Source organism: Eublepharis macularius, chromosome 8 (genome assembly GCF_028583425.1).
Source record: "Eublepharis macularius isolate TG4126 chromosome 8, MPM_Emac_v1.0, whole genome shotgun sequence".
Classification (NCBI taxonomy): domain Eukaryota; kingdom Metazoa; phylum Chordata; class Lepidosauria; order Squamata; family Eublepharidae; genus Eublepharis; species Eublepharis macularius.
The window spans coordinates 19,380,147-19,522,065 of record NC_072797.1 but is presented as its reverse complement, the minus strand read 5'-3'; the positions used below and the strand labels follow the sequence as shown (position 1 = coordinate 19,522,065).

At 44.4% G+C, this 141,919-nt stretch overlaps 4 protein-coding genes across 4 annotated transcripts in view; 3 read left to right on the top strand and 1 right to left on the bottom strand.

Moving 5' to 3' along the window:
* The window catches only part of ATP8B1 (ATPase phospholipid transporting 8B1), a 76,556-nt gene extending 14,215 nt beyond the window's left edge, over positions 1 to 62,341 (top strand). Inside the window, exons 2-28 of the mRNA XM_054987060.1 lie at positions 24,759 to 24,950; positions 26,976 to 27,073; positions 29,883 to 29,996; positions 31,616 to 31,714; positions 32,650 to 32,711; positions 32,988 to 33,060; positions 33,161 to 33,231; positions 34,564 to 34,646; positions 36,954 to 37,112; positions 37,338 to 37,426; positions 38,538 to 38,728; positions 40,185 to 40,393; positions 41,325 to 41,368; positions 42,518 to 42,674; positions 43,035 to 43,223; positions 44,318 to 44,430; positions 47,310 to 47,474; positions 48,964 to 49,075; positions 49,265 to 49,340; positions 50,956 to 51,088; positions 51,722 to 52,010; positions 53,081 to 53,304; positions 54,456 to 54,539; positions 55,640 to 55,885; positions 57,948 to 58,086; positions 58,934 to 59,064; positions 59,378 to 62,341. Coding sequence (XP_054843035.1) covers positions 24,773 to 24,950; positions 26,976 to 27,073; positions 29,883 to 29,996; positions 31,616 to 31,714; positions 32,650 to 32,711; positions 32,988 to 33,060; positions 33,161 to 33,231; positions 34,564 to 34,646; positions 36,954 to 37,112; positions 37,338 to 37,426; positions 38,538 to 38,728; positions 40,185 to 40,393; positions 41,325 to 41,368; positions 42,518 to 42,674; positions 43,035 to 43,223; positions 44,318 to 44,430; positions 47,310 to 47,474; positions 48,964 to 49,075; positions 49,265 to 49,340; positions 50,956 to 51,088; positions 51,722 to 52,010; positions 53,081 to 53,304; positions 54,456 to 54,539; positions 55,640 to 55,885; positions 57,948 to 58,086; positions 58,934 to 59,064; positions 59,378 to 59,608 — 3,759 coding nt within the window. The 5' untranslated portion in view covers positions 24,759 to 24,772 and the 3' untranslated portion in view covers positions 59,609 to 62,341. The remainder of the gene's footprint in view (positions 1 to 24,758; positions 24,951 to 26,975; positions 27,074 to 29,882; positions 29,997 to 31,615; positions 31,715 to 32,649; positions 32,712 to 32,987; positions 33,061 to 33,160; positions 33,232 to 34,563; positions 34,647 to 36,953; positions 37,113 to 37,337; positions 37,427 to 38,537; positions 38,729 to 40,184; positions 40,394 to 41,324; positions 41,369 to 42,517; positions 42,675 to 43,034; positions 43,224 to 44,317; positions 44,431 to 47,309; positions 47,475 to 48,963; positions 49,076 to 49,264; positions 49,341 to 50,955; positions 51,089 to 51,721; positions 52,011 to 53,080; positions 53,305 to 54,455; positions 54,540 to 55,639; positions 55,886 to 57,947; positions 58,087 to 58,933; positions 59,065 to 59,377) is intronic.
* Positions 62,342 to 66,595: 4,254 nt separating this feature from the next.
* Positions 66,596 to 86,849, bottom strand: LOC129334941 (asparagine--tRNA ligase, cytoplasmic). The gene is made up of 15 exons (XM_054987328.1): positions 86,468 to 86,849; positions 82,871 to 82,953; positions 81,492 to 81,557; positions 81,301 to 81,393; positions 78,867 to 78,956; positions 77,334 to 77,412; positions 76,443 to 76,513; positions 76,279 to 76,365; positions 74,481 to 74,702; positions 73,480 to 73,679; positions 71,729 to 71,864; positions 69,964 to 70,077; positions 69,192 to 69,323; positions 67,879 to 68,010; positions 66,596 to 67,219 (listed from the first exon to the last, which is right to left on the bottom strand). Exons 1-15 carry the CDS (start codon positions 86,508 to 86,510, stop codon positions 67,088 to 67,090), a joined length of 1,680 nt encoding a protein of 559 aa, XP_054843303.1. The 5' UTR covers positions 86,511 to 86,849; the 3' UTR covers positions 66,596 to 67,087.
* A 711-nt stretch (positions 86,850 to 87,560) lies between these two features.
* Positions 87,561 to 104,978, top strand: LOC129334984 (asparagine--tRNA ligase, cytoplasmic-like). Its single transcript, XM_054987395.1, has 15 exons — positions 87,561 to 87,743; positions 90,197 to 90,279; positions 90,998 to 91,063; positions 91,165 to 91,257; positions 92,391 to 92,480; positions 95,302 to 95,380; positions 96,286 to 96,356; positions 96,899 to 96,985; positions 98,223 to 98,444; positions 99,099 to 99,298; positions 99,946 to 100,081; positions 101,987 to 102,100; positions 102,736 to 102,867; positions 103,886 to 104,017; positions 104,736 to 104,978. The coding sequence occupies exons 1-15, from the start codon at positions 87,701 to 87,703 to the stop codon at positions 104,865 to 104,867; spliced, it is 1,680 nt and encodes a 559-aa protein (XP_054843370.1). The 5' UTR covers positions 87,561 to 87,700; the 3' UTR covers positions 104,868 to 104,978.
* A 9,304-nt stretch (positions 104,979 to 114,282) lies between these two features.
* Positions 114,283 to 136,305, top strand: FECH (ferrochelatase). The gene is made up of 11 exons (XM_054987184.1): positions 114,283 to 114,573; positions 116,032 to 116,146; positions 117,686 to 117,805; positions 119,484 to 119,632; positions 123,787 to 123,921; positions 125,603 to 125,709; positions 126,369 to 126,467; positions 130,155 to 130,262; positions 130,863 to 131,027; positions 132,523 to 132,582; positions 132,940 to 136,305. The coding sequence occupies exons 1-11, from the start codon at positions 114,510 to 114,512 to the stop codon at positions 133,072 to 133,074; spliced, it is 1,257 nt and encodes a 418-aa protein (XP_054843159.1). The 5' UTR covers positions 114,283 to 114,509; the 3' UTR covers positions 133,075 to 136,305.
* The last annotated feature ends 5,614 nt before the right edge of the window (positions 136,306 to 141,919 follow it).

Here is a 141,919-nt window from a genome sequence, read left to right as displayed (position 1 = left end):
CATTGAAAGTGCATTATTCAACGTGTGTGGAAATGGCCACTATCTCTTAGGCCCTTTTCTATTTAACTTCCCAATAGTCTGTGTGATGACTGTATAAGTCAGTGCTGCTGTAGTTCTTGGCAGTCTCTGGTGTTGGAGAAGCTTCTATGAGATCAGCACTGACCATCAGCTTTCAAATGCTCTGTGATACATCAGGGGGAGCCCCCCCCCCTAAGAAAAAATATTGCTGGTGGGATCCACACTGGGGAAGGAGGTGCTGCACTGTTTCAGTCAGCTTTGAGTTGGTTCACATCAGTGCAAGGACCTCCTAAACATTAGACCACCCCTTTGCTGTTGGAATGCTTGTGAACATTCTGTGACATCACAGGGACCAAGTCTGTAGTGAAAATGGGAATAGACAACTTTTTCCGTGAAGTTTGCTTGATCAGGAAGTTGAGAGCGGTATATAGACCTTTTATGGAGAAAAGTGGGGTTAAAATGTTGTAAGTAACTAAAGTTAAAGATAAATACTTTCCCCTTGCAAAATTATTTAGGTCACATAATTTTTAAGCTACTTCAACATATGCAGGTGTTCTTTGTAAATCCAAATGATAGTTCCTGCTCCTTGAAAGAGCTCTTGTTCAGAACTCTTCAACCTCCTTGGATCTCTCTTCTCCTTCTGTTGCTGCCTTGAATGTCTTTGTTTTAAATTGCCTTTTTTTACTCTTGTGTTCTTAAACCTATTCCCTTCCCTCCCTTTGTGTGGTCAATCTCTTGCATTGAAAGCTTGAGGGCAAAACTTGTGTCCATTTTTAATGAGGTTACATAAACATTAAAGACTTTTCCCCTTGTACCATTTGCCTTTTTTTCTTTGTTTTGCCTTGGTGCAGCCCTCTTCCCTTCTATTCTACTGTCCATTTTGCAAACCTAGTTACTGGAGATGTTCTGTTAAAAATAACAATAAATAATAATATCTTAATCACTAATAACTAGAACTGGAGGATAAATGTCTCTACCACTTTTCTTTGAGCAGTGTTATAAACAGTATATGAACAGAAGCTAGTGGTAACTTTTGCTTTTTCTCTGTTTTTACACTTTTTTTTTTTTACACATCTCTGTTTTCGAAATATATGATGTCTCTTCCTGGTATCTTGCTGCACTTGAATTTCAAAAGTTGCATCATTTCACTTTCACATTGCTGTGTTTTTAAAAGGCGTGCTCTGACTTGGAGCACCTGCTTCCCCTTCTGTTCCCACATCTCTTAATATTCTGACATTGCAGAGGGAGCGCAAGCTCTCAAGCCACGCTTGGGCCAGCCGTGAAATGTAGAAAGTAAGTGTGTTTGTGGCAATTCTTACCACTGTTGAGATGAGCTGGCCTCACCCTGAACCATGAGGGCAGCTTGCTTTTACAGCAGCGTCTCTCTTCCCACGTGATTTTAATAACGACCTGTACAAATTGCTCAGACTCTGGAAAACTAATTTCTAGTATTGAGGTTCTGCAGAGGTGTGTTGCATTCGCACTCTTCCGTCACACTTTCCATGACACATCCCAGGTAATGAGCTACCCTTGAGTTAACCTCACGTCTGCGGTCTCAGTGAATAAAATGAGATAAAATATGGATTATATAATAGCGGAACAAAGATCCAGAGGAGTTAGCCGTGTTAGTCTGTAGCCTCACTCAAGCCAACTGACCCCAAAAGGACACCAAAAGGAGATGTTTACATTTACTAGCAAAGGAATGTTTTGATTGCACCCTCCCTCTCTCCCCCCCTAACTGCATCTTCTCTCTCCTCCCCTCCTCTTCTATATTTGACCAGTTTCTGTACCATGCATCTGACGAAGAGAACTTGATTCTCGAAAGCTTATGCTACAATAAAATTGGTTAGTCTTAAAGGTGCTACTGGACTCTTTTTGATAATAGTGGAACGTGACTTAAAATATTCTCTGTGTCATGGAGATGTATATAATTACAATAGACCTTGCAGGCTGTGTACATAGTGTGTGCCTCCCCAAATGTCCTCTGGCCAAATTCCTGAGTTTCAGATTTTGCCTTTATTTGGCCTTTTAAAATCCTAGACTTGATATTTGCAGTGAAAGTCTGAAAGCTAATCAAAAGAATTTAAACCCAATTTGGAGCAATTTGGCCCCAATTTCGACCTTTGGGGCAGAACTTCCTGTGCTCAGTTGAGTGACAGGAAGTTGTGCTTTCAGTCTTCTCTTTCTCTCAGTCTTCTCTCTCTCTCTTTTTGTATCTCTGCTCTATGCCAAAGACTCCCTAACTGTTCTGGTGGGGTAGCCACATTGATCTATGGCATAAAACACACAAAGTGGAGATCTAGACCATGAAAACTTATGTGGTAGCAAAGCTGTTCATCTTTAAGGTGACTGCAAGATTCCTTTGTTGAGTTTGCTGCTCTCTGTGCTTGGGCATTCCCTGCCTGAACGTCCTTACAGTGCTATCAATCTCACTTCTTCATTCCACAGAACTCTCATTCTCCACAAAATCTCTGGTTTTATCCCTTCCTCTTCATCCTAAATGAAACAGATTCTAAATCCATGCCCTGCATCTGATCACATGCTATTATACTTGCTTTCTTCCTTTCCTTCCTTCCCTTGGTTGGTCCCCACCACCAGTATTGATATTTTTGGATGGTCCAGTTCTTTAGGCAGAGAGATCTAGTGCTTAGCAAATGAAGGTTTGGCTTACCTCTCAGCCATGAAGCTTTCTGGTGGTGCAATCCTAAACAGAGTTAACCCTTCTTAAACCCATTGTGTGGCTCTACTTGGGATTGCATTGTAATGACCTTAAACTGCTCGTTCTCTCTTAGCCCACACAACACCCTGAAACACCTTTCAGGGTGTTGTGTGACAGCAAAATGGGAGAGGGAGAAATGTGTAAGCCACCCTAAGATCCTTAGAGGAAGAGCAGGATTTAAAAAAATGAGGAAAGAAAAAGAGCATGAGTTTGTTAGGTTGAAACATTTCTTTCTTTTAATCAGTTATTTGATGTTGTGCATGGTAGATTTTGAATGTTTAAAACAAGGTAGCTCTAGTTCTGAGCTTTTCCGTTGTCAGGTTTTTATTTCCTGGTTGGGTAGAACCAGCTTAAAATCAACAATCTGTGCTGCCAAATGTGGTCAGAAGGCACTAAATTTCTATTTGAAAGCCTGAATAAACAGAGGTAAAAATCAAATAACATGAGGTGTGTTTGCCAGAGCCGAATTAGGTGTGCCTTCTTTCTCAGCAGAAAGGAAATTGGCCTGTTTGTACTCTACCTGGTTTTATGTTGCTTATAATGCTGTCATTGTAAAAAAACCCAGAAAACCATATGCATACGTATACTATTGAAAAGGAAAATTATATAGTATAGTTCGCAGTAATCCCCAATTGAGATTTTTAAACTTCTTTGACAATCCTAGGCATGTGTGATTTTTATTTCCCTCTTTTCTAAAGTACAGAATGTGTTGTCTTCCAGAAAACCAGAGCAGAGAAGGGGGAAGCTACAAAAAAAGAATGCTGTCTCCATATTTAGCAAGTCTTTTATTATTGGACATGTCCGAACAATTTTTCCATGGTAGATTATCACAGAGGAAGGAAATTTGAGGTGAACATAGGCTTGTCGCTCTGAACTGGGAATCTCTTGAGATTTGGGCATGAAGTCTGGGGAGGGTGAGGTTTGGGGAGGGGAGAGATTTTAGCAGGGTAAAATGCCATAGAGTCCACCTTCCAACGCGGCCATTTTCTCCAGAAGAATTGAACTGTGTTGTGTGGAGATCAGTGTAATTCTGAATGCTCTCTAGGCCCCACTTGGAGATTGGCAAAACCGAGGTGAACAGCTCTCAGTTAATGTGTTTCTGGAACCTGAGATGCTGTGTTGAGGTTTTTTGAGGAAGAAAATCGCTAGCTTTGGAGGCTCTCTCCCTCTCGTTCAGTGGCTGCTTCTGAGAGTTTACAGCAGATGGTACCACATTGGTTCCAGTTTTTTGCAGTTTGGAAGCTTCTGGATCTGCTGACATGTGGGCAGTACTGGCCTGCTTGGAAGATCTTGTTTTTGTCAGAAAAACTAATGCCAGCATCTTTGTTGTCCAGAAAGGGGACTATTTTATTTTTAGATATGTACATTTTAGATATGTATACCCTCCTTTTCTCTGAAATGGGGAGACCAATCAGCTCACACCACCATTCTCCCCTCTGTTTTAGCCTCACAACGACAGCTGGTTGAGTGTGTGACTGGTCCAATGTCACCAAGCCTTCTATGACGAAGTGGGGGTTTGAATTTGGGCGTCCCAGATCACTTTAACCACTCTTTTACTTTTGATGCTACATACATTCATATTGTATGCATTTCAGCTGGGACAGCTCCATTATCCGGAGTTCCATTGCAGAGAAAACTGCATTCCGGACATTCCGGACATCCAAACCTAGAGTAGGCATTTCAGATGAGATGTTTTCCAGAGTTGTATATATGCCCCTGGGTTTTTGATACAACGAAAGTTATGGTGATGCTGAAAAACGGTGATTGTTGAACACATAACAGAACTGTTGGATTCTATTGAGCTCAAAAGTTTGGACAGTGTCTGCTCCAATTGATATTGCAATACTCTCTTGCTTGTCTGTATTTCTACTGGACAGTGTCTGTGTAGCATGGAAAGTGAAAGAGACTGAAAGAGACTGGAAAGTGAAAGATTCCTCTCTGAATTTTTCTCCCGAAAGCCTTAGTGCTAAATTGCAAATTATGTATGTTGACTTTTAGTTAGTTCTCCTAACTCATTTTGATGGGCAAAGTCAGTCAAATTGCTGTAAAAGTTGGGGGGGGGGGCGTGGAGTCTGTTCAAGGAAAGTGCTTCAGCTAACACAAGCACAAACTGTCCAATACAGTAATAAAAGGAAGGGGCTGTGGCTCAGTGGAAGAGCTTCTCTTCTTATCTGCAGATACTGTGAATGTTTTTGAACAAATAATCTTCAAAAACCAGAGTAATGCACAGGGCTTTTTTTCAGCTGGAACGCAGGGGAACGGAGTTCCGGAACCTCTTGAAAATGGTCACATGGCTGGTGGCCCCACCCCCCCGATCTCCAGACAGAGAGGAGTTTAGATTGCCCTCCACTGGTGCGGAGGGCAATCTAAACTCCCCTCTGTCTGGAGATCAGGGGGTGGGGCCACCAGTCATGTGACCATTTTCTACAAAGGCAACCCACTGAGTTCCACCACCTCTTTTCCCAGAAAAAAGCCCTGGTAACACATGTATGTATGTATGTATGTATGTATGTATGTATGTATGTATGTATGTATGTATGTATGTATGTATGTATGTATGTATGTATGTATGTATGTATGTATGTTTATACCCTACTTTTCTCCTCACTGGAGATCCAAAGCATCTTACAACATTGCTTTCCCATCCTCCTGTTTATCCTCAGAGCAACAACCCTGTGAGGCAGGTTAGGCTCACACTGGCTTAAAATCACCTGGTGATCTTCCATGGCAGAACGGGGATTCAAACCTGGTTCTCCTAGATTCTAGTGTGATGCTAGAATTCTAGCCTTACCATTATCTGTTTTCCTCTTGTCTAGAGCCTAGCTCATGCCAGAATGGCTGTGCTGGGGATCATGGACCTGTACGGACAAACGCCATGTAGGACAGAAAGAGAACTGGGAAGGTTGAGTGAAAAAGCTGGCAGATCCAACACTTGAGGTGTGCATCTCCCAATTTAATGCCAAGAGTTTATTCTATCAGGATTTTGCTGTTCTTGCAGTGGCTCCAGATACTATTTTTCTTTCCTGGATTCAAGTGACAGTTTTAAAGATCTTTGGACATAGCTGGACATGACATGAGTTGGTGTTGCGCATGACCTGCTTTGAACCCTTGTTAATATTTTGGAAGCATATCTGGTTATGTTATTTGGATTCTTTCTGGCCGAATCTCCTGTTACAGGAGCGATTAATACATCTTTAAGCAATTACAGCAACTGATACAACTTTAATGAAGGATAATATTCCATGGGGCTATTTGGTTGGGATTTCTGAAAATGACAGGAGCAACTGTTCTGTCTATAATATGCTTTGCAACTGACCGGTTCTTTTGTGAAGGATTAATTGGATAAGAGGAACTGTAGAAGTGCATAATGAGCCCGCCTTACCAGCTTGATCATTGTGATCTTCAAAATCTTGTTCGCTTCTCTGAAGATTAAATGCTATTGAAGGCTTCCTTTATCTCCTTCTAATTATGTTCCCCTTTCCCTAGAACTGCCTCTCCTCTCCTTTTCCCTTCCATTTATGTTCTTAAGAGCCACTTTGTGAATGTGGTTTGAGGTGGATAACTGTGTTAGTCTGTGGAAGCAGAACAAAATTTGACTGCAGTAGCACTTTAAAGACCAACAAAATTTTCCAGGGAATAAGCTTCTGTAAGTCAAAGCTCACTTTGTCAGATACAAGTAAGAATTAAGATCCATCAGCCTTTATATCCAGGTCAGGAGGTGGGAGGAATCGTACTATATAAAAGGGTGTGTTCCTGATAACTCACTACCTACCCTGCTGCGCCTCCAGAGGGAGCTGCCGTGGAGGAAAGCCCAGATGAGGAGATCGTCACTCAAGAGAGCGTGCTGTGGCGGGAAGCCCAGGTCAGGATCAGGCGCAGAGCAGGTGACAATGCCTGCCCCCCGCTATCACCCATTTTGGATCAGGAGCGGAGCAGGTAGCAATGCCCGCCCCCTGCCTTCACCCAGCTGGGATCAGGAGCGAAGCAGGGGGAAATGCCTGCCCCTGCCTTCACCCAACTAGGATCAGAAGTGGAGCAGGTGGCAATGCCCTCCCCCCACGTTCGCTCAGCTAGGATCAGGAGCGAAGCAGGTGGCAATGCCCGTCCCTCCTTCACTCAGTTGGGATCAGGAGCAGAGTAGGTGGCAATGTCCGCCCTCTGCCTTCACCTGGCTGGAATCAGTCACAGAGGAGGTGGCAATGCCTGCTTGCCCACCCTCCTTTTTCTAGATCCCATTGTATTTTTTCCCCACAACGGGCTTTGTTTCTAGTGTTATAAGAAGGGCTAGGTTGCTGAACTAGAATTCAAGAACAGTTTTGGACCTTCGTGGTAACCCCCCTCCCTTCTGCTCTGAATTTAAAGGGCTAATGATTTTTCATCATCATTTGTATCTGATGAAGTGAGCGTTGACTCACAAAAGCTTATATCCTAGAACATTTTATTGGTCTTTAATAATGGCATTTCTACTATCATCCTAGTTTACTGTGTCTTCCCTCCTCATTGCTGTCTGATTCTCTTGCAGATGTAGGCTTTCTGAAAAAAATATGACTTGGGAAAACTTAATAGAAAATTATCCATGTCTCTGAATACAGTGTGATCTGACATAGTATGTTTTTTCCACTTCTATCTGGAGAACATAATTTTTAAAGAGCCCCATCTTAATTTTACGACCTGACAGGAACAAATGCTTGAAGGAAAATATATGATTAGGAAAGAAAAAGAAATCGAACGTGGTTTATTTGAATTAATTAAGGTCAGTGTTGTCTGCTCAGACTGGCAGTACCTACCCAAGGTCTCAGGCAGAGGTCTTTCATATCACATACTGCCTAGACTTTTAAACTGGAAATGCCACGAATTGAAACTGGGATCATGTGCATTCAAAGCAGAGGCTCTTCCATTGACCCACACCCCTCTTGCTTGTAATGTGCTGTGATTATGTATCTATTGAGGCACTGTCCTGCATTGGAGAGTTTCCTGTTGGACAAAATACACACATCTGATTTCCTTGTGGCATATGTGCCATTTAGGATTTGCTGCATAGCTGTGCAAACAAGTATCCAGTTGGGCAAGGGTGAGGCACTGGTAATGTTTGGTTTCTGGGCCAACATCAGGCAGCCACTTATTCCTCCCACTTCCCCAGTAGGCACAGAGCTCCCCCCACAGCTCAGTAGAAAGGAAGAAGGCTGGGGGAAGAAAGAAGGCTCAGAGCCAAACTACAAGTGACGCCTTACACAGGTTGGACACTAGTCGGCTTCCCTCAAGTTTTGATGGGAAATGTAGGCATCCTGGTCTTGCAGCTGTAATGGAGAGCCAAGCTGTAAAACCAGGGCGCCTACATTTCCCATCAAAACTTGAGGGAAGCTGACAAGTGTCCAACCTGTGTAAGGCGTCACTTGTAGTTTGGCTCTCAGCCATAGCTGTGTGAGAGGATATGCTACGCATGCAGAAGGTGACAGGGTCAGACCACAGCCTCTCAAGGTAAGAGGGAGCATGGCTGTGAGAACGTTCCTCTTGAGACTTTGGGAAGCTGCTGCTAGTAGACCAGGAGTTTCCAACCTTTTATTTAATGAGAGAGCTACTTCTGAACAGTGGAAAATATCTGGAGACGCTTCTCCCCCACCCACCCCTTCAGCATGTTCCAAATTTTGTTCTGTCCCAGAACATGGACTAAGACAAGCACCAAGAATGAAGGTATCCGTTAAGCAGCACAGAGAAAAATCCTATGAAATAAAAGCCTTTTTTTATAAAAAGAAAAAGAAAAGAAAAAGCAAGCGTCTAGAGTATATCTTTTTGTGATCTAGGGTACAATGCAGCAGCTGATGAGCTCATGAGTTTCCTGTTGGAGACCTCCTTGAATAGACAGTACTGACTCACTTAAATTAGTGGTTTGACTAAGAATAAGGCAACTTCATGGTGCTTGTTTAAGTAACGAATAGGTTCAGGATATATATAAGGTCAGGGCTCATTTCGAGGGGGAACGCACAGGAACGCAGTTCTGGCAGTTCCCCAAAGAGGTCATATGTCAGGTGGCCCCGCCCACCTGACTCTCAGCCATTTTGGGCCTGTTTTGGCCTGGATTGGGGCCAAAATGGCCTGGATTGGGCCTCTGACGGGTGGTGGATCACTCTCCTGCTCATCAGCAGCCAGATCCTGACCATTTTGGGTCCTTTTCAGCCATTTTCAGATCTTTTTTGCCATTTTGGGCCCAATCTCGGCCCTGAATGGCCAGGATTGGGTCCAAAACAGCCAGAATAGGTGATGTCAGGGGGTGTGGCACATGCAAATCAGTTATACTAATGACACACTTCCAGTGATGGCAGGCGGCATGGCATATGCTAATGAGTTATGCTAATAAGTTATGCTAATGAGTTTCTCCAGCTCTTTTTCTACGAAATGACCCCTGTATAAGGTACTCTGAACTTTCTGATGAAATGCCTGTTCCTTTGAGGTGATAACACTTCAAAGATCTATTATTTACTCTTCCACACCCTGTGCTATTGACTCTGCCCTCGCAATGCTGGCAACAGCTGTTCTTATACAAGAGGCATGTTGAAAGACACATTCAGACAGCCATCTAAATTGTGTATATTCACAGATGTCTTTAAGTTTCATCTGTCTAGCTAGTTCTATATGGATGCTCTCAGTTGGATATGAGCTGTTTGAGCTTTTCCAGTGCTTGATTTAGAAGACAGACAGATTTATGTCTGTCTGTATGTATGTATGTCATTTATGGTCTGCCTTTCTCACTGAGACTCAAGGCGGATTACACAGTGTGAGAGTAGTACAGTCAGTGTCAAGGACAATTTCATAAACAATGCCATAGAGTAAATAAATGCAAGTTACCAAGACATAAATATTAGCAAGAATCCAATAGAGTTGAAGAAGTGCTGAAACAGAATATAATTCTAGGGCTGACATAGGAGCACATATTTAAAGCAACAGAAGTACATAAGGCAACATTGTGGTGAAGTCTATGGTCCCTAACTAATTCATGGAGCATCTGGGGACTCAACAGCTGTGTGGAAGTCACTTCTTTGACCCTGAATCCCAGCTCCATAAATAAGACTGGAGGCTGGCTGCAATTACTGAGAAATGACAGAGAGGCGCTCTCTGTGCATGCATAGAAGCACTGTACTCTCAAATCAAGGTGTAGAGGAACCTTGGAAGATCATTAGTACCTGAATAGTGAAGAATCTTGGGAGTTTGTCTAAACAGATTTGTTTTTGAGCTTTGGGCTATTTGCTGTCATTAAGTGGTTGAAAAAGAAATCACATCAAGCAGTTAAAAGAATTTACTTTTAATATAATGCAGTCAAAAGTATTTACTTACAATTTACAGTACTAAAATTTATCTATGAATAACTTTGGAATTGAATATAATAATACTAATATTTACTAAATTTACTAAATTCTCCACTCAGCCTTACCTTTATTCTTCCTTTTCTTTTACTGTCTCAAATCAATATTTCTTATTCCCCCTTTAAAACTACTCTTATCTGTCTTAGGAAAACAGAGAGAAATTAGACTGAGCAGCCATTGATATATTTATATAATACTGTTTATACCTCTTGTATTTTGGAAAGTGGTAAACTACAAGATACTGATTTGCTGGACGATATGATGATTTGGGGCTGATATAATATATAAGTACCTGTCATAAGATTGGTTGTCTAAAAAGCATATTTAATAGCCTTGTGGAATAGAAAGAACAGTGGCTGCAAAACTATTGAGTTGCTACATTTATATCTCCTCCTTCCCTTGACACCTCTGGTAAGTAAGGCCCTTATCTATTTAATTCTCACATCAATCCTATGAGGTTGGTCAGACTAGGATTTACTAACTGGCCCTAAGTTGCCTAATGAGCTGAATGGAGTTGCAAATGGAGCAAGTCAAGCATTCCGCTCTCTGGACTTAGTCAAGCATTCTACTAATGGGAACATTCTTTTCCCCTAGAGATATAACCAGCTGTTCATCTCCACGGTGAACATAAAAGTTAGGACTGTATTTATGTTGGGGTGAATACTATTAAATTCTTACATTCTGAGGTTAAGCATTGGCTCTGATTTAAATCGGGAATTGCTTTTGCAAAAAATTATAATAGCGTACCTCTGCATGCACATTGATCTTTATTTCAGACATTACAAGACATTACAAAAAAACAAGGCTGCCACTGAAAATGGCAGGTGTTTCTCTCCTCTCCTTTTCTATCACTACAGATAGAACTTTCCTCAAGCCCCGGCAACATTCGTTCAGCATTTTTCAGCTCCATTCCTAGAGTGCCAACTCTGGGTTGGGAAATCCCTGGAGATTGGGGGGGGTGGAGCCTGGGGGGCAGGATTGTGGTGGGGGGGAGATCTCAGTAGGGTATAATGCCATAGAGTCTGCCCTCCAAAGCAGTCATTTCCTCCAGAGATATCTGTAGTCTGGAGAGCCATTGTCATTCTGGGGAGGTCTCCTGGTCCCACCTGGAGGTTAGCAAGCCTGCCCATTTCCCTTTGTTGGCTGCCAGTGGTCTAGGGTGGAAAACACTTTGTTTAACGGAGCCACAACATTTCAGTGGCAGCTGAAGCTGTAAGTGGCACAGACTGTTTATGTAACATCTGCCCGCAGTGCGGTTGCCTGCCATGGGAATTGAGGTGAGTCCCTTGTCGCCAGTTCTCTCCCATCGGCACCCTCTTCATCTGTGTGCTCTTTTGGCTGAGTATATCTTTAACAGCAACAAGCATAGTTTTCTCTCTGCAGGTTTTATTATGTTGATATAAGTGGGTTTGGCTGGGTGGCCGGGCATCTATGGAAATCTTGATACACTCTCTCAGTTTCTCAGTTCTGTAGAATTTCACAGATGTAGAGTTGTAATAATAATAATAACATTCAATTTATATACCGCCCTTCAGGACAACGTAATGCCCACTCAGAGCGATTTACAAAGTACGCTATTATTATCCCCACAACAAAACACCCTGTGAGGTGGGTGGGGCTGAGAGAGCTAGAAGATGTGACTGACCCAAGGTCACCCAGCTGGCTTCAAGCGGAGGAGTGGGGAATCAAACTACACCAAACTGGTTCTCAGTTGTTTAGAGATTCTGACCCAGAATCTTTGCATGTGAAGTGGTTTGAACATTTCTTTGAAAATTACTGCCCCCCCTCAGTTTTAACAGGTGAGGTTGTGTTATACTAGTGCTCAGTTAACGTTGTGCCAAGATACCAGTGAACCTGTAGAATGTGTAATCTTAAGCACTGGAACAAACTTTGTGGTTTATTCTTAATGGATGTTTGTGACTTTGCACGGCTTCCCAATACTCCATAAAAGTTATGCCTTCTATCTAGCTGGAAAAAAAATGTGAAATGAGTATTTCAGCTGAGTCAAAGCAGAGCTGGTGAATAAGTTCCTCCATGATCTCTCTGCTTTGTGTGCGTATATTTGGCATGGTTCCTAATTTGGATGACTAGCCAAATAACTTCTTAATGGCTTCATATATGCACATGGGAGACTGGACTTTAAAAAAAACCCAGAAGTAATATACTGTGTTGCATAGAGCTCAAAAAGGGCTGCTCTGCTGGATTTGTTCAGGCAGGGGCTTTCCTACCATAGTAAAATACTTCAGTTGCCACACTGGGAGCTCTTCACCCGTTACACATTAATTGTATTTGCCTCTATGCTGGTGTTATTATTACTAGTGTTTCCTACAGCAACATGTGAATGACATACGTATGACCTTAGACAGCCAAGTGCATGTGCTAGGAAATCATGACTGGACTATGACACCCTGACACATGTATGCTAATGTTTAAGAACATGTGGCTATCGCTTGCACAAAGCTGACGGTGGCCAAGCCTGCTTGGCTTCCTTCAGTCTCTAAAACAGGGCTTTTTTTCTGGGAAAAGAAGTGGTGGAACTCAGTGGGTTGCCCTCAGAGAAAATGGTCACATGGCTCTGTCTCCAGACAGAGGGGAGATTAGCGCGGAGGTCAATCTAAACTCCCCTCTGTCTGGAGATCAGGGGGCGGGGCCACCAGCCATGTGACCATTTTCAAGAGGTTCTGGAACTCTGTTCCACTGCGTTCCCCCTGAAAAAAAAGCCCTGCTCTAAAACAATTGCTGGGAAAATGGGGGGGTTGGGTTTAAGAGACAGCACCAGATCTAGGGCTGCCAATCTCCAGGTGGGGCCTGGGTTTTCCCCAGAATTTCAACTGATCTCCAGACTGCAGAGATCAGTTCCCCTGGAGAAAATGCCTGTTTTGGAGGATGGACTCTGTGGTATTATATCATGTTCACACTCCAAATTCCACCCTCCAGGAATTTCCCAACCTGAGTAGGCAACCCACCAGTAACAGATTACAGACTTGGTCTACTCCAGTTTAGGTTGACAGCTCTGCTTTGGAAATTCCTGGAGATTTGGGGGTGCTGCCTGAGAAGGGGGACTTTGGGGAGGGAAAGGGGATGTAATGCCATAGAATTCACTGTCCGAAGCTGCCATTTTTGACTGGGGAACTGATTTCAGTTGTCTGGAGGTTGGTTGTAATTCTCAGAGTACTCCGAACCTTACTTTCAGATTGGTAACCCTATTTTGGATGTTTGGGGGGAAGGCATAGGAGCCAGTTAGACTCTCCTATATTTTAATGCTTGAGCTCTTGTCTTCCTCGCTGCTTCCTTCCATTTGCCATAATTGGTGTGTTGTATGCAAACAGAAAAGTTTACGAGTAGATGTAGTGCCTTGTAGTTAGCAAAACTTCATTGTTCAGGTGCAAATTTATGGAAAATGTTTCTAGAGCTGAAGGAAATCCTTGTCTAAGAGCTAGCCAAAACAATTGAATGAAAGATGGCAGATCAATCCTAGGAAGATTTTATTGTGCTTGATGTGAGATTGCCATGTCTTGGGTGTCCGATTGAAAAGATCTTCTGCACTGGGAAAATGTATGTACTTCCGGAGTATATTTAATTGCAGTGTATATATCTCTGGGGCACTATTAAATAAAAAGAAGATGTTCATAGACAGCTTAGGTTTTACCCACCTGGGATGAGAATATCATCAGTGAAATATCTTTGAGCGAGAACATTTTGTGCTGCCGGACTGAGGCATTGCTTCCTAACAGTGTGTCAGAGTCTGTTGAGATTGGATTGAACTAAACCAGCTTCATGAATTAGAAAGCCAGAAGATCAAAGCCTGAGGAATAACCAAGAGTTAGGCCAGGAATCAAGTGCAATACAGAAAACTGTTTGCATACTCTTTCAGAAACCAGTTCAGACTTGTGTAGTAGATAGGGGATGAGGCCAGCTTCGTTCCGATATAACTTCTAAGCAGAATTTTGTGTATGAGAGAGAGAGAACGTGTGAGTTAAAGAAATAATGTGAATAAATCAAGTCCTTGTCTATACAGGAGAAGGAGAACAAGTTGCTATCCATCTATCCCTCAACCTAATTTATCTCTAATCTATCCATGTCCCACTTTTTTTCCTCAGTGGGCGGGGCGGGGGGGGACTAGCTCACATCATTCTTTCCCCTTCTTTTTTTCATCTTCATCATTATCGTTTGTCTTATCGGTGAGGTAGGTTAGGCTAAAAGGGACTGACTCATCATGAAGCAAGCTTCCATGGAAGAGTGAGGATTTGAATCCAAGTTTGCCTGGACCCTACTCTGATGCTCTAACCACCACACCATGCTGGTAGAATTCTGATGTGGTAGAATGAGCTGTACCACCACAGACTGTATGGAGGGGCGGGTGGGCATGGCTCTGTGGTAGGGCGTCTGCTTAGTGCATGCAGAATGCCCCAGCTTCAAAATCTGACGTCTCCTGTTGAAAGAACCAGGTAGCAGGTGATGTGAAAGATCTCTGCCCGAGACCCTGGAGAGCTGCTGCCAGTCTGAGTCGATGATGCAGACCTTGATGGACCGAAGGTCTGATTCAGTGTAAAGCAGCTTCATGTGTATCTTACTTATTTTGAAAAGCTATATGCTTTCCCTCCAGAGTCTGTAGGTAGAAGAGGCCACATGCTTAATACTCATCCATGTAAAAAGTATTGCAAGAAAACAAGAGCACCTGGGGAAGATCGCATGCTGTGCAGGTTTTCCCTGAAAAGGAAATATTAATATATGGGAAAATGCGGTCCCTCCCCTGCAGTGGTGTAGCTCTTTCTACACCTCCTTACTCTGCCTTTACTCTGCATTCTGCTGTATGTGTAGACCAGGTCTGGCATTCCTCCATTTCAAAGTGCTTTCCAATGCTTGCGAAGAGTAGTGCATCAGGCATTTTGCAATCCTGCTATCTGGTTTCTTGGTGTAAACTCATCATGTATCTTGTCCCATAAAATGTCCACATACAGGGTATGGGCAAACACTGGCATAGCTAATTACAGTCTTTACCTTGGTGCCACTTTTTTAATTTCAGAGGAAGTAATTCCATCCTTCATGAATATCCTGTTATAAAGACTTGTAGAAATGTCGGTTGAGGAGCGGCTAACGTTTTTACTATCCTGTTAGCCATTAACTGGGCCACTCCCAGGGTTGGGTAAGAGCAACTCTTTCTCCTCACTGGACTTCTTTTACCATGAAAAGTGCTTGCAAGGGGCCTCGGAGTGAGTGGGTGACTGGCAAGAGAGGGTGGGTATTCTTTAATATATATAATCTGCTCAAAAATCCCCTGCCCCCCTCCCTCTTTCCCTCCAAGGGACCAAGTTTGCTTGTCTGTCTGTTTTGAAGAAAAGCAACTCTGTGTTTGAATAAACGAATGGTTTGCAAGGGAAGGGTCAAGTAGGGTTGCCAAGTCTGGGTTGGGAAATCCCTGAAGATTGAAGAGTGGTGCCTGGGGAGAGTGGGGTCTGAGGAGGAAAGAGACCTCAGTGGGGTATAATGCCATAGAGTCCACCCTCTAAAGCAGCCATTTTCTTCAGGGGAACTGATCTCTGTTGTCTGAAGATCACCTGTTGTTCCAGGAGATCTCCAGGTCCCAAATGGAGAATGGCAACCCCTAGACAAGGATGTCCCGTCCATCTCTGCGGGACGGTCCTCCATTCAGTCAAAAGATGACACACAGCTACTTTCTCTGGTAAGAGAGCCCTTGGGGGGAAAGAATCTCAAACTACACATGACTTGGAGTTCTGCCTTAATTCAGTGATTCTGGAGAAGCGAGGAAAGAGATTAATACTGTATAAATGGAAAAGAGGCAGCAGGGCAGGTAGCTCTAGAATATTTACAAGGATTAAAGTCCCTGCTCCTGATAAGTATAGACTGATAAGGGGCTGAAGCCTCACCATTATTACAGAGCTTACCATCTGGAGAGTGCAGTCTTTGCCTGGGACATTCTGAGCACCTTTTTTAACGTTCATTATAAGAAGATCTCTGTTGGATTGGACTAGTGGGTAGACCTAGTCTAGCATCCTATTTCAAACAGCAGTCAACCAGTTGCAAGGTTTGCTTGGAAACTCCTGGAGATTTGGGCACAGTGCCTGGTGAAGATGGAGTTTGGGGAGGAGGAGAAGGTACAGCAGGAGTGCAACGACATAGAATCTACCCTCTGAAGCTATCATTTCCTCCAGGGAAACTGATCTTTGTGTTCTGGAGATCAATTGTAATTCTGAGAGAACACCAGGAGATAGGCCATCCATTAGTTGCCCTGGTGGGCCAACAGACAGCGCATGGAAGCCAAGGTTCCCCCCTCCCCATGCTGTCTTCTAGTACTAGTATTCATAGATTTTGCTGCCTCTGAATATGGGATTTTTCTTTAATCCCTGTGGCTGACAGCCACTGATCACCCTATCCACCTATGAATCTTTCTAATCCCCTTTTAAAAATCACCCATGCTAGTAGCCATCAATATGCCCACTAGCAGCAAATTCTGAAATTTAGTAAAGAAACAATGACTTTTGTCTGTCTCGAATCAAATTCACTGGGTGTCTCCAAGTTCTAATACGGTGGCAGAAGGAGAACAAGCTCTTCATATCCACTTTCCACAATATGGAACTCCCCGTCATGCCCCTACTTCGTCATCTTGAAAAGAACAAACCTTTAAAACATTTGATGTTTACAACAGTGTTCAATGCCAAACAGGTTACCCATTCCAGATATTAGGCATATAATTTAGGAGGGCTATGCTGTTTAATCAGCCTGCAGTATAGTTGATTGATCACTTGGCACATTATTTATTGATGAGCTCAAAGCTTAATGAATGAAGAGGCATTTTATGAATGAGAGGCATTTTAATTTGGGGACTGTTTTGTATATAGAGAATGAAATAAGTTTGATAAATATATATTTAAATAAGTTTGCAATTTGAATAATTCTTTAAAAGGCAGATGATGAATAAGCTGACTTTGTATCATGTACCATTTAATTAAATTAATTTTACTTTGGCTTTTCTGGTGCTTTAATACTTTTTGTGATGTTTCAATTTGCAATTGTACTATCTGTATTTTATTTTGTTTAAGTAAACTTTGTATGGTTAAGTGTTTTACTGATAAAATCTGCCCCCTTGTTTTTTTGGAAAGAGAGTCTGTTTGTACCTCCCTCAAATATAATTTATAGCTTGTTGACATTTGATGACTGTTGCAAAAAGGAACAATAATTCTGCAATCCTAGTCCTATTGCATGGTTTATTAGATATGTATCTAATGCTGTCTGATTGAATTGTTTTCAATATTTTGTAATCTGCCTTGCGCCTCTGTAACAAATGTGGCCCCATAAGCAAAGTAAACATATAAATATGTTAATGAGCCACCCTGTCAAGTGCTACAAAGCTTCCTTATTGCCTCTCACATAATGCTTTTCTTTAGGGCTAGTTGATGTATTCAGCTGCTTGTAATAAAGCATAGGCCTATCAAGGTTCAAACAGATGTGAAGGCAAATGCATCCAATATCTGAAGATTTTGTGCCTTGGGAATCTCTGGTCTGCATATCAGCCTTGGGAATCTCTGGTCTGCATATCAATCTTTCACCTGATACCCATAGTGTCTTTCTGGAAGAAAAACGTGGCCTCTACTTGGAGGAAGATACCTCAGAACAGCTGGGCATAACCCATTTTCTGTGAGAATGGTGGGGTTTTGAACATGCATCTCTACTTTCACACATGTCAAGTTGCAAACTGGATATGAGAGAGGAGCTCTTCAGTCTTTGCTCTAGTCACTGAAAATGGGGCTGAAGATGTTAGATATCACCCTAACGTGTCCGGACAAAGAGGGAATGCAAGTCTACATTCCACGCATTGTGTGGATCTCTGATCTCCACTCCTGCAGTTTTTCTTTTCATATCTTTTCCCCATACCATTCTGTTCTTGTGACTTCCTCCTCAGGATTGATCCTCCTGCTATCCGGTCATACATGAATAAACCCATCCTTCTGTTCCATCATCTGTACATTGGGAATGTTCGAGCAAGTTTTAGCATATCTATGTAGCCTGCCATTCAGGCCTTATGTTTTAAATTTGTTTTTAATCTATATATGTCCACATTTATAATAAATACTTTCTTAATATATTTTATTTTAGGTTGTAACTTGACCCCTCTATTTTGTTCCCTTGCTAGTTTGGCTTGAGTTTGTGGGGACCTTTCCCCACACCCCCTTTTTCTTCCTTGTTGTTCTACATGGATGCTAAACTGGCTCTGTTTTTAGCCTTCTGAAAGAGAGCTGGGAAATTGTCTCTGAGGACTTGGTGGTGGAGAATACCTTCAAGTCATAGCTGACTTACGGTGACCCCTGGTGGGGTTTTTATGGCAAGAGACTAACAGAGCTGGTTTGCCATTGCCTGCCTCTGCAACTCTGGTCATCTAATTACTAAACTTACTCAGAAATAATGACAAATCAGGGTTTGCCATTAAAGAAGTGAGCTAGGCATGTGTGTGTGTGTGATCCTCATACTTGCATGCTCCTTTCCTGTCTCTGACGTGGCCTGAAACATGTCCTTCCCTGGCCACAATGGGCAGAATGGGCAGCCAGGAGCATGGGTGGCAGAGCACTCAAGTGTGAATGGACAGGGGGAAGGCCCATGGCCGAGAGGCAGGAGAAGTGCACAGGGATAAGTGACAGTGGGTCCAGCCAGAATCTCTGGGCCTCAGCAGCTTGCCACAAATTGTGGCTTTATCTGAGAATCTAGAGGAGTTAGCCATGTTAGTCTGTCGTAGCGAAATAGTAAAGAGTCCAGTAGCACCTTTAAGACTAACCAACTTTACTGTAGCATAAGCTTTTGAGAACCACTGTTCTCATCTGACCAAGGGAGCAGTGGTTCTCGAAAGCTAAAGTTGGTTAGTCTTAAAGGTGCTACTAGACTCTTTACTATCTGAGAATCTGTGACTTGTGTTTTGAACAAGCTATGATTTTCTGTCAATTTTAGAATCATATACAAGGAAAGGAGGGAGTGTGATTCCCCCCAATTCCTATAATAGTATATAATAATTTGTCCACATGTTTTTAAAATGTATTTTTGTTCATTTACATTATTTCTAATCCGCCTTTCTCACAGAGACACAAGGTGAATTGGTGATGGAGAGTGCTCTCAAGTCACAGCTGACTTATGGCGACCCCTGGTGGGGTTTTCATGGCAAGAGACTAACAGAGGTAGTTTGCCATTGCCTGCCTCTGCAACCCTGGTTTTCTTTGGAAGTCTCCCATCCAATTACTAACCAAGGCTGACCCTGCTTAGCTTCCAAGATCTGACAAGACTGGGCTTGCCTGGGCTACTCAGGACAGAATTAAAGTGGATTACACAATGTAGATCAGTGTAATATGTAGGATGATACATCTAATAATCAACATAGTAGGACTGGGATTGCAGAAATTTGCAACAGAGCTGTCATCTAAATGAAGTGTACGTGTTGAACAATGCAGCATGTGGTATTACATAAGAAGAAAACACAATGCATATCTGAAGCAAGAGTTGTTTTAGATTTTCTTGTTTTATTAAAAAAGAGTAGCCGTATGTTTGGGCTAACTTGACTGTAGGTGTATAAAACATTAATGGAAGGGTAACCCAGAGCAGCAGAATCTCACTGACTGTTAGTATGAATATTTTGTGTGCGGGATAATGTCCTTAAGTTGAAAAGTTTTCAGTCTGAGTTCAGGCATGTAATTCATATTTTGCTTCCTTTTGTCCAGAGGGTGTGTATAAAATTGGAGAGGAGGGAGTGATAGGTACAGTACAGATGCGCTTCATTGACTTTCTAAGATGCTTAGGTTAATTATCTAAAGTTATGTCTTCTAATTGTCGGCTTTTAGCATGTGATTAGGAAGCTGGTGTTGCGTAACACCCTTACCTTTAGGGCTTGCCTGATGCCTTCCCCATTCTTTAAAATATTTCTTTTTACCCAGGCTTTTCACTAAGAGGTTTGATCTTTTAAAAATATTTTTAGTGGTCGCCTTCTAGACTGAGAACTGGCTTACAACGACCAGTTAAGGTTGCTAAAAGTTTTGCACAGTTTTATGACCTGGCTGTGTGTGTGTGTGTGTGTGGATGTGTGTGTGTGTGTGTGTGTGTGTGTGTGTGGTGTTAACTTTAATGATTTTATTTTTAAAAAAAATATTTTATCATGTTTTCCACTGTAAGCCTCCTTGAGCAGCTCTCTGGAGAGATGGCATATAAAGGGAAGGATGCAAAGCTGGGGCTACTGTTGACATTCTGGTAGGTGTGCTTAGCGAAGCAACATGGGAGTCTCTAGTGTTCTGAATGAAAGAATCAACATCCTATACATTGAGAGAGACTTCATTTTTCAACACTGAGAGACTTTTTTGGAGGGATACAGTCTATTATAAATTTCAATGTCTATCTCTTAAGAGTCGATGGATGGATGAATTTTTGTATATAAATTGATATCTTTGTAATTAAGATGAATTAACATATTCATTGCACTGAGCACTTTGTATATGAAAAGAATTTTGTATAATATTGTTCATTGAAAGTTTAATTAACCTCCAGGTGGTGGCTGGAAGTCACCTGGAATTACAACTGATCTCCAGGTGACAAAGATCTGTTCCCCTGGAGAAAATGGCTGCTTTGGGCGATGGGCTCTATTGCATCACATCCCTGCTGAGATTCTTCTCTCCCCAAACCCCCCACCCTCAACAATCTCCACCCCCCCCCAAATCTCCAGGAAATTCCCTCCTCGGAATTGGCAACCGTACCTGGGTATATGGATCCTGCCAATATGAACTTCTCACAATTCCTTGGGTTTCCCCCCCTGGAAATAAAAGACTCCCAACCAGCGTTTTAGAATTTCTCTCCAGATCAGGGTGGTAAAGGTGACTGGTGAAGAAGTTGGCCCTCTTGGAGCACTGAGGCCCACGGTCATCTGCAGAAATGATTAGGGGAGGAGGCTAAACAAGGTCACTTGGGAATCACTCTAGAACACTTTTATTTTTTAATTTACAATTTTTATTTTAACATTTCAAACATAACTTACAACTTGTAAACATACACAGTAACTCAACTTCATAATTACAATTGTTAACATTAATTTTTAGAGCAGACATATCCTTAATGCATCCTGCGCTAGTAACACTATTTGCATTGTAACAAAATTATCTTAAATAAAATATTCCGGCCGTTCTCTTCTTTAGTCACTTGTCAATAGGCTGTAATATTCCCTTTTTTTTAGTTGCCTATAACATTGTCATTGCCTGTTAAGTGTTCTAGGATTGGGAACCACTGTTCCAAAAATTGGGGTTTGTATTTCTGATTTTCATATTGAGCTAAGTGATCTGCTAATTTCTCCATTATAAAGTAGTCCCAAATTCGACTGTACCAATTTGCGATTGTTTGAGGGGTTTTCTGTTTCCATTTTAAGGCAATGACTGACTTAGCTATTGACAGAAGTACCCATATAATTGATCCTAATCTTTGGTATTGTATGATCCATCCAGTGATTCAGTAATATAATTTTTGGGGTCAACGGTATCTTGTACTCCATCATGGACTTTATCATTCCCGCTACAGATGCCCCAGATTCTTGTATATGTTTGCAGTCCCGTCAATTCATACAAATGAGAAGGATCCGATAGACCAAATGAAGTACAGTTGGTATGCTGTTCCCGTCTGTCCGGGGTCTGAGGCACAGCCCCTGGACTTGCCGGGAAGAGGTGACGGAAGGCAGCCGGGAGACAGCTGTCCAGCCGCCCCAGCCGGCAACCAGGGCCAGAACCTGCCTACACCAGGGAGAGGGGAAGAAGCTCCCAAGCTTCCCAAGCAGAGGGCCAGAAGGGGCAGGTGGAGGCCAGCTAGCCCCACCCTCCAGTGGGAGGATAGGGGACTAAGCAGGGACAGTGGGGTCAACCTTGAAGGAGTCAGAGCAGAGGGAGAGGGCAAAGGCAGTGGGAATAAGGCCCCAGCAGCTATCCAAGCAGAGTCCTTACCAGACAAGGAGGAGAAGCAGCCACAGCAACTCAGAGCCATGCCACAGCCTACAGCCCAGCTAGAAAGCAATAACCTGGCTCAGGGGATGCCAGGGGCAAAGCAACTCCAGGTGGATCTGCCTGAGACATTCTGGAGGAGAAGCTGGGCAGCCAGCCAAGGGGCCACAGCTGGGCCTGCATTCAGCAATCAGCTCAGCCAGAGAGGCTTGATAGCCAGTCCACGAGACACAACTGTAGCTGGCCAACGCAGCCAAAGCAGCTACCCCAGCTGCAACTGCTTCAGGCAGCCCAGGACAATGCTGGAAGGCAAAGGAGAGGTGTGGCTTGGCAGGTGGAGCCTGGGATGAGGAGTAGGATATAAGGAACGTCCACCCACAGGGCATGGTGGGTTGAGTAGAAGTATGGAGTGGAGTTGGAGGAGAGCGGAGCATGAAAGGAGGCGAGTTGATAGAGGAGATGGAGGAGATTGTGCAGGACGATGGAAACATGTTGAGCAGGCCAGCAAGTAGATTGAGAGGGAGTCTGGGTGAGGTATACTGCCCCTCCATTCACAGAGCAGGGTCCGGCAATATCCCTGACACCCCTTTGATGTCAGGACTAGACATGACGGTGCCCCGCCCAGCAGTGCCCGCTGCAAGCTTTGACACAGTAAATCACTACAAATTGCACTTGCCCATCGTACTCCCAATGCCCCAATATAGCTGGATCATAATCCAAGATTCAGTGATTCAATCTTCCAGCAAGAAAGTTTCTGTGGGGAGGTAACGGTTCCAAACTGGTCCTTTGGACTATCGGATCCTCCTCATTTGTATGAATTGATATGGCTTTGACTTTTGATATGGAATGTTGAATATTGTTGATATAGTGTATAGTTTAGATAGTTGTACATTTCCTCATGAATATTTATATTATAGCACGGAGCACTTTTAAGACATTTGATATTCATTGCTTTATTTTGTGTTTGAGAGAGCTTTCCCCCCACTCTTCGTTTTTGTTGCTTTTCTCATTACAAGCCTCTGTGTTCTGTCTTCTATGTTTGCAGTCCCACCTGCAATTCATGAAAATTCCTATCTCTCTACATTGTTTCCAACAGTTGGGTGAATTTGTCTGATTTATGTGGTCTATCTTGGAAGGTGTCATATACCAAGGTGTCATTATTTTATTATTTGCATTTTTATATTTATTATTTTTGTTGTAAAGCTGTAGGATTGCCCAATTTCCTTCCAATTTTCCTCGGATAAATTTAGTTTGCAATCTTTCTGCCAAAATATTTGTTAAGAGCTTATTTTTTGTTTAACTTCTATCAGAATACTATATATTTGGGATGTTAGACCTTTTGGGACTCCTTTGTCCGATTTTATTAGCCTTCCAAAGTCAGTAACCGTTTTGTTCAGAGCTTCACAGATCTGTTTATCTTCTGTGAGGTGTTTAATTTGTAGGTATTCATACCAAGGGATTTTGTGCTAGAATCTTTTTCCAATTTATCATCCAGCCTTTTTTTTTGTATAATCTACTCTAGAACTCTTAATGACCAGTTAGAAATGTGTATGAGAGGGTATTTTTAAAAAGTAGTCAATTTAGGACTTCCCATGCACTTCCCATGAGGACACCTATAATCAGGTTTATTTTGTGTACTGAGCACTGGCATCTTTAGGGGTATTAGTGGAAATCAGTGCAACTGGTAGTATATGAGTAATTGTACTTAAAAAAAAAAAAGCATCACCCATACTTGGGTCCAAGCAGTTGCCTAAGGATGCTAGTCCTGGTGGTAGATATTGTCTTGGTAGGAATGATTAACTGTGAAAGCTTCATGCTCTCTCAGAATGGAGTTCGGCACAGTAATGTAGCTGTGGACGTCTCAAGAAAACCCGGGACCAGACTAGGTGCCTTATATTGGTAGTTTTCTGAACTATGATCTGGGGAATCCTAGACTTTCTCAGATGCTTATCAAAAGTTCATTAATGACCAGGGCTTTTTTTCAGCAGGAACGCGGTGGAACGGAGTTCCGGCACCTCTTGAAAATGGTCACATGGCCGGTGGCCCCGTCCCCTGATCTCCAGACAGAGGGGAGTTGAGATCGCCCTCCATGCCGTGTAGCACAGAGGACAATCTAAACTCCCCTCTGTCTGGAGATCAGGGGCGGGGCCACCGGCCATGTGACCATTTTTGCCAAGGGTGATTTAAACTTTAAAAAACTCCCCCCTTGTTCCAGCTGACTCAAAGTGACATCATTGTGTGGTCCTGAGTTCCGTCACTGAGTTCCATCACCTCTTTTCCCAGAAAAAAAAAGCCCTGTCAGTGACCAATAGTTGCCCACCTTCCTTGAGAAAACTGCTTCCTAGAATGTGTAGCTGTGTATTTTAGGTCAGTTCATGAGGGACAATAGTGAAAACCAGTCAGTGCCAGGTGGAACTGTGTGTGAGCCCTTGATCCTATTTCAGCATCCTTTGTAATGTTTTCAGGGTCCAAGGCAAAGGAGTTCAGGTGGGAAGAATTTTACAACTGCAGTTAAGTTTTGAAAGTCATTGCTCATTTCCGTAGGCTTTAGAAAGTTATAAATTTGGTTAAAATGCTGCTAGGGAACTTTTTTTGAGCTTGTCGATTTGCCATTAAGAGAAACTGGAGAACTGGACAGGCAGGAATCCTGTTACATCTTTGCCACATCAGGGCTGAAATTTTCTTTTCTGTGCGCAGAAACTGCTTGCAAGATGGCTACGGAAAGAGATTCAGAGACCACCTTCGACGAAGATTCCCAGCCCAACGATGAAGTAATGCCATATAGTGATGATGAGACGGAGGACGAATTGGACACTCAGCCTGCCGTCGAGCCGGAGCAGAATCGCATCAACAGGGAGGTGGAAGTGACTCGAGAAACACTTAGGAAGGGTAAGGACAGAGCAAAGGAAAACCATCTAGTCACATTTTTATTTATTTATATTTCAATTTATATACCGCCCATCCCCAGGGGCTCTGTGCGGTGAAAGAAGAAGCTATGTTAACCTGTTTGCTACAATATTTCAAGTGCATCACAAAGCTGTTAGTGAGTTGACCAGGCGCAGCATCTATAGATAGTTCTGGAAATCACGGAACAATGATCCCCAGTTATTTATTTGTTATTTACAGTCCGCTTTTTTCACTGAGACTCAAGGCGGATTACATTGCACTGCCCGGGGGTGCCATGGTGCCCACTGTCACCTTTCCTGACATCCACCAAGTGTTTTAAATAGTGGATGGGGCTCTTGCCCAGAAGGGCTACTGATGAGCAGTGTGTAAGCAAGAATATATTTTAAAACAATATGCTCATTTTAAAAGCATCCTGTTAAACACAGCATCTGCCTGAAACATTGAAGAATTACTGTTAGAGGTATGTATAACCTTACTCCTTGACATTTTGTGGTTGGCTCTGCCTCCTTCAGCAGCCATTGTGGTTGCTTTTACCTAGGGCTTTTTTTCTGGGAAAAGAGGTGGTGGGACTCAGTGAGTTGCCCTCAGAGAAAATGGTCACATGGCTGGTGGCCCCGCCCCCTTATCTCCAGACAGAGGGGAGTTTAGATTGCCCTCTACGCCGCTCAGCGGCGCGGAGGGCAATCTAAACTTCCCTCTATCTGGAGATCAGGGGGCGGGGCCACCAGCCATGTGATCATTTTCAAGAGGAGCTGGAACTCCATTCCACTGCGTTCCTGCTGAAAAAAAGCCCTGCTCTTACCACTCTGCAGATGCCAGTGAATGTTGTACATACTTTGTATTTGCCGTGTGCAGCATGTGCTGTCCCTCCAAATTGTTTACATTTTGTCGCAATAGTCCCACACCATGGCAGACCATGGAATTGTGCCAGTTCACACCGTTGGTGCCTTCGTACAAACCTGACACACTCCCAAACCAATTGCAGTGGGAACTGTTGTTATTGTATGAACAAGCCCCACTTGGTGAGATGAACAACAATAGCTTCAGTATGAGGAAAAATAGTTATGGGGCTACATTTACTTTGAAGATCCAGTATATCATACTTGCATGCAGAGCTTTTATTCAGCAGGAATGCGGGGGAACGGAGTTCTGGAACCTCTTGAAAATGGTCACCTGGCTGGTGGCCCTGCCCCCTGATCTCCAGACAGGGGGGAGTTTAGATTGGCGTGGAGGGCAATCTAAACTGCCCTCTGTCTGGAGATCAGGGGGCGGGGCCACCAGCCAGGTGACCATTTTCTCCAAGGGCAACCCACTGAGTTCCACCACCTCTTTCCCAAGAAAAAAAGCCCTGCTTGCATGAGATATAGTTTCTAGTAGTCATACTTTCCCTAATTTCCTAAATGGTGAATGTGGAGATCACTATGATCTGTATGTTATTTACCTGGGATGTCTTTTTCCCTTAGAGTAAACTTTGCTTTACTGATCTACAATAACTTGTTTTCCCAGTTTTGATGTTTTCCTGCCGAGGTTGTTTTGCTGGTTTGCTAGAATTTCTAGTTTGCATTAATTGAAACACAAGTGAACCACGTGCAAGGGTCAGAAAGAGTGCTGCGAATTCAGTGAAGTCACATGGAATGTGAGTGCGTTGGCTCTGGTGACTTTCCCCCAAGCCGTCTGGGTATTTTGAAACATAGTTGGAAGCATTAATCATACTGTTTCCCAGTAATTTTAATTCTCTGATCTGATAAGAAAAAGGAGGTATTTGCCATCTGGATGTACCTTGGTTTCCTTTTTATATTTTAAACTGTAGTTTTGCTGGAATAGTTAACTGGGGAGAGGGGTTTGTAAAATTTACTAGACCACCTAGCTTTCATAACCTAGTAGGATGGATCAGTTTTTTCTACATTCGCTCCCCAGTTTTTTCTACATTCGCTCCCCAGTTTTCGCTCCCCAGTTTTTTCTACATTCGCTCCTTGTGACTGAGTTTTGTCTGTGTGTTTTTTTCAGATTGCAGTTGGCAAGTTAAAGCGAATGATCGTGCCTTCTATGAACAGCCACAGTTTATGAAAACAACATTTCTGGGCTTTAAGAGAAGTAAATATTCAGTAAGTAGATTTCTTCATGCAGAGAGTTCAGTAACACGTGCTGATTAGGAAAAATGGCATCTCTGAGTTTGTTTGTTTTTTCCCCATTGGGAACCTAAAGTGTCTTACAAGATTGTTCTCTCCCTTGCCATTTTATCCCTACAACAGTAACCCTGTGAGGAAGGCTATGCTGAGATAAGAGTGACTGAGGGTCACACTACAAGTGATGAATGATACTTGCCTGGCAAGTGAACAGACTCACGTGTATTCCTCCCTGTTCACTTGCCATTCACTTGTTCTCCACTTGATCAAATAGAGCGCAAGTGAATGGCAAGTGAACAGGGAGGAATACATGTGAGTCTGTTCACTTGCCAGGCAAGGGTCATTCGTCACTTGTAGTGCGACCCTGTCTCTAGGACATACAGGGAGCTTCTGTGGAGGGGCCGGGATTTGATTCTGGTCTTCCTAGATCCTAGTCCAACAGTCTAATCACCAGGCCATGCTAGCTTTATAGTGGACTAGGTTAAGGTGTGATGTCATGTCTTATCTTCAGACATGACATCACACTTTATCGTAGTACAATACACAATTCAGTCATGTCTTATCTTTAGTGTCTCTATTCTGGCTTATTTATTTCTTTTTGAAAACATTTATACCCCTCCTTTCCCAGTGACTCAACATGGCTTACCAACCTCAGATTTAGAATATACAATAGTGCCCCCCTCAAACAATGCCTGCACCCATTAAAAGCCCAAGTTAACAGAGTAGCCCTTCTGAGCCTCCTAACTAACTCTAGAGAAGGTGTTCCCCTCTCCTCATAAGGGAGACCATTCCTTAAAGAGCGGTCTATGAGGGAAAAAACATGGGCTTCGATAGATGCCAGGTGAGCCATCCAGGAGAAGAACTAGCAGATGACAACCTGAAAGCTGCAGGGTGGTACATGTAGGCATATGGGGAAAGATGGTCTTTTAGATAGGTGGGTCCTAAGCCAAATTGTAGTTTTGCCTCCTGTTCACAATGAATGCAATACTAGATCCTAATAGATTACTCTATTACTGGATCTATAATGGCAGGTGATCTGAATTCTGAATTTTAGATATGCAGGCCCTTACTGGCAACTGGTGGGCGGTGGAGGGGGCATCTGCACTTACCGGCCCCCTTTTCACACATGCCCAATCCCATAGTGTGTTCCAATGACATCATGTCCAGTGCAACCTGAAGCTACATCGTCCCCAAACGTAGCATTTTTGCTTGGGTGCTTCTGCAGCTCATCATGTGAAATTGGTTCATTTCTGACAGTTCCAGAATGTACAACTTTTCTTCACGCTTTTATAATGATTTTCCTGTGGTATCAAAGTACCTTCCTTTGGTGCATGCCGTGATATTTTGCACGCACCTTGTAGGGACACATTATAAGTGGGAACTGGTGTAGCATAGTGGTAAAAGCTGTGCTCCTAGGCACTCTTATATCCAATACATTTTTTCTTTAAAAAAAAAAAGAGGTGCAGGAACTCAAGATGTCCGCTGCCTTGGGGGACTATATTTGAGAGATAGGTTGTGCCAGTGGCACAGAAATGTTTTAAATAAATAAATACCTAATACACAAACAGGAGAGCACAGCCCTTTTGTCCTGGGCTTCCTTTGTTTGTACTCTAAGCACCACGTGGAGCAATTAGCACACTATTGCTAAATGTTTAATTGAGCCACCTCCCCAAAGCACCTTGAAGGAGGTGCCAGAACTCGGGTCATTTCGTAGAAAAAGAGCTGGAGGAACTCATTAGCATATGCCACACCTCTTGCCATCACCGGAAAAATATCATTAGTATAACTGATCTGCATATGCCACACTCCCTGACATCACCTATTCTGGCTGGTTTGGACCCAAACCTGGCCATTCAGGGCCAAAATTGGGAGCAAAATGGCAAAAAGGGGCTGAAAATGGCTGAAAAGGGGCTCAAAAGGATAAGGATTGGGCCGCTGATGAGTGGGAGAGTGATCCAGCACCTGTCAGAGGCCCGACCCGGGCCGTTTCGGCCCCAATTCAGGCCGAAACAGGCCCCAAAATGGCCGAGAGTCAGGTGGGTGGGGCTACCTGACATGTGACCTCTTTGGGGAACTGCCGGAACTGCGTTCCTGTGCGTTCCCCCTCGAAATGAGCCCTGCCAGAACTGATTTCTGCCACTTTGAAAAAAAGCCCTGCTCATATGCAAGTAAGCCCCCTTGCATGTAGTTATATACACATAGGATAGGACTGTAAGAGGCTGAGCCTAGTTCAGATCTCGCCTCTGCCACAAACTCACTAATTGCCCTCTTAACCTCAGCCTCCCCATCTGCAATATGGGGGAGGTGGTATTACTGGCCTGCCTTGCAGGGCCACTGTTAAGATAACAGCAAGACAATATGTGAAGTGCTTTAGCGAAAGCACTAAATAAATGCCAAGTGTTCTGCTCAATTGCAGAATTCAATCTGCTCTTTTTTTAAAAAAAAAATACTTCTGGAGAGGAAGGTTTTGTTTGTTTTCTTTCCATTCTCCATTCTGCCTGATACCTTTCTTTTTTTTCTTTTTTTTAAATGGATTGATATGATCTTTGAAAACCAGAAGCAGGTTAAGACTTCTTGCAAAACATTAAACCTTCAAAGTCTGTTTCTGGTGACTTATCCAAGGCAGTGACCTGTTGCAGTGTAGTTTGCATAATGCACTTGTCTAACCGAGGCTGCTTAGAGGAGGATTTAACTAAAACAAATGTTTTACATGACATGCAAATTGGACGAGTATGTTTAATATTCTATCAGATTGACTCCCACCCCACTTCTTTTTTGTCTTCAACAGGGGAATGCAATTAAAACCTACAAGTATAATCCTATCACCTTCTTGCCATTGAATTTATTGGAACAGTTTAAAAGAGCTGCCAACTTTTATTTCCTGGTTCTCCTTATTCTACAGGTAAGACACATGTAGAGTTTTCTTTGTAAAGTGGAGATTCTGTTTCTTTTGCCCCCACTTTAACAGCTAGCCTGCAAAGGGATTTGTAAACATTAGACGGGTGCATCAGTAGCATTCACAGATAGCTGACGGTCCGTTCCTTGGTGCCATCTTGTGGTTTTGGCTGAATTGTGAGCCTCGGGCCTACACATTCTTTGTAACTGGGATCTTGCATCAGGGTCCTTTTCCTGATGTGGATAATTGCTGATCCCCAGTGTAGGTTCTCTGGCAAAGCAGCTGCTTGGGTGGGCACCATGGGAAGGTTGCCAATACACACGGCAAAGGCTTGGCTGGCTCCTGGTCATTGGCAGGGTGGGCAGTGATGGGTATTAACCTTCTGGATGTGAACTGCCATCAGCTCAGTCTAAACCAAGTCCCCACAGCTTTGCTGTAGGCGCTTAGTTGGGCTCAGTTCGCCGTCTCTTGGGAGGGGGCAATGGGTGTACCTTGTAGGGGGAGGGACAAAATACCTTGAGCCACATCCAGAGCTGAATTCGTTTGCATATTTTCATCATTTTATGTCTGTTAATGACTTGTATGTACATTCAGCTTATGACGTTGTTTTGGTGATTAGCCTTTGTGTCTGAGCCTGACCATTTGCTTTGCACAGGAAAATGCAGAATAGAGACTCATGTTTGTGAACTACACCTGCAACACCCAGAATACATGTGTTCTTCTTTTGCTATTGGTGTGAAAAAAATGGGACCTTTTTATACTGGGGTAGAGGGAATCACTCCTTCCAGATTGTCTTCAACAGGGTTTTCAGAGTAACTCTATAAACCTAGCTCTATCCTTTCTTCCAAAGTAGTAAAGAGTCCAGTAGCACTTTTAAGACTAACCAACATTATTGTAGCACAAGCTTTTGAGAACCACAGCTCTTTTCGTCAGATGCATCTGACAAAGAGAGCTGTGGTTCTCGAAAGCTTATACTATAATAAAGGTGGTTAGTCTTAACGATGCTACTGGACTCTTTACTATTTTGTTACTACAGACTAACACGGCTAACTCCTCTGGATCCTTTCTTACTTAACTGCCATTTGCTTACTTTCCTGGAAGTACAGATATGACACCTGAATTATTGGTGTGCCTTCTGTGACCGTCTCGTTGTACTGTGTTTGGTGTAATGGTTAAGAGCATGGGACTCTAATCTGGAGAACTGGGTTTGATTCCCCACTCCTCCACTTCAAGCCAGCTGGGTGACCTTGGGTCAGTCACAGCTCTTCCAGAGCTCTCCCAGCCTCACCCACCTCACAGGGTGATTGTTGTGGGGATAATAATAACACGCTTTGCTAACCGCTCTGAGCGGGGGTTAAGTTATCCTGAAGGGTGGTATATAAATGTTATTATTATTATTATTGATATCCTCTTTTGTCAAAAACGTTTGCTCACTTTCTTCCAACATCTCAGAGTCTTGTTTTGAGTCCCTAGATGGGGGGCAAGGCCACTTAAAAAGCGAGTTAAAGAAAAACATGAACATAACTTCAGATGTTAACTTGCTTTATGTAATTTTTGTAGGTTATTTTGTTGTTTTTTCTCTTTGGGAGATCTCTGCCTAACATAGGGGTGTTTTCTCTCTGCAGACAATTCCTCAAATAACTACCCTCGCTTGGTATACAACCTTAATTCCTTTACTCCTCGTGCTGGGCATCACCGCAATTAAAGATCTAGTGGATGATATTGTAAGAATAACTTTAATTGTTCCCTGCATTTCTTTTAACTGTTCCTGCTTTCTGTTTGGTTGTTTTGTGTTGGGATGGTTGCTTTGGCACAGCAAACCATGGTTTTATGATGGAGTTTTATGATGGAGTTTGGCACAGCAAACCATGGTTTTATGATGGAGTTTGGCACAGCAAACCATGGTTTTATGATGGAGTTTGGCACAGCAAACCATCTGTAACCAAGGACAAAATGACTCTCCTAAATGTAACCTGGACAGAATAAGAACTAATTGACTGGCAGTGAACACAGAAAAGGGGGAGAATGTGCTCCCCTTGGAAAGCATACAAGTTGCTCCATTGGTAGTTGCTGTTTTATTATTATAATATTATTATTATTTATTGCAATTGAAGGTTTGCTGGTGTTTTATTTGTGGGTGCAGAGATAAGATCATTCTCTGCCTTCTGTGTCAGAGCTGGTCAAACACCTCCCAAGGCTTACAGCCTGGGACAGAACTCACAGCTGACCAGAGAGAGGCACCGTCTAGCCCTGTGTGACAGCAGCAGAAGCAGCGCTCAAGAGAACGTTGCATTTTACTTCTTCCTCCGGGCCTCCTTCCCACCAGGGAATGCAATATCGCTCTTTGTCTCCCTGCAACGTAAATGAAGCTTCCGGGAAGCTCTTCTATTTCCTGGTGGAAGGGAGAGTTCTCAAGGGGCTAGAATCTATTCTTTACTCATCTCAGAATATGCAGTTAAAAGGAGCTCCGGTTGAACTGCATGAGGGCTGGGGGGGACATGCAACAGAGGGCTCAAGGTCCATAAAAACTGACAGCCCGCCTTGTGCTGTGCCATCCAGCAGTATGCAGAGTTGGTAGGGTATAATGAATCAAAGTAGAAGTTGGCTCAAAATGGAACTGTGAGGTTATATAAGATCTCTCTTCCTCCTTCCAATTCAGGCTCGACATCGGATGGACAATGAAATTAACAACCGCACGTGCCATGTGATCAAGGAGGGCAGGTATTGCATTGCGATCTTGACTGTACTGCATATATTCAGGATATCTATGTAAACAGTGTCTGCCTTCTTGAGGTTTTCCTAATTCTCTAGACAGCAGCTGAGAATAGAGTCGGTGCTGGTAAGAAGTGCGTTTTCCTAGACAAGTTGTCCCCTCCCTCATTCACATGGAGTCAAATTCCATAATACGGAAAACATGCATAGGTCTAGCACTGAATACAATTTGCATCTGTACTACAAAACAAGATGAAAGTGAAACAACTGATCTTGCTATTTCAGGTTCAAAGAGACAAAATGGAAAGACATTAAAGTTGGTGATGTCATCCGACTGGCAAAGAACACCTTTGTTCCTGTAAGTGAAACAATCCTTGTGTGGGCCTGTGTCGTTTTGCACTGAAGCCTTGGCAGTATTTCTCTATACATTTAACTCCCTTTATTCTCCTTTTAATCAGGCAGATATCCTGCTGCTATCCAGTTCAGAACCCAACAGCCTTTGTTATGTAGAGACAGCTGAACTTGATGGGTAAGTTGGGCAGAAAACCGATGTGTTGCTGTTTAAGGAAGCAGTCCTAAGAAAGCCTACCCAGAATCCATTCAGTGGGTCTTACTCCCAGAAAAGCATTCTTAGAATTGCACTGTCATTCTTTCAAATGTCATTGTTTGCTGTCTAAACCATGCTAACTACCCTGTGGAAAAATAGAAAAGAGTCCAGTAGCATCTTTAAGACTAACCAACTTTACTGTAGCATAAGCTTTCGAGAACCACAGTTCTCTTCGTCAGATGCATTTGACGAAGAGAACTGTGATTCTCGAAAGCTTATGCTCTAATGACCCGAGTCTCCCAAGTACAACCAATAATGTTCCCCAATTACAACCAATCACCTCTTAAAACAAAAACAATCCCAGCAAAATCAACTCTTTGTTTAAAACTGAGGTGGTTTCTTGTCCCAAACTATGTAACACATTGGTGATATTGTAGTTTTTTTAAAAATCATTTTTTTGCAGAAGACTTCGATCCAAGGAAGCATCGCTAAGTGCTCTTGAGAGATCGGCCTATCCTTTTTTGTGGAAAGATGACCCAATATCATTCCACAGAAATTGTGTGAACTTATGTACAATGTGAAAAAAAAATTACCTCATGAGACAAAGGGAGCTCTGACTCTTGAAAGCTCATTCCCTGGGAATCTAGTTGATCTTTAAGGTGCTCCTGGACACGAATCTTGCTGTCATGTGAAAATGTGTTAAGGCTTTTTGTGCTCTGCAGGTTGTGAAACACAGTGGCTCAGTTCAGACATCATATGAAACCGTGGTTTAATTAATCTAACTGTGGTTAGTGTGATTGTCTGAAAGCAGACTTCTCTACTAACTGCGGTTGCTTAGGATACATGAAACAGATTCTAGCTTTTTTAAAAAAACTACAGTTAGTCTTAAGTGTGGTTTTGCATGATGGCGGATTGCAGATATTCTGATTTAATTCTGGTTCAGTCCTGACTTATTCTTTGGTGCCACTGAAAGAAGGAATGTTGAAACAAACCAGAGTTTGACACTGCAAGCTGAATTCTGATTCCACAAATCAATCATAGTTAAAATAAACCATGGTTTTGCATGATGTCTGAACTGGGCCACTGACTTTTGGCACCAAAACCAGATTTTGTGTGTGTGGGGGGGGGGATGTTGTGGTGTGGAATTTTATATTTTATTATTTATTTATGTTGAGCCTTCCTCACGGAGGCTCAACGGAGAAATGATTTTGTGTTCCTGTTGCTTGACCCCTTGTAAATATGAAGAGCCAAAACATTCCATGGTTGCAAATGAACTGTCAGTCTTACAGTCTATGCATTTTCCTTCCCATTTAGTGAAACCAACTTAAAGTTCAAAATGTCCCTGGAAGTAACAGACAGATATCTTCAAGAAGAAAGTGCAATGGCTGCGTTCGATGGTTTGTACACGTAAATATGCTTTTGCTTTGTTTTTGCAACTGCCTAATATGATTTAAGAAGAGAAAAGAAATGCAAGCCAGAAAAATTGGGCATGGAGGGTCTGATCTCAACGTGTTGACTTCCCACCCGAGCTTATCGCTGTGTTCCATGAGGGCGATGGGCAGGGGTCATTTCGTAGAAAAAGAGCTGGAGTAACTCATTAGCATAACTCATTAGCATGTGCCATGCCTCTTGCCATCACTGGAAGTGTGTCATTAGTATAACTGATTTGCATATGCCACACCCCTTGACATCACCTATTCTGGCTGTTTTGGACCCAATCCTGGCCATTCAGGGCCGAAATTGGGCCCAAAATGGCAAAAAGGGGCTGAAAATGGCTGAAAAGGGGCACAAAATTATCAGGATCGAGCCGCTGCTGAGTGGGAGAGTGATCCACCACCTGTCAGAGGCCCAATCTGGGATGTTTCAGCCCCAATCCAGGCTGAAAGGGGCCCAAAATGGCCGAGAGTCAGGTGGGCGGGTCCACCTGACATGTGACCTCTTTGGGGAACTGCCGGAACTGCATTCCTGCGTGTTCCCCTTCGAAATGAGCCCTGGCGATGGGGAGATGTTTCCATAGGGAAGGGGAGATCAGAGCTCCCCCTCCATCCCTGTGTGTGCTGTGGAAACAGCACACTGTACGTCTGCTCGGACACAGCAAAACTACTCAGGGGTGCAGCAAGAAACTTTGAAGGGTAGGGTCATAACGTCAGCTCTCATGTGAGAGTTGGCAAGGGGCACACAACATGGTTGTATCACACTCTGCAGCCCAGGAGTGGACTATTTATTTGTTTTATGCTGACTCCTCAGGGAACATACTTGAGGTGGCTTTCAAAATTAAACGTAATAAAAACATAAACCATGGAAAATTCTTAATTAAAGCCCCGCACAAAACAAATAAGCAGAGCATAAAAACGTAAATAGGCAGCTTAAAATGAATACCAGTTTCCATGCTAAAACACGCCATTTAAATCATGGTAAACATCAACTCATTAATTTAAAAGCCTGGGGACACAGAAACATTATGGCTGGGCACCGGAGAGATTGCAAGGGCCACAGGCTAGGTGCCTCTACAGAAAATGCCTATCTCTTGTCACCCACCAAACTCACCTCTGAAGGGCTTGTGAGGTAGATCTTAACTGGCAGCTGAACAATATTGGGCTATAGAAACCCATGTCCTCAAATGGTACCTTCATACCATTTGAGGTACCATACAGCATGTGCTGTGATTTTTTTTCTAAAAGAAGTAGTAGCAAACTGTGTATTTAACTGTGAGCATATGAGCTCTTAACATTTTCCTGTTAGCGTGCATGCACACACACACCACACCTTACTGTGGTGGTGCATATTGGAGTACAAAATGTCAAGTGGGAAGAACCCCTCATTTTCATTTACAATGATTGCAAATATACCTGGGCACAAAACAACAAACATGAGAGGAAATACTACGTCCCCCCCAAAAAAACGTTCCTGCATGGGACATTCAATTTATATACTACCCTTCAGAATGACTTAACACCCAATCAGAGCAATTTACAAAGTATGTTATTATCCCCACAACTACAAACACCCTGTGAGGTGGGTGGGGCTGAGAGAGCTCCTAGAAGCTGTGACTGACCCAAGGTCACCCAGCTGGCTTCAAGCAGAGGAGTGGAGAATCAAACCCGGTTCTCCAGATTAGAGTCCTGCTGCTCTTAACCACTACACCAAATTGGCTATAATTACAAACTATACTCCATAAGCAGCTGGAAATATCTTGTTGCTTCAGACTGTTGCTTTTTAAATTCAAGTAACTGTCAGTATTGGGCCTTCAAATGGAAGCGTAGCAGTTCATGGGGTGCAGCTCTGGGAATATACTGAAGGGGGAGGGGAAAGTGGCACCCTTATTGGCAGGAGTTGGGAGCCAGTGGCAAAACTGCAGGGCCCACCCCTGTAGCATCGTGCAGGTACTCAGCTGCTGAGTGGCCAGCATGAGTATGGGGTGTGACATCACTTGTTGGTGCCAAGTACCGCTAGCCCCTCAGTAGCTGCACAGCTGTGTGGCGTTGTAGCTGAGTCCCCAGCCGTCCCGTGCGATGCCTGCTAGTAAAGGCACTGCCTCCCCATTCCCAGGGAATATCTTAAATCACCACCATGTTCAGTGGTGGCGGTTAAGGATATTCCCTGCACACCACTCCATGAGTCACCTCTGAAATAGGATGTAGTAAAATACTTCCATGGCAAGCCAGTTTTTGTGATCCACTGTCTTTCCCCCAACATCTCATCAGCTTTCGTAGAATGTGAAGAACCCAACAACCGGCTGGATAAATTCACCGGAACCTTGAAATGGAAAGGAAGGAGTTATGCGCTGGATGCTGACAAAATATTGTTACGTGGCTGCAAGATCCGAAACACAGATGTTTGCCATGGGCTTGTTATATTCGCAGGTACTAATGTCATTGAATGGTATATGGTTGCTAGCACTTTAAGCAGAGAAAACTGCATTTTTAAAGTTCATACTGGGAAGAATTTCCACTAAAGGAAATCTATGAGAAATAATCCAATGTGTGTGTTTCATCCTAAAAGCTCCACAGGTGTGGTCAGCCATTGAGAAAACACAATTGTATTAATAAATGTGACATTTATACTGCAATTTTTAATGTGCTTTTTAGGAGCAGACACAAAAATAATGAAAAATAGTGGGAAAACACGGTTTAAGAGAACTAAAATAGACTCCCTTATGAATTACATGGTATATACGGTAAGATGCTTTAGTTTCCTTTTGCATTTATCATATTCGGAAGGCGTGCCTCATTAACTGTTTGCTGTTTTTTTCATGTTTGAGCTGATTAAATACTTATCATGATCACTGCAACATGGGCATATCTTGGCACGAATGCTGCAACATTTTCCAGATTCTTGCTCCTGAAATGCCCTTTCTCAGACACCTATGCAAATCCGTGACAGAATAGCCTCTTTCCGTAATCCATGGATGGATAGTAATGATATCTGGGAAAGGGGTTTTGTTGTGAATTAGACAGAGGATAGATCAGGAATAAGGGCAAACTGTGCACAAATGGAGGCGCTCCATGCACACAACCAAGACTTTTGTTTGCTATTCTGGTCTGTGCAGAATTTCCTGCTGCTAGTGAGGTCAGTAGATTGTCCCTTTGGAAGCAAAGTGTTGCAGAGAGAAATTCAGTCTTGGCATGGCACACATCTTTAGATGCAAATGCTTCTGTGACTAACCATCATTGTTTACCATTTTTAGTAGCCTGGACTCTCCTGGTTAAAGTGGCTATGGTGTTAGTGTACAGTCAGATGAGTGAATGGGAGTCAGTGGGGTGTAGTGGTTAGAGTTTCAGACTAAGATCTGGGAGACCCAAGTTCGAATTCCTTCTCTGCCACAGAAACTTGCTGGGTGACCTTGGGCCTTTCACTCTCTCACAGCCTAACCTGCTTCACAGAGAGGTGGGAATGAAAAGGGGTGGGATTCCCCCACTTCTAAATATCTAAATAAATAATAACAAATATGAATTATTCCAAATAGGAAACAGCTTGCTGTATAGTTTTAGGTGGGTAGCCACGTTGGTCTGTAGTAGAAGAGTAAGATTTGGGTCCAGTAGCCCCTTAGACAGTTTGTTTTTATTTTATTTAATGTCATTTATAGTCCGCCTTTCTCACTGAGACTCAAAGCGGATTAGACAGTGTGAGATTAGTACAGTCAATATCAGGAACATTTCCAAAGAAGTATTTTTCTGTTCAAGAACCAGCAAGATGATAAATTTGCGTGCCTTCATAGTGGCTAGAGTTATGAGTATTGAAGCTGTGAATCAACTTATCAAGGGTGGTTTTGTTCTTGTATGTTCCAGATCTTCGTTTTACTCATCTTGGTGTCTTCTGGCCTGGCTATTGGACACACTTACTGGGAGCAACAGATTGGCAATGATTCTTGGTATCTTTATGATGGAATGGACTACAGCCCTTCCTACCGTGGCTTCCTTAACTTTTGGGGTTACATCATCGTCCTTAACACCATGGTTCCAATTTCCCTCTATGTGAGGTAAATGCATTCATCATGAATGAGTATAAACTGAGTTTGATTCCCCACTCTTCTGTTTGAAACCAGCTGGGTGACCTTGGGCTAGTCACAGCTCTCTGGAGCTCTCTCATCCCCACCCACCTCACAGGGTGATTGTTGTGGGGATAATAATAGCATACTTTGTAAACCGCTCTGAGTGGACATTAAGTTGTCCTGAAGGGCGGTATATAAATCAAACATTGCTGTGATAAATGCTGAACCTGTTGTGACATCTTTAAGCATGAATGAAATTTTGGTTCAAGAAGTTTTTCTTCCTGTAAACTATAAAGACAGCAATTTAATTTTGAGTGGAAGTTTTTTTTTTTTGCAACAATAAATCTGAATCAGTCTTATAGGTGTCCTGAGAACTTCTTTGCAAATGTGTAGGTCATAGAAAAGAGGCATATTTAACTCAGAATTTAAAACTGTCAGTTGTCAGAGCAGTTGTGATGGAAAGAAAAAAACACCTAGAAGTTTGTTCTTGACTTATTTCTTTACATGGACCATTTCTGGTCTTGGTCACCTATAGGACAGTCCTAATTTTGTTTGTTTGAAAGTGATCCCCACATAATTAAGTCAAACTTCCTACTAAATATGTTTAGGATAGCAGCCCTAATGTTTTATTTCCTGTAAGCGCCCCAGGCGGCTGCACATTTATTAAAGGACTTTGTTCCCTGCTTCTCTGCACAAAATCTCCAGAGGGGGTTGCACAGTTTTAAAAAGTGCTGCCTGACTTTTAGCCAGGGTTAAGGGATTTGGAGCAGGCTGTGTGATCGTATGCTCCTTCCTCCCAGCCTCTTACCACTAACACAGGAATTCTCTCATGCCAGCCCTACCCACGGTTAGTCGTTATATCAGCCTTGACATTAACTGTAGTTAATGCTAACCAAGGTTTGCTCCAAATCAAGATGTCAAATAAAGGCTTTAACGCCTGATCTTCATCCCTTCGTCATGGTTAAGGAACAGTGTTATCATGGCATTGGCCCCCTCATGGCACCAATCCTCCCAGTGTTTTGGTTTAGATAGTTTTAAGCAAGGGGAAAGTGTAGGATATCTTTCACCACTGCTCTGAAACATCTTTAAGGACAGGGTATAATAACAGTGGTATTTATTCTGAGTTAATTAACTAATCCTAATGAATGCACGTTTGCAAGTACCCTCATCCAATATTCATGCTCAATGTAAATATTATTTTAAATCTTGGCAACAGGTCATTTTTATTGGCATATTTTCTATTCAGTTTCACACCCCAAGTATTTTACCCATGACCGTTCTTCTCATGTATTGCCTCACATAATTGCTCTACCAAGATGTATTAATAAGGATCCTGCCTGCTTCACCTGCATCCTGGAAAACCGCTTGGTTTTGCTTTTACATGCTGAATAGCTGCTCCAAAGTAAGACAATTACTTGTCACCTCTTACCCCTCTGCCCAACAGTGTTGAAGTGATCCGTCTCGGCCAAAGCTATTTTATCAACTGGGACTTGCAAATGTATTATCCAGAGAAGGATACACCTGCTAAGGCCAGAACCACCACTTTGAATGAGCAGCTTGGACAAATCCATTACATCTTCTCGGATAAGACGGGGACGCTAACTCAGAACATCATGACTTTCAAAAAGTGTTGCATAAATGGACACACCTATGGTGAGTCTGGGGTTCTTTGGAGTCGACCAAAGGAACAGAATTATAGAAGGTTCAGGGCAGATTGAAGAAAAAAAGTACTTGTTCATTCTGGCATAATGGAATTCACTATTACAAAAGATGCAGTAATAGCCATTGGCTTATGAGAATGGACTAGGCAGTTCATGGAAGCTAAGTTTATCAACACATTTAACCACAGTAGTTTTTTTTTAAAAATAATTTTTAAAATTTATTTATAACTTGTAACTTACAAAACGTAACAATATAACTTACAAAAACATAACAATATTACATTTCTAAGTCTCAACCATTCTTAATACGAAGATATTGCTATCTATATTCATGATTATTAAGTTTCATCCAATTATAAAGCACGAGACGTATTGTTGTAACAGTGACAGTAACATTTTCAGTGTGACATTCTATTAATTATGCTTACCATAACCCCCACACTTCCATTTCCATTACATCTTGAAATTTTAGTTTTGTTAACAAATGTTCGTTTTTTGCCAAAAATTCTAAGAAAGGTTCCGATTTGGCGTAGAAGTTTGTAGTGCCTGCAGGATTGGTTTGAAGATATAATTTTTCAGTTATTTTTTCCATCAATAAGAGATCCCAGACCTTATTGAACCATGGATTAATCGTAGGAACTGATTTTGACTTCCAATATGAAGCCAGGGAGGTTTTAGCTGTGTTAAATACTGTTATTAAATCTTGTTAACCACAGTAATTAAATGGAATATCCATCTATGGAAACTTCTTGCGCACCGAACTGTAGGAACAGATAACTAAGGAGGACTATTAAAAGTGGGGCACGAATGCAAGATTTTCAGGGCTTCTGTCTGACCATTGTTGGAAACCGTGGGCTGGGCTGGGCTGTTCATGATTCAGCAAGTTATTTCTTGTGTCAGATTTGGTTTGCTTTCCTTTTCAGGGGAATGCAGAGATAAGACAGGAAAGCCACGTAATCGTCCTGAGGTAAGTAGTTTTGAATATCTAGCAATCCATTTGAAAATGGCAGTATTTGAGAAGGGAAGTCTCTTTCCCTTGGATTCTGTATTCAGTCATCACAAACTCATTCCAGTTTGTTTGTGGCGAAATGAACCTCTTACATTCTCAGGCTGTATGGCCCTCTGTGACTGGTCAGCCAGTGTATGAACAGAATGCTGGATTGGATGGGCCTTCGGTCTGATCCAGCATGGCTCTTATGTTCTTATGTCCTCTCCTCTTGTCTTGTGTGCAGAGCAGAGATAAAACGACTTCTTAGCCTAATTTATTATCATGCCCCAGTTAGGGTGCCTTAATAAATTAGCATTTGTTATTTTTGCTCACAAAGTTGGATTCTAAATCAGGTAAACAATAGTTTAGAATCCTGATTTGTAGGCAAGAAATAAAACCCAGTTTGTTATAGTGCCTGAATTTACATGTCACAACAAATTGCGGTGGGCTTGAAGGCCTCCTAGAACAAGAATCTATGCTTCATGTGTAAGGGGAAAAGGACAAATGCAACCCCCAAGAATGAACCATCCTCTTTCTTGTTGCACTCTCATGACTGAATACAATGTCAGGGTTACCTGTCTTGCTCTGTGGCATGGAATCATGGGAAGCAGAAATTTTTTGACGCATCTGGCCAGAAGATGGAAAGGCTTTGGGCCTGGCTAAGGGAGAGCAGTTATCTAACCCAGAAGAGTGCTTTGTTCCAGACAGTTATGTTACCTGTTCAAGAAGTAACTACAATGTGTTGGATCCAGACAGCTTTTCCATTCGCTTTTGCAAAGTTCCTTTTTTAACTACAGCTTTGGTCCTGTGTGGCTTTCATTCATGCAAATCCTGTGATCCCCAGCATAGTTTTTGGGGAGATGTAAGTGGACCTTTTCATGGGTAGAAAAATTGGCTGGATTCAACCCAGTGTTTAGCTGGCTAGGATTGATTTGTTTGCACCTCAAATCAAATAATCCCAAAACTAATAGGGGAGATTGTGTGGCAGAGTCAAGGCTCTGCCAGCAGCTGTAGTGCTCCAAAAACAACTGAAGAAGACAGGCACATCTACCCTGTCACTTGAAACTCATGAACTTGCAAAAATGAAGGTTGGCCCTAGACTAACGCCCATATTTTCTTCTTACGTAGCAAGTGGATTTCAGCTGGAATATGTACGCTGATGGGAAACTCGCCTTTTATGATCAGTATCTCATTGAAGTAATCAGATCGGGGAGTGACCCTGAGGTTCAGCAGTTCTTCTTCCTGCTTGCGATTTGCCACACAGTGATGGTGGATGCTAGCGAGGGTACGTTCCATCTTGGGTTAAAATCCATGAAGGGTTATCCTCTGCTGCCCACCGGGCAGCCTTAGATTCTGTAGAATGCGATGTACAAAAGGAACTTCTTTAGGAAGCATTACTATGTATATTCATAGCAACATTTTCTCTATAGTGATTTGGGCTCTTCACATGTGTGTCCTAGAAACTGCTTCTTTAGGCTTGCATTGCAATGTAACCGCTGGATTGAGTCCTGCCTGTCTGCCGTAGCAGCAAATTGCGCAGCACTTGCAAAGAACAAAAAAAGGGCAGGGGGAGGGAAGACAAAAGACAGGCTTTCAATAATATGACTTTCCTGCCTGTTTTAAATTTTGCTTTATAATAACTTAGGTGACCTCAGCTATCAAGCAGCTTCCCCTGATGAAGGCGCATTAGTCACCGCAGCCAGAAACTTTGGCTTTGCTTTTCTTTCACGGACGCAGAATACTATTACAATAAGCGAGATGGGGACTGCGAGGACTTATGACGTTCTCGCCATTTTGGACTTCAACAGTGATCGAAAACGAATGTCGGTTATCAGTAAGTTTTTCATAACAAAATCCTCTTTCTGGAAGTGTTTGGAAAGTTTTTCAGCTCAGAAGAGAAATGGCTGAAGTAGGGTTGACAGCTCTGGGTTAAGAAATTCCTGGAGATTTTGGGAGTAAAGGCTGGGAAGGGCAGCGTATAGTACCATAGAGTCTATCCTCCAAAGCAGTCATTTTCTCCAGGGGAACTAATCTCTGTGGGCTGGAGATCAGTTGTAATTTCAGGATCCCCCTGGAGGTTGGCAACTATAGGCCCCCTTAAAAATTACCTAATGTCATCTCTGTTTTTTAAAACAAGCAATGTCATATTGAGGATGGGAAAATTAATACAGAGGTCTCTCCTTTCTCTTCCACTGGGTGTCAGGTTATTTATTTAGAACCATGTGCAATGCTACAGATAGAGGGGGGTGGCATTTGGAAAATGAAGATATGGCAGTCAGGGAAGAGGGTTAAAAACATCCTTCCCACTTGCTTTTCTACTGTAAATTAATTCCTATCCAACTGGCTTTGTTTTAAAAAAAAAAGGTCTTACCTTTTTTACTGTTAGATATTCATGCATTGGGCATGTACAGAGCATATTTCTTTCTCTTCTGAAGAATTCTTCACATCTGATAATAATTACATTCGATTTATATACCGCCCTTCAGGACAACTTAACACCCACTCAAAATGGTTTACAAAGTATGTTATTATCCCCCAAAACAATCACCTTGTGAGGTGGGTGGGGCTGAGAGAGCTCCGAGAAACTGTGACTGACCCAAGGTCTCCTAGCTGACTTCAAGCGGAGGAGTGGGGAATCAAACCTGGTTCTCCAGATTAGAGTCCTGCTGCTCTTAACCGCTACACCAAACTGGCTTGTGCAGCACTCTCCATTTTATCTAATAAGTATTCTTTAGTTGTTAACCTTCTGCTCAGTTGTGAACTCTTTGTGTGTGAGAACAAGGAGAGAATCATCTGTATTCTTGTTTTATGACCTTATGGTGGTTCCTTTTGAAGTATTATTGGATAACAAGAGCCATTCTGAGAAAGTACCAGTGGGATGGCTTGGATGTGCCTCTTACGTTCTTATGCTTTGTGGTGCTTTTGCAGCAAGAGACTCGAACGGTAGAATCCGGCTTTACTGCAAAGGTGCTGATACGGTGATTTATGAACGGCTGCACCCGCGGAACCCTAAAAGGCAGGCTACCCAGGAGGCACTAGATGTAAGTTGTTTTTCACGTTGATGTGTTATGCTGGAGCTTCTAAGAATAAAGCCAGAGGTTGCTTTGGCGAATGGAATGTGCAGCCTCTTTTCCTGTTCTCAATTCTGAGACAAATACTATCTTTATTTCTGAACTGCTTAATTAGTAATAAGCACTTTGTTTATCGCAAACAAAAAAATCATGATAGTCTCTGCCTGCAGGCTCACAATCTGATAAACAAGAACAAATAGGTTCAGTTCAGGCTTCATGCCGAACTCTCATTTCGTGATGCTGATTTGATGTATTATGATGTCTGAATTATAGGCCGACAAACCAGAATCATGGTTGTGGATTTTCCGGGCTGTATTGCCGTAGTCTTGGCATTGTAGTTCCTGACGTTTCGCCAGCAGCTGTGACTGGCATCTTCAGAGGTGTAGCACCAAAAGACAGAGATCTCTCAGTGTCACAATGTGGAGAAGATGTTGGCGGGTAATTTATATCTACTCAGGAAGGTGGGTTTGGGTTGTGTCATCCTGTAAGAGTTTCTCAGGGTGTGGAATGCTAATGCTTCACTGTATCCTGAGGAGGTTCTTTTGCATATGGATTGGTGCTTGATATGCTAATCTTCTCTGCAGGGCTATTGTAAGATGTAGAGTATTTTGTTAGTCTGGTGTTTTTCAGGACTGGAAACCAAGCTCTATTCATTCTTAAAGTCTCTTCTTTCCTGTTGAGGTTGTGCTTATGCTTATGAATTTCAATGGCTTCCCTGTGCAATCTGACAAAGTAGTTGGAAGTGTTGTCCAGTATTTTAGTGTCCTGGAATAAGATACTGTGTCCTGTTTGAGTTAACTTATGATGTCTGAATTAATTTGAGTTAACTCAAACAGGAAACTCTTACAGGATGACGCAACTCAAACCCACCTTCCTGAGTAGATATAAATTACCTACTAACATCTTTTCCACACCGTAACACTGAGAGATCTCTGTCTTTTGGTGCTACACCTCTGAAGATGCCAGTCACAGCTGCTGGCAAAACATCAAGAACTACAATGCCAAGACCAAGGCTATACAGCCCGGAAAATCAACAACAACCATTGTTCTCCGGCCGTGAAAGCCTTCGACAATAAACCAGAATCAGAAAGCATAGTTGTATTATGTTTTTTAACCTATTTCTATCACATTATTATACTGCCATTTCTGTAAGAAGCTCAGGGCATACGTCGGTCCCCATTCTCCCTTTTATCTTCACTATAGCCCTGTGATACCTCACAGGTTAAGTTGCGTGTGTGAGAGTGAGAGTAAGAGAGACACAGAGACACAGAGACTGGTCCAAAGTTATCCAGCCAGCTTTCTGGCTGAATGGGAATCTCCCCTGTCCCAGTATGGTATTCTAACCAGTTTATTGGTGATGGAGAGTGCCCTCAAGTCATAGTTGACTTATTATACTGGTTCAAAATGTGTACATATGTATGGTTAATGTTAATTATGGTTTGGTTATGTCTGGGTTAGTAAATCATGGCTATTTGTCCATCTCCAGAGTCCGTTTCCCTTTGAGACAGGAGAACTGTAAAGATAGAATACAGAAGTAAACATGCAGTTCCAAACCATAGAGAAGAACCACAAGTGACAAAAGGCACAGATTGGACACTTGTCTGCTTCCCTCAAGTTTTGATGGGAAATGTAGGCATCCTGGTCTCGCAGCTTCGCTCTCTGACTGCTGTCCAATGGACTTTTCAACTGTCACTTGTCCAACATTCCGCCAAGCTGCCTACATTTCCCATAAAAACTTGAGGGAAGCAGACAAGTGTCCAATCTGTGCCTTTTGTCACTTGTGGTTCTGCTCATAGTCTACCTGTACACTTAAAAGCACAGACCATGGTTTTGATGCTGAACCATGGTTAGTGGAAACTCTGGTTTGAGTGTGATGTCTGAACTGAACCATAGAATCTTAGTAAATTACAAATATGACATATCTGATTTATACATTTTTAAAAACACCCCTATTAGGACAGGCCTGGGGAACAAAGGTAAATAAATTTTACCAGTGCTTATTTTGGGTATAAAAAGGTGCCGATACTCATATATAAGGTTGCACCAATTTCGACCAGGAGTTGAGAGAGCCCCCACTAATGAGTCAGTGTTCAATAACATTGAGTACCACCAGAAAAAAATCCCTAGATTTTACTTTCTTCCCCCTGAAGAACATGGGAACTGTAGTGCTTTAGAAGATCTAGTGATCTCCAACATTTCCTTTATGAAAGTATAATTTAACATGAGGTCTGCCTTATAAGAAGTATGACAGGCTGTGTGGACAAGCCTCCTGGAAGCTTCGGCCCTTCCAAAGAGCTTTTGTGGCAACCTGAACTTGCAAAAAGAAGAAATACCCAAAGGTGGGAGGGGGGGAGGAACAGTGTTTTTAGACTGATTTTAGTGTTTTTTGTGTGTGTTGTTTTTATAAAATTAATTTTCTATTGTTGATGCTCTCCTTGGGTCCTCAGATGCTCAGGAGAAATGTGGACATACAAATATTTTAAATAAATAAAAAAAATCCAGAACTGGTTTAAAACAGGTAATTCTGCAATGACTGTATCATCTGGACAGAAATGGAAGGACCAAAAACTTTTAAAATTTCTTTGGAGAGTTTATTTTTCTGATCCCCCCCCCACCTTTTTGTGGTTTTGTAGCACAGGTCTGAAAGGAGGAGCTATTAGAACAGTTGGGGGGGGTTGTTTTTTATTGGATTTTCTGCACATTTTTGATTACTCTGGATGACATCCAACATTCTCTCACTGCCTTTGCCGGCTGAGTGATTCCTCACAGTTTGATTTTTCATAGTGAAAAATCTCAAGACTTTCGATGGAATCTTCAATTTAGTCCTTTTCTTTCCTTTGCTTTGGTAGAACTTTGCAAGTGAAACCCTTCGGACGCTGTGCCTTTGCTACAAGGACATCGGCAACGAGGAGTATGAGGCGTGGAATAAAAGATTCATGGCTGCTAGTGTTGCTGTAAGGAACCGCGAGGAAGCTCTGGATAAAGTATATGAAGAAATTGAAAAGAATCTCATTGTGAGTCTGATGCGCAGCCAGGCAGGGGGTGGAGTGTGGAGAGTTTTTCCTGTCAAATCCCATGCCAGTTTGGTGTAGTGGTTAAGAGCGCGGGTCTCTAATCTGGAGAGCTGGGTTTGATTCCCCACTCATCCACTTGAAGCCAGCTGGGTGACCTTGGGCTAGTCACAGCTCTCTGGAGCTCTCTCAGCCTCACCCACCTCACAGGGTGTTTTGTTGTGGGGATAATAATAGCATACTTTGGAAACCGCTCTGAGTGGGCATTAAGTTGTCCTGAAGGGTGGCATATAAATCAATTATTACTATTACTATTACTATTATGCTTGACCTTGCTGTCTTTGCTATGGTGTACTTCATAAAACGGGTTTTTTTCTTGTTCTCTTTCCCCATCACTTTAATTATTGTGCTTTTTCTGCTGGCAGGCATAGGCATGTTATCTTTGAGGAAAGAGACAGCCATATGCCTTCTGTACAGTACGAGCGGTTCCAAAATTTATGCTGATTTATGGAAACTGCAATGTACAAAGTGGCTGAAGACCCCCAACAGAAGTCTGCTTTGGTGGGTTTTTCTCATCCACTGCATTGAGCTGTAGTGGCAACTGTAAGTCTGCAAAGGCCAGGTTGTCACAGCCACAGCTGACGGAAGACAGCAAAGCAAACCGTAGCTTCTCCCACATGATGGGTCGTGGCTCAGGGGCTGAGCCTATGCTTGTCATGCAGAAGGTCCCGGGTTCGATTTCCAGTTAAATAGGCTCAGGTAGTAAGTACTGTGAAAGATCTGTAGCAGAGACCCTGGGGAGCTGCTGCTGACGGGAGCAGGCAATACTGACCTTGATAGACTGATGAATAAAAGCCATAAGATGGTGACATGCATACAAAATATACTGTAAAGATAACAGGCAATGAAAAGAGAACATTAAATTGCTTTTCATGTTCTGACTTCGTATAAAGCAGCTTCATATGTTCGTCCAGCAGTGTTTCCACAAGAGAGGCCACCTTTAGTATCATGATCGCTTAGGTAGACAATATGTATCTGTATTGTCTGTCTGTTGCAACGATGCCCAACGTCTTATTTATTTCCTTTAAAAATATGTGTCACTTTTCTGACCAGCACTCAGACATGAAACCTGCAGTTGCTATGATGTCAGCTGGTGCCAACTTCTTCACCAAAGTGTCTCTTCCTTCTTTCCTCCAATTCACTAGAACAGGAAGTGCTTCTGAAGACTCCAAGAGGTGTTACCTCTGGAAGCATCCCTTCAGAAACAGCTGCTGCCAACACAGAATGGCTTAGCTTAGAAGCTCCCAATGTTTTGTGATTGCCCTCTTGTGGCAGCCATTTTGTGATTGGCCCCACCTTCTGTGGCAGCCATTTTGAGGTGGTGCTCACTAGTCTTTCTCAAAACACCAGAAGTACCCACAGGCTTAACAAGGTTGGGGACCCTGCTCTATTATGTTACCATACCAGAATATGTTTATTCTTAAATTTACAGCTTTTAGGTGCCACGGCAATTGAAGACAAGTTGCAGGATGGGGTTCCAGAAACGATATCCAAACTGGCAAAGGCAGATATTAAGATCTGGGTGTTGACTGGTGATAAAAAAGGTAACCCATATGAATAGCTTTTTCTTATCTTCCTCAAGTAGAATGGAAAGAAATGAATATATGCTTGGGTGTGCCCTTTTCTTTGTTTGTTGACTGACTGGATCTGGGCATGGTGTGTGTGTGTGTGTGTGTATTTTAAAGAGTCAGATGAAACCACCAGTTGTGTCACAGCATTGTCTTCTGTTACAGAAACTGCTGAAAACATTGGATATTCTTGCGAACTCCTGACAGATGAAACTACCATCTATTACGGAGAAGATGTAAGGTAAACAGTTCGTGTTTCTACATGCCAGGGATTCTAAGGGGACTTTGCCACTTTTGTTTGCATCCTGATTCTGCTTGTTGAAATGTTGTTCTTTACAGCCTATTGAAAAATTGTCTGTGTGGGTCATATAAAGAGAGCTGTCTTTTGAGGACATGGCATGAGTTGAATGCCAACTCCTGAGGGCTGTGAGTTGATGCTGGTGCCGTGTACAAACAGGGATGATACCCTTGTTTTTCTTAAAGGCTGAATCCACTAACTTCGTCTGTAAAAACAGTGGTGTCCAAATGGAGTCACAACATTATCATGCACTACAAGTACAATACATACTCGGCTTCCTGTGCGTAGAGATGGTCTTGCCCCCACCCCCAGTCAGTTTTCCCCTCTGGATGTATAAATACACTCCTAGGAAACCAAGTTGAAGGGGAAAAAACAGCCAGCACGGGGAGGGTTAACTGCCTATGATCCACATCTTTGTTGCAAGCTATTGCTTCCTCTGTCAAGAAAAGCTGTGGCCCTGGAGCTTAGAACACACATAAAGGTCATTTCCCAAGGTTGATTATTGATCCATCTAGACCAACATTGACTGCTTTGATTGGCAGCTGCTCTCCAGGGCCTCAGGTAGAGAAGGGCTTTCCCAACACCTCTACCTGAGTGTTTGGAATGGAACTGTTGTGTGCCAACTGCATAAGTTTTGTCACTGAACTTTGGTTCCTCCTCAGTGTTTACTACTGAATGTGTATTTCCAAGGTGAAACATGTGGAATTCCTTGTTTTGTATGGACAGGAGTTCTCTTATGATGTAGATCTTGGCATTATTCTGCCAAGACTGAGTGGCTCTCATTTGCCCATGTAACATGCCGGAGTTCTGTATGTATGCCACAAGTATAAACTTGAAAATATTCCTATGTGGTTTCTTTACTTTTTACTTTAATGATACTGCTCATACAGCCTATTCAGCTCTGAGCAGTGCCACACTAAAATTAGAGTTAAAATAGGAAAAAGTCTTATGTGGTTTCTCAAAATCTGCCTTGAGCTGAAAATTTTTGTCTTCGGGCTAAATCTTAGTAGCTGCCAATTGTTTTCTTTGAAATCTTCAATAGGTAAACTTCCAATAGTTATTTATTTATTTACTTTATTCTCTCTCACTCAAGCAAGCCTTTATTGGCCTATATAAAAATATAAGATTTTAAATACAGAAATGAGTCCATACAGAATGAGATTAAAATTACAGATAGGAACAGGGCAACAGTACAGCAAAATCAATATAGAATATTACTTGTCAGGGCGTATAGCCATGGCACTGTACTTTATTTACATTATCTATAGTCCACCTTTCTCACTGGATTCCACAGCATGAGTCAGTATTAAAGACATTGCAATAAACAATATAATTGGGTATATAAATGCAAATTTGCAAAGCTTTACTATCTAGTTGAAGAAATGCTGAACAGAGCATAAGCAATTCTAAGACTGATATATTAAACAACATAGAAACTATCCAGTAGGATCATACTTACAGCAACATATAGTACATAGAAATACAGTCTTATAGTCCCTGTCCCTTTAGTTATGCATCTCTTTTGGACCCCACCACACACGTCTCTTTGCCTCCCCAGTGCTCTTCTGCAAACAAGACTAGAAAATCAGAGGAACAGAAGTGGATCAAATCTAAATTCATCTCAGAGGACCAATGAACCCTTTTTGCAGCAGGGTAGAAATCATGCTCTGATTATCACTGGCTCCTGGCTGGTAAGTATGGAACAGACACGGTTGTTTAATTTTGATGCAAGAGAACTGTACATAACAAATAATAGCTAGTAAAAGATTTCAGATAGACTTTTACAGATGTGGCAAATTTGGGTAGGTCTGCACCCAACTGCAATTCTCAAAGCACTCACGGATAGAGAGTTGATTGTCCTACTGCACTTGGTGGGGACTGTGGGATGTGCTTATGGTTGCCACTTTTAGTGGACCAAGCCTTTATGCCTTTCACAGCTGCTGCTGCTTCTAATTCACAAGAATGGAGTATTCTCTCCTCATGTCTCTCCTGCTCATGTGCCTAGCGCATTGTAATTCTTGGCTATTTTCTGAAGCTTATTGGATCAATCGCAGGGTTGGCATCAGTGTCTATACCTTCAACATCCAGTAGTTAATGTCTGTGAATTGTTAAAGGATGTGTTGGTGAGTGGAACTGAAAAAGGCTCATCAGCACCTAGGTACATCATGGTGCTGATCCACAAAAGTTTATACATCCTTAAAAACTTCTGAAGGGAGGTCTCGTTCAAGAAATAATCAAGTACTCTAGCTTCTTGCAGGCAATTTTGCTGATAGCTGCTGATGGCGCTTGACCCTTTTATAGAGGAGACTGTCTGTCCCTTACAGAATGAAATTCTCTTGGAGAAGAAAAAGAAAAGAAAGAAGCTCCTGAAACTGAAATTTCCAAAAACTGCAGAAGAAAAACAAAAGCAGCTCCAGAGTAAAAGGAAAGCGGAAGCGAACAAGGAGCAGCAGCAGCGGAACTTCGTTGATTTGGCTTGCGAGTGCAGTGCGGTGATCTGCTGTCGCGTGACACCCAAGCAGAAGGCCATGGTGGTGGATCTGGTGAAGAGATACAAGAAGGCAATCACTTTGGCCATTGGGGATGGCGCCAATGACGTCAACATGATCAAAAGTAAGCTTTGTCATGCCTTCTAATGGAGTTAGAGAAACCTCGTAATTTGGGTTGCATTCAGCTGTCACAACACACGCACTGGGTTGGATCCAGTCAGCTTTTGCACTGGTGAAGGGAGGTGGTCCTTTGACCACCCAAAAGACTATGGCCTCTTCCACATGGTGAACTTTACATCGGTGTTTCTGTGTATTCAACTCATGAAGATCAGATCCACTTTATTCATCGGTTCTGGCCTCATACTGCTTCGATTCTTTAATTCTACACTTTGAGGGAGTTGAACCAGTGGTGTCTTTTTTTTTATTCTACACTAGAAAAATGTCCCAATTCTATGTTGGGCTTTGAAGACTCATCCGTTTCCTCACTGGATTGTATGAGAACTCATCAGTTTCCTCAGTGGATCCGCTGAGGACTGGTCAGTTTCTCTGTTGATTTCTGAGGAAACTTACAAAGGGTGTGGGGGTTTTGTCATTTTTAATGGCACCATTATTGCAAGGGAGCCATTTAATTTTTTTTAATTCAGGAAAAAAACTTGATGGTTGCTCTTCAACCAATCAGGATGCAGGGGAATAAAGGAGAGGGTGAATGGCAGAGCCAGGGCCAAGCCTCACGCCAAAGAAAGCATTCTGCACTTCAGCAAAGCCCCAGGTTGACTTTACTGGGGGAAAGTTGGGGTATGTGTGCAGGTAGAACAGCTGGGGAAAGACTGATTCTGCGGCAGTTGCAGCCTGCTCTGTGCGGAATGTAAAAAAGGCTGGGAAGTGGTTTGTAGACTGAATTGGAGTATTTTGACTGTGTGCACATAAGCCTGGAGAGAAATTGATGCAGTATGGAGCCAGAACTGATGAACATCCGGTAGTTAATGCCCAGTAGTGAGGAAAAGACCTATGTTTTAAAAACGTTTTAAAGACTGTATACACCAGAAAGAAATGATGGTCGACACAGAAAATGACACAGTGAAGCTTACACAAATCCTCATTTTCTTTCCTGTTGAACTTGTTAATTTGTTCCTTAGAAAGGTTTTCCGAAGGAGCTAACTTTCCATTGTATGATTTTTAAAAAAATATATTTAGCTGCCCACATCGGTGTTGGAATCAGCGGACAAGAAGGGATGCAAGCTGTCATGTCTAGTGACTATTCTTTTGGCCAGTTCAGATACCTGCAACGATTGTTATTGGTTCATGGCCGATGGTCATACATCAGGATGTGCAAGTTCCTACGATATTTTTTCTACAAAAACTTTGCATTCACACTAGTTCACTTTTGGTATTCCTTCTTCAATGGCTATTCTGCACAGGTAAGGAGGGGGGGAAGGGCTTGTGAATGTTCCACCTTCTTTTTGCTAACATCAACCAAGCATAGATAAAAGAGCCAGTGTGATGTAGTGGTTAAAGAGCTGGGTTAGGAAGTGGGAAACCTTGGATCAATACCCCTCTCAGCCACAAAGCTCGTTGAATGGCCTTGGGCCATTCATTTTCTCATTCTAACCTACCATTTATATTCCGCCCTCCCCACATCAGCAGGCTCATTCTAACCTACCGTTCAGGGTTGGGAGGACGGAACGGGGAAGAGCCATTCACATTTCTGTTCGCTTCGTGCTTAAAAGACTTGGGATGAAAATGCAGTTAGGTAGATATAAGAGGCTTGATCCATGTCTTTAATTTCTCTTTGACTTCCTTTTAAGAAGTTTTCAATATCTCAGAAGCAGCAGAGTTTTACCTGATTTTTCTACACTTTACAGTTGACCTGATAATGTGTCATAGATCCAGAGGAGTTAGCCGTGTTAGTCTGTAGTAGCAAAATCAAAAAGAGTCCAGTAGCACCTTTAAGACTAACCAATTTTATTTTATTGTAGCATAAGCTTTCGAGAATCAAGTTCTCTTCATCAGATGCCTGATCCGAACTGGTCAAATACAGAAGAGGAGGGGAGGGGAAATAAGGGGACATATATCACATCAAGAGGACAGGGTGCAATTAGTGTGAAGGCAATCAAAACATTCCTTTGCTTGTAAATGTAAACACCTCCTTTTGGTGTGGAGTCAGTTTGCCGTGTTAGTTAACCGCAGTGAAGGTATCCAATTCCTATGCAGTATAAGCCCTCGATAACCACAGCTCTCCCTGCCAGCTGCATCTGACAAAGAGAGCTGTGGTCCCCGAAAGCCCACACGTACTCAGGCTGAGATAATTGACAAACAAAGCCCACACCAGGCGACACTGGGCTCCCCCAGACCACGCCTCTGTAAAGGAAATCTGTTACCTGTGATAATGTGATAACCATTCATAGTCTCTATTCAGTCCCAGCTTGACAGAGTCAAATTTGCATATGAATTCCAATTCAGCAGCCTCCCGTTGGATTTTGTTTTTGAAGGGTTTCTGTTGAACCACAGCGACTTTTTTTTTTCTTGCTTGGAGAGGATATAACTGAATTATTTCTTTCTGCTGTTGCAGACGGCCTATGAAGACTGGTTTATCACCCTCTACAATGTATTATATTCCAGCCTTCCAGTTCTTCTTGTTGGCTTGCTTGACCAGGTATAACAATATGTTGTACAGATTATTTTTGAAGTGGTCTAGTGTTCTAGATGCTATGGAAAAGCTGGTCCTGAATTCTCAACTGGCTAAATTCTGTGGCAAACTCATTCCCTCACGGTCAGCTCGCACACTGTATGTGTGTAGAAGCAGAATGATATGGGTACTTCATATGTTAGCACTGTTTTTGCTGAGCCTTCCAGTGCTAGCGTGGGAAGTGCCTATATGGTTTTGGGTAACTCATACAATTTCATCTGTGCAATATGAAAGATGATCAGGTCTGTGTGATTTGCAGTGACAACCACATGATGAACATGTAAATTGGGTCATCATTTCGCAGATCTGGCTGCATTCAGATACCACAACAAACTCGACTTAACAGCAGTTTGTTGGTTTGGGGCATGAACACCACTTGTTTGCTGGGGTCCCTTTGCCGTGGACTTCCACCTCCCTTCTCCTCTCCCACACAGAGTTTGATTGACAATTCCCTGGTTTAATAAAAGCTCCAGTTTGCCTTGATGTCCAAGGGAAGTGAAATTGGAGTGTGTCCCACAGGCCAGGAAACCTCAGCCTGTGTTTTGCCACATTACATCCAACTGGAGAATTTTTTCAATCAAGCTTTGCAAAAGGGAGGAGGAAGGAGGCAGGAGAAAGGAAGGACTGAGCTGTATTCTTGCTTAATAATGATAAACCTCTGTTCAGTTACACTTTCCCCATGACATTTGAATGCATTTTCATTCTAGATGCCTGTTCTAGTGCTTCAGGATATTTGATATTTCTGATTTTGTGATGTGGATATAAAGCAGAATTCTCAATAAAGCAGAATTCCCACTTGACAGAAGGGAAATGAGTGTATTCTTCCACTAGTCAAAGCAGAGAGATATGTCCCTTTGTGTTTTGCTGCGACTGCAGATGTTTATGTTTGTAAATAAATTTTGCACATACACACGCTCTTTCTTTTGTTCATAGAATAAACACCTGTCCATTATTTCCCTTCCGAACAATCAGTGTAGGGAAAGGGGTTTGGGGGTACATGCATCTGATTCGACAGTCCTTTGCATGATGAAATTGCTATTTAATGATGTCGTAATCATTCTTTTAAGGACGTGAGTGACAAACTGAGCCTGCGATTCCCCACCTTGTACTTGTCGGGACAGAAAGATTTGCTGTTTAACTACAGGAAGTTCTTCATAAGCCTCTTACATGGTGTCATAACGTCGCTTGTGATTTTCTTCATCCCCTACGGCGCTTACCTCCAAACCATGGGGCAAGATGGAGAAGCACCCTCTGATTACCAATCATTTGCTGTCACTACAGCCTCTTCTCTCATCATCGCCGTCAATTTTCAGGCAAGGGGGATTTCTTTTCTTTTATTTCATCTCAGAGTTGGACGGGGACTACCAAGTTCACCTAGTCCAATCCCCTGATAATGCAGGAACAACAACTGTTAATATCCCTGACAAATAGGTATCCAGTTGATACTTAAAAATCTCCAGTAATGAAGACTGTCCCATTGTCAAACATGCCAGTCCATCAGGAAATGTTCCCTCAGATTTACTCAAAACCTCCCTTGTTGTAGTTTGCATCAATTAGTCAGAGTCCTCCCCGTCTTCCTTATGTCAACCCTTTAGGTATCAGAAGGTGGCAATCATATCACCTCGCAAGCATCTCTTCTCCAAGACAGAGAATCCCAACTGCTTCAGCCTCTTCTTCACAGTCTCTAGGCCTCCCAACCCCACAGCTTCTACCTCCCTGCACTGGATTCAATCCAGTTTGTCAGGATCTTCCCTAAACTTTGGTGCCCCAAACGGAACACAATATGCCAACCAAAGCAGTGCACAGCAGCACCAATACCTTGTGTATTTCTCTGCATGATATTAGTTGCTAACCTCAAAGCACATTATGCTGAATAGAGGCTGGTGCAACCTGATTGCCCCAACTTTCTGGCGTAGTGAGTCAGTGCTGTATATCCGGACTTGGGGACCAAGAATCGTTTTCCTAGGCCCGGTGCGAACTTACGAGCAGAACCACAAGTGACAAAAGGCACAGATTGGACACTTGTCAGCTTCCCTCAAGTTTTGATGGGAAATGTAGGCATCCTGGTCTCGCAGCTTCGCTCTCTGACTGCTGTCCAATGGACTTTTCAACTGTCACTTCTCCAACATTCCGCCAAGCTGCCTACATTTCCCATCAAAACTTGAGGGAAGCTGACAAGTGTCCAATCTGTGCCCTTTGTCACTTGTGGTTCTGCTCTACAAGCAGCCTCCCCTCGAGTCCTCTTCTGTAAACAATATCCTGAGTTTTGAGGGGCGGGATTTTTTTTCTCTGAAATGACACTGACTAGCAGTGCAATCCTATGTAGAGTTATACCCTTCTAACCCTATTTACTGCTGTAGACTTAGAAGAATGTAACTGTGCTTAGGATGGCACTGTGTATCATGTTAATGGGACTGTTGTCTAGGGTGGACCTTCCTGGACTCCCAGATCCTGATAAAGTTGTACCTATCCCCCTCCGCACACACACTTTGGTTCTGACCCAATGTCGGAGCAGAAAGTGGAGAAATTGAGTGGTTTCTCTCTTTTACTCTTCTGGAGTTACTTTATGTAACAACTCTGGGAGTTGGGAAATCTGAATGAGTTGTTGCTTCAGGTTTGTGAGGTAGTAACTCTCCCTCACCTTATCTACCATGCTTATCTGCTATCTTTCCCACTGTGACCCTTGAAGAGCTAGCGCATTTTCACAAGGAAACCTGTGAGCACCTGAGAAAATGACAAGTGTGGTAAAGATCTTAGACTTTCTCAGCCATTGTTTATACTTCCTTCTGAACAAGAGCAGAGAAAAACATTTCTGCCTCCCTTTGAAGCAACACCAGAGTGGTCTAAGTCAGGAAACGGGGATGAATAGTGGTGGGCTATATGGGGGGGGTCATAACACTGAGAATCCTAGGACACAAAGGCTTTAAGCATTTGAAGGCTCTTTCTGGCCTGTTTCCATCATTGTTTGGCTACTAAGAAGCAATCAGCCCCCCAAAAGGGGTTGAAGAACTCTTAGCTGGTCAATTAATTTTTAATCCACACTAGTATATTTTGCTTTTGGAAGATGCATGAGTGTACTGCAGCAGGAATCATCTTGGAAGAGGCATTCATGCCTCAATTAAGATGGTATTTACCATCTGCGTTTTTTTACAGCGACTGGCATTTTTTTTATCTGCTGATTTAATCAGAGTCAACCAAAATGGTTCTTAGTCAATCTGCTACCATAGCAGACCTTGTTTTGTTACTTCCCTCCTCTAAAAGGAATCAGTTCCACTTCTTGCACCCTTTTTATCCTTTTGAGTCCTTCAGTTTCAAACAGAATTTTCCTCATCTGGTCTTGGTAACCTTATGTGTGGCTATATGGTTTGTTTATAGATGGGACTGGATACCTCTTACTGGACATTCGTTAATGCTTTCTCAATATTTGGGAGCATTGCACTTTACTTTGGGATTATGTTCGACCTACACAGTGCCGGGATCCATGTCCTCTTTCCATCTGCCTTTCCGTTTACCGGTCAGTGCTACTTTTTTTTTTTCTGACTGTAAATGCAAGAGTTTCTCAGGTATGATGCTGTGCTCTTAGCAAGCAAATTTTTGTGTTTGGCTATGTGGTTCATAAAGCATTCCTGGGAACTGAAACCATTATTTTTTCAGGGCTTCTTTTCTGGGAAAAGAGGTGGTGGAACTCATTGGGTTGCCGTCGGAGAAAATGGTCACATGGCTGGTGGCCCTGCCCCCTGATCTCCAGACAGAGGGGAGTTTAGATCGCTGGTGCAGAGGGTAATCTAAACTCCCCTCTGTCTGGAGATCAGGGGGCGGGGCCACCAGCCATGTGACCATTTTCAAGAGGCTCTGGAACTCCGTTCCACCACGTTCCAGCTAAAAAAAAGCCCTGATTTTTTTTAAAAGTGTGTCTTGTTGCAAGAACCTCTTGTTTTGGAGGAAGACTTATTGGTACTGAAGAAGCTGTTGTCGTTATCTGAACAAAGCAGAGGGATAACACCGATTGAATTACATTGATCACTAACCATTGATATTGTCAATAAGAGCCTTTTTGGTCAACTGTATAGAAATTATGGTGGGACAAGAAAAGGTTCTCCATAGGATAGTCTTACTTATGTATACTAGAGCCAAAGAATGTTGGGCACAGGGAAGTATGTTTATAGTGGTATTAAGTAAGAAAACTTACTTTCTTCAGGCAAGGATATTTTTCAGTTTTTATGTCAAAAAGGCGCACATCAAAAATCATGCCAAGCTCATAATTGCAATTAGTATCATCACTGTATTTTACAGGCTTGTTTGGTTTATGGATAATGGTATTGGTTAGTGAGGATATTCTGACCGTTCAGTCTTTTTTCCAGGTACTGCTGCAAATGCCCTTCGGCAGCCGTATCTCTGGTTGACTATCATTTTATCCGTTGCCTTATGCTTGCTGCCTGTAATTGCACTCCGTTTCTTGTCCATGACAATCTGGCCTTCAGAAAGTGATAAGGTAATCAATTAAACTGGGAATCTGAACCCAGGTCTTATCAATCCTAGCATATCATTCTTACCTCTAAACCATGTCTTTGTCCTGCCATTTTACCTTTCTCTTACTTCGCTAGCTATGGAAGTTTACACTAAACTTCTCTGGGCAGAGGCCTGTCTTGTTTGCACTATATGAAAATGTATTAATGTTTATGGTACTATTTTCAAGACATGCAATGCATTCAGGTGTTGAGAGAGCTGCATGAATATTCTGTTTTTAGGAAGCAAATCGATTTCTTCCCTTAAGTTATCTTCTTGCAACTTTTCTCGTTTTAAAGATCCAGAAGAATCGCAAGAAGTACAAGGCTGAGGAAGAGCAGTGGAGAAGAAGGCCAAGTGTCTTCCGACGGGGAATATCAGGCCGCCGATCTGCTTATGCCTTCTCACATCAGCGAGGATATGCCGACCTGATTGCTTCTGGGCGGAACATTCGCAGGAGGCGAGCGTCATTGACTGCAGTACTTTGCACCAATCTAGCAGAAGTCAGACAAGCTGAAGCAGCAAGTTGATGGTTTTTCATATCCTACAAGAAGTGGATTTTTAAAAAGACATTGCACAAAATTTTTATTTTTTTATGAAAGACTCAGGATTCTTTTTTTTTTAAATTATGTATGGTTCTGATGAACATCTCCTGTTTTGTTTTACAAGCTACTCAGTTGGGGATCATTGACAAACTGAAGAACCAAGTAGTTGTTTTTTTTATATAGATCCCTGTACAAATACTTGTTTCATTTGAAATTGAAGGATATAAATAACAAGGGACTTCAGGACCAATTTGTAGAAGGGATTTTTAAATAACAGTCCTTGGAATTTTAACTCTTTTATTATGATCACGAAATAAACGTTCAGCTGATTGTTTTCTGACTCGACACCAAAGATGAGCGGTGGAAAAGCAAGACAAATGTGTGTGCCACTTCATCCCAGCAATTTATTCAGCTGTAATACCAGTCTTAGAAAACCGAAGACTTTTTTTGCTGTGAATTTACCTATGCAGTTTTATGCTGCAAGCATCAAGAACATAATTTACCATGCACATTATATTCACCCATGGAAGCATGTGTTTAATGTTTAGTCTGATTATCCTCTTGTAGGAAAACTGAATTCAACGCAGGAACGACTGTGTTCTTTTTGCCATGAATATTTTAGTGGACTTTGAACAATATTCCAGAAGGAAAAACCCACTGAAATGAAACAGAATTCAAGTCCAGTTGCACCTTAAAGAACAACAATTTTTTCCAAGTATCAGATATATCTGATGAGCTGAACTTGGACTCACGAATAGAGATGGGCATGAAACGAACCATGAACCAAAGTTCGTGATGGAGCGGCTGGTTCGTAGGCAAAGAAACACGTGGTTTGTGGGGTCGTGTTTTTACAAACCAAATGACTTTTTCCTACCATTTCATGGCCAGTTCGGGAAGCCAGACACTTTGGCGCCATTCAGTGCATTGCCTAGGCAACAGCAGCCAGTCTTTTGGTTGCCCCCAATCTGAGGCCTTCCAGGCTTGATTGGCAGCTGTCCCTGCCAACTAGAGCTCCCATTCTGACCCATCTAGCCAGGAAAAGGGTGGGGAGGTTTAGAATCTCTAAGGCAACTGAGATGGGCCTGCAGTAGTCATGGTAACATCAATCTCTTCCCCCCCAAACCTTGTTAGGCAAGCCTTTCTGCCAATCAGAGTGCTCCTGTTTTGCTCAATGTGGGCATTTTATATAGAAGGGAAAGCTCTGTGCCTCGTGGTTCCAGTTTCAGCAGAGAGAGAGAGGGAGGCTTGCCGGAACTTGGCTTTTGAGAGAGATTGTTTGGTGGGATCTTTGGCCTGCACTTGTTGCTGGAAAAGGGACTGAAAAGTTTGGGCTCTCTGAATGGGACTCGCTCTGGGCTCCAACAAATGGGGCTCATTCTGGGCTCCAACAAACCACAAACCAGTTTGCGAACTGGGTCAAGTTCAGCAAAGTTCGTGGTTTGGGGCTTGTGAAACTGGATGAACCACAAACCATGCGGTTCGAGTTTTTTTCCGGTTCGTGCCCATGTCTACTCACGAAAACTTAGAACCTGAAAAATGTGTTGGTCTTTAAGGTGCTACTTGGCTTGAATTTTGTTCGGCTAGTACAGACGAACATGGCTAGCCACTTGAAGCTACCCACTGAAGTGAGTGACGGTTGTGTGGACGCTGAAGTGAGTGGTGGCTATTCTTGGGTTCGGGCTATCCTCTGGCATCCTCCTCCTTACCACAAGAAGCATTTCTCTTATTTGTTCTCTGCAACTGTTTGAAAGTAAGAAAGAGACAGAATATTGAATGGGGTTGATCCCTATTACGCTTTTTGGGAGACATGTTGATTCTTACATGCTCAATCATTATTAGGGTACTTGGGTAACTTCCTATGGGTGAATTCATCTGTTGTTTTCCATACTTTATATTATTTCTGCGAGTGAGACACTGCAGGCATTCTGCCATGATTTAAGAAAGTTTAGGTTGTCTGCCTGAAAGAAACATGTGGGTTCTTCAAACATGATAGCACAGGCACATTTTATACGCATCTTGCTTTATAAAAACGAAATCCATGTAGGAAAGAAGCCAGGCACAAAACTTTCATTCAGTTGGGAAGATTTTCAAAAGATAAAATTGGAGCAAGATGGTAGTTCACGTTTAGGATGAATGCATTTCACTATGTTTTAATAGTTTTTAAAAAGCATGTTTTTGTTAGGTTTATTGTTGCATACTTTCACATTTTCTGTGCTGGGACTTATAAATGGTTTACATTTCAAGTATTTCAGCATACACCATTTTATGATGTTTAAACATTCACGAGACCATTTCACATTCCCCTCCCTTCAAACAGTTACACAGCAAAGTATAAAAGTGTATCTTTTACTTAGGCACATGGAGTTGGTACATTTCTTTATTATTATTGAAAGTGGAAAGGTTTACAACTTTTTCTTTTCAGTAAGTTCGTAGAAGCCTCTGCTTAGCTTCAGTGTAAATTCTCTCATTAAAATATGAGAAACCCCTCCCCATCTCCCCGCGCCGTGTTTCAGAGCCTTTTAATCTGGGTGCAGTATCAGGATTTTTCACATGCAGATTGAATTCATGCTCGGTTTACTTGTATCAGGACTGTAAAATAGAAGCATTTGTTTAAAAGATGAGGGTATGTACATAAACGATCTTCATTGTTAATTTTTTGAAGTGATGTGAGAAAACCCAAGTGTTTTCACTAATCTGATGCTTTTATTAAAGTGAACTTGCGTATATGCCATGTATGTGTTTATCTGTATAGCTAGGGGTCATTTCATAGAAAAAGAGCTGGAGGAAGTCATTTGCATAACTCATTAGTATATGCCACACCCCTTGCCATCACCGGAAGTGTGTCATTCACATAACTGATTTGCATATGCCACACCCCCTGACATCACCTATCCTGGCTGTTTTGGACCCAATCCTGGCCATTCAGGGCCAAAATTGGGCCCAAAGGGGGCTGAAAATGGCTGGAAAGGGGCACAAAATGATCAGGATCGGGCCACTGCTGAGTGGGAGACTGATCCACCACCAGTCAGAGGCCCAATCTGGGCCGTTTCAGCCCCAATCCAGGCTGAAACGGGCCCAAAATGGCCGAGAGTCAGGTGCGTGGGGCCACCTGACATGTGACCTCTTTGGGGAACTGCTGGAACTGCGTTCCTATGCGTTCCTCCTCAAAATGAGCCCTGTGTATAGCCATTCAATTTCATCTACTGCCTCATTGGATCAATGTGGTTTTGGAGGCACCAACGTAAGTTCAGTATTGCTCTGCAGATAAATGCTTTGAGATTTTCTTTCTAAGCAGAGGGTAGCTTTGATTGCACAAAGAAATAAAATAACCTTGTGTAGGAGCTCCATATATGCATTGGAGCACACATCGATCTCTAGGATCAAATGAGCATCCATAAATGAAATGCCTCTGGAATGATTTTAAAGCATGAGGTCTGAGACTTTTCACCTTAACCTTGCTCACTGTTGTAAGTAGAATCCTACTATGTATTTTTTGTATTGCTTAACATGTCAATATTTATTTATTTACATTATTTATATCCCACCTTTCTCATGACACCCAAGGTAGATTACAGTGTAAGCCAATACAATCATGTTAATACTTAAGTTTTCACTTCAGTTCTATTTTTCAGATATCTGGTCGAGTCCCGATTTCTACAATACATATTTTACTGCATATATACATATATATATATATATATATATATGCATATATGCATATATACATATACATATACATATATATATATACACACACACACACATATATACACACACACACACACACACATATATATATACACACACACATCTCTCTCTCTCTCTCTCTCTCTCTCTCTCTCTCTCTCCCTCCCTCCCTCCCTCCCTCCCTCCCCTATATTCCCTGGATGTCCCATCCTGTTGATTGTACTGACATACTTTGTGTAATCCACCTTGAGTCCCAGTGAGAAAGATGGACTGTAATGTAAAGAAATAACCAAAGGATGAAATTGGTAAGAGAAAAGCGGCTTCCTACTGCGCTTTCGTGAAACCATTGCTGGTAGATAAAACAACTCCAAATGCCACAGGGTTGGATTATACAACTCTCTTCTGCCAGAAGTCCATGGCAGAAAGGACTTGTAAACTTTTACATACAGAAAACACATTTTGTAGAATTTATTGCCCAAAGACCAATTACTATCCTTGACGTAACCGTTAAATGTTGGCTGGCTTGTTTGATGTATAGAGAAACTAGTTTGTCCCTCTTTTTCATGATGGGATTTGACCAGCAGGGCTGGAATGAGCACATCTCATGGCTTGTAGTAGGCAAGGAAGACTTTTCTGTGCGTTGTGATTAATCTGTTGAAACCTGCACTGAACAGCTTCTGCAACTTGGCAGCGATATCATCTGTCCTTCACTTTGAATGAACAATAACAGATTTGGGAACAAAGGGACAAGAGCCAGGACTTGAAGCGATGGGATTACGGGAACAAGAAGTATGGTGGAGTGTTATTTCACTCCAAGGGACCATGTTTGAAACATTTTGTTCTTTTAACCCATTCCTTGTTTATTTTTCCTTTTACACTATTTCAGCAGTTCATTGGACCCCTTTAGCATTCAGGGCTCTCATTATAGCCAACGGACCTTCAAGGAGCTCCCATTGCAGAGTATAATGGACATTCTTGGCATTTGTTTTAGTGTATTCTATCTATTTATTTACTTAATATCTTGCCTTTCTCCCCAATGGGGACCCAATGCAGCTTACATTCTCCTCTTATCCTCACAACCCTGTGAGGTAGACTATGCCGAGTGTGAGCATCCCAAGGTCACCCAGTAAGCATCCATGGCAGAGCAAGGATTCAAACCTGGGCCTCCCAGATCCTACTCCAACTCTTTAACCACTATACTACACTGGCTCCTCTGCAGGAGAAGCAGTAAAAGCTTCCTACCTTGCAGTGCAAGTCTTCTGCTTGCATGGAGCTTTTTATGCAAAGGCTCATTCTAGCAATTTACAGGTCAGCTATGAAGATGAAATGGGGCTTATCAGGTGAAACTGGAATCTGCAATTAAACTACTCAAGATGGGGACTTTCTGGAATCTGCATCAAGACAAGTTAGCGGCTGTTGAGAATCACTCATAAAGGAAGTATAGGGGAGTATTTTTTTTTAGAATAAACTGCGAGCATTCAACAGGGGTTTTAGTTCCCTCCCATTCTCCGTTTCATAAGACTTGGGCAGAGGACTTCAGGATATCATTAAAATCAGCTAAAGAGTGCTGCTCTAGATGAGCTCCATGCCGGGTCACTCAAGAATCACAAGCTTTGGGTCTCCGCCAAATGAGGGATCTACGAAGTGGGAATAAATCTAATGTATGCTGATATTTAACTTGTGGCTTTCCAGCCATTTTTTTTAGATTGCAGCAGCAATGCAGTTCAAGTAGCTGGGATGTTCTGGACGCCAAAGGCTCCTGTAGAGAACCATTAAATGAGATTTTTGCTTCAAGAATCTTTGCAGGAGCAACGCATGTGGTTAACCCACCAGATCAAAACTCAAATTTTTGCTGAAGAATTCAGCTGAATGGCTTACCTACACTTAAAAGGCCACGCTACTGCTAACTCTAGGGTGGGGGGAACAAAAGACTAAAAAGAAAGCCAAGGAAAATCCCTGTTCTGTTGATCTTCAAGGGCAGTTTGGAAGAGATGCAGCATGATTTAGCACTTGACTATACCATCAGGTTTTAGTCCTGGCCTAAAGCATGAGTTATTAACAGCTCCAAAGCAGCATCAGTTAATTTGCTCAGGCTGGCTCTTGTTCGGAAACAGCATTTATTCACATAGTGGCAGCCAAAAATACTTTCTTCTGGTTGATGATCTCCCGGGAAACGGCACTTTGCAGCAAATCAGAGCTTCCTCTCCTCTTACACTTCAGCTAGAAACTAATCAGGAGCAAACTGTAACACCCCCACCTGATGCAGAGGGGCTGGGGCTCATGTCCATCAGTGCACAGCCCACGATTCCTTTCTTCTGTTATGCGGGCGCACGGGCTGAAAACAGGGTGTACACGAGGCCTGCAGTTAGAATAACCATGTCTAAGAACTACAAATGAACTACTGTAGAAATTTAAAGCAATGGCAATGTGCAACTTTGGAACAGTGTGAAGAACTGTTATCCCACATCTATTGTTCCTGCAAGGATATGAACTTATTTGGTGCCAGATTAGACTGTGTTTGTGAACAAGCCACGGATAGTTGTTACAGAAATGTCATGTTCAGAAGGGCATAAGTGGTAAGAGAAAGCTGTCCGGCTTAGGTCCTGAGGAAAGAAGTCAGAGAACACCAATGACTATGGTTTTTTCCGCCCAACCACTTAGCTCCCTCAGAACAAAAAAAGTGTCCTTAATACAGAAAGAGGAACAGCAAGAAGAAGGTCAATCAGCGGCACATCTCTACACATTTCAGCTGCTCCTCTTCTCCCCAGCCCAGGAAATTATAGCTCACTGAGATGGTAAGAAACAGGAAGTGATCCATGCCTTCCTAAAACTGCAGTTCCCATGATCCTCATTGGAGAAACCATGCTGATTAGTTTTGTGGCTCATTTTAAACCAAGTATATAGCACAGACATGTTGCAAAATGCAGCAACAAACTCTTTGCCGAATGCATCGACATCCCTCCAGTATACTGCAGTCTCTCTCCTTATCGCTTAAGACAACCTCACTGTTTTTCTAGGTGTTCCAAATGTACTTTCCACCTTCACAGAAAGGGGTACACCTTGCACCCTAACAATAATTTTGTGTGTAGTTGCAGCAGACTACTGAAATTAATTATAATGTTACTAACAGCCTGAGCTGTTGTCATTTCAGCCCCATTTTCTGAATGCCTATGGGTTAGTTTCTTTGGAGTAGTAACAGTGTACCTTCCCTTCCACCTTTTAATACACTAGCATACATGAAAAAAAAAATTTGAGAGAAGATTAAACGCAAGGTCCATCCTTCCTGGTTGAATGCTCTTTACCAGTAAACACAATGCTATTTTAACATTCTAATACATACAGATCTTGCACTCACAATCAATTTCACATTTGCAAAAAATGCACGTATCCAATAGTTTATAGGTATTGCCCAAACCCAAAAATCAAATTCCCAAATCCAGCTCTTTTCACTGGAAAGTAATTAAATACTCTGATTCTTTTATGTAGGATGTACACATAACAAGTAAAGGAAAGTTTAAACGTTTGTTTAAACTAGAAATTAATCTAGGACTGTAAGCTCAGATCTCCAAATGATGGGCAAGAGGGACTGGCCAGGAATAATTAATTTTAAAAGCCACCCGACTTCAATTTAACACCAACCGTAAAGACATTTTCTTTTGAGAAAGGGAAATGATTATTTGTTCTTATTTGAACGCAGATTGTAGAAGTATGAAATGCAGTCTTCACATTTTTATGGACAGGGTTTTGCTAGGCTACAGTTTATCCTGAAGACTCTGATTAGGGTTTGCAGCGCTGGACAAAGCGTGGGTAGAGACACACATCCCGAATATGATGCCGGTTCAGAATCCAGGTCAGGAACCTTTCCAAGCCCAAACCGTAGCCTCCATGAGGGCAGGTGCCAAATTTGCGCTGTGAAGCCAAAGAAGAGAGAGAGATATTGTCAGAGATGGCAGAACCGCAAGCGCTCTCGGCGTCCGTCAGCTTGTGGCCTGATCCCAAGAAAGCGCATACTGAAGCAGACACAGAAACAAGACCAAGACACAGCTTGGATTACACAACTTCACTCACACCCAGTACAGGAACATGGCAGAGTAAGCCAGCTGGCAGCAGGCAAGGACAAAAGAGTGAAATACACAGAGATATAATGGGTGCCCTCTGTTGAGGAAGTTCTCAGAGCCACCAAAGGTCTTTAATTATTAGTCAACTGATTGATTGAGGGACACTATTATACTCTAGCTCACAGTACTGGAATGAAACGGCAGCCTATACATTTGAATCATTTCTTGCAAGCCATGCACTGGGAGAGGGGGACAATAATCTCACGTCAACTTTATTTTTCTATTAAACTAGAAGGCCTGTGTTGCATGTCAGTAATCCAACCCCTGCTCTAACCTCCTGCTCTTCTGTCAGGTGCTAAACATGCAAAACCCAAGCTCGACTTGTGGTTAGAAAGCATTTCTAAGTATTAATTGGCCTGTACTTTGTCTTGATCTGTATGTTGCTTTCCAGCCATACTATGTTCCCACGAGAACAAATACACCAAGTCTCCAACACACAATACTACGCACCTGGTCCGTATACCAGTAATATGGCGTAGGATCAATGCCTTCTCTCTTGTACCCAGCCAGCAGCTCCTCACTGTCCCAAATACGCATTGAGCCTCCGACAATCTCACCAACATTGGGCATTAAGACGTCAACCTAAGAGAGGCAAGATGGAACATGGTCATAAGCTCAGGGAGAATTCAGTCCAGAGAAGGGCTGATTCCGCACACGTTGGATAATGCACTTTCAATGCACTTTATCAATCGTTTGAGGTGGATTATTTGTTCCGCACACAAAAAAATCCGTTCCAAATGATCTATAAAGAGGTTTGGAAGTGCATTATCCAACGTGTGCGGAATCACTCAAGGCCATCCCATTTCATAAAACCCTTTCTGTGACCTCATGCGTAGCTGTAGGTTTCTGGCCCCTCACAATGTGGCTCAAGAGGGCATGAATGGCAATGAATGTTCTAGACTGGCAGCTTTCGCATGCTGCAAAGCCCGAGTCTGAGAATGCCAAAAGGTTTAATGGGATAGATTTTTCCTTCTCATGTTAGTCCCTAGGTTTGCAGACAGTTGAGCAAAGTAACATAATAAATGGGCAACTGTGAACATGAAAAGCAGCAGGTACAACCACCAGAAAGGGCTTCTGATCACAGAATTACTGCTGGCAACATCCATCATCCACGCGGTTCATGCATTATGTGAGCATGCACCCAAAGTAAGGTCAGTAAGATGTGCGTGGATTGTGCAAACCGACCCACGGTGTGATCATCTCAAGAACCACCGTTCTTCACAGCAGAGCCACAACTAGTCTGCTCATTGCACAGAACAAGGCAGGAAAATTCTCAGCTGTCTCATTTCCTGCTAAAGAGATGTGCATGGGGGGGGGGGGGAGCATATTTCTGAAGGCTCCCTGCTTACACAAAATGACCACAGAAAATACTGGAGCCGTCACCTCCCGAGTGGGCTGCTGCTACATGTATGGAGCGTTGCTTAAAGGGGAGCATTCCATGATGCAACAAGGACCTGTCTGCAAGATGTGGGGATGGGCCCTTGTCCATCAAGGGAGGACTAATCAAGAGTCGGGGGCATAAACTGACCCATAAAGAGTCAGCCATCTCAAAAGACCGCTTGCCTTGAGATAAGGAATGTTCTGATCTTCCAAATCCAGCTGTTTGCCTGGTTTACAGACTGCCGGTCAACGAAGCACATCTAACCACTTCCCACCCTCCGCTTTCATGCCATTTATGTAATGTACCTAGAAAATCTATTATGGGGCGGGGGTTAAAATTCCTTAAGAGCTTCTTGTATTTTGATTGCGGAATACCAACTGACCGATTCGGTAAGGCGGGAATCCTCCGGGCAGCGCTGCATGTAGAAGGACTTAATCTCAGCCGGAAATCGACACAACAGGATCGGCTCGTTAATGGTATCTGTCATGTGTCTCTCTGGCGCCTCCGGGATATCCTACGATTGAGAACAAGGCTTACGATTAGCTCATCGGCTGAAACAGCCCTGACCCATCAAACGTCGTTTCCGCCTCCTCTGAGCCCCTTCTTAAAGCAGTGTGATTCTCGAACTCCATCAAGCTCAGCTCCTCTGCAAAGATAGCAATGTGGGCGCGTGCTCTGTGGTGTATGGACACCCATTAAGGGATGGCCTTACTTCCAATTGCAGTCCCAAACTGTCAAAGGCTCCCTGAACCCAAAATACCCTCAAGTAGGGGGCAGGCAACCTTGTTGACTGTGTCATGGCAATAGCACTGCAGCGAAGGAGCAACGAAGGCTGTTTGCTTTCCGACAAGACCCGGAGACCAGATATGTATACATCAGAGGTGAGCACACAACTGATCCCAGTGAGGCCAATACTTATTTTAGGAAATGTCTATTCTTGCTGTTATGAAAGTAACAAAACAGCCACTGCTCCAGAGGCATTCGTGGATATAGTGGGCGGGGTGGTGGTGTTTAAACCTTCCCTCCCACCAGTGTGGCTCCGATGCCTTGCCCCCACTTCACGCATTCAGCTGAGCTACATTCGGGCTGCAGAGACCCAGGTGCCACTCAGACATCACTGCTGACCTGCCCAGCCACTACCAACAACCCCTTACTTCTCCAAATTCGTAATAGGTGCCGTCTTCCTTCTTCACATCGTGTTCCTTGAGCCACACAACAGCGTCTGCGTAGTTCATTCGCCTGAAGGGTCGCTTGGGGGGCTCAAATTCCTGCATTAGTTGAGGTGGGGGCAGACACAGGGATAGATATATTAATAGTTTCAGGTGGGTAGGCATGTTAGTCTGTAGTAGAAGAGCAAGATTCAGGTCCAGTAGCACCTTAAAGACCAACAAGATTTCCGGGATATAGATTTTCAAGAGTCTAAGCTCCCTTCTTCAGATACAAGGAATTGAGATCCCTGAGCAGTCAGAGGGTGTTGCAAGGAAGGGTGTGAAGCTCCTCTGGGGGTCTGGTTGGCCATATTTTTCAATCACCAACACTGACTTTGGATACAATCTTCTGCATTCTGAGGATTAGGCCTTGACCAAAGGCTTCCCTGAGTGTGTGCCTTTAGTTCCCCTCCTATAGGAAATGGAAAATAGCCTAGCTAAAAATGACAGAAACAGGGTTCAGAGGGTGATTTAAAGACATGGGAGACAGCAACCTTGATTGAGCTAACTAGGTGTGTTCTTAGGTAAAACAGTAGCCATAAACAACAGAGCCTGCTGGGAGATGTGGTATGATAGGACAGGAAACAGGAAGCAGAAGGGTGGAGTTTTGGCAGGGCCTAGGCTGCCTTACTGAATGATGCATGCCTGTCTTGAGATTTACAATAAACCTTGTTAGGAATCTAAATTGTACCCAGTTGCTTGATACAACTCTAGGTCTCGATCAGATCAGAGCCTGGACAGAGAACCTCACGGGTGCCCTGTGTACGCAGCCTAGATTCCCAGGGAACGTAAAGTATTTACATTAGAAAGAAATATAGAGCTGGACCAGGAGACAACATTGTGGTGATAGCCAAAGCACAAGCTTCCTCCCCACACCCAAACCCACACCCCGACAAGGTAGAGTGTTGTCTAGATGGCAATGATCCTCTTGGTGGAACATGAAGCAGGGAATGGCTCCGAGCCATCTGCAGTTGCACTGGAAGTGCTGGTATTGCAACAGGAAGTGATGTGCAATGGTTACCAGGCAACCCCTCAGCCTTCAGAGGGAGGCTCCAGCTGGCAGCAAGGGAAGGCTGGTCAGCCTCAGAGGAGGACAGACAAAGGCTCTCCAGCCTTGGAAGGAGACAGGCAGGCAGAGCAATATTGGAACAAAAATTGCGGAACATCTTGCCAGAGGGCACAGCCCTGGGAGAAGCTCTTCAGAAGAAGCAATGCGACCAGACTCCCTTCCTGACAGCTACAGGGAAGCCCAGAAGGACCAAGGAAGGGATGAAGCATTTGGGTCCCTGAGGACCAAGAGCTCAGATGCTGGTTCAGGCCAAGCGCCAGGGGTGTGCTTACTGAATCCCTGCATGAAGTCAGACCACAGTGGGTAGCGTGCCCATCTCCATTAATCTTCCCGTCAAGTGCGTACCAAGACAGAGCTTGGTTGGACTCTGTCTTCATGCAGGGCCTGGCTAGTGACCTACATGAAGCAAGGGCTTCACCTGGGCTTAGAACACCCCCAGGAATCTGTTGCAAGGAGCTGGAGTTCTGATGGGGCTTGCTTGGGAAGGTTTCCCTGAGGACAGGGAGATGAAAAGCCACTCACATAGCTGAGCAAAGCTGTCCTGTCACATGGATACAGGCAAACCCTCCCTTGGACTCCAAGGCAGATGAAGCCATTGAAGGAAACAAGGAGAACTCTGTTTTTACTCTCCCTGCCACTTACCGGGTGGAGCTCGTACACCAAGGCCGACACAGGCGATTTCAGGACTCGGTCCACCACGTCGCACACAAGGTCCTCCAAACGGTTCAAGAGGTCTTCGTAGGTCATGAAAGGACACTCAGCTTCGATGTGTGTGTATCTGCAGGGAGAAAATGAACACCATCTGAATCCAAAAAGTGAAGATCTTGCTGTATGTCACGAGCAAACTTGTCCTGTCTGGTTTTGAAACAGCTTTATGAGAAAACTGACAAAAGATACTATCGCACATTATTTTGTATTTGACCACCAGTTGAACATATAGCAATGTCAATTATTTTGTTACACACAATTCTTCCGAATTGCAAAGGCATCTCTGATCAGCTGGAGGAAAGAGAGAAAGGGTTACAAATAAGTCTGTTCTGCTAGGATTTTTGGGCTGAGATGCTAGAGATTTATGTATACTGAACTGAGTTTGTAGCAGAGACAACTCTGGTACCAGTTGACTGAGCTGCTGTGATTTCATGGAATGTTTATGAACCTTCTAACTGATCAAGAGAGAGAAAACGCAGAACAAATATACACAATCCAACTTCTGTGAGGGAAAGAAAACTTGTCAATTTAGCTGGTCCTGGTGACCAGTATAGTTTAGTGAGGCAACAAGAAGAAGTGGGAAAGCTAATGGGTGGTCTGAAATACTGGTGAAAAGCAAGTAAAAAAACTGAAAGGATAGGTGAAGAAGGAAACTTAAGGAAAGCAATAAAGGAGTCAGGGATTAAGCTAAGAAGGGGCCAAAGTATGGTTTCTGAATAAATGTCAGCATTTAAAGTCAGGAAGGCTTTATGCTGTGGGGAATAAGGGGGAACAGGAGAGCTAGGAAAGATGGCCAAGACAGCAAAACTTAAGGAAGGGAAAACACAGAAGGCAGTGACCAGAGGAAACAATGGCTTGTTTCCAGAGGTCTAACCAGTTAATTATTTGGCTGCAGGCTTCTAAAGAAAGCATTCCCTTTCCTACAACATCCATAACTCCTCACACTTCAGGTATCTGTATGATGAATGCATGAGTATAGAACGCAACACTCCTTGCGTAGTGAGACAGTGGATTCTGTATCAGCCAAAGCTAGCTAGTTCTGTTTTTCAGATACTTGACCTCATTTTTTTTAAATATAATTGTTGAGAATGTTTGAACTTACATTAAAAACTACTTCTGAATTCCTTTCCTAGGGAAAAAAAGTTCTATATCTCAAATAAGGAAACAACAAACATCTGGCAAGCGCTACTTCTCCCATTACAGCACTGATGGGAAGCCACAAGTACTGATCTTTTCCATCCCAGGAAACTCTGAAAAAGCTCAGCAGTGATCTTCAAGGTAAGGCCTGAAGACCTTTGCAGCTCAACTTCCCTGCCTCAGCTGGTTTTCACACCAAAGAAAAGACATTCAATGGCTTCTAAGTATTTTCTCGCTGCTCATTTGCGAGCAGGGCTTTTTTTCAGCAGGAACGCAGTGGAACAGAGTTCCGGAACCTCTTGAAAATGGTCACATGGCTAGTGGCCCCACCCCCTGATCTCCAGACAGAGGGGAGTTTAGATTGCCCTCCACGCTGCCCAGCGGTGCGGAGAGCAATCTAAACTCCCCTCTGTCTGGAGATCAGGGGGTGGGGCCACCAGCCACGTGACCATTTTCTCCGAGGGCAACCCACTGAGTTCCACCACCTCTTTTCCCAGAAAAAAAAGCCCTCTTTGCGAGACCTATTCTCTCCCCCAAGGTGTTCTTACTCAGCCAGATGCCTGCGTGTCCGAGACTGCTCCGCTCGATATGACTGAGCAATACAAAACGTGTCCCCCAAGGCCGGGATGCAGGTCTCCAGGTACAGCTGGGACGACTGCGTCAGATACGCCTCTTCCCCAAAATAGTCCATTTTGAACAGAGTTGATCCTCCTTCAACTTGTGTTTGGACTAACGTTGGTGGGGTGATCTAGAAAAGAGGTGGTGGTGTTAGGCAGTTATCATAAAAGTCTGTCTCTGTGGAACAGATGTAGCAGGCATTGCCTCACAATATAGAAACTGAGGAAAACATTTAGCGAAAGTTCCCATTTTTAATTCAGTTCCTAGCTATGACAACTGTGGGAGAGATACTTAAAGAAGGATCATAATAGAAAAGAATCGAGTAGCACCTTTAAGACTAACCAACTTTACTGTAGCATAATATATATATTACTTTATAGGTAAGTAGTGCAGGTGGTGCATGATTAAGGCTTCAGATAATTCAGAGATCATATGAATGGACTGCTAGCAAAAGTATCTAACGCTTGGTAAACTTTTTACCTTGAGCACAGAATAAAAGGCATGAAAAAGGAGCATTTGGGGAAGAGATTCACAGGCAAAAGGAAGTACTTTACAATTTACAGTTAATGTATGAAATGCATGAAGTGAACCCCGAAGTTGGAAGATATATTTGGAGGTTTAATGCACAGCAGAGCAAATGCTCCCCCGCTCCGCACCGAACCCTCCACAAGATGTCAGTCAGCAGGTCTTTGCAGAAACCAACTGAGCAGAAGATGCCACTGAATTGGTTCCAGCCATACTGGTCGTTTCTGATTAGGACAGCAATTATGGATGGAGAGCAGGTCTGTCTTAGCACAGGGTACGCCAATCTCTCCACAACATTTCAAGATGGTTTTCTAAGAGACAGCAAATTTATTTCTTTAAGGAGTAGAAGATGAACAACCTCTGGGGTGCAGAAGTGCCCTTTTCCGATCCAGTTACACACACTTACTTCATAATAGCCCCGGTCGAAGAAGTGGTCCCGGAAGCACTGGACCACCATGGAGCGCACCTTCAAGATTTTGGTCAGGGTATCCCCTCGAATCATCATGTGACGGTTGTTCAGCTGCACGTCCACGTCCGACTCTTCGTTGACCAAGTTATCGACTCCACCGGCCGGAGCCAGGCCGATGAGCTCCCAATAGTCGCAGGACAGCTCGTGGCCTCCGGGAGCCTGTGGGGTTTGAGAGGGATGAGAACACGGACCCAAGAACCCCCCCAAGGACAGGCTCGGTCAGAGCCATGAAACTGCTGAATTCTGGGCTCGGTGCTCCAGTAACCAGCTGAGTGTTGTCTACTCTGGTTGGCTGCAGCTTTTTGGGGTCTCTGGCAGAGAAAGCTCTTTCCCACCACCTGCTACCCATGAATTGGACATGTCAGGGATCCCATCCGGAATCTTCTGCTTGCAAAGTTTTAAACAACAGCCTTCTCAAGTGGGCTACGATGAGGAACCGAGAGAGGAGGGACGTAGATGGCCAGTAAAAACAGATGGGAAGGGAAGAACCTCAAAAGGCACTAAGAAACATAATCGTGAAGTGGCCCTTTTGGGGCTGTCGTCTCTCTTTACAGAAAACTGCAAAAGTATGTAGAGGCAGGAAGCTCTGACACAACTTGTGGCCTTTTCCACTGGACACAAATTAATGAAATTCATCGGCAAAGGACTTTTTCAATCGCCAGCAGAAAACTTTTAATAGATCACTTCTATATCAGCCTAAAACAGAAAAATCTCTCTCTCCCTTTTCTCCCTACCCTGCTTGTTTACTTTTGCTTAAATAGAGTCTGAACAAAAGTTCTGCAAAACTCAGAGCTAACTCCAACTTCCATAATATCTGGTCATTCTTAATTTAAAAAATGCGATGATGCTGTTTCCATTTTGATTTCTGCTCGTGGGGAAACACAACTGTTCTTTGTGGGTTGCTTTGCAGAGACTTTAGAAAGACCCCATGAAAGTGCTCTTATACTCCCGACACCTAGTCCAATATCACAGCACAGACGTCTTTCTTAGTACTGCTCCCGTGGCCTGGCTATTTCTCACACTGATAATATTCCTGCCCTGTGTACTTCGAGATCTCCCCCTGCTGGTTAACATCGACACACATTCCTGAACTAGAGAAATAATTATTTTTAATGCTCTGGTGTGAAAAACATACAATTTCTGGAATTTATTACTATAGTTTGCGTTGCAATGATAAAAGTAGAAGGGGGGGAACACCTTCAGAACTGTGTTCCACAATGAAAAACATTCTTCATTGAGAATAAAAAATCATCCCGGTAGTAACTGAACTAAGAGACCAGGGGGAGGAAGAAAAGGAAGCCCACAGAATTCAGATGATCACCAGGTAAACAGTAGGGATCCCACATTCACTGGAGTTAGGAAAGGATTCCCAGCCACCCACAGCTCTGAAGCAGCAAGAACCTGCCCAGGGCTATCTAACTTCAATGCTCTCTGCTCTGCCGTTCCACACGACACAGAAGTCGCTGGACCATCCTATTTCAAACCGCCGGCAGAAGTAATCACATGGCTGAATATCCAAATTCAAACACTAAGACCTCTGCCTGTGGAAAAATCACGGTGATTCCCATCTTAGCCTGCTACACCCCTGGTATTGTTTGGATAGGGAGCGGAGTAGGACAACAGACAAATGTTTTAACAAGGCTTGGAAACAGTATTTCCAAGCCAAATGTTAACAAGAGACTGTCCAGAGCGAGAAACACCCTGCAGTCCGCCCAAGAGCCAAATTTCCACTCACCTGCTTGCCTTCAGGGACGAGGCTGAGCGTTCCATAGACGGCAACGGTGCTCTCGGTGGAGAGCAGCACTCCATTGTAACACTGGCACTATGAGGGACAGAGAGGAGACCATTCAGATAGGGTGGTCCAAAGCTGGAACTCCCCAGGAGGATGGCAAAACTCACCAGTTCATCCGTCAAGACGCATTGAAGAAAGCCTGTGCCATCCCGTAACACAATAAACATCAAATTTTTTCCTAGCCAGAGAGAGAGAGGGGGGGAAAAAGAGTAATTCCTAAAGAACATGATATTCCTTTTGTTGAATGATCTCCCCCCGCCACTGTGCATGGCTTCTGGCACTGGGTGGCTGGAGGCCTTCTCCCTGAGACAGAGGCGCCCAACTGAAGGCTTCTGGGTCCAACTTTCCGCAAAAGACATAGAAATACTAAGTGGGGACAAAGAACTTGCAAATTTAGATGTGTGGTTCAGAAGGCCAGTATTCTGGGCAAGCAAAGTGCTCAGGAAGAAAAAAAAGAGGAGCAAATTATTCTGATATTCTTCATGAACTGAGGTGAAAAGATACCGTTCAAAACTACTACCCATTTTTTGGTCGAAATTTGACTACCATGGCAGGACGAAAAATTACACTTGAATCATTTAAAGCCCTTAGAACAGACAGTATGGTGTAGTGTTTAGCGGGTTGGCCTAGGTTTGTGGAGACACAGGTCCAAATCTCTTCTCTGCCATGAGATTCACTGGGTCAGCTCATCTGTAGTTTATATTTCCTCAGCTGCTGCAGAGGTGAAAAGTTCTATTCTTCATACCTGGAAGTGGTGTTTAGGGTGTAGTGGTTAGAGAGATGGAGTAGGATTTTGGTGACTCAAGTTCAATTCCCTGCTCTGCCATGGAAACTTGCTAGGTGACCTTAGGACAGTCACATATTCTCAGCCTAACCTACCTAACAGGGTTGTTGTGAGGACAAAATGGAGGAGAATGACGTAAGCCACTTTGGCTCCTCACTGGGGAGAAAAACAAGGTACAAAATGAAGTTAAATAAATAAATAAAGGTCTGCTCACCTTGCCGCCGTAATCTGTGGACCCAGCCAAAAACCTTCACTCTCTCCCCTCTGTGGGCCTCTAGAGAACGAATCTTTACCTATTGACAACAAACAAAATCCAGCAACTTTGGTTTTAGAATCAAACTGATAGGTAAATACATATAGATATATTAGATACTAAATCAAGAACGGCCTGAAAAACTTCCTTTGCAAGAGGAATTTGTCCTACAGTGGTATATAGCCTCTCTCCCTTCCAGAGCCTTCTGCAGCTAAACCAAAAGGAAACCTTATAAATTAACATTTCTTGGAGCAGAACATTTCATGGCCTGCTTCACCAGATGTCTATGTAGCTTCTGACACCATGAATCTATTCACCTTTACAAAGGCCATGTGTATCACCTTTCAAAAAACACCAGTAGTGGTGGTGGAAAGTGCTGCCATGTCATAGCTGACTTATGGTGACCCCTGGTGGGGTTTTCAAGGCAAGAGACTACAGAGGTGGTTTATCATTGCCGACCTCTGCAACCCTGGTCTTCTTTGGAGGTCTCCCATCCAATTACTAACCATGGCCAACCCTGCTTAGCTTCCAACATCTGATGAGATCAGGCTTGCCTGGGCTATCCAGGTCAAAGCTCAGAAAACAATAGATGTGTTTAATAAAATATTTACATGCTGCTTCTTGCTTTGTCATTTGCAAATATCATAGTAGTGAATTTATGACATGTCATATCCAGGACACCCAACTTTGAATCTGGGTGCCAATTTAGTTTCTTCCTATTTCCTCTCTCAGGTCTATTAGACCTACCACAACCCAAATTACTTTTTTTCAGCTGGAACTGTCTCCCACCCACACTCACTTGTTTCTTGAAGCTGTGTAATGGTGCCCTCTTTAAAAGGCCCTTTGATAAGTTTTAAAGCCATCCTCAACAGTGGAAAAAGGTGGAATATAAACCTTTAAAAATACTTAAAGTACATTCAATACTTTAATCAAAATACAGAATTTTAACAGATCTTAGTATCCCAGATATCCTAATGTTTTGAAAAATGTCTGAATTGACCTGTCGGTCTGCCTGTCCGGCCTAAGATACACAAAACTGTCTTCTTCCTGTTTTGTGCTTTTTGGCATGGGAATAATTGAGGAGTTAGAGACAGAAGAGTGGCCCCAACGAATCTGCTGGCTCACAGGGCTGGAAGGAACAGTGTGAGCTCATTGGTGAGCCCCACTCTTTGCCCTTGCTTCTTCTGGTTGATGCTGGAAGATACGGTGGCAGAGACTGTTTAACCTTTTTATTTTAAGGGGGTCATCCATTCAGGAAAATACAATATACAACTGCCATGCTTGGAGACAGTGTGGACGTTGAGAAATAGTTTTTCTTTTCGGAAGACAGAAGATCCAACTGGGCTACATCTGCACAGAATGTAACTGTTCATCTTCTGGGGTACGCTGCTATTAGTTTAGTGCTGCGAACTGCAGGATACATAAACACGCACGAGTTCAACATAGATGCCTGAAGTTTCCTGATCTCGTTTCAAATATTCAAGTTTTACTCACACATTTGGGCTCTGGAAGGCTGGGATCATTCTCAATGACAATCTTCTTTGCTTCCTCCAAGTTCTTTTCACGTCGCAACGCGTCTTCCGCCTGACATTTTAAAAAAATAGTGATTTATTCTGGTAATCCTTTTTAATAACATAATAACATTCAATTTATATACCGCCCTTCAGGACAACTTAACACCCACTTAGAGCGGTTTACAAAAGAATGTAGGTTGCAACCTAGAACAATTTAAATCAGTGCAAATCTTGCTATTACATTAGACAGGGTGTAGAGCGCATGCCAGAGGCACCTTAATAGTCAAACACATTAAATAAGAACTAGAAGCTTTCAGAATCTTAGCTTCTATTTTAAAGCAAAGTTTCTAGCCCTTATGGATGTAGAGACTGATTTCCAGAGCAGAGGTAATGGAGACCTCCCTTTTGGGAAAAATTCTACTGGGAGGATGTAAAATTGCTCCCATAGTTGTGGTACAGCCAAACCAGTTTGCCATTCGAGACAAGCATATTCACAAGAAGATAGATAGTTTATTCAGTATATATAACCAGCATATTCACAAGTACAGGACGGCAAAGGTTTCTAAATCGGCAGCAGTTGAAGTGAGATTACCAATTACCAGCGTGTTCTTGGATGTGCCACAGAATAGCGGCTGGATCACGAGTATCCCATGACTGTCTATCAGAAACAGATCTCACCATTTCTCTAGGGCATTCAGGACAGGAGTCCTGTCTTCATGACAGCTCAATTAACTTGGATTAACTTAGATTTAACTTGGGAGACAATGACAGATTCACCCAGCACCACGGACTTGTAAGGTAGATGTTGTCTCCAGGAGCGGACGCAAAGCTTCAACATATTCCAGAGGCTGAAATAAGCCACTAGGCTGGCCCAGCAGTTTGGATGCTGAAGCTCAGAACAAAAGGAGGGATACGCGAAGGTATTTTCTTTCCTTTTTTAAAATATCCTGTTTTTCTCCCCAACAGGAACCCAAAACAACGCAAAAAAGAATCAACGCACACAGAAGATGGGGGTGGTGGTGCTTCTGACATGCTCTCCCCCACCCCAGCCAGATCTTAATTAGCTGCTGCTAGCCAGATAGCAGGCTCTTTTCCGCTTCCAAATACTCCCCTACCATGAAGGGGGAAGGGAGAGATGCAAAGACTGCATTTGGATGCCACATTTAACCAACATGGGTACAAATTCTGGCTAGGCCTTGGGTGAGCCTCATTCCCCAGCCGCCCCCAAGAGAACACAAATTTAAAATGGTTACTCATAGTATCTAAAATCAAGTTAACTGGAGTTACTCACCTCCTGCTCGTTCCCACAAAAAAAGAAGTTAAACCTGGATTACAATCCCTGGATTGATGGTTTGGAGCAGGGGAGGGCCCGCTAACTCCTGGTTATCCACGACCTGCTTTTGAATGCTATGGATAGACAAGAATTGTTTCTAACCAGGATTCCTTCATCATGAGCCCCTGAAGAAGGGAGGGGACGGGCCATATACAAGCACCAGAATAAACCAGGTTCGTGCCTATGTCATTTTAACAGTGATTAAATATGACCCGACTTCAACCGACGTGGTGCATCAGATACGTCAAAGAATCTGTACACGGGGCCAGTCCACGCATGCACACTTGCCACTTGAGGAACTGTAGCTCAGTGTAAAGGTTCACTCCAATGAGAAACACTGTGGTGTGATGCAGCACAAAAATTCTCTGTTGTGGCTGGAGTTTGATTGAATAAATAACAACAACAACAATCAATTTATATACTGCCCTTCAGGACAACTTAAGGCCTACTCAGAGCAGTTTACAAAGTATGTTATTATTATCCCCACAACGATCACGCTATGAGAGAGGTGGGGCTGAGAGAGCTCTGAGAAGCTGTGACTGACCCAAGGTCACCCAGCTGGCTTCAACTGAAGGGGTGGGGAATCAAACCTGGTTCTCCAGATTAGAGTCCCACTGCTCTTAACCACTACATCAAACTGGTGATGCTGGTGAGGTAAACAGCTTTCTTCTGTGGGATTTTGCACCTAGATAGGATCCCATGTAAACTGGGCTGCCACCTGTCCAAAGCAGCCACGTGGCACTTTGCATGTAGTCACTGTGTGTGGGTAGCAATCCCCTTTCAACTAGACTCTGTGTGAGCGCAAAGGTCACACAGTATGTTTCCCCTGGCCAACGTCAGGTGTTGTTCACACATTCAGGGGATCATTTCGAGGCCACAGTTGCCGGATATTGAACATGCGTGTGTGAAGTGGCATATAACAGCCCCAAAGTCAAAATTCTGCTCATCCAAGTCATGTGAAGAAAGTTATCTCCAAGATAACGAAGGGGAAAAAAATAGAAGAATTCACTCCAACGTGCCTTGAAGGTAACGCCTGAAAAAGGTCAATACCAATACGAAGGAACCTCGTTTTCCGACCCACCTCTTTTTTTTCTCGAGCTTCGGTTTTTGTCAGTTCTCTCTGCCACTGTTTCCTGACGTTCTTGAACTGAGTCTTGGAAATAACATCCCATCTCTAAGCAGGAGACAAAAACAGCAATGATGGTTTTTGCTTGTTGGTAAAAAGAAAACCTGGCATTGTATAAAAGACAGAAGGATTCAGTTTTACACCACCTCATTTTCTTTACTGGAGTCCACGTAGATTGTAGGAAACGGCTCCTTTCCCACAGTCAGCAAAGCCTTTAGAGGGAGGGAAAGAAAGATAAAAATAAGGGTTTTTTTTGTGCAAAGAGTCTTCCTTATTAACCACTTATATGAGAATTTCCTAATTTTTATCTAATCATGCAGCACCTTGATTGTGCTTGGCAAGCAGCTGTATCAGCCTCCAAGTGCACATTCATATAGATGGTGGTGGGCTCTCCTTCTTTGCTTCCTAACCCCTTCTTTGGAGGTTTATAAGCAGAGGCTAGATGGCCATCTGACAGCAATGCTGATTCTGTAAACCTAGGCAGGTTATGAGAGGGAGGGCAGGAAGGGTTACATCAGTGCTTAGTTCTCGTGGCCCCTTCTTACATGCCCAGGGTCATGCCGATCACCATGTTGGGGTCAGGAAGCAATTTTCCCCAGGCCAGTTTGGCTAGGGATCCTGATGGTGTTTTGCCATCTTCTGGGCATGAAACAGGGGTCACTGCAGGCGTGTGGGGGGAGAGGTAGTTGTGAATTTCCTGCGTTGTGCTGGGGATTGGACTAGAAGACTCCGGAGATCCCTTCCAAGCCTATGATTCTAGACAAATTGAACGTGTGAACTGGGCATTCCTGAACATGGTGTTCGTTCCTGTAAACTATTATGGAGCACATTTTTCTACCTACCATCTGTACGGGAGCCTCTACACTGATTGATCACCCAGTTTGCACATTATGTTTTTCCACGGAGTGCACATCTGAGCATGGGTGGAATTACTCACATGAGCCCAGCCTGCACTTTACAAAGAAGACAACTGGGAGGGGGTTGTGATAGGGTTTATAAAATTATGCATGGGGTGGAGAAAGAAGACAGAGAACTTTTTCTACTTCTCCCATAGTATTAAAACTTGGGGGCACCCTGTGAAGTTGGCAGGCGACAGATTCAGGAAAAACAAAAGGAAGTGCTTATTTTCTTGCCCATTCACTAAATTGCAGAATAACCTTCCAGTAGATGTTGCAATGGCCTCAAGCGTAAATGGCTTTAAAAGAGGATTTGCTAAATTCATGGGGGTGAGGGCCATCAATACTGAACATAGAGAAAGGGAATCTCCATTGTCAGAGGCAGCAAGTGCCAAGAGGCAGCATAAAGGAAAGGCCTTGGCATTCATGCCCTGTTTTATTGGCCTTCCAGGGCAACCGGTTGGCTGCTGTGTGAAACGGGTTGCTGGACTGGATGGACCACTGGTCTGATCCACGAGAGGTTTTGCTATGTTCTTAAACAGAATTCGCATCTCCACCCGAATTCGGTAAAAGGCACTGTTTTATTGTTGGTTAACTTAACAAGGAAACTTGAACCATGAAGGCAGTACCTTCAAAGCTGTTTTGAAAGGTTTGTCCTTCGTTCCATCGCCTGTGCAGTCGCATCCTTCTAGATCGGAGACATACACCTCTCCTGTAAAAAGCACACAGAGACACTGATCTGAGTTGCTGTTTTGCGTACAAATATGCACACACACAAAACACAGCTCAAGTCAGGCTAAACACCAACCTGATTCTCTGCAGCATGAGTCACTGTTTGAGCTTCCAAACACAGAGGCTGTTGGAAATGTAAGTGAAGCATGAGTGTTTCTCTTTGCTTTGGCTTTCTTAGGGGCAGAGACTCCCAACGCAAACGCCCAGAGATCACAGAAACAGAGAAGCAGAGACCAGAGACTTGCTAGGGAGGAGCTTGGTGTAGCAGGACCAGAAACTTTGAGAGAGTTCCTCAGGAGGTATGTTTCACTTACCATTTCAGACAGATAATTGTTATGCCCTAAGAGATGGCCACTACGCCGCAACAGCCACAATGCGGCTCTTTGCAGGATGTTTCCCACATTATACCTCCTGCTTGTATATTCCTCCCCCTACCCCTCCAGAACATTTTCTCCCTCTTGCAGGGAGATTGCCCTTCATAGCTCATAAGAAGATTATTACAGCGCACATAGAGCTGGGGGGTAGATTTACAGGGTTGCCAAAGGGGAGCAGCAGTCCTGCCCGTTTAACAGAGGTTTAATGCATGGAAATGGGCAGAGGAAGCTTTCCACAGCTAGGAGGAAAATAATAGCACTTGGTAAATAATGTCTCATTAAGCCTATTAAAGGGACAGGACATTTTTTTCTCCAGACAGCTGGCAACAGCAAGTGAAGGAGGGAAGGGGTGTTTTCCCCTTTCTGGTCTTCCCCAAATTTCTCTCAATATAGCACAACTGAGCTCAAGTGAGCGGGGCTGGTTTCCACCACTGCATATGAGCACATTAGTGCTATAGGACAGTGGTGGTAACCTCCCCCCCCCCCCCCATTATCAAATCTCTGACTTGCACCTTGTGTTACAGCACAACAGAGCCAAAGAAAGGTTTGGGTGGGGGTAGATAGATCCTCACTCTCCACCCACCTGCACACACATGGTGTCACTTCAGCTCACAATTTAAACCAGTTCAAAGCATCACTGGTGCTATGTAAATCCCTCCTGGAGAATACCAGTAAGCAAGCCTCTCTCACAGGCCTCAGATAGCAGACATTTCCTATGTACAGACTGCCTCTCTCCGCAGTTACAAACAGCTTCTCAATAACCACAGATCATCTAACAAAGACACAAACCCAAAACCAAACCCTGCAACTATACTACCAGCCAACTTCATCCCTACATAGACATGGCCAACATTAGTACAGATTCTAATAACATCAGCCATACCACATGCTCATCCTCCATTGATCAAGGCCCTTATACTCACTATGTGGGGCAAACAGGGCAATTCCTGTGCAAAACAAGAAACTTGACAGGAGTCTGACATTAGAAAATACAGTGGGGCAATATTTCAACCTTTCCGGGAATGTTGTGGCTGATTTAAAGGTTACAGTTCTCCTTCAAAAGAACTTCCCAGGTAGGACTCAACATGAAAATGCTGAATTAGTTGTGACATATACTCTGCTTCAGGGTGGGGTGGCTTTACAGGGACCTTAGCTTCCTAACTCACTATAGGTGCTAATATGTCACACCTTAATGTGTCCCACTAGTTCATTTCATCCTGCATTGGATTGAATGTTTATTCTACTCTGATGTTGTTGGTCAGAAGTGTCTCGCACCTGTTCTGGGTGAACTGATTTCTTTTTTTACTGGATTAGGTTTTACACTGGCCTTTCTTAGTAACATTCCCCCACCCACCTGTCTGCTGGGTTTTTAAGCCTAATGGATGTACACCTCTGTGCATCTGAAGAAGTGAGCTCTGACTTGGAAAAGCTTACGCGGAAATGTATTTTGTTATTCTTTAAGGTGCTCCTGAACTCCTGTGTAATTTTGCTTGATCACAGCTTCAGTCGCCCTTTGTGGGAATGAATGAGTGTCCAAGGAAGGGCTTTCCCCTGAAATAAACTTCCTCCAGCTCCAAAGTATCACTCAAGATGCTAAAAAGGGCAAGCCATATCACAGCCCCCTATGCTACGCCCTACACTGTAAGGCCCCATTCACACATGGAGGAGAAAAAGACGAGTCCACAGGCAGTAAAATAGATGGCAGCAGACTTCACATGGTAGATTCCAGCTTTAAGCATTCCTTTCCAATAAAAAAAACACCACCACAAATATAAATTGATGTATGTATTTTTTGCTCCCCAATGGCAGACCAGCTTGCACAACACTATTTCCCCTGCTCCATTTATCCTCACAACAACCCTGTGAGGTAGGTTAGGCTGAGAGTGTGAGACTGGCCCAAGATCACCCACCCAGTGAGCTTCCATGGCAGAGTGAGGATTCAAACCCGGGCCTCCCAGATCCTAGTCTCGAACCTCAGACTAGGATCTGTGCTTGCTAAGCTAGTTTTCTGTTTGTGGTGTGTGTTATTAAATGCTTTGTGGGGGGGCAACACGGTCCGTTTGCCCACCTCACATCCACCTTAAGGGAAACAACCAGTCTAACAACCCACCCTTCCATCTGGGGCCTACACTTTCTCCTCCTGCTTTTCGGTTTCCATGGCAGCAGGAGGGCAGCACACAGGCCTGCAGCCCATTGAACTTGGGAAGAATCCGCCATTTCTCCCCCTAGAAATGCAGCCACAGATGTGACCCCTTGTTTGCAGGTGAACCGTTCTGATCCAAGACTGGTTACCAAGGAGCCAGCTAGTCTATTTGAAAAGGGGAAGATTAGCGCTGTAAGGCAACCTGGGAGAGTCCTGCCTCTCCTTTCCAACTGCTTCGAGCCTGTTAGTACTTCCGCATTGAGTTTGCTTTCATCTCATTAAAAAGCCACCGGCATTAGTTCCCAGAAGGGAATGTGGAAGAGGCAGGCAGGAAAAAGTGTGGCCAGAATATCTCCCTCCAAACACACATTTGCCCTCTCTGTCTCCCCCTCCTCATCTCTCCTGGACAGCAATATGACTATATCCAGTGCCTTTCCCCAAAGATTTCTCAGAATAAACAGGGTTGCCAAGCTCCAGATGGTGGCTGGACATCTCCCTACATTACAACTGATCTCCAGGCTACAGAGATCAGTTTCCTGGAGAAAATGGCTGCATTGGAGGGTGGACTGCACGGTGTTATACCCCACTGAGGTTCCTCCTTCCCTCTCTAGGCTCCACTCCTCAAATCTCTAGGATCTTCTCAACCTGGAGCTGGCAACCCTAACAAAGACCTCCTGCGTCTTGAACAGCTGATAGTTATGCCCAAACTGCGTGTTTCTCGGAAAAGGAGGAGAGCTTCATGTGCAAATGTCCAGAGCACATGCAGATTTTTTTTAAGGCTGGGAAGACCCTCTTTCATTCTTCCATTGCAGCACAGACCGAACCAAGCCCATCTCCCCCTGGCCCAGACACCACCAACCAGCCCCAGCGTAGGACGGACGAGGGGGAAACCCCTCCCCACATATGCCCTCCAGGGCCCCCAACCCCACATCCCCAAGGAGGGCAGGACCACCCTTCCTCCCCCCTTGCAAGCTCACCCAAGGCCAGCCTGCCTGTCTTCTCAATTATCACCGCAGACATGGTTGCTCCCAAGCCAGCAGCGAGCGGGGCTCTTCCCTTCAAACTCCCCCTCCGGCTTCCCAGTGACTCCTCGAGAAATCACGCCCTATGACAGCCGGATTGCATCAGGCGCACGCCTCCCTGCACTGCCGCAAAGCGAGCGAGCCTCAGTGCTGCGCTGAGCCGGGTCGATTCCACCCCCGGCTCGCCTCTTTGCCTGGGAAGGAGGGAGCCTCGCCAGCGCCGGGAAAGAAGCCCTCGAACAAGCAGAGCCTTGGAAAGGATCAGGCCTGAGGTTGTAGCCGCTTTCTGTGCGCTTCGCTGGCTACCGCAAAGAGGCATCGTTCAAAGTGCTCGGGCACGCAGCCCATTCATTGCAGTGGAATTCCCCCGTCGTGGGTTCTGCGAACAGACCCAAAACCAAATACGACCCGAAGCCGATGCAATAGGGCGCGCAATTTTTAAAATTATTTTTGGTGGTTAAAAATGCTTGCAGGAATTGAGGATGAAGCCCTTCCGCAGAGCACCTCCAAAGCGTCCTCTCCGGCACAAAACAAAACTTGAAAAGCAGCCGCTGCAATCCGATGCAGTTACTTCAGCCGAAGCCCACGGATTCCAAAGGACGTAGAAGGGAGTAACGCTGCGGGAAACGTGTCTCTCTGCACAGGCAGAGTGCTTTTTAAAAATAAATAAAACTAGCCCATGTCACAGGGCTGAAACTAAAACCAACGTCGGCTTCGTATGCAATAAATGCTCTGCGTCCCTGGCGATGCTTTCTTCTTCCCAGCTGCAAGGCCACACGCAGACAGGTCAAATTCGCCCCCCACCTGCCTTTTTAAAAATGCATTTTAAATTTTGCAAAGCGCCACGTGTGCTCATGCAATTTATATAGCTAAGCATAAAAGTACTTAGCCCGTGCCAAGAATGTACTTTTTGCTTCCTGTGTGTCGGATTTCTCTTAAATGCAAGAATGGCCAATAGCAAACCAAGGGGTTGGGCGCCTCCTCCTTCCCAGGCGAGAGGCGTGTCGGGGGTGGGATCAAGCCGGCTCGGCGCAGCACCGAGGCTGGCTCGCTTTGCGGCAGGGCAGGGAGGCGTGCGCCTGATGCAATCCGGCTGTCATAGGGCGTAAATTCTCGGGGAATCGCTAGGAAGCGAAAGGGGGCCCCGAAGGGAAGTGCCCTGCTCTTGCTGCCGGCTTGGGAGCAGCCATGTCTGCGGTGATAATCGAGAAAACGGACGGGCTGGCCTTGGGTGAGCTTGCAATGGCGGAGGAAGGGTTGTCCGTGCTGCCCTCCTTGGGCATATGGGGCTGGGAGCCCTGGAGGGCATATGTGGGGAGGGGGTGTTTTCTGCTCTGTGCTGCGCTGGGGCGGGCTTGGTGGTGTCTGGGCAATGGAGCGATGGGTTTGCAAAGGGCATCTGCAATTGGATTGTTGCAATGGATGGATGAAAGAGGGTCTTCCCAGCCACAAAGATGCCCCCTTTAAGAACAGAAATCTTCATGTGCTGTGGACATTGGCACATGAAGCCCTGCCCGCATTCCATTTCGGCTTAAATCAACCTGAGCATAACTAGCAGCTGTTCAAATTAGGAACTGGGGGAGTCGGATCCCCCCCCTTTTTGTTCCCCTGAAAACCTCTGGTTGAAAAAATGCGCTGAGCATTGTCAGTCAGGGTGTGGGAGAGTGACTCAGGCAACCGTTTTCACTGCCTTTCGCTTCTGTGTTCAGTTCAAGGAATGGATGGGAAAGATTTTTAATTGGTAAGGCTTTTCTGGGAGTAATGAAAGCAAAAGCAGTGGGGTGCTATCGACTGGAATGGTAATGAGCTGGAAAAGGGAAGGGACTCTCCAAGGTTGCGTTTAGGGTGCTTTTCATAGCAGACTGGCTAAAGGGCTGTGGCTGCATTTCCAGGTAGGAAATGGTGGTTTTCCTTTTCACACTCATAACAGAATGAGGGGGTGGGAACTATTCTCTCTGCTACTGAGCCAGTTTCTTTTTACATTAATTTTTTTATGTTACAGTCTGCCTTTGTAATTGAGACTCAATGCGGATTACACAGTGTTAGTCAACAGGATGGGACACCCAACAAACTATTTATTTATTTACATCATTTATTGTCTGCCTTTCTCAATGAGACTTAAGGTAGATTACCCAGTGTGAGTCAATACAATCAATATCACAAAATTTCAATATACATGTAATGGGTATACATACAGATTCCATGATTGCTATATTAAACAACATAGGAACTACTCCATAGGATCATACTTGAAGTCCCTCCTTATCCTTTTACTGATGAATCTCTCAAGACCACCTTGGAAATCTAAAACCAAGTAAAAATCGGGAATTAAACTGAAACAAAGCCTAAATGTCAACATGGTATATTAAACAATGCAGAAATTATACAATATGATAATACACTGGAGAGACATTGTAGTGTAGTGGCTAGACTGACAGACTAGGATGTTGGTGATCCAGGTTCAATTCCGTGCTCTGCCACTGAATCTCAGTGGGTGACCTTGGATGAGTCACTTCTCTCTCAGCCTAGCCTACCTCACAGGGTGGTCATTCTGAGGATCAAATGGAGGAGAGGATAAGGATATAAGCTGCTTTTGATCCCCATTGTGGAGAATGGAGGGGTATAAATGAAGTAAAAGAGTTGTGTATTAATTGTAGCTCTGTACCTCTGTTCCCAAAGACAAAGCTTTTTTGCTGGTGCCGTGTTGTGCAGTGAATGTGCAAAAAAACCCTTCTTGCTGATCTTGTTTCTAGTATGCGTGACCTCATGTGTCACTGGGTTTTTTGGCTCAGTGGTTCTCTGTAATGAAGCATCTTCTAAGATGATAGTTTCAGGTAGGTCGCTGTGTAGGTCTGCTGTAGAACAGCAGAATTTGAATTCAGTGGCACCTTAAGACCAACAAGATATCTGAAGAAGGGAGCTCTGACTCTCGAAAGCCCACACTCTTAAAATCTGGTTGGTCTCTCAGGTGCTACTGGACAGAAATCTTGATGTTCTAAAGGACGTGGTCCTTTTTAATAGAAGCAGAAATAGTCCGGGAAGAGCCCTGCTTCCAGACTTACTGCAAAGAGCCAAGTTGTGGCTTTTGTGGCGTAATGGCTGTCGGTTGGGGCACAACAATTAGCCATTGGAATGGTAAATGAAACACCTTGGTTTGTCCTCCTACACAACTCTCAGATTCTCCTAGCCGTTTTCTGTTTCTGTGAACCCTGCCAATTTGGGTTAGGGGTCTCTACTCCTAGGGATCCAGCCATCAACACACGGACAGGATCACTCTCCATCTACATGCCTAATAGTCTGGGAGCTCAAAGCATGGCTTGCGGTCCAAAGAGTGGTTAGTACTGGTTTCTCCAGGGCTTTTTTTCTGGGAAAAGAGGTGGTGGTACTCAGTGGGTTGCCCTTGGAGAAAATGGTCACATGGCTGTTGGCCCCGCCCCCTGATCTCCAGACAGAAGGGTGTTGAGATTGCCCTCCGCGCCGCCAAGCGGCACGGAGGGCAATCTCAACTCCCCTCTGTCTGGAGATCAGGGGCGAGGCCAACAGCCATGTGACCATTTTCAAGAGCTTCTGGAACTCCATTCCACCGTGTTCCTGCTGAAAAAAAGCCCTGGGTTTCTCTAACTTGAGCTCTGTGTGTGTTTACGAAACAACCAACAAGATGAAAGTCTCTGTGTGCTATTACAGGAGAAATGTACGTCTCAGATCGAGAAGGATGTGACTTCGAAGGCAATGGAACGAAGGAGAAGCCTTTCAAAACAGCTTTGAAGGTACCATTTTCACGTCCAGATAACTGACAACAAAACAGCATCTTATCCCTGGGTTGGGCTGCGATACATTTCAGACCTTAATTGTATTTGAGGACAAGCTCACACAGCCAATGAAAGCGGCAATAATAATCGTAACTGCTTCTTCTAGACAGATCAGTGCCCACTTAGAGCAGTGAACAAAGTCAGTGTTGTTATTATCCCCACAATCCTCCTGGGGAGCCAGGGCTGAGAGGAGTGGCTTATGCAAAGGCCACTTACAGAGCTCATGGCAGTCATGGGATTCAAACCAACAGCCTGCTGATTTGCAGCCCAACCACTTAACCACTGTGCTACAGCAGCTCTGTCTTGGTGCCTGGGAGTTTGTACTCCCATTGAAAAATGTAATGTGCAAACTTGGTGTCCCCTTGGTTGATGGTATCTTATAATTTCTGTGTTCATGGCCATTGGAAAAATGAGCTCCATAACAGTATACAGGAACTGACCCAGTGTTCAGGAGTGCCCAGTTCAGAGGTTACACTTATATACTTGGGTGTGTGCCTGCAAGCTAATGGCAGCCTCTTGTCATAGATGAGCAGGATGCTATGTGAATCCAGCCTTTAGATAATAATTAGGAAAATTTTGTATAAGAGGTTAACGGGGAAATCTGTGACCTGTAAGCATCAATTATCTTTAAAAAACAAAACTCATTTTTATCTTTTTCCCTTTCCCTCTTCTAAAGGCTTTGCTGGCAGTAGGAAAGGAGCCATTTCCTACAATCTATGTGGACTCCAACAAAGAAAATGAGGTGGCGTAAATTTGAATTCTTCTCTTTTATGCATTGTCAAGATTTGCTTTTCACCAGCGAGCAGAAAACCATCATTGCTGTTTTTGTCTCCTTCTGCTTAGAGATGGGATGTTATTTCCAAGACTCAGTTCAAGAACGCCAGGAAACAGTGGCAGAGAGAACTCATGAAAACCGAAGCTCGAGAAAAGAAAGAGGTGGGTTCGGGAAACCGAGTTGATTAGTCTCAGAATTGCTATTAGTATTACCTTTCTCGTGCCCTACCTTGAAGGCAGGTTGGAATGAATTTTTCTGATTCCTTCCTTCAACGTCCTAAGAGACAGAGAGATCAACTTGCCCCCAAACTGCTTCAAACATGTACCCCTCTTTATTTGGCAACTGTGGCCGCAAAATGATCCCTTGCATGCGTGAAAAAGGCCTGGGTCAAATGTAGGGCTGGTGAGGCAAAAGTGGTCATTGCTGGAACTTTGCCCTTGCTCTGTGTCTGGTTGCAGTCTGGTCACTCCATATACAAAGTTTTTCATGCGTAACGCTGCACTTTAAATCCCTACGTTTGTGCTATATCATGACACAGACCTCCTCAGTGCAATCAACGTTGGTGTTGAGCTGCAGATCTTCCATGCATGATGTGCGAACCGAGCCCATGTCCAAACCCTTTGTTGTATCTGTTGCTGTACTTTGGATGCCGTCAGATGTCATGTTTAGCCAGTGCTAAGTGTGTGAACTTGGGCTGTTGTAGTGGGGCTTCTGTATGTTTCTGTTCCCTCCCTCCTTGCGTGGAATGTCATTTAAGTAATCCCAGGTAGAAATGAACTCTGGCTACCCATGGCACACAGAAACACATGGCACTGCCTCCTACTGAGCCAGACCTATTGATCTGTCAAGATCAGTACTCTCTCCCAGTTTGGTGCAGTAGTTAAGAGCAGCAGGACTCTAATCTGGAGATCTGGGTTTGATTCCCTACTCCTCTTCTGCTCGAAGCCAGCTTGGTGATGTTGGGTCAGTCACAGCTCTCTCAGCCCCACCTACCTCACAGGATGATTGTTGGGATAAAATAAGCCCCCCTTGCCTCTCTGATATTCCAATAGATCTCTGCAGGGATAAGGATTAGACACTTTATTTTAGACCAAGATTCTCAAAAAGTTTCTGGACCTTTTTGTCCAGATTGTGCTAGTCTTTTCAGATTCATTGGACATAAACTCCCTTAACTGCAGTCGGCTTCCCATTGAATGTAATGCCATTGTTCTTTAATGAGTTTAATTCAACTTGACTTGAATTATATATAACAGAATAAATTACTAGTTGTATAATTTTTAAAAAAAAAATACAGGCAGAAGATGCATTGCGGCGTGAAAAGAACTTGGAGGAAGCTAAGAAAATAATCATTGAGAATGACCCCGGTCTTCCAGAGCCCAAATGTGTGAGTAAAGCTCTAAAGCTTGCAAAGAAATCAGGAAACTTCAGGCATGCATTTGTCTTACAGTTGACATCCCTGAAAGAGCAGCGGGGTACCCCGAAAGGTGAATGCCCACCCTAAAGGTTAATACGAGTTGAGCTGAGTTTTCAGTCTTTAGAAAAGTGCGACTATTTCTAGATGGCCACTGAAGTTCCAAGCATAACACTTGCATAAGCCTCTGGAATCATGCTGAGAAAGGCAGAGTGGACTCTCCGGCCATAAACATGCGTTGAAAGGGTGGTGGAAAATCTATCCTGATTATGTCACAGGACGGTTAAAGGGCAACTGACAACGCAGTCCCATTCAGAGTTACTCCGTTCTGTAAACGCATTAAGATCAGTGGATTTGAATGGAGTAACTGCATAGGATTACACTGTTAGCTGTGAGTGTGTGTCTTTTGACAAGCTGCCCAGTCTAGCTTGCTGGAATGGATGAAATCAGTTTGCCTGCCTGTCCTTTGTTCCACCTCATGTCAATGGACTGGTGGATTTTCACTCCTGCCACCAACTCTTGAGTGTGGATTCCGTGTCCTGGCAAGAAAAAGTTTTGTGCATTTTAGCAGGGGTGTGCAGACCAGCAGGTCAAGCCAGAATTTATTTTACAACATTAGAAAATTCAGGATACATTTTTTTTTACAGAACAGTACAAATTCTATGTATTGTCAAAGGCTTTCATAGCCGGAGAACGATGGTTGTTGTGGATTTTCTGGGCTGTATAGCCATGGTCTTGGCATTGTAGTTCCTGATGTTTCGCCAGCAGCTGTGACTGGCATCTTCAGAGGTGTAGCACCAAAAGACAGAGATCTCTGTGTCACAGTGTCACAAAAGACACTGAGAGATCTCTGTCTTTTGGTGCTACACCTCTGAAGATGCCAGTCACAGATGCTGGCGAAACGTCAGGAACTACAATGCCAAGACCACGGCTATATAGCCCGGAAAATCCACAACAACCATAGTATAAATTCTATATTTTTATTTTATTTATTTCTGTAAAAGTTTATATCCTCCCTTCCCACTGTCAATGACAGTTCAAGATGGCTTTAGAAAACCTGTATTCACTGGCCTAATGAAAAGCAAGCCTAAACAACTGAAAAACAATTCATCTATGTACAGCCCTTCCTCAACCACAAGGTTGACCAGAGATTACCCTCCATTAAAAGCCCTCTTTTTAAAAAAACTGTAGAACTAGGCCAGTGTAAATACCTTTCTGACTTCCTCACAAGGTAGTTCCAGCTGGAAAAGAGTGATCCAATAGATCTATGTGAGGAAATAATCAGGAGGGTGCTCTGTGAGGATCTAAACTGGCTTCCAGGTTCATAGTTGGGTATACTGGATTTGTGGATAATAACTGCAGTTACGTATATTTGAATTTGTTTTGCTTATGTCCAATAAAGCATGATATATGTATGATTAAAGAATTTCTCTCTGTGGTGTTTTTTCAGCCTGAAAGATGATATGTATAACACTTGGAAGACAAATAGATTTGTAGTGAAATCAAGAGGTTTTTCTAAAGGAAGAAGCAGGGGGGCCCGCAAGGACTGCCTGGGGGGGCGGGTGGATTTCATTTTCCTCTGTATTGCTCTTGCCCTCTGTTTATTCTGTTTCCATCCCTAGGGGTGTCTCCCCATTTCCTGCTTCATTCTCTCCTTTCCACCCATCCACCAACCTACCTTTATCTGTCCCCATCTTCAACTTCCGCTCCTCCCCTCCCCTTGATAGCCTTTCCTTGGGAAAAGTCTGGCCTGGTTGCACAGTGGGGGCTGCAACTTACAGGCACAACATCCCAGTTGTGTGGATGTTGAGTCTCCAGGGGTCATCACCAGGTCTGACTGCAGCTAGTCTTCTTCCATCAGGAGACGTGACAAGGGAGGGCAATGGGACCTTTCCCAGGCCTCCAAATTACAGAAACCAAGGTTTGATCAGCAATATGGCTGTGGTTGCCTACCAACCTTCAAAATGGCCACTGAGAGCTCAGTAAGCATTCTTTTCTTAAAGCTACAGGCAATGTTCTATTCTTTTGAGGAGCTTTAATCTCCTGATTTTTAAAAAAAATCTCAGATTTTTCTACAAACCTGGGACTTCCTTCAGGTTTGTAGAGAAATCTTCCCATCTGTCCCTAACTCCATTTTGCGAATCTGTTAATCCATACTCTGTAGACACGTTCAGAATTAAATATACCATCCGATACGCGTGTGCTTCGCTGTTTTTGCATGTATCTCTTGGCTTGTACTGTGTTGTCTTCTGCCTTTGTAACTCACTTTCTGCATTATGGTATGTCACGCCTTCGACAGGTTTTTGTTTGGATTGTTTTCCAATTCTGTAATTTGAAACCTATAGCATTGTTTATTGAATATCTTGTACTGTGTGGATGCATTGTTTTCTTCTATATTCTGTAAGCCACCTTGAGTCATGGTGAGAAAGGCAGGCTGTAACTGAAGTAAATGAAATAAGTTTTAAGCGAGATGCATCTTTGTAAGTTTATTGAAGTCAATGGGCTTAGAAGGGTATAACTCACTTTAGCATAGTACTGTTAGATTGAATCCAAAGTGTTCTTGACATCTGATAGTGTGGGCTCTAATTCTTGACAGCTTATGCTTCAAGAAATCTGTTCATCTTTAAGATGCTACAAGATTCTTTATTTTGTTTGGTTGTAAAAGACTAACACAACCACTGGAATGTAAGATACACCTTGTGTATTCTAGATATTGTGTTTAAAATATCCCTCCCTATATGTTTATACGGTGAATTGATTTTGAAACAATAGTGTTTTGTTTGTTTTTAAACAGGTAAAAATCCGTGCTCTGGAGGCCCACAGAGGAGAGAGAGTAAAAATCTTCGGCTGGGTCCACAGACTGCGTAGACAAGGTGAGCAGAAAGTTAAAAAGAACCAAATCTGTATAGGAAGTGGAAAAACATTTTACCCTTGGAGGAGTTTAGGAAATGTAAAGTACAGTTGAGCAAGCCTCCTTCCCCGCTACCATCTTTGCAAACTCTTCAAGGATCTGTGGGGTGGGTGGTCTGGGAAAAGCCAACCAAAGCCTAGGAGCTGCCATTTTGAGTTGTATTGCCTTTGTATGCTCCAAAATGGGTCACGTATGGAGACTTTTTAAAAATGGTCTCACATCGTAGAATGGACCTGTTTGCCTGCTTGTTCCCCTTTTTGCTCCAATGTGATTTCCCTTTTTCCATTTTTTCCTCATACAACTCCTTGTAACATAGGTCAGAGAGAGAGACAGAGAGAGTGACTGGCCTAAAAATCACCCAATGATCTTTGTGGCAGGGGAGGGATTCGAACCTGTATCTTCTCAAGCCTAGTCTGACATACCAAAAACTACTCCATGCTGTCTCTCATAGCGGTTTAAAATGATTTCACTGTCATGGTTCTCCACGGCTTGGTAGTTACAGTTCTCTGAGGAAACGAGGGATAATTTTGAATAGCAGGTGTTCACCTCACTGCGGAGAATGTCTCAATAATTTGTGCCCCTTACTCCTTCCTCCTGAGCATGTTGCCCGCCCTCTGCAATGGTTGTTTTATCACACAACTTCACTTGCAGGTCCCCTGCCTCCATTGTCTCTGTTTTTTGTATAGCTTTCCAGGAAAGTTGGCTGCTTGAGCCGGGAGCCTCTGTCTGTGAGAGACAGAAGGCCAATAGGCCGCTTAAGCCTCTGCTTTTCATTCGAGTAGACACTGAAGGAGAGGAGGGGAAGGAAGTTGCTGAACAAAAGGAATATCGAGTGTTATCGCTCTCTCTCCTTCTCTTTCTGGCTAGGAAAAAATCTCATGTTTATCGTGTTAAGAGATGGCACAGGCTTTCTTCAGTGCGTCTTGATGGATGAACTGGTAAGTGAGTTTTGCTATCCCCTTGTGAAGTTCCAGGTACACAGCATCCTTTGGCCTTTGACAGCAGCACTGGAGCTACCTGATGATGATGATGTATTTATTCTTATATTTCTAATCGGCTCTCCCCACAAACTGGCTCAGAGCAGAATACAACGTATATAAAATACGTAAACCTACTACTTTAAAAACAGATAAAAACAGCAATAAGTATATAAAACAATTTCTAAAAGACAGTAAGACAGGGCTCCAGTCATCCTTACCCTTAAAGTCTCTGCCTTGGGGAACCAAAGGCACAAATCTGGCAAGGTATGTGGCCGGGCTCATACAGAACTGGGGGTGGGGAGCTGAGCCATAAGAGAAGATTGCAGGAAAAGTTGAGCAACAAGGAAAGTATTTAAATGCCTGTCTGTGCACCTCTGGGGACGATAAGGAGGAGTGTCAACTCTTTGAGAAGAAGTAAGAGTTTGCATCCCGCCTTCCTTCAGTCCAAAGGAAAACCTTAGACCACCTGGGTTGAATGATCTTCTCTCTGTCCCTCGTAGTGCCAGTGCTACAATGGGGTCCTTCTCTCCACCGAGAGCACCGTTGCCGTCTATGGAACGCTCAACCTGGTCCCTGAAGGCAAGCAGGTAAGGGGAGGTTTGGCTCGCATGGGAATTGGAGGGTTTTTCTTGCTCTGGGCTGTCACTTATTTAACATTTGGCTCGGAAAACATATTTCCAACTCAAGGCAGAATATCTGCATGCTTCCAAATAGGACCACACAGAGAGAAGGCTAGAAAGGTATGTAGCATCCCTATAGGTCATCTGATTTCTCTGGATGCCCCATTTTTCTTCCCACCACTCCCCTAATCGCTTAGTTCAATGATTACCAGGTTGGTTTTTACTCCCCAAGAGGAATGTTTTTTCAAAGATTAACATGGTTCTGAGGGCATTTTCTCCCCCTTCTACTTTTATCATTGCAAAATATGAATTTGATTCATAACTTGCATTAATTAGTCGGTATGCTTTCCCACTAAAATAATTGTGTCTATTCTTCAGGGAATGTGTGCTGGTGGAAACCAGCAGGGGGAGCTCTTGGAGTACACAATGCAGGAATATTAGCGTGAAAAATACCCAGGCCTACGGAGGAGTAGTAAGCCTGCACTGAGTAATACGCTGTGATATTAGACGTAGTATCAATGGTATAATAGAGTATTTTCATGGGACTGCCCCGCTTTACCCCGCTCTACCAGTGTCTTCTGTTCGCAGGTGAAGCATTTTTGGGTATGGTTTGGTGTTCCCTTGATGACCTCTCCTACCATCCTTATTTTAATCACTATTATTTTATTTTTTGTTTGAATTGATTTTATGAGGTGTTATTGATATTCTGCTTTTAATTGTTAGCTGCCTTGGTGGGCACATAGGCACATGAAACTGCCTTGTACTGAATCGGACCATTTGTCCATCGAAGTCAGTATGGCCTGCTCAGACGGGCAGCGGCTCTTCAGGGTCTCAGGCAGGGGTCTTTCACGTCACCTACTTACCACCCGATCTCTCTTAATTGGAGAAGCTGGGGACTGAACCAGGGACCTTCTGCTTGCCACACAGATGCTCTACCACTGAGCATGACTGCTTTGCAACAGGTGGCCCTGTTTGGGTAGAAACACAGAATATTGTTGTAAATAAATACGGCTCTTGGATAGGAAGTGTGGGGGAAAACCTTTCTCTGCCAGAGATTCCAAAAAGTTGCTTCCTGCCTGAGCAGACAACACTCAGCTGGTTCCTGGAGCCCCGAGCCCAGAATTCAGCAGTTTCATGGCTCTGACCGAGCCTGTCCTTGGGGGGGTTCTTGGGTCCGTGTTCTCATCCCGCTCAAACCCCACAGGCTCCCGGAGGCCACGAGCTGTCCTGCGACTATTGGGAGCTCATCGGCCTGGCTCCGGCCGGTGGAGTCGATAACTTGGTCAACGAAGAGTCGGAGGTGGACGTGCAGTTGAACAACCGCCACATGATGATTCGAGGGGATACCCTGACCAAAATCTTGAAGGTGCGCTCCACGGTGGTCCAGTGCTTCCGGGACCACTTCTTCGACCGGGGCTATTATGAAGTAAGTACATGTGTCTGTACGGACCTGAAAGGGGCACTTCTGCACCCTGGAGGTTGTTCATCTTCTACTCCTTAAAGAAATAAATTTGCTGTCTCTTAGAAAACCATCTTGAAATGTTGTGGAGAGATTGGCGTACCCTGTGCTAAGACAGACCTGCTCTCCATCCATAATTGCTGTCCTAATCAGAAATGACCAGTATGGCTGGAACCAATTCAGTGGCATCTTCTGCTCAATTGGTTTCTACATAGATGTGCTGAAATCTCGTGGAAAGGTTGGAGGGGGGCATTTATTCTGCTGTGCATTAAACCTTTTTGTCTGTGCCTCCAAATAACCTTTAACTTTGGGGATTCCTTCATGCATTTCATATATTAACTGTAAAGAAGTATTTCCAAATTCTGAACTTATAAAGTAATCTTTTAAATTCACAAGAGCAAGACCTGAACATATAAAACATTCTTTTGCAGCCATGAGTGCTAGAAATATCATCAAAGATTGGGATTTTCATTAGAGGTTGTCATCGGCTTCTGTATTATATGTATTACTATTTTATTATTATTGTGTTATTATATTATTGTATGAAAACACCTGATCCATTAGCCCCACAGAGGGGGACATCTGTGATAACTGCCTTCTATGATAACTTTTCTTTTCTAGATCACCCCACCAACATTAGTCCAAACACAGGTCGAAGGAGGCTCAACTCTTTTCAAACTGGACTATTTTGGGGAAGAGGCATATCTGACGCAGTCATCCCAGCTGTACCTGGAGACCTGCATCCCGGCCTTGGGGGACACGTTTTGCGTCGCTCAGTCATACCGAGCTGAGCAGTCTCGGACACGCCGGCATCTGGCTGAGTAAGAGCACTCTGGGGGAGAGAATAGGTCTTGTGTGGTACTGTGCAAGCAAGCAAAAAATAGGAGAGACTGTATTTTTACTTCCTGGCTTTTCACTGGCTTGGAAGGCTTTGAGAACTAGTGCCTGCTAGACATTGTGTTGGATCCAACCAGTTTGTGAAAAAGGGAGAAAAATGGCTCTGTTGGGAATTACGGGACCTGGTGGGACATAAGACACGTGGGAGCAAGTTGTCATAAGGACTGAATAGGACTGAGCAAGAAAACTGTCTGGATTTATTTATTTTATTTTTACTTTGTTTATATTCTGCCTTTCTCCCTAGTGGGACCCAAGAGTGGCTTACGTTGTTTCCCCCTCCTCCATTTTGTGCTCACAATAATTTTGTGAGGTAAATTAGGCTGAGAGTTTGTGCTGGCCCAGGGTCAGCCAGCAAGCCTCAGTGGCAGAGTGGGGATTCGAACCCGGGCCTTCCAGATGATAGTCTGACATTCTACACTATTTGTTCCAGTGGTCCAATACAAAATAATATGGTCTAGTGTCTTCTGAGGATTTTTCTGCAAAGCTGTCTCATAGCTGGGCAGGAGAGGTTTGGCAGAACACAACTAGTTTCCATTCTACTTGATTCAGAAGGCTCCATTTTCTCCTGCAGATACACACACATTGAAGCTGAGTGTCCTTTCATGACCTACGAAGACCTCTTGAACCGTTTGGAGGACCTTGTGTGCGACGTGGTGGACCGAGTCCTGAAATCGCCTGTGTCAGCCTTGGTGTACGAACTCCACCCAGTAAGTGGCAGGGAGAGTAAAAACAGAGTTCTTGTTTCCTTCAATGGCTTTGCCTGCCTTGGAGTCTTAGGCTGTAGCTTCTATTCCCAGTGTGGCAATACAGCTTTGCTGAGCCAGTGTCTTCAGGGGAAACTCCCCATGCAAACCTCAGCCCCTCTTCCACAGAACCCCAGCACCTTGCAAGGGATTATGGGGGATGTTTGAGGTCTTTGTGAGGCACTTGGTTTATGCAGGCCGTTGGCCAGGCTTCTTTTGATGCTACTTTGCTCCATTCCAAAAAGGTAGTTTGAAGAGACCCTCTTTTCTTCTTGTTTTATTATGATTTAAAAGACTTGAAGAGTGGCTGCCCTTTTCTCACACAGTCCTTCTTCCATGTTTCTCCAGCCCCACTTTCCTAGCTGATGCTGGACGTTGCCTCAGACAAATCAGTGGTGGGGAACCAACCTGGCCTTGCCCCATTTCTCCTCAGAACCAAACAGCGTCTCCAGGCACGGAGAACAAGAGTGTCCTAATGCTAGCATCCATATGGACCCCACCCACAAGCTCTGTACTGCCTTCTGCCATCCTTCTGTTCAAAATCTGGCTTCTGATGGTGGGGAAGAGTTTCAGGAACGTCTTGCTGTCCAAACACCCCTGGAGCTGGATTCAAGAGGGGCGCTCTTCTGTGCCGCACATGCCATCTCTGGTGTTTTGGCCACATTTTCTTTCCAATTCAATTACTTAGATTTATATCCTCTTCCCTGGAACTCCAGGCAGGATATTTAAGGCCCAGACCAGCTGCATGTAGCCTGTGCCTTTAAATAACACACTGGACCCAACTTTTATAATTTTTAGCTAGGCTGTCATTCATTTCTAGGGACAGGGGGGGCTAAGGGCTTACACTTGGGTTAATCTTTGGGCAAGAACCGAGCCTCAGGATGTAGAAGATCGCATCCACAGTCAGTGTTAGTGATTTCAAAACATACCTAAGCCTACACTCTGCTACGTTAGCTTCCTAGGTGACCTTGGGCCAGTTATGAACACTCAACCTAACCTACCTTTCAGGGGTGTTGTGAGGATAAATAAGGAAAGGAGAATTATGTAATCCACTTTGGTTCCCCATTGGGTAGAAAGTCAGGGTATAAATGAAGGAAAATAAATACATACATTTATTTTTCACATTGGGACCAGTTTTTCCCTGTTGCTGCTGCTGATAAAGTGCAGTGCAGTGGCAACGGGATTTCCGCCAGGTGGTTTTTCCTGCATTTTCCCTACCACTGGCAGCTGCCATCCTACCCCACCCCCGGTCACTGGAGCTTTTTCTTTGTGTATCTGTGTGTGTGTTTAAATCGGCAGTTGAATATTGTTACAGCCTTATAAGGTTACAGCAATCTGTGTGTCAGATTCCCTGAATTCGCAGCTTTCATTTCTTGAAATAAGGTAAGTTTAGCCCCTTTTGTTGAAGAGATACATCTTTCCCCTTATATCTCCACAACAAAAGGGGCTGCAGATTTTTTTTTTTTTAAATGAAAGCTGGGAATTCAGAGCACCTGACACAGATGGTTATAACAATACTCAATTGCCAATTTTATAAACTCCACCTCTCACCGCTGGCTGGGAATGGGGATAGCTGCTGTGGGGGAAAGGGCAGAGAAAATGGTTGCCATGTGGGTGATACCAGGAACGTCCAAATTTTCCTGCCCATGTAGTAGCAATCCAGTCTTTGCTGTGATCTTTCCCAAACCTTTGCTGCAAAAGTTGGAGGACAAGTTGTGGGAAACTTGAGAGCTGCGAGGGTGCACCATGATGCTGTGGAGAAGTGGGGTGGGGAGGACCCCTGTTCCCAAATATCATCAGATCTAGGGCAAATAGCCCATGTGGAGAAGGTCTCAGCCTTATCGCCCAGCCACATCTCTCTTAATGCAGGAATTTGAGCCCCCCAAGCGACCCTTCAGGCGAATGAACTACGCAGACGCCGTTGTGTGGCTCAAGGAACACGATGTGAAGAAGGAGGACGGCACCTATTACGAATTTGGAGAAGTAAGGGGTTGTTGGTAGTGGCTGGGCAGGTCAGCAGTGATGTCTGAGTGGCACCTGGGTCTCTGCAGCCCGAATGAATGTAGCTCAGCTGAATGCGTGAAGTGGGGGCAAGGCATCGGAGCCACACTGGTGGGAGGGAAGGTTTAAACACCACCACCACCCCGCCCACTATATCCATGAATGCCCCTGGAGCAGTGGCTGTTTTGTTACTTTCATAACAGAAAGAATAGACATTTCCTAAAATACTGGGATCAGTTGTGTGCTCACCTCTGATGTATACATATCTGGTCTCCGGGTCTTGTCGGAAAGCAAACAGCCTTCGTTGCTCCTTCGCTGCAGTGCTATTGCCATGACACAGTCAACAAGGTTGCCTGCCCCCTACTTGAGGGTATTTTGGGTTCAGGGAGCCTTTGACAGTTTGGGACTGCAATTGGAAGTAAGGCCATCCCTTAACTGGGTGTCCATACACCACAGAGCATGCGCCCACATTGCTATCTTTGCAGAGGAGCTGAGCTTGATGGAGTTCGAGAATCACACTGCTTTAAGAAGGGGCTCAGAGGAGGCAGAAACGACGTTTGATGGGTCAGGGCTGTTTCAGCAGATGAGCTAATCATAAGCCTTGTTCTCAATTGCAGGATATCCCAGAGGCTCCAGAGAGACGCATGACAGATACCATTAACGAGCCGATCCTGTTGTGTCGATTTCCGGCTGAGATTAAGTCCTTCTACATGCAGCGCTGCCCGGAGGATTCCCGTCTTACCGAATCGGTCAGTTGGTATTCCTTATGAGTGCTGCAATCAAAATACAAAAAGCTCTTAAGGAATTTTAACAACCCCCCCTCCCGCCGCCCCATAATAGACTTTCTAGGTACATTACATAAATGGCATGAAAGCAGAGGGTGGGAAGTGGTTAGATATGCTTCGTTGACCAGCAGTCTGTAAACCAGGCAAACAGCTGGACTTATAAGTTCAGAACATTCCACATCTCTAAGCAAGCCATGTTTTGAGATGGGCGAGGGGCTTCAGATGACCTGGTGTGTTCTCTTTTTACACACCCAACACTTGATTAATCCTCCCTTGATGGGCGAGGGCCCAGCCACACATCCTGCAGAATGAGATGATGGGTAGACAGAGCAGGTTCAAACAGCGAGCGCTTGAATTGGAATGCTCACCTATGTGCAGAACTCCACACATGTAGCAGTGGTGGCCCACTGGGGAGAGGATTGCTCCAATATTTTCAGTGGTCAGTTTGATGTAGAAGAATGAAGATGTGCTGCCCCCCACTTCAGTATACATAGTAAGTAATGAAACAGTCCTGATTTCAGGCTACAAGCGGCTCCACTGAAAAGCAAAGTGTGTTCTTTAGGCCGCTACTCTGTGGTTGATACAGTCCGCACAAATGTTCCTGGCCTTGTGCTCATGTAATGTGTGGAGGACGGACACAGCCAGCAGTAACTTCGTGATGGAAGAGACACTTTTTATCTGGCAGTTGTACACGCTGCTGTGCTTAGTCATGGCAGCCCATTTAACACCTTGCATTTCTCCATCTAGCAAGCTGATTGGTGTACTCAGATGGAGGCTTCATAACACTGAAGCGGCCACTCTAGAACCTTTGTTGCCATTCGTGGCAAAAGCTTTAAGCCCCATGTATTGCGCGGGGCCAGAAACCTCCAGCTGATGCTTCAGATCTGTATGAGGTCACAAACAGGCTTTTATGAAATGGACCACCTTAGACTGAATTGATTCTCACTGAGTTTATGACTATATTCCCTCGTGCCTCCCTCAGGTTGACGTCTTGATGCCCAACGTTGGTGAGATTGTCGGGGGCTCGATGCGTATTTGGGACAGCGAGGAGCTGCTGGCTGGGTACAAGAGGGAGGACATCGATCCTACGCCGTATTACTGGTATACGGACCAGGTGCGTAGTATTGTGTGTCAGTAGCTTTGTGTTACTGCTCTTGGAGGAACACAATATGGCTGGAACGCAAGATGAAGATTAAGACAAGAAACAGGCCAACTAATATTTAGAAATGCTTTCTAAATCTAATTTGGGTATGGCAAATAATGGATGGTTTTGCATGCTTGGCAGCTAACCGGAGAGCATGAGGTTGGACAGGGGTGAAAATTTTGATTGTCGATCATAGTGACTACTAGCTTGGAGTAACTGGATGAGTTACGTCCACCAGAGGCCATCTCGTTGAATGGAAAAACAAAGCTGCCATGCGATTATCCCTCCCGCCCTAGTATCATTCAAAAAATACTACGGATGCTCAGACTGCTGTTGAATTCCAGCACAGAGAACTAGGATATAATAGCGTCCATCAGTCAGTCAACTGGCTAACAAATTAAAGACCTCTGGCGACCCTGAGAACTTCCTTAATAGAGGGTATCCGTTGCATCTCTGCATGCTTCACTCTTTTGGCCTTGCCTCCTGCCCGCTGACTTCTCTGAGTCACTCTGCCATGTTTCTGTATTAGATGTGAGTGAAGTTGTGCAGTCATGTGCAAGCTGCATCTCGGTCTTGGTCTTGCTTCCGTGTCTGCTCTGGGTGCGCTTTCTTGGGATCAGGCCACAAAATACCTGGAGCCCTCGGCACTTCCAGTTCTCTTCATGTTTCTCTCTGTTTGGCTTCACAGCGCAAATTTGGCACCTGCCCTCATGGAGGCTACGGTTTGGGCTTGGAAAGGTTCCTGACCTGGATTCTGAACCGGCATCATATTCGGGATGTGTGTCTCTACCCACGCTTTGTCCAGCGCTGCAAACCCTAATCAGAGTCTTCAGGATAAACTGTAGCCTAGCAAAACCCTGTCCATAAAAAACTTCGCGAATGCATTTCATCATCCTACTGTCTACATTCAAATAAGAACCAAATAATCATCTCCTTTTCTCAGAAGAAATTCATTACAATTGGTGTTAAATTAAGGTCCAGTGTGTCTCAGAATCTCCACCTTTTCCTGGCCAATCTCTCTTCCTCATCCCCTTGATATCCGATCTTATTTCTTGCCCTAGATTGATTTCTAGTTTAAACAAGTGATGCTTAAACTTTCCTTTTCTTATTATGAGTAAATCCTACTCTACATGAAAGAATCAGGCTATTTCATTACTTTCTAAAGGAGCTGTATTTTGGAACTTTTGGGTTGGGGGAATGCCTATAAACAGTGGAAGACGTGACAGAAGTCAAATTTATTGAAAGTGCAAGGTTATGTGAACTGTTAAGACAGAATTGAGGTTACTAGTAAAGAGCAGTTCAGCCAGGAAGGAATAACCTTGGGTTTAATCTTAACCTCCTCTCTCAAAATAAGTCAGTGGTATATGTTCGTAAAAGAGAAGAGGTTGTGCTACATATTTAACTCTACCTCAAACAAACTCTCATATGTATTAGAAAAACGTGGCTCAGAAACAACTATAGTTGCTCTTAATTGCCATATTCTGCTGTTACACCCAGGACACAATCTTTAAAGTGTGAGATGTGTCCCTGAGGTGAGGGTGCAACATATATTTGTGGCATTCTTTAAAATCTACCATGTGACCGCACATCACGTGAAAGGGTGTACCTGCTTCAGAAAAATGGTGAAATCGAGGCATAAGCAGTGGAGGTGAAACTACAATACACCATACAGGCAGCTTTCCAGTTTTAGTATCTACATTTTGGGCTTTTTTATTAACAGATCTCTTTGCTTCCCAGAGGAGGAGGAGGATTCCTATGCAGTCTTCTTCAAAACAGCAGGATTGGAGTTCAGTGGCTTCTCCTTTTGACACAACACAAATGAGATGAAATCAGTGCTGCAAATGAAGGAAGTGTTACAAGCTCTGATTTTCAACATCTTTCGGGAGATTATCAGCCTGCCCAAAAGGTGCCGCCATTTTCTTGCACAAAGCTGTGGTAGTGCTGCATGACTCCTGCTTCTGAGAGCTAAACTACACAAGACAAATTACACGAGGATGCTGAAGTGAAGGGAGATGCAACGTTAGCCGGGAAGTGTAGTTTGAATTTCACCTCTCTCTACAGAGTCGGCTAGATTGGTCCTCAGAAGGTTTGTTAATTTCACCTCTCTACAGAGCAGGCAAAGATAGTTAACTCAGAGGGTTTGTTAACAATTGACAGAGCCGTCAGGGAGGCAAAGAGGAAACTAAAAACCCTCTGAGGAGCAATTTTTGCCAGCTCTGTAAAGAGGTGAAATTCAAACTACGCTTCCCAGCTAACCTTGCGTCTGCCTTCACTTGAGTGTCCTTGTGTAATTCGTCTTGGGTAGTTTAGCTCTGAGCAAGATCACAGCCTGTGCAGATCAACATATTCTGTTTTGTTGCTTTTAATGAAAAAGAATGCCTTAGGGCCAGGGGCGCAGCCTGCTGTTGCATCTGAGTCCTAAATGCAGCCGGAGGTTTTCTAAACTGCCCTTTATGAAGATGAGCAGAACAGGCTAGTGTGAGCAACGGTTTTTCCTTTGCCCCAGCCTGAATACAGTGCCAATCTTATTTTCAAAAACAGCAGCTGTAACTGTGCCCCAAACAAAGAAATGAGAAAACGCGGGGTGGGGGGTGCTTATTTTCCTTTATGGTTTGTTGTGTGGCCATTTGGAGCGAAGGCAAGCCATTCAGTTCAATTCCTGAGCAAACACATCTGAGGTTTGATCTGATGGGTTGACCACACACATTGTTTCAGCAATGATTCTCGAAGCAAAATCTTAATTTTGTTTAATGATTAAGTCACGATAGGCAGGCAGAAGACTTTGTCTAACCCTACAAAACATCCTAGCTGCTCCAAATACTTTGCTGCTCTATCCTGAACAAAAATGGCTGGAAAACCATGAGTTAAAGTCTGGTTCTAAAGATATTCCACAGTCCTCTACCCTATGACATAACAAGAAGACAGCAAGAAGACTGGGAGGAAAATGAAAAGCATTGGTACATGCTAGCAGTGTTTGTTTTCAAACTTCCCAGATAGGCATGCTTCTCAAAACAAGATAATTGGCCTCAATAAAGACTGGAGAAAGTCTTTCATAACAAAGCAGTTAGCTGCAATTCCTTCCATTTCAGAAAGACATCCATTTCTTCTTAATGGTGTCTAAAATGGGTACTGCAATGAGACAGCAAGAAACAAGATTGTGTTTGAAGCTCTGATTTAAATCCCAGCTGTGAAGGTCACCAAGCTGCTTAGGAAAACTCACTCTGCGCCAACCCAGAAGATTTTTTTTTTAATTACCACTTTCAGAAGTCACACAGAAACCTTAGATTTAGATACCACTCTTTAGGACAACTTAACACCCACTCAGAGTGGTTTACAATGTGTGTTGTTACTGTCTTCATAACAATCACTCTGTGAGGTGGGTGGGGCTGAGAGAGTTTCTTAGAGCTGTCTTGGGGAATCAAAGCCGGTTCTCCAAATTAGAGTCCTGCCGCACTTAACCACTACACCAAACTGGCTCTCATTAGTGATGAGTAGTCCTTTAATACATGCACGCTTTCTCCTTCCCCTATCATAGTGTGAAGCTGTCCTAGTTTGAACCAAATTGGAGTTGGTTGTGATAGCCAAATCAGATGAAATGACAAACTCTGGTTTCTTCTCCTACATACAAACAAGAAATAAACCACAGGCAAGCCAGCATGGTGTAGAGGTTAAGAGTATTAGACTAGGATCTAGGCCCTGTTTTACAGAAGAAAAGCTGGTTAAACATTAAAATAAGTAAATGGTGCTAGAGAGATTCCTGTTCAGGCAGCTTCCAGACTAGGCCTGCTTAATTACAGCAATGGAAGAACTGTGTCAGCTGCCTTCAGGTGGTTCTCTGGGCATGTGGCTAAGCTATATACTGTCGTCATCAGACCCACCTGTGATCACAAATAGTAACAGTTGTTGGGTGCACAGCTGTCAGTTTATTGATGCTAAGCATCCAAAGGCACAAAACACAGACAAGAATATAGCTACGGAATTAAAGCAGAAATTGCAATAAAGCTGGGGAACAAAAACATCGAGGAGCAAGTTAACTTCCCTTTCTTAAAAGAGAGGGAGGAGAAAAAGAAGACTTTTGCACCTGCCCATATTAGAGGGAATTGAAGACTCCTTCACAGAAAGGCATGGCCAGCCACAGAAAGCCAGTTTGGTGTAGTGGTTAGGAGCGCGGGACTGTAATCTGGAGAGCTGGGTTTGGTTCCCCACTCCTCCACTTGGAGGTCAGCTGGGTGAGCTTGGGCTAGTCACAGCTCTCTGGAGCTCTCTCAGCCCCACCCACCTCACAGGGTGTTTATTGTGGGGATAATAATGACATACTTTGTAAACCGCTTTGAGTGGGCAATAAGTTGTCCTGAACGGCGGTATATAAATCAAATGTTGTTAGATAAAAGTAAATGGAGCAAGGGTCTACCACGTGGAATGGGAGCGGGGACAGAACTCAAGCATGGAACAGATGGTCAGAAACATCAACCGTAACCTGAATCCAACCATTGCCTTTCTTGCCAGGGTTCATACTTCTTTTATCTGCTCTGATGCCACCATGGGAGACATGCCAGAGCACCTGACGCTCTGGGTCTTTTGACCTGAAACTGAAATAGCACACAGCTAGACGTAAAGTGGTATGGAAACACTTGGGATGAAACACGGGATGAGAGGAAAAGATTAGACTCACTGTCACACATTCCCTAGATCTGGATTCCTACATCAGGAACTTGAGTGAGCATTAATGTGATATTTAACTGTTCTGATTGGGCTTATGAGTTGTCCTTTGCTCCCCTATGACTGGGAACAAAAGGGGAAGAAGAAACACAGCCCAGCCAGTAAAAAGGTACAATTTCTGCACAAATGTGCAAAACAGTGCAATCCTATGGTGAGTGACTCCGAGTCTAAGCCCTTTGAAGTCAATGGCCTTAGACTGGAGTACCTCTCCATAGGATTGCACTGTGAATATATGAACAATTTTGCCTGTTCATAACGTAAATCGGACAGGCTTGGACTCAAAGGCAGTTTTATACAGGTATGAAATTGACTGCCAACTGGATGCTGCAAATGCATAGTTGGGCCTATCCTTAAAAAGTGAAGAGCTATTGTCCTGTCTAACCATGACAGAATAAGAATGTGATGTGGTAGTTTGGGCTCATTTCCCTCCATTTGTTAAGCACAGCTGGCCCAAAACATTTTGACGTCCGAGGCAGAAAATCGACATGGCAACCTCATGGCTATGATTTTCTTGCATTTTCCTACTGTACCACTGAAGGCCTTTTTTTAAAAAGTGGTAATTGCTACAGTATTAGCACTATAGCAATTTTTTAAGTGCTCAAAAAGCGAAAGGGAGTGAAAAGGTCTGTCTGAGAGAGAACTTTAGTCAGGATTGGGCCTGTAAGAGCTAGAAGGGCAACACGGGGGACTGTAGAAGTTGAAGCAATAACAACATTTGATTTATATACTGCCCTTCAGGACAACTTAATGCTCACTCAGAGCAGTTTACAAAGTATATTATTATCCCCACCACAACAACCACCCTGTGTGAGGCGGGTGGGGCTGAGAGAGCTCTGAGAGAGCTGTGACTGGCCCAAGGTCACCCAGCCGGCTTCAAGCGGAGGAGTGGGGAATCAAACCCGGTTCTCCAGATTAGAGTCCCGCTGTTCTTAACCACTACACCAAACTGGAGTCTTCCAGTCAGACATAGTTTGTTCAATACAGAGACTATGTTAACTGGCAAGCACAAAAATCCTTGTCAAAGACAACTGTGGAACCAAGTTATTATTTTCCTTTCTTAGCTGAAGCTTCTTACAAGTTCTTGTTGTAGTCAACTAAAATGCCATTGCAGTTCCTGGAACCCACCAGCATAGATGCAGAAGTAGAAGTTCTGAAGTGGCTTCAGCACTCGCTTCAAATCTTATCAGCATAAGCTTACTATTGACTTATTATATTGACTTTACGACACCATTCCTTTCCCACCATGTGCTAACGTGCTTGGATCATGTTCCTTCGAATACAGTACTGTGTGGACACTTCCCCTACCCCTCAGCACTCCAGTTTGGAAACAAAGACTGAGGGCCAAGCTACAAGTGACGAATGACACAGGTTGGACACTTGTCAGCTTCCCTCAAGTTTTGATGGGAAATGTAGGCGTCCTGGTCTTGCGGCTTGGCTCTCCGGCTGCTGTCCAATGGACTTTTCAACTGTCACTTGTCCAACATTCAGCCAAGCTGCCTACATTTCCCATCAAAACTTGAGGGAAACTGACAAGTGTCCAACCTGTGTCATTCATCACTTGTAGTCTGGCCCTGAGAAAAACCTCCATGTGGAAGCAGTTCAACAATCCAGAAAGAAGTTCTCCTTCAAAGAAAAAGGAGCTGAACTAATTCAATTAACTTTAGAACAGCAGAATATCCTCAACGGAGACAGGTGAGGCCTCTAGGGTTGTGAACAACCTGGGGAAAAAAATATCCTGCCCCCTCAATACTGCTGCCATGCCATGAAAAGCTTCACCTGCCAATTTCCACACATTAAACCTCTTTGAAAGGGACAGTAGAAAAGAGCAAGAGTCCAGTAGCACCTATAAGACTAACAAAATTTGTGGCAGGGTATGAGCTTTCATGAGCCACAACTCACTTGGTATCTGAAGAAGTGAGCTGTGGCTCACAAAAGCTCATACCCTCCCACAAATTTTGTTAGTCTTATAGGTGCTACTGGACTCTTGCTCTTTTCTGCTGCTACAGACTAACACGGCTACCCATCTTGATCTATCTGAAAGGGACAGGACATTTTTTCTCCTAATTGTTGGAAACCCGTGCCATATTTAATGGCACCCAAAATCTGATGCCTGAGGAAACTGTATCATCTTGCTTCACCACAGGCCTGTCTCCATGACTACCTGCCGTGAAGGTTAGGGCCCTGTCCTTCAGAGGCTGAGATAGACAAGGCACATCAGCTCTTGCATTAATGGTGTTTCTGGGTTGGGAGACACAAAAGAGATGTAGGGGGTGATGTGTTTACTGACCTGATACCATCACCACATTTACTCTCGTTTAATACCCTGCAGTGTGTGCCTGTTCTCCTGCAACAGCTCCCTGACCAAGATATGACAGGATGAATTAATACAAGCCATGGGTCCTTGAGGGAGCCTGGCCAGGCCTAAAGTCCACTGAGGGTACAAAATGGGCTCTTGCCGCCTCCAGACAAATCAGGCTGGCCGGCCGAGGTACTGAGCTGGTAAACTGTGAAAAATACCAACCGAGCATTAGAATCCTGAACAACCAGAATACCTAGACAAGTTCCCCTCAGTAAAGCCTGTACCTGGCTTTAATAGCTAATGTTACAACACCAGCTGGTGAAGTTTGCATTAAATCACTTTACCAAAAAAGTTCTTGTCATAAAGATAAGGTTTTCTGCTGTTCAAGAGTCCTTGAATCTAAACTATGTAATGAGCAAATAAAGCATTTTTTTTCATCGAGTCCAGATACAGCAGGACTATTTCATACATCGTTTTTTGGTATGCCAGTTTTATAACTGCAGTATGTTGAAAGAAGGGTTCTGTTCAGTTGGAGATAGGGGGACAAGAACATTTTTGCCACCTTATTTATTTCCTGCACAGAATTGTGCCGAGAGGGGCTAAGCCCCTCCAACACCCCCCTGTGCCACACAGCGGCTAAGGTTCAGTTCAGCTGCACCCTCCCCATAGCCCCCTGGCTGTACAGCCGATAAGCAGCTGGCCTAAGCGAACTCCATCAGTAGATACCTCAAAAAATATTAAAGCATATCTTTGATCTCTATGCGTTGATTTTAACTCTGTGCACAAATTGTTGGTATGTACTAATTTTTGAGAATATGAAGTGTCCTTGCTGATCAGTTATTATTGGGAAAAGAATCCACCTAATCCAGTATCCCATTTCCAATATCCTGTTTGGGTGGACAGGATTGGCCAGATTGTGACGGCTAATTTTCTTTAGAGTTGCCACTTAAGCTAAAAATATCCCCAAAAGAGAAGCGTAGGGAATTCTCCAAGTTCCCAGAAGATCTCGTTTCATTGCAGAAATCCTTCTTGCTTTACAGGCTTGCATTTTTAACCACAGGAGACATACATTCAAAACCCCCACATTACCTAGCTGTAATAAAACACACAAAAATATTTACATGGCAAAACATTACAGGCAGTAACATGGGTTTCATTTGTACTTTATGTATATTAATTGAGACCAAACTCCTTTCTGCATTTAGAACATCATTTTGCAAGAGTTTCTTTAGTCTCGTCTAAAAAAAACCAGACTTCCCACAATGCACAAGGTGCAAAATGGGCAGGGGGGAAGAATGGAGAAATATGGAAGTTAAAAAGCTTTCAAGCAGCAGAGCTGAGGAATAAGTTGCTGCTGCTAATCAGACAAAATTGCAGACAGCTGTATTGGTCCATCAGAACAAATTTAAAAATGCTAGTAGAATAAGGACCAAAGGGGGAAAAAATCACAAAATATTATATATACTGAGCAAAGTAATCTGATTTATTATACATGGGGCTTTGCATGTTCATTTCCAAAACAAATGCATACAGTTGCACTAGGTCCGCTTACTTAAGAGTAAAGTTCCACTGTGTTCAATGGGACTGTTTCTGAGTAAAAATACAAAGGAGCACCTTGCTTAGTTGCAATCGGATGCATATTCATTATATTTATACCTCCACTTTTCAGTCACTCCCATCAACTGAAATCCACCATGAAGATAGCTGTAGAAAATTATCTGAAAAATAGCTCATCATTGGGAGCAATCTTAAGCACACTTGGGGGGTTGCAAGCCCTTCTAGGCCTTTCTCATAGAAGAGGAGCCAGTAGACCACATATAGAGGATTGGAAGTTGGATTGGAAAATCTCCCCTGATGTTATATCGTCCTGGAACTTGGGCACACATCAGGAGAAGACAAGACTCTTTGTAAAAGTCAATAATGTTAGGAAAAGTGGAAGGCAGTAGGAAAAGAGGAAGACCTAAAATGAGATGGCTGGACTCCGTAAAAGAAGCCACGTCCTCCAGTTTGCAAGATCTGAACAAGTCTGTTAATGACAGGACGTTCTGGAGGTTTTCGTTCATAGGTCGGACAGCGCATAAAACATACACACAAAATAATCAGCACAGCAAATGAAGGGAGGTGGGGGAGTTCAGGCTGCCAACTCTGGGTTGGGAAATTCCTGGAGATTTGGGGAGGTCAAGCCTAGGAATGGTGGGGTTAGGGGAGAAGAGGGAGCTCTTAATGCCATTCATCCACTCTCCAAAGCTGCCCCTTTCTCCAGGGGTGATATGATAACCATCTTCAAGTACTTGAAGGGCTGTCATATAGAGGATGGTGCAGAGTTGTTTTCCACTGTCCAGAAGGTTGGACCAGAATCAACGGGTTGAAGTTAAATCAAAAGAGTTTTTGGCTCAAAATTAGGAAGAACTTCCTAACGGTTAGAGCAGTCCCTCAGTGGAACAGGCCTCCTCGGGAGGTGGTGGGCTCTCCTTCTTTGTAGGTTTTTAAGCAGAATCTAGATGGCCACAGCAATGCTGATTCTGTGAACCTGGGCAGATCATGAGAAGGAGGGCAGGAAAGGTTACATCAGTGCTTAGTTCTGGTGGCCCCTTCTTACATGCCCAGGGTAATGCCAATTGCCACTTGGGGTAAGGAAGCAATTTTCCCCAGGCCAGTTTGGCTAAGGATCCTAACCGTGTTTTGCTATCTTCTGGGCATGGAGCAGGGGTCACTGGAGGTTGGGTCGAGAGGCGGGGAGAGAGGTATTTGTGAATTTCCTGCATTGTGCAGGGGATTGGACTAGATGAGCCTGGAGGTCCCTTCCAACCCTACGATTCTATGATCTCTGACACCTGGAGATCAGTTGAAATTCCACCCTCCACCTGCCCTGTGACAACCCTGGGAGGAGTAAAAGCTGTCTCCCCTGCTGAGCTAGTTTTCTGCTTGCATGGAGATAGTTTTACTAGGTCGCCTTTTTGTTCTGCAGTAGAAGAGCAAGATTCGGTCCTAGCAATTTAAAAACCAACTAGATTTCCAGCGTAGTTTTTTCCAGAGTTGCTTTGAACGCAGAGAAGCGGCTCCAAACCGGACTCCAGTTTCGAGCCGTGCATCTCTTGCACGTGTTAATCCAGGCCTTCCGCCTGCGCAAAGAGGGCAGCCGGCCAAGAGGCTGGCTGGAAAGCGCCTTGTCACCACTCTGAGTCACTATTTTCACACGTGACCGCCGGCCCGGCAGGGGTCTCGCGTGTCTTCTGGCAGCCGAAGGAGGCGCAAGCCTTTTGCGCAAAGGGCCGCCCCACCCTCTCCTTGCTGGGCAAGGCGGTGTGTGGCTGAGATCCTTGGCGAGATACCTTTTCGGAGAGGGGGGCGGGTGCTCCCTGCAGACAGGGGCAGGATGCAACCGGGCAGGCCGGCCGAGCGGAGGGAGGAACTCTGCCGCGCTGGGTGGTGCAAACTACGGGAATGCTTTTAGCCCGCACCAACATGGCTGCTGCCTTTCGAGCTGCAAACCGGGCAGCGCGCCCATGTAAGTGGATCAGCTTCATATACACTTCGTTGCAATGTCTATTGTTGTTTTTCTTTGCTGATTTTGCGTGTGATCCTCACGTACTAGGTCTGGGCACGGCGGCGAGGCAGTTCTCTGAGCTGTTGGATTTGGGGCTGCCAGGGGGTGTGTTCGAGGTCCGCTCCTGTGTTGCATTTTTTGCCCCTCCCTCCCCACCTTTTCCCCTCCTGAGCTGGCAGGTGGGTCGGGATCGCGGCCCCTTTGTGGGCTTGATCTTTGCTGGGAGCGGCATGCAGGAGCGGAGAAAGGAGCTTGACGCAAACGTTTTTCTTATGTAAGGAGTTTTGGCGTTGCTTTCAAAACAGCCCACCTCGAAACAGAACGTTGTCCGTAATTGCCAACACTTTACTGGGGAGACAAGCATAGCGGGGCGAGGTGTGTGCGCGCGAAACGTTGGGAGCGGGTTTTTTACATTTTCAGCCGTGTTAGAGCAACCACAGGGGGGAAAAAAATCTCCTCTTCACGCCCACCTGGAAGCTGCGGCTCAAAACTCCCTACTGGAGAGCGCTTCTCTCCAACTGATTCTTGGGTTAGGGCGGGCAGGGAAAAAAATCCCTCTCGTCCCCCCCCCCCCCGCTTCACACGTGGGTGATTCAACCCATCAACCATAATATGCAAGCCCATCGCATAGCTTGGCCAGCGCCATGCTAAGGTTGCCCGCTCCTGGGGGGGGGGGGATTCCTGGAGATTTGGGGGATGGAGTCTAGAGGGGGTAGGATTTGGGGAGGAGAGTCCACCCTCCAAAGCAGCCATTTTTTCTAGGGAAGCTGATCTCTGTGGCTTGGAGATAAGTTATAATTCCGGGAGATCTCCAGCCACCACCTGGGGGTTGGCAACCCCAAGTCCACCTGATTTCCACCTCTTTCCCCCCCCCCTTTAGCAGTCTACCCTCTACCTCAGACCAAGAGAGTGCAATCCCATTGCTGCTGCCAAGGTCTTGTTACACAACATGCCAACCAGAGGAAAAAGAGAGGGTGGCGAGAATCTTTGCTGAAAGAGACTAGGGCTGTGGGCAGGCGCTGCAGAGCGCTCCATCCGGCTCACAGTGGCTCTGGGACAGCAGCAAGCAAACCAGCCTGTCCAGCCCTGTGGGAAGTTTAGGAAGCCTTGACTACAAGGATGGGTAAAGCTGTAGGGTGGCCAGCCAGCCTCAAAAGAAGGGCCCTGCTGGTTGTGGCTCCATCAAGTCTTGCACCCTGTTTCAGACATTTGGCTAAACAGAAGACCCACAAACAGAGCTCAGGAGCCAAGGCTGATGTTGTCTTCTGGTACTGGTATTCGGAGGTAGACTGCCAGGGAATATGGAGGTTCCTTTGAGTCATCGCGACTAGTCGCCTCCTCCATAAATCGGCCTGCTTCTTGTTACTCAATATGTTATGTGATGAATAAATTACTTTTCTCCCCCCTTGGCCTGTTCAGTTTCAGAAAACAGCTGCGGTCCAGCAAGAATCCAGCTACAATGGAGATGCCAGTCAACCGCAACAGCAGCCGTCCAGGTCCAAAAACCCAAGCCTCAAACTGAGCCTGAAAAGAGGTAGGGGACTGGTCATCTCCAGAGGAATTGGTATAAGACTGTGTGGGTGTCTCTTATACACTAGGATGATTTTAGGTGAGTAGCCATGTTGGTCTGCAGTAGAACAGCAGGATTTGAGTCCAGTGGCACCTTAGAGACCAACACAATTTTCAGAGTATAAGATTTTGAGAGTCAGAGCTCCCTTCTTCCTTTCTTGTCTGAAGAAGGGAGCTGACTCTCGAAAGCTTACATTCTGAAAATCTTGTTGGTCTTTAAGGTGCCACTGGACTCATAATCCTGCTGTTCTTCTGCACGAGTACCTCAGAGAAAGAACAAACCTGCTTTTGCCTTAGGATAGGGCTGCTTTTGGCTGGAACTGCTCTTCATTTAAGGCAGGGGTCCCCAACATTGTGCCCCCTTGGGCGCCTCCTGACATCTTTTCTGGCCAAGTGTTTTTTGAAAGTGGGTGGGACTCCTGCCCAGCAGGCCTTCTGATTAGCCAATGGAGATCTGCTTGGCAGTGCTGCTTAAAGTAATGCTGTTTTCACAGTATCTGCTACCGCAGTGTTGGTTTTATTCTCTCTCTCGCTCCTCTTTCCCAGTGTATTTTTAAAAATTATTCCTTTTGTGCCCCGTATTTGGGCTTCCTCTGTGTACCTATGCGTGTCATGTGACTTTGCCTCTCACAGTGGCCATTTTGTGGTTGGCTTTGCCACCTGTAGTGACCATTTTGTGGTTATGTCCACTACTCTGTGTGAGAATTTCAGAGGTACTCATAGGCTCAAAAAGGTTGGGGACCCCTGATTTAAGGAGGTGGGTATCAACGAGGAACAGCTCCTTCCCACAAGCAGCGCGAACATTTCCTTATTTTTCTATCTATTTTGCCTTTCTTCTGTGGAATTCCCGGTGGTGTACAGAGGGGTCCAAGAAGGCCTCCTGTCCAGGCTTTGATCAGATCCAGACAGGCTTAGTTTCTGCAATGTTGTTGCATTGTGTTCTTTCAGACCGTGTCCTGGACAGACTGTATAAGAGCTGCAACTGTGTCGTGGAACATGGCAAAACTTTTGTTCTGCTTTTAAAAACCAAAGAGTTCTGTGTCATTTGGGAGATGTACTTCAAGTAGCTGAAAGTAGTCTGGTCGGGAGATGTTGGCCTGATATATCTTGTTCCTTGTTTTAGAATCAGACTAGGAGAGAGACAGGCATGTCCGTGAATGGATCACTTTTGTGTGTTTTTACTGCCAGATAGCATCCACTCATCCCAAATTCAGGTCATGGTGCGGGAAGATGAATTGTTTCCGGCAGTTTGAGTACTGTCCATGCAGGAACAAGGGTTCCATGTACCGGACTCTAGGTTTAGCCAATCCAGGGCTTCTAGGAGCAGAAGGGGGCATTCCCAGTTTCCCTCCCAGATTCTGCTGCAGTGTGTCTGCCCCTGTATTTATTCCCGTGGTGAGTAAACATCGCATGGCTGAAGGACCTTATGCTACCTGGGAGTGAGTTTCTCTTATCATGAGCCGTTGCATGTTAAAATGTTTGATCGTCATTTTCCTTTTTTTAGGAAACCGAAAACAGGGATCTTGATGCTGAATATGGGAGGCCCAGAGACTCTGGGAGAAGTCCATGATTTCCTCCTTCGGCTGTTTCTTGACAGAGACCTAATGACGCTTCCAGTTCAAAAGTAAGACACTTTGTTGGGGTATTGTCTTTGGTGAGCAGAAATAAGTCATATCAAACTGCTGGCTGTTGCTCTAGGAGGTAACACTCCACTTTAAATCAAGCCCTGGCTACCACAGAAACCATTTGTGCTGCGTCATGTCACAGGGCTCCTCAGTGCAGTCAACTTGGCATTGAGCTGCAGATCTTCCATGCATGTCAGTTTGGTGTCATGGTTAAGAGCGCGGGACTCTAATCTGGAGAACTGTGAACTCCTCCACTTGAAGCCAGCTGGGTGACCTTGGGTCAGTTACAGCTCTCTCAGAGCTCTCTCAGCCCCACCCACCTCACAAGGTATCTGCGGGGATAATAATGACATACTTTTCCTGAAGGGTGGTATATAAATCGAATGTTGTTATTATTTTTGTGTATGCCTCTACAGAGGTTTCAAACATACAGTCCCCCAGCTGCAGTCTTCAGTAGTGAAGTCCAAGTGTGTTTGTACCAACCTGTAGTAAACTGTTAGGTCTGGAACAAAATTCCCTCTTGGGAAAGAGAAAGCTTACGCACGGAGTAGATGTACCAAGAGCATGTGTTGTAAATCCGTATTGGAGCTACAACACACACGAAGTTTCCAGATTTAATCCCTGGCATCTCCATTTTAATGATGATGATGATAATAAAACTGCGCTTATATACTGCTCTTCTAGACAGATTAGTGCCTCACCCAGAGCGGTGAACAAGTTAGTGTTGTTGTTATCCTCACAATACAGCTGGGGAACGGGGGCTGAAAGGAATGGCTTACCCAAGGCCACCTGAGCTCATGGCAGTAGTGGGATTCGAACCAGTAGAGTGCTGATTCGCAGCCAAACCACTTAACCACTATGCTACAGCAGCTGCGTTCAAGACCTTAAAATAACAGTGTTGACTTTAAAAGAGCACTTGAAGAAGTTTCATTAGCTGATCTTTAACCAGGAAGTTCATACTGAGAAATCACGTTCTTTTACCCCCAAGTTATGTCTTCTTCCTCCTATCAGAGCTACTGAAAAACTTACAAACCAATTTATAACTGATTTCAGTGAGATGCACTTCCAAGGAAACATTAAGTCCAGGTGTCTTTTTTCCCTTGTCTTAATTGTGCATTTATTAAAAAGTTACATTTTTAAAAATGGAACGTCTCATGTCTTCTCTTGGGTACCGATCCATGGCTTGGATCCTCCCCTGATGGACGGAACTTCCGTCAGCAGAACGAGGTTTTATTGAGTCCACGCTGCAGCACAGAGTAATGCTCCTGGTGGGGAAGGGGACTTCTAGGAACCGAGGGAGGGGAGAGTGGGACACCTGCAGAAGGTGTGATGGGGTTTTGGTGAAAATGGCTCTGGCCACTTCCGTTAGTGGAAGATTTCTGCAGCATCCAGCCCCATGTGGTACTGAGAGCCCTACGATGTTTAGAAAGGCAGGGTGATAAGTGTGATGCGGGCAACCAAGGAGAATGTACTCGCGAGGTGTTGCAGGAACATGACGTTGTGTTCAAGTGGAGTCCTTGGCTATTGTGCGTGCAATGCTAAACTGGCATGCTAATGGTGTCTTGGTGATACTCGAGCAGTGGCCGGGGGCCTTTTAAATGAGAGCCTGTTACTAAGCTTTTAAGAAAGTGAAGCTCCGTCGTGATGTTACTGACTGTCTCCTCTACATGTTTTCAGTAAGCTCGCGCCCTTCATTGCAAAGCGGCGCACTCCGAAAATCCAGGAGCAATACAGTCGGATTGGAGGAGGATCGCCTATCAAGAAGTGGACGGCGGCACAAGGAGAGGCCATGGTGAACCTGCTGGATAAAATGGCTCCTCGCTCTGGTATTTAAGGCCTCTCTTGTGCTTGCTTTTAACTTGGGGACCCTAATGAAAAGCCTGGGTTAAAAAAATATTTTGGCCTGGCACCTAAGAAACAGTAAGGTAGACAAAGGCAGGCCTCAAAGAGGAGGGCGTTCCAAAGGTGAGGTGCCGCCACAGGACATGCCCTGTCTCGAGTTGCCACCCCCCCTTGCCTCTAAAGACAGGCACAGACACCAGGGCTTAGGAAGCAGATAAAGTTCAAACCACTGCTTCTTGGAGCCATCTCAAGCTCTTGGGCAAAATGGTATTTTAAGAAAGTAAGCATTGCCTTTCCCTGAACTGGATAGCCTGGGCAAGCCCGATCTCGTCAGGTCTCGGAAGCTAAGCAGGATCGTCCTTGGTTAATAATTGGGTGGGAGACCTCCAACGAAGACCAGGGTCGCAGCGGCAGGCAATAGCAAACCTCCTCTGTTAGCCTCTTGTCTTGAAAACCCCAGCAGGGGTTGCCATAAGTCAGTTATGACTTGATGGCACTTTCTACCACCACCACTAAGTATCTCCATGCTGAAGCCCCCCCCCCCCCCCCCGCCCAAGGCCCATCTGTTCTCCAGTAGTGACTACTAGAGGCACCCAGGGAAGCTTCCAATCATGACTTGGTGGAAATGGTCGGTTCCATTTGTTATCCCAAAATCTGGTACACTGCCATTGAGTGTGGAAGATCTGTGTGCTCTTATAGACATTCAGCATTTGAGAAGAGGTAGATTTGATGTGCTGAAACCTCCATGAGCTATTCTTGAGTGGGTTTTTTTTTTTTTGAGATGGCTGTACTATTCTGATCTGTTAAGGAAATGTGGCGAGATTGTGGCTTGCTATTTCCTAAACAAAGTATACAGTTTAACCTAAGAAATGGTGACTTGTGGCATGTCTTCATAGGATACTTCTGCCCAAAAATCTTAGGTGTGGTGTTAAACAGGAATGTGCATTTATCCTGCAAACTTACAAACACTCCCTGTTATTTCCACAACAGCTGTTAGCATGAACCACGGAGCTATTTAAGGTTTTTGAAAGTTCCTCTTTTGCCTGGCAATACGCTGTTAAGCTGAAAAACTGTTGAAGACTTGGGAGGTCTATAGGCCAGAAGATGAGGAAGGTCTAATGTGTTTGTTCTGGTAGAGACGGTGTTTCACTGTGTGTGGTGGTGGTGGGCGCCTCTTCTGTTTGGTGTCACTTTTGAATAGGTGTACATGCAGAAAAAAACATGCGGTATAGTCCTCCTGGCAAATATTATTACTTGGGAGGGACTGCTAAGCTAGAACCTTTCTTCATGACCCATTTGTGTTCTGTGTATGGGAAGTTTCTGACATGAGAGAGTATTCTACCAACCAGTTGTAACCCCCCACAAATACTGCTGCATTTTGAACGGGTACTCCCCTGTGAAGACTGTACCGTGTGTGGTTTTTGTGCACACTTGACTTTGTTTTTGCTTGCCAATTTTCACTTTTAAACATCTTTTGGCCACATGGCATGGTGGGGGGGGGGTCTTATTCTTTCTTTCCCCTGGTTTTGCTGCAATAGTTCTTGCAAAAAAAAATGTTTTTTTCTGTTTTTCCTGCTGCAGTTTCCCGCTGCTGGCATTCCCCTCTCCACTGCAGGCCTTTTTTAAAAAAATGATATATCACTATAGGATAATGCTGCAGCAATATGCCAGTTACCAGTTTGTAAGAAAGCCCTCTGGTGGCACTGGAGAGGCAGGGGATGGCTGGGGCATTCTGTTGCTGCCCCATCCTGTTGCTGTGAGGAAGTGGCCTTTTTCTTGCAGGGGGTTTGTTTTATGCAGGGGAGTGTTCAAACAGCATTTATCTCCTGTTCGCAGGCTTAAGCGGTCCAGTTGACTGCACCCCCTCTGGAATCTTCTGCCTCATTCCGAGGCAGGCAGAAGCCCCAAGCAGTATCTGCCAGGGACCCGTCTCTTTGGCACCTCCGCTGGGATGATGGGGGTGGAGCTGGTGGGGAAACTGGGTGATAAGAAGCAACATCTGAATGCTGTTGGGAGAAGTTAACGCTGCCTGATCTTTGCCTGCTTTCTCCTTCGGTTTGGGTCCCAGACCCACCTCGAGTCCTTTATTTGGAAAAAGGCGGGCTTTTTAGAAGATGTAAATAAATAATCTTGGCCTGATTTCTCCATGAAGCCTGTCACGATTTCGAGTCCCTTAGACCTGAAGGATGATCTTCAATCGCCCCCTTCCCATGGCATACAAGTTGGTTGCTTTTAAAAGAAACAGGGCTGGGCGCTCGGGAGCATCAAGTTAATGGTTCGGGGAATGTTATCTGCTCCTGTCAGGCCTCGTCACTCCCTCTGATTTTACAATGTGGTTTCCCGAGAAAAAGTCAACCGTTTTGTTATCTGTTTGGACATCCTTTGCATGTTAACTCCGGCTCCTATTATATTTGTTAATGCTGGCTGTGTTGCTTCTACAATGGCTGCATACTGATAGCTGGTTAGCGAAATACACAAAATACAAGACTGGGGCGGTCGAGGGATGACATTTGGAACGGTTTGTGTGCTTCAGCTCTGGCGTGGTTCTGCCACACTTGGAACTCTGTTTTGACTTAAAGCTTGCCCAGGTTTTCCTTTTCAGCCAATATGCTAAAAGTGTGCTTCTCAATGGAAATAATTTTGTGGCCTGCTTGAAGTGTGCATAGCACATGTACAAATGCGCATGTTTCATAGCATGAGAGAGAGAGAGAGAGAGAGAGAGAGAGAGAGAGAGAGAGAGAGAGAGGAGCCAATCAAAGGTTTAATGGTGTTTGTTTCAGCAGGAGAAATAAATATTCTTAATGCCCCTTGAAGATACTAACGTTAGGTGGATAGTGCTCCAACATTTGTCTATCTATTTGTATCCTGTCTTGCCAGTAAGGAGCTGAGGATGGCATTCATGGTCTTTCTCTCCTGTATCTTATCCTCACAACAGCCCTATGAGGTAGGTTGGGCTGAGAGAGTGTGACTTGCCCGAAGTTTCCTGGCAAAGGGGGGGATTTCAGCTCTGATCTCCCACGTGCCAGCCTGACACTGTGAAACCTACGCTAGACTTGCTTTGTAAATAATCATACCAGTGCTTTACTATTTCAGGGTCCTGTTTTTTGGGGTTTTTTTATAAGGAGCTGACATGGTGCAGTGACAGACTAGGATCTGGGAGACCCAGAAATTGCTGGGTAATCTTGGGCCCACCCGCCTACCCTCAGCCTAACCTTCCTTGCAGGGTGTGGTGATTGTCAGGGTAAAACGGGGAAGGGGAAAACGATAGTATAATCCGCTTTAGTTTCCTTTTGAAGAGAAAAGAGGAGTATAGATATCCCGCCTTTTCAGCTTTGGAACTCCAAGTGGCCTGTGCAGGAATCCTTAGGTCCTGTTCCTTCTAGGCATTGGTCTAAGACCCGCTCAACTTCAACAAGGGTTCTGTATTTATCATGCCCCTTCCAAACATATCCCTGGACTCTTCCCTCCCCTTTCTGTTTCCTGTGAAGCGTGCGCTGCTCAGACTCTTTCTGCACCTCCTTTGGAAACAAACCATTCCCCCTTTCCCCTCCTCTGAGAGCCAAGCTACAAGTGATGCCTGACACAGGTTGGACGCTTGTCAGCTTCCCTCAAGTTTTGATGGGAAATGTAGGCATCCTGGTCCTGCAGCTGTGATGGAGAGCCAAGCTGTAAAACCAGGACGCCTACATTTCCCATCAAAATATGAGGTAAGCTGACAAGCGTCCAACCTGTGTAAGGCATCACTTGCAGCTTGGCTCTAAGGCTACCTTCTCCTCCATTACCTTTCCTTATGGAGTACTGTACGAATGGGATTGCGCTTCTATATCGTGAAAGGAAATGCTGCCCCCTTGTGGCCCAGAAAATGATCCTCTGAATAGGCTGTTGGTTTGTACCTTCATGCGCAAATCCAGCATCACGTGAAGAAGCACTGTTGTGGAGAAGAGAAGTGGCTAGAGGAAGGGATCCTGTCGTTGATGAAGGGATCATCAAGGGTTGTTATATTACGTTCCGCTGGTCCCTCAAAAAAAGGGAGCCAGCCCTGCTCAGCGCGTGTTGAACTGAGGAAATGCTTAACAACCAACGGGATTCCTTCCGTCATAACTGGGCAATAAGGTCAAATGCTGTCTTCTGTTTCCAGCTCCCCACAAGTACTATATTGGTTTCCGGTATGTCCACCCCCTGACGGAAGAAGCAATTGAGTTGATGGAGGAAGAGGGTATCGAAAGGGCCGTCGCTTTTACCCAGTATCCGCAGTTCAGCTGCTCGACCACAGGTGAGTTTGTCCTTGAAGAATGAGTGCAGCTCCCAACCTCAAAATCTTGACTGGATGTAAGGCTCTGGGAAAGCCAGTTTGGTGTAGTGGTTAAGAGCTGCAGGACTCTAATCTGGAGAGCTGGGTTTGATTCCCCACTCCTCCACTTGAAGCCAGCTGGGTGACCTTGGGCTAGTTACAGCTCTCTCAGAGCTCTCTCAGCCCCACCCACCTCACAGGGCGTTTTGTTGTGGGGATAATAATAACATACATTGTAAACCACTCTGAGTGGGCATTAAGTTGTCCGGAAGGGCGGTATATAAATCGAATGATGTTGTTGTTACTTTTCCAATATGGCAGCTGAGGCCTATAATATGTGAGATAATTGTAAGTAAGAAAAGCTTTCATCTGAGCATGTCTAGAGTATTTTACTTCACTGTTGAGAAACTACAGTTCTGGCATCAGGAAAGAGGGACCAGACCTCCCAAGCTTGTCCAAACCCCATCACTTCTGTTCCCTTTTAAGCATACTGTCCATTCTAAGCCATTTTTAAAGTCAATTTTTTATCTTTTCCTCCTCCTAAGATGCTTAAGGGGGCATACCTACTTCTCCTCTCTTTTATGCTCACAATAATCCTACGAGGTAGGTTAGGCTGAGAGAGCTTGATTGGCTGAAAGACACCCAGTCAGCTTCCATGGCTGAACGGAGATTTGAATCTGGGCCTCTCTGGACCCGACCTGATGCTCTTAACTGCAACACTACACCAACTCTCCTAAGGGTGTATTTGGGCACTTGGTCGGATTGATAGATTTCTGCTTGCAGTGCTGCTTTGGCAGGCAGAGCCGAAGGAGATCATGTTACAGCTTCCTCGAGCAAGTTTGAACCGACTCAGGGTTTCCTATCAACCGTCCTGCAATCTGTGCAAAATAATTACATGCATTTAGAAAACTGGCATGGATTCTGCTGGGGCCACAGACCTTTGGTGCGCAAGCTAAGCATGCATAACTGCTTTGCATTGCAGGCCAGTTGCTGAACTCTTGCAAAGTTGCCCAGGGGTGGTTTGTGGGGAGGAGGTCTTTCCAGGCTTTAGGTAGCTACATGAATACAGGATTCTTCTTTGCCCTTCTGGCCCTGCAGCCCACTCATATGGTTTCTTACTGAAGGCAGGAGAGGAGAGGCAGGGCTTCCATCAGCCTCCCAGAAAAGAATGCATTAAGTTGGGGCAAAGTCGTGTGCATTACATGTCGTTCTGCTCTTTTCTAAAGGTCGGGGAAGATGAGTGCAAGTGTTGGAGCTGCTTCTTGCAGGGGGGAATGTCAGGGGCTATTGGAAAAGAAGGAGAAATCCTTTCTCTGTGCTGCTTTTACTCACACTGGATGACAAGTTCCCTGAAGGTTTTGTAAAAGCAGCTGGGGGGGTGGGGTTTAGCAGAAGAAAAGGCAGGAGAGCCCCTCTCCCTTCGTTCTGGCCTGTCCCGTTTAAATTGCAGCCGACATGGAGGAAAACAGAATTGCAGAACAAAGTGCGCCCTTAGGTGCAAGGAGGGGGATATAGCAGGGGAAACGGAATCCAGAAAGAGCCCGCTCACCCCGTGTGCAGCTTGTATCCTAACGTGGGGCAGCTGCTCTTCTGCGCCTTGGGCTTCCCGGTGCGCTCTGCAGCTGAAGTGCCTTCTGAAGCTCGTGGTTGGTGTGTGTTTCAGGGAGCAGTCTAAATGCCATCTATCGCTACTACAACACGAAAGGGGCAAAGCCAAAGATGAAGTGGAGCACCATTGACCGGTGGCCGACGCATCCCCTTCTCATTCAGGTAGGGCGTTCTTGGGGTGGGGAGCAAAGCTAGGAGGGTTAGTCTTGTAAAAAATAACATATATGCATGCACACAGCCACACGAATAATGCAGCAGGCATGAAGCTGCCTGAGCATTTGGTCAATCGAGGTCAGTGATGTCTGCTCTGACTGGCAGACTCTCTCCATGGTCTCCACTCATGGCCTTCCATATCATCTGCTGCCTGGCCCTTTTTTTAAACAGGAGCTGCAGGGGATTGAACCAGGGACCTTACGTTTGCGATGCAGATGCTCTGCCACTGAGCCATGGCCCTTTCTCCAGCAGCCAGACTGGCTCGGGAGCCAAGTATTTGTCATGTGCAAGGAGCAGGGTTGCCGGGTCTACCCTGACAACTGCCTGGGGAGGGCGGGCACTTATCCTTTGGAGTCTGTGTGCATCCCGCACGATGACGTCACTTCCCGATTATAGGTTTGGGGACTGCTTCTTAAAGAACTGGTACTCCCGAGAGGCCATCGCTTCCAGTGTAACTGGTCATCGTTCGGGAGCACACACAGAGATATTTGCCTGGGCTGCCGGCTGGTGATGGGTGACCACCAGGTGCCCTGCCTCCTCCTGCCAGTTGCTGGGGGCAAACCAGTGGGAGTTTGCAACACGCGAGTTTTTCCCATTCTTGTGTTCAGTGTTTTGCAGACCACATCCAGAAGGAGCTGGACTTATTTCCCCCCGACAAGAGGAAGGACGTTGTGATACTTTTCTCTGCTCACTCCCTGCCCATGTCTGTGAGTAACAAAAAGCCGTTTTACAAGAATTGTATAACCCTTCAAGGAGAGAGGCTTATTTCCAGCCCTTGTTGGTATGCTGGGGCACTTCACACACATTGGCCTGTTCCTTTTTTTTTATTAATTTTTTTTTTATTGGATGGGTTAACACATGTTCATTATACATCTTTTCAAATATTCCCCATTATCTTAATACATACATCCCACCCCTCCCCCTCCCCCCTTTCTATATTGACTCCCAACAGCACTATAACCCCATTATTTCTTATCGTTAACTTTAGATCTCATCTGTCCCTATTATTAAAGGCAAAGTTCTTACTACTTCATTCTTAATTCTTAATAATTATCGAGAGACCACAATTGTCTTTTAACATCCCATTTTCTAAATAATTTTTAAATTTCTCCCAGTCCATAATATATTCCTTTGGATCTTGTTCTCTTAATTTCCTTGTTAATTTGTCCATTTCGGACATGTACAACAGTTTTTGAATCCAATCTTCCACTTCTGGTAATTCTTCTTGTTTCCAATATTGTGGAAATGTTCTTGCTGTTACTATCATATAGTATAACAATACTCTATCCTTACTATTCATTTCCTCCATGTTTAGACCTAATAATAACATTTCAGGTCTCTTTGACACACTTTCTTTCAAAATTGATGACATTTCCGCACGAATCTTAGACCAATACATCCTAGCCTTTTCACACGTCCACCACATATGATACAGAGAACCTTCATGATTTTTACATTTCCAACATTTGTTCACACGTTGGCCTGTTCCTCAGTTGGTTGTTCTCCATGCCAAAGGCCCTTTACTCCTCCTGTTGATGAAGGAGCAGAGGTGGCATGGGCTTGCGGTTACTGTCTGAGTAGCAGAGACATAATTGGCTGAGCAAAGCCCAGCATGTGGAAGTGAAATGCTCTGAGGATTAGGGGCTGCAAGGTTAGGGCTGCGGCTTGGAAAAGGCCCCAAACACAGTCTTGGGTAGCCCAGGGGTTCTCCTGAGACTCAGCCCTGCCCCTACCCAGAGCATGTGCAGAGTGGCCCTTTCTAGGAGTTGAGCAAGAACCCTAACTTCGTGGATTGGCAATTTTGCCTACAGCAGAGAGTAATTGTGAACCTGCAGGTTGAATACAAAACGGGAGGAGGGAAATACCTGTGACATGAAGAAGAGGTCAATGCAGCTGCCTAGTTGGGATGAGATGTGGCTTTCCTGCCACAGCAACAGTGCAGAGTAAAAAGTTCTGTTTTACTTACGAGGATTATGTTGTTCTGCCATGCACTCTTGCAAAGCAGGATTGGGGATCCTGGAGACCAGTTGGTGGCTTTAGAGTCTTAGTACTCTCATCGAGAGTGTATAGACATTTTCAGTAGCATTGCTCAAGAACCATTAGCCCCACTAGTCTTGCTTTGACTCCCAGCAGCAATTGCAGCATCAGAATACTGCGAAACGTCAGAAATACTGTTTTTAGGTCCCTCTCCAATCTCCTTTCAAATAAAGCAAATATTTTGCTATTCTTGGGCGTGGGGTGCCATCTAGTGGTCAGCAGCAGCAAAACCAAGTTACATAAATATTGCTATAGCACATCCGATAAGGACCTTGAGATTTGGGCATATCGCTTCAGTTGAAGGATGCTTAACCGTTCTTTTTAAATTTCCCCTCCCTGAGGAGGACCAGTTTGGCTTGAAGTGCATCTTTGGATTTGGTACCTCTTTGGGGGTTTTTTAAGCGACTTTTTCTTCCCTGCTGATTGAACTTCCATTGATGTTACGCAGACGTCACATGGCCTAGATCCTGTCGTGGGCTGGTCCAGTAGCAAGGTCAGAGTCCAGATAACCAGGTCAGGCAGTCCAAAGATTAGTTAAGAGCAAGTCCCGAGGGCTAGGCAAAGGCCGAGTCAAGGCACGGTCCAAAGGTCACAATAGTAGGGCAAGGCCGGGTTCGGTGGCGTGGTTGCAGCAGGAACAGGATTCCGACGTGTCACTTTCACGCCTCCTGTTCTTCTGTGGCTGGGTTTTATAGACAGGCTGGGCTGGCAGCCAGCTGCTTGGGAGCTATCCTGTGCTTACTCCCTCATCACTCTCCACAAGCAGCTGGCGTCTGGCCGGGAGGCCTGCACATTGCCGCCTCTCCTGCAGCTCCACTCGCTGCTTTTGTCTACGGCGCTCTCTGGGTGAAGCTGGAGCTTTGGGTGTCCTTGACCGTGCTTCACCAGTGGTGTTGGGACTGGAGGGCAGTGGTGCTGCTGACTCAGCTGCTGACTTGAGAGCTTTGGGTAACTGCTGGCTGGGCTTCACCAGTGGTGTTGGGGCTGAAGGGCGTCGGGGCTTCTGGCTCAGCTGCTGGCCATGGACTCTGCTCCGCCAGCAGCCGTTTCTCCTGATTGCCGGCTTCTGCTGTATGGGAGCTGGCTTGGCTGGTTACACGAGGCTCCTCTACTCCCGAGGAGTCCTCACCCTCACTGAGCCCCTTGACAAGATCCCTAAATACACATTGAGAAATCAGAAGTCATCAAAAATAGTTTGTTCTTTAAAACGGGTAAGAGCAATGCTCTGGTTAGAAATCCATCTATTTTCCTGCTTTTAGGAAAAAATGTAGTCATTTTGCATTTTCGATAAATGAGTAAGGATTCGTGGACTTCTTGGAGTCTAGGAACCCACAGTTGACTACTTAAACTTAGTTCATCATCTCTTAACTTGTATAGCTCTTGAAGTCTGTAGATCTGGAAAACGCACGTGCTGCCTCTCCAAAGACCTGCTTGAGGCAGCTCACAAAATAAAAACAAATCAATAAAATCATAAAAACATTAAAATGATCACTAATACAGACAAGCCAGGAGCACAAAAACAGCATAAAACAACATTGAGTTGCCCAGCATAATACCCATAGAACAATCCTCGGGATAGAAGCAAGTCTTGAAAATAGATTTAAGAGACGAATTAGGTAAAATGTGCTGTTTTATTTTGGCTTATATGGTGCCAGGTGAACCTCAAGTGTGTGGAATAAGTTTCTTGAGAAAAGGAACATTTTGAGATTAGAAAGGTGCACAAATAAAACGCCAAAATACTATAATCCGTTCTTGATGACGTACCATCTGAGATTATTTTATATCTTCTCTGTATGACTTTGTGATCATGTAAAGATCTGTCCTGATCTGTATCATTTACTCTTCAATGGGTTTCTTAATGTAGCTCTTCCTGTAGAACAGCCTCTTTTTTAAATGCTGGAGTGTCTCCAATCCTGCTTCCTGTAATTTCCCTGTTACTCTTGCACGTGAAAGCACTCCCTTGACTCTGAGGTCAGTTTTGTCGCACATGCAGGAAGAGACCTGCATTTTCTACGTACGCAATGAGGCCCTACAGTTTACCTTGCTCAGAGCAAAAATCAGTCTTAATTTAGCATCCTGTTTCCCATTGTGGCCAAACAGATGACTCTAGGAAGGGCCTCTCTGCTTGTGTTATGTGACAAAAGAGAAAGAGAGGAAGTCTGTCTCAGGAGAACACGCTGCAGCTTATGTGAGTCTTCCTGAACTAAGATGAGTATGGGAAATCCTTCGAGATGCGAAGGGCTGTCCTGGGAGGGGACTGATTGTGAGCGTACGGTGGAGTCTGAATCGTTTCTGGTGCGTGCTTTAATCCCAAAGGAGTCTCTTAAAAGCTGAAGTTGTTCCTTGCTGTGTGGCAGGTAGTGAATCGAGGCGATCCGTATCCGCAAGAGGTGGGAGCTACGGTCCAGAGGGTAATGGAGAAACTCAACTATTCCAACCCTTACAGGCTCGTGTGGCAGTCTAAGGTATGTGATGGGAGAGAACTTCTGCATCTGTCTGTACGAATAGTGTTCTGTGTTTGATGGCTTTGACTGTATCCGCTGCTGTTACGAAACGTGCGCTCGGTGCTAGATGCCACACAAAAATTAAATGGTCCCTGCGCAGATGCTCTGCAGTTTGAAGGATCAGATGTTACATTCAGAAAAGACAAGGGGTACGCTTCTCTCAGGACAACGTCACCCTACGATGCTGGTGAGGGATTGCTTGCTGTTACCCAAAATACTCTGTGTGAAGAAACATGGTGCCTTAGAAGGAAGTCTATGCTGGATTCCTAACCTCCAGTGTGCTAACTTCCAGTATGAAGGGAGCTTTTAACCTGTGGTGCTGGCCAACCCACTGCCTTTAGTCAGAATTGGAGCCGTTGGGTGTGCTGCCTCTGTTAATTTCAGCAGGGCTGGGGCAGAAAAACTTCCTCGTGGGGATGGTACTTAATCCCTTTTCATTCCTACTTGAATCCTCTTTGCTTCTTTGCCCACCTTAACTTTCACTTATGAAATGGCCTGAACGTGAATGGTGCTGAACCAACAGGGGCTAATGCTTGCTGTCCTGCTTCCTCTCTGTCCTAGGTGGGCCCTATGCCTTGGCTGGGTCCTCAGACGGATGAGACCATCAAAGGGCTCTGCCAAAGGGGGAAGAGGAACCTTTTGTTGGTTCCAATAGCGTTCACCAGCGACCACATCGAAACGCTGTATGAACTGGACATTGAATATGCACAGAAGTTAGCCAATGAGGTAAAAAACACATGAGATTGCCTTCTGCTGCGCCAGACCATTGACTTCTCTGGGTCAGTCTTGAGTGATAGCAGCTTTCCAAGGTCTTAGGTTGAGGACATCTTTTGCCTGATCCTTTTAACTGCTAGGGACTGAACTTGGGACCTTCAGTATGTGAAACGGAAGCTGTACTACGGAGCCATGAAGGTTCCTCATACAAAGTCAGATGACTGGTCCGTCCAAGTCAATATTGTTTCCTCCGACTAGCAGTGGCCCTCCAGGGTCTCAGGCAGAGTTCTTTCGCATCTGCCACCTGATTCTTTTAGTTGGAGATGCTGGGGATTGAACCTGGGACCTTCTGCGTGCAAAGCAGGCGCTCTGCTGCTGAGCTACAGCCCAGCCTCTGTGGCAAAACCATTTGCGGTTTCTGCCCTGGGATAATTCTGATCTCCAGGATGTGAAGATGGAGGGCTTCAGCTGCCATTCCCAGCATGCACAGTGGGGAACAGGAAACTTGGTGATATTTTCTTCCGAATGAGTATGTTTAAGAACCAGCTGCACAGGTGCTTTCGTTTGGGTGCTGCTGGTAAAGATCCAGGGTGGTTTTTAGATGCAGATGTTGACCGTAATGAGGTGCTCGATCATATTTGCAAAAATGCGGGTGGCGGAGTAGCACAAATAATTGTTGCCTGTGCTTTGAGAGAAAGAGAAAGTTTACTACTCTGTGGTTTAGTTTGTAAGTCTCCATTTAGCTTAGCAGCCTTTTTCTCATGTTCTTGTATTTTCTTAGCCTGTATCCTAGGTGGGTAAAGGTTGTCCCCTGTGCAAGCACCAAGTCATTACTGACCCATGGGGGGACGTCACATTGTGACGTTTTCTTGGCAGACTTTTTACGGGGTGGTTTGCCATTGCCTTCCCCAGTCATCTACACTTTACCCCCAGGAAACTGGGTACTCATTTTACTGACCTCGGAAGGATGGAAGGCTAAGTCAACCTTGAGTTGGCTACCTGAACCCAGCTTCTGTCAGAATCGAACTCAGGTCGTGAGCAGAGCTTGGACTGCAGTAATGCAGCTTACCACTCTGTGCCACGGGGCTCTTAGCCTGTATCCTATGTCTACTGTACTTTCTAGAGTTGTGCCTTTGTAGTAATAAAGTTGTTTTAATAAGAAGCATTGCTGTATTCTTATCTCATGCCCTTTGACCACTTGCCAGCATTACTGAAACAATACCCAAGTTAACTGGACAGTTACTGGGAGCAGGAGAGGCACCTGAGCAAGCAGAGGCAATTATTCCAGAGGTGGTGGCAGCTGTACCATAAGGTAGCCCCGGATCCTGCCTAATGGCACCCTACTCATTTTCCAGCCAAGGTGCATTCCAGTAAAAGAATCCCTCTGGTGGCTAGACGATGGAAACGTTAGGATGATCGAGCCCAGTTGTAACAATCTATATTGCTGAACTAGCCGAAGTCCCATATAGCGCTACCGTAACTTTAATCCTTTGTTCTCTTTTTGCAGTGTGGGGTTGAAAACATCAGAAGAGCAGAATCTCTGAATGGAAATCCACTGTTTGCCAAGGTAATTGCAAAGAGCATCCACGTGATTAGAGCTTGATCCATTATCCCATCACCTTATACTCAACTAAATGTTTTGATAGAGAACCAGGAGTCTGCTCCAGAAATTCGTATGAACAGATTGTGCAATGAGATTCTTATATTTTGAATGTGAATTAGCCCCTGATGTTTTTCCCGCTCTGCAAAAGTTCCTAACATTGGTACAAGTAGTATTTCTAAAGTGCTGTATGAAGCCATGTGATTATTTACTAGCCCTCGCTTGCCATTACTTGCTCTTTACTTGCCATTACTTGCTCTTGCTTGTCCTTTTGGAAGCATAACATTGCTTAATAATTTGGATATTTTTTTTTTACATTTCCAGGCACTAGCAGACCTAGTCTTTTCGCATCTGCAGTCAAATGAAGTCTGCTCCAAACAGTTAACTCTCAGCTGTCCACTGTGTGTGAATCCCATCTGCCGAGAGACGAAATCTTTCTTTACCGGTCAAGAGCAATGACGTGAGCTTATGGAGGGATACCTTTGGATGGAGAAGGCCTTGCAACACGTGCCTTTGCGCTCTTTCATCAGCTCCTCTTTTGGGCTGTCTCACACAAAGTTTTTGTCTCTTGTGGGAAGCGGCCCTTGAACCCGAGGGGTGGTTTACAGTAGGATACAAGAGGGATGAACTTGAAACTTGTTTTCTTTTCTGTTGAGGGATCTAGGGTGGAAGGGAAGTAACGTTCAAGAGCTTCATCCTGTGGGTTGCTGAGAACACTTGTCTCCTTCTAAAATGGATAAGCACGGCAGGGAGGGGGTAGAAACGCTCAGCACCCGTCAGTATCGATCCCAACAGTATCATTTTCAGCACGTCAAGAGCTGAATTGTTACAGGTTGGCCACCCCAGCAATTTCCACTGGGCTTTAATTCTGTTGACTTAATTGATGTTTTCTGGGGATAAGCGACTGGTAGGTTTTGATTTTGTCGGAGGGATCCGTCCTCCAGCGCAGGTCGGCTCGGTTCCGAAAGCCAGCCCCGCAGACTTTTGTTGGAGGATTGCAACCTAGATCTCTCGGAGCTCTTAATATGCACTAATCATAAAGGTATTTATCTCAAGCCTTCCAAGTAGGATATACAATTTTTTTTTAACTCTTGGAGTTCTGTAGCAAATTCATTGATCAGCCCATCGAGTTTTTTTAATGGCTTTTAATGAACAAGTGACTTCGAATTTTTTTTACTAGCCTGTGTGTATATAAATTTTCTTAAACAGAGGTTGGTTTTGTTTTTACATTTTTTTCCCCACGCAGAAGTGATTCTGCACCAGCCTAAAAAGGGTTTGCCCTGTGTACGACTGACAATGCAATCCTAAGAAGAGTTGCTCCTGTCTAAGCCCATTGAAATCAGTGGGCTGAGACTAGCGTTACTCTGCTTAGGATTACACTGTGAATTCTCCGAACTGTGTTTACATACTTTCCTTTGCAGAGATTTCTGTGGTGTGTGAAGGAAGGATTTCTCAAGATGCTCAAGGTGGCCAGGCAGGTGTGCACACTATCCGATTAGCATTGCCTGGCCATGCAGAGATGTAGTCTACGACGTGGTGTGAGATTCCCCAGTTGATTATATCTGTTTCCCATTATATACAGTCTTCCCACGACTGGTTGCTTCCATGTGGAGGTTTTGCTCCAGTTTGGAGTGGCTTTTTTGGGGGGCGGCGGGGAGCTTCCAGATGTTGTGGACCCCTAACGGTCCACTTATCCCCTGCTTTGCTGAAAAGTTCCTAAACTTGGGTTAATGTTAGAAAATATCACAGCCTTTTTGGAAAGATCACAAAGTGCCTTTTGTGTGCCATGTGGATGAGAAGGTGGACATTTTGAAGGTGTTTTCTCAATCCATACAGCCGTCTCCCCCCACACACCCCGGAAAACTTGGGGAGGGGCTTTTAAAAAGCTTAACAATTGCTAGATTGCTGTCATGCAATAACATTAAACTATATAGTCACAATGTAGTAGCTCCTCTGAATCCCTAGCTTTCGTTTGTTCAAAAAATGTCTGTTGCCCTTTGCTGAGGTATGAGGTACACCTTTCCCTTTGCATCTGTGCAATGAAAAGAGCTGTATAGTAGCTTATTAAAAATAAAAGCTTGGGTCTACTAGATGATGGCAATAGACTGTGATAATATTACTGCACTGTAGCAATCTAGCAATGGCCAATAGTAGACTGTGATAGTATTGCTGCGCTGTAGTGATCTAGTAATTGCCAGTTTTGAGAAAAGCCCTCTGATGGCAAAGGAGAAGGGTGGCCAGAGGAAGGTGAGGCAAGGAAAGTGCAGGGGAAATAGCCATGGAAAGGGATGCTCCTTTGCCACTACAAATACCTGTGCAGTCAGAGCAGCAACAAGGGCTATGTGGAAAACCATCATTGCGTTGGAGCAACCTTTGTGTTCAATTATTAGTGTGCATGCGCAGTCTCCATTACACTCGTATTAAACAAAGTGTATACATACATCCACACAGAATCTTTTTGGGGGGCAGAGAGATTCCAGTTTATGGGGATCCTGTACAAGCAACGTGTCAGGATGGAAACTAGCAAATGTTGACATTTACCTGTAACTTTAGGAGGCCTACTGGGAAATGTCAGAAATATTTGTGTCACAAGCACTTATTTTTGCCGTTTGACTCTCTGGGCTTGCTCTGAGAAGAGATGGAAATGAAGTGGTTGCTAGGGTAGTGGCAGATTTCAAAGGGTAGTGGCAGATTTCAAGATTTTCAGCATTTCTGGAATTCTCTGAAGAACTGTTGGTAAATGTTAATATTTTCCAAACTTCTGATCCCTAACACCAATAGGTACAGTTCAGTTATCAGTTGGAATTTCTCCAGAAACTGTCCATTAATGCCACTCCGAACTGGCCCAGATTGTTGAAAATGTTTTTTTTTCCCCCATTGATTCACATGGGCTGGCTTTGGGTTCACATGGATTGCTGCTGCCGTCATTTCCACACGATGCTTAAGTTTCTGTGCAGGGTGTCTTCTTCTGGGCACCCAAGTTTCATTGAGGGCTTCCTTCTATGGGACCATGTCAGAATGCAAGTCTCTTCTTCAGAGCGGCTGTATAGATTTGCTTAGCGCTTTCCAGCTGTCAAGACACTGTGGTTTTTGTGGGATTTCTCTAGATGCAAATTGATCCAGATTTAATTCATCTTGTCAATTAAATTCCCCCAAATGATCTGTTAGAACATTTTTCAAGCTCGTGGTCAATTTATGAGAGATTGGCGGTTACCGTGACCCTCTTTCATTAGCAGATGAAGGATTAGATACATCCTTCATTTAGGAAAATAAAATATTCCACTATTGGGGTTTTTTTAAGGAGGGGGCAGGTATGGTTAGTAAATTTGAAAGGATATGGGCAGGGCCTAACTGACCTTCCGGCTAGTCCTGTACTGCTGGTCTCTAGATCTTCCAGTCTCTACAAAACTGGTGCTGGGTAGCAGTCTTGGGTTCCAATGTAACCGCAGTCACAGATATGTTGAGTGGCCTTAGCCAAGCCTCCATCTCTGCCTCTTCTGTAAATGCACTGTGAGAGTAAAAATGTTGGCCTACCTTACTGATTTGTTGTGATCGTTCCTGAGGACAATGAATTGTATGGGAAGTGTTTTGCGCACATACTTAAGGTGCTATATGAATAAGGATTGCAATTATTGTTTAGCAAATTAATTGCTTGGATTCGTGAATTAAAATGTTTTGATTGCCTGACAAGAGGTCCCCAGTTAATTGGGTGGCATATTTATAATTGTATTCTTTTTTACAAGAGTTCAGGAAAAATGAGTAGAGGTTAACCTTGTTTTTTTCAAGCGCAGAGGGAGTGCCCCTTTCACGATGATTCCTCTTCTGATATATGTATTCATTGCCTTGAAACAAAGTGTTATTTCTTTATACCTGGCGGCGTTTTGCCATCTTCTGGGCATGGAGCTGGGGTCACTGGGGCAGTTGTGGGGGTAGTTGTGAAGTTCCTGCATTGTGCAGGGGGTTGGACTAGATGACCCTAGGGGTCCTTTCCAACCCTATGATTCTGTGTTTTATTCATCTGATTGGATTAATTGTCTCAACCTCATTTATCTGCAAACGTTTCTGCTCTTGCTTTTCTGCATTGGTCAATGTGGGGGGCAAGCGACATTCTCTGTGAGGGGTGGATTGGCCCAGGGGTCTCTAGTTGCTGACCCTGGAGCAAGTCCACATAGCTGCTAGTATTGGCTGTCCGATGGCAATTGTGTGTGTGAGTCTGTCTTACAGTTATTTAATGCGTAATGTATTAACTCCTCACAAGTTCCATTCCAGTGGGGGCCATCACAACCGTTGGGTCCATTGCAGGAAGAGAGTTGCCAAGACTCTGGGCCAAGCTGAGGCCTAGCTACATGGCCGTCCCTGACTGGTGATGCCAGCCATTCTTCCCGTTCCCAGTGGGAGAAATGCCCAGCAGCAAAGCTCTGGCTGCCTCTCTGGGCTTTCCTCCTCCTAAGACAGGTAAGATCCCATTTCCTGGTACACATGAACACACAAAACTAGGGTTGCTAGTCCCCAACTGGGGTCAGGGGATCCCCCGCTCCCACCCTCCACCGCCCGCCCCAGCTTACCTGGCTGGTAAAGGAGGTACAGGCCTCCAGACGTGCTCCTGGGCGGTGGTACGGTGTGCTCCTGCAAGCCAAAACAGCCAGGATTGGGCCCTAATTGGCCTGAATTGGGCTGCTGCAGTGCGGGGGAGTGCTTCTCCACATGGCAGTGGCCTGATCCTGGCCGATTTGGGCCCAGTCCTGGCTGTTTCGGGTCCAATTTGGCCCAATTTGGGCCCAAAACAGCCAGGATCGGGTTGCTGCCACATGAAGGTGTGTTCCCCTGCATGGCAGTGGCCTGTTCCAGGCCAATTCAGGCCCATCCCAGCCTTTTCAGGCCAAATTTGGGCCTGAAACAGCCAGGATCGGACCGCTGCCGGGCAGGGGAGTGGTTCCCTGCATGGCAGCAGCCCATTCCAGGCCGATTTGGGCCTGATCCTGGCCGTTTTGGCCTAATTCAGGCCTGAAAGGGCCAGGATCAGGCCACTGCTGGGCAGGGGATTGTTCCCTTGCATGGCAGTGGCCCGTTCCGGGCCAATTTGGGCCCAATCCAGGCTGAATTCAGCCTCCACAGAGCGTGAGAGCACTCCTGGAGACGGCCACAGCCTGCATGATGACATCACTTCCCAGAAATGGCATCATTGCACAGGCCTGCAGCGCGTGCAAACACTCGACCAACCCACCAAGAAGGTAGATGCCGAGGGCCCCACCTACCGGGAGTACAGGGGGACCTGGCCACCCTACACAAAACTGCCTTATCACCATTGGTCCCTCAAGGTCTCTCAGACTGACAGTGTTTCTCCAGTGGCAGAGGTCTTTCACATCACCCAGTACCTCGCCCTAGCAGGGGTGGAAGGAGTGGAACCCTTCATCTTTTGATTTAAAAAACACACTTGCTGCTCGTGAGGCTGAAAGGAATGAGAAACAGTTGTGCCTTGTGCTCTCCATGGTAGCCATGACTGGAGGGAGGGGGAGAAGATGATTGGAGTGGAAGGCCAAGACACAATATTAAAGGCCCTTGTTGGCTCAGACCAAGGGTCTGCCTAGCCCAGAAGCCCCAAGGCCCACAGGGGTGACAAGCTTTCCCGTGAAGTTCCTCCCAGGTTTTAGGGGTACGCTATATCTGAACATTTAGCCATCATGTCTAATGGCCATTGATGCACCTTCTCCATGAATTTGTCCAGCTCTTCCCCCTTTTTCTTTCTTTAAAAATACCCTGTACCCAATTAAAGCCTGCAACTGGTGCTGTCAGCTCCCAGTCTCTCCCCAGGTTTGTGTCCCCCACCCGTTAGTGTTATCTGAGGAGTGGGGTGAAAGGGAATTTGTATGGACAGCCAAAAATGATTCTATGTTTACACACAGGTACAAGTTGACATCCACATCTCTAGCTGAATGAGACTAAAAGGAGCTTGGTCAGCTTTACTAGCTCCAAGCCTGGGTCTGAAGAAAAGCAGGTCTGGATGGAGATATTCCGTCAGCCCCATGATAGAAGAAAGGGGAGGGACATAGAGGCCTCTGAAAATGATGTACAGTAGATACAAGTTTCCATGCCCTTGCCAGTTGAGCTAGGTCAGCCCACGTTGCCTCTAACATGAAAGTATGAAGGTACGATGTCTGTGGTTCGAGTGTGAGTAGGATCTGGGAAAACTGGCCTTGAATTTCCCCTGTGCTGTGGAAGCTCACTCGGGTGACTCACACGCTCTGAGCCTAATCCACCTCATGGAATCGTCGTGTGGATAAAAATGGAGGAGGCGAAAACAATGTAAGTTGCTTGGGGTCTCCATTGGGGGAAAAAGCTGTATTATAAGCAAAGTAAATAAAATCAGGTTCTCCCTTATTTAGTAATAAAGCTTTTGAAAACAGGTGCTGCTATCTTTAGCAAATCAGCAGAGAGATTAAATTCCATCAGTGTATTTGTTTAGTTCTGTCGCCTCTGCTATTGACTGTAGTGGCTGAATTTAAGCAAAGGCGATTTAGCTGTGATGGCAGCCATTTTGTGTCACAACATCTTTGGCAAGAAATACAGGTGTTCCTGGTGAACAGCCACATACGGTCTGAAATGGTGGCTGGCTGGATGTGTCCTCTCCGGTGCAAAATGTTTAAGGACTTGGGGTCACGCCACTTTTTGGAGTGGCAGAAGTTTTCCAGGATCTTTCCAACACTTGCTGAGGCCAGGGACTGACTTCCAGTATACTGAAACTCAGGCCACCCTCTTGATACCGTTTTCTAACCATATACAGGGTCACCAACTGTATTGCTTTCCTGTGCCTTTAACAACAGTCTGGCAAGTGGTCTGTGCTAATTTGGAGGCAGCACAGCTGCTCACAGGTCAAATTTCTCCCAAACTGGTTGGTAAGCTACTTAGGGACAGAGAGCTGTTTTTTAAAAAAATTGAATTTAAAATTTTGTAAAGTGCTGTGTGTGCTAATGCAGTTTATATAACATAATAATAGTACTAAACCCGTGCCAAGAATGCCATTTTTGTTGCAAGGAGGAGGAAGCTGTGGTGGAAGGGGAGGCAGCCAGTTTCCTGTTAAATGCAGGAGCAGAACAAATTTTTTTAAAAGCTCACCTGACTGCAAAAAAACAACCCCAAAGGCTGGATCCTACCGGCTTTCCCCTGGTGGAAGGGGAAGAGGGACCTTGCATTTACCACCACCACCACCACCACCCAGGTTTTGCTGAGGATTGTAGGCCCATATAGAGCCATTGTAGTGTAGTGGTTATAGAGTATCAAACTAGGATGCAGAGGACCTGAGTTTGAATCCTCACGCTGCCATGGAAGCTCGTTGAGTGATCTTGGGCCAGTCCGTTTCTCTCAGCCTCACCTACCTCACAGGGAGGTTGTTGGGAGAATAAACGGAAGAGAGGAGAATGATGTAAGCAGGGCTTTTTTTCAGCTGGAACGTGGGGGAACGGAGTTCCGGAACCTCTTGAAAATGGTCACATGGCTGGTGGCCCCACCCCCTGATCTCCAGACAGAGGGGAGTTTAGATTGCCCTACGCGCTGCTCAGCGGCACGGGGAGCAATCTCAACTCCCCTCTGTCTGGAGATCAGGGGGCGGGGCCACCAGCCATGTGACCATTTTCTCCAAGGGCAACCCACTGAGTTCCACCACCTCTTTTCCCAGAAAAAAAGCCCTGGATGTAAGCCACTATGGGTCCCCATTGGGTGGAAATCTGATAAATAAATAGGCACATGAGATAGAGGCTACAGGCGGGGGGGGGGGGAATAAGTGAGTATGCACAAATACACACACCCCTCTTACCAGCAGAAAAGCCTGGAAAACGTACCATAGTCTGAGCATCAGCAAAGCCAGAGCTGAGCATTAGGTGTGTGAATTATTGCTCTCAATCCATAGAACCTGCCTTTTGCCTCTGAAGCTTCACAGCCAATGCATAGTTGCTCGCGGTGCGTGCTGGCAATCAGCTGCAGATCTCAAACACTGACGGCTAACTTTGTGGGAATGTTATAATAGCTATAAAAATTGATTGGGTTTTTATCTTTCTACTAAAGAAGGTAGGAAGAATTAGCTGGCATTAATTATGAGGCATCACGTTTATCCCACAGTCGCAGGAGGTATTTAAAATTCAATTTTTATGTATCCTTAACCACAAGTGAGATAATTACCCCAACATGTTTGTTTTACTTTTTGCTATTAGCCCTTAATGTAGATAACAATTAATTTTCCAGCTTCTGACAGACAGATGATGATGGCAAGAAGAGAGCTGATGGTTTTTGATTAGCCGGGACTGTACAATTAAAGTGTTCTTTCCACACTGTTGCTTTGGCTGGTATCTTTGCAGCAGCATCAACGTTAAAATGTTTCTGCTTGCATATGGTGTGGGAAAAGCTCAAGGCCTGAAATAGCATAGAGCCACAGTGGTGTAGTGGTTAAACTAAGAGCCAAAACACACGTTAAGAAATACCCAGGTTCAGCACGTGTTCTCTTACCTCAAGGTTTGCCAGGATCTGTAGGCGTCCTGGAAGCTTAAAGTTTAGCATTTACAGAGCAGCAAAAAGGGGAAGGGAAATACAGGCGCCTGTATTTTAAGCTTTAAGTTTCCAGGACGCCTTTAAGCTTCCAGGACGCCTACAGATCCTTTAAGCTTCCAGGACTTTAAGCTTCCAGGACGCCTACAGATCTTTAAGCTTCCAGGATGCCTACTTTAAGCTTCCAGGACGCCTACAGATCCCGGCAAACCTTGAGGTAAGAGAACACGTGCTGAACCTAGGTATTTCTTAACGTGTGTTTTGGCTCTAATTGGAATAGGATCTGAGAGACCAGGTTTGAAATCTCCACAATGGCGTGGAAGCTTGCTGGGTTACATCAGGCCAGTCTCACACGCTCACCTTAAGCTACCACACATGGTTGTGGAGAAAAATTGGAGGAGAAGGGAAGGATGAAAGTTGCTTGGAGTCCCCATTAGAGAGAAATGTGGGGTATAATTAAGTAAAACATTACCATTTGCCCTCAGGGCTAAAATGAAACTTTTGAGTGTCAATACCAAACCAGGAGCCAGTGTACCTGGAACAAGACTGGACTGATACGTTCTCTGTAGCTCACTCCAGTCAACATTCTGGCCACAGCGTTCTGTACCAACTAGCTTTTAGACAGTCTTCAAGACGGCCCCGCTTACAGGACGTTGCAGTAATCTAGCTGTTACCAAGGCACACACCGCAACAAGATTGCTACAGTCTCATAGCAAAGAACCTACTCCCAGGAAGGGATTTGGAGAGAAAACGGTGCTAGATGTTGGCA

What these genes read in the sequence shown, in the direction of transcription:
- LOC129334984 (XM_054987395.1), top strand. Translation starts at nt 87,701, where the DNA reads ATGTCTGCGGTGATAATCGAGAAAACGGACGGGCTGGCCTTGG. An exon ending in TCGACCGGGGCTATTATGAA is followed by an intron (nt 98,445 to 99,098) that starts GTAAGTACATGT and finishes TTTCTTTTCTAG; the next exon opens with ATCACCCCACCAACATTAGT. An exon ending in TGGTGTACGAACTCCACCCA is followed by an intron (nt 100,082 to 101,986) that starts GTAAGTGGCAGG and finishes CTCTTAATGCAG; the next exon opens with GAATTTGAGCCCCCCAAGCG.
- LOC129334941 (XM_054987328.1), bottom strand. Translation starts at nt 86,510, where the DNA reads ATGTCTGCGGTGATAATTGAGAAGACAGGCAGGCTGGCCTTGG. An exon ending in TCGACCGGGGCTATTATGAA is followed by an intron (nt 73,680 to 74,480) that starts GTAAGTGTGTGT and finishes CCTCTTTTCTAG; the next exon opens with ATCACCCCACCAACGTTAGT. An exon ending in ATTACTGGTATACGGACCAG is followed by an intron (nt 67,220 to 67,878) that starts GTGCGTAGTATT and finishes TTGGCTTCACAG; the next exon opens with CGCAAATTTGGCACCTGCCC.
- FECH (XM_054987184.1), top strand. Translation starts at nt 114,510, where the DNA reads ATGCTTTTAGCCCGCACCAACATGGCTGCTGCCTTTCGAGCTGCAAAC. An exon ending in CTCACTCCCTGCCCATGTCT is followed by an intron (nt 126,468 to 130,154) that starts GTGAGTAACAAA and finishes GCTGTGTGGCAG; the next exon opens with GTAGTGAATCGAGGCGATCC. An exon ending in CACAGAAGTTAGCCAATGAG is followed by an intron (nt 131,028 to 132,522) that starts GTAAAAAACACA and finishes CTCTTTTTGCAG; the next exon opens with TGTGGGGTTGAAAACATCAG.